The following is a 135,907-nucleotide window of genomic DNA, read 5'->3' on the forward strand; positions in this document are numbered from 1 at the left end:
GAGGAGGAAGAAGAAGAAGAAGAAGAAGAAGAAGAAGAAGAAGAAGAAGAAGAAGAAGAAGAAGAAGAAGAAGAAGAAGAAGAAGAAGAAAAGAAGATTCTAGAAAGTGCTCACAGATAGCTCACCCTCGGGTAATAAGGAATCCGATTTGAAAGTTTGGATGGAGGGCTGCCATTCTTTGTGCTCAGAACACAGCAGGAAGAAGTAATTTGTCCCTCCTAACAGCTTGCTAGAGTCTTCCATCATATAGCATCCAAAAATCAAACTCAGGGACAGTGCTGTGGCATGATCCTTTATCCGCTGAGGCATCTTGATGGCTCAGGCATTCTGCTTCAAAGTCATAAATCTGTAAGTTCCTACTCATTAAATATATTCCACACAGGATCATTGTAAAGTCCTTGAAGCTTAATTCATATGCCCACTTTTGAAAAAGAAAATTGTCTTTATTTCTTAATGCTGATATTTACTTCAAGAAAAAGAGAATATGGAAGACTTAACATTGGCACACTTATTTTCCACACAGCACGCCTGGGAACTGAGGCAAATAGGCAAGGAGCCCTTCAGATTTAATACTGCATTTAAAAATAGATGGAGGCTTAACTTCATTGCTATTTATAAGCAATGAGTTTTCTGGATGAGCGTGCTGGTCACCAAGGGTATACTCACTGAAAACATGAAATCTGGGCTGAGAGGCAATGGGACAGACTTAGTTAACTGCCCAGGGGAGGTCTCACCCTCTCTGAGGAGCAGCTAGGGGTTGGGGTGGGGTAAGTGGTTGGGGGCAAGAGAACCTGGGATTGTTACATAAAAATTTAATTAATTAATTATAAAATTATGAAGCCCTTTCCATCTTCAAGTCAGAACAATATTTGTCTATATTTTCTTCTAAGGCTTAAAATTTTATTTTTGACATATGATTCGCTTTGTCTAGAATTGTTTTTTAGTGCATTGTGAGCCAGATAGCCAACTCAGTTTTACTTATAATTATAATTTATTCCATGCTACTCTACTTAAATATCTCTGTTGCTCAGCTCTGTCACCTGCTCATAAGAAGATTTCAATGTCTACAAGAAACATATGAAATAACAGTCTCAAGAAATGCAATCCAGGACTAGGGAGATAGCATTTGAAAGCCACTTAGTCGACCTCTCTGTTCTTTTGGGAATCTCTCTAACCCTGCGCTACAGCCAATTTTACTATTTACTTTCATTGTCCCAGGATAGAGCTAGGCTGGTCTTGGTGTGGTAGCTTTCCATAGAGGCCTAGATTTGCTTTTCTAGTAGTTTATTATCCATCTACCATTGTAATGGTAAGCTTGGTCCATGATTTTTCCTGTCCCATTCTTTTCTTGTTCAACTTCAACACTTTAAGGCTTTATTTATTTGTTTGACTAAATAGTCCGAAGTGAATCTATTTGCTGTTTTCTTGTGCTGCCAAGCAAACCCAGAGGCCCATGATGCTGCCCAAGGGCTGTACCACTGAACTATTGGCCAAACTCTGCTTGAGTTTGATTTCCATAGCAAGAAAAAAAACTGAATTCCTAGAATGGACACTGGGAGTGCTTCTTCCATCTTTATGAATGATAGGGATAGTAGCAGAGACAGACCATAAAAAGATCATTTTTGGGTGATTGCAAGCATATTATAACCATTGTTACAATACTCATAAAGGAAAAAAAATTACAGCATTACCAAACTGGAAGATATTGTCATATATATTCTGGTATATTTCCTTCTGGAACTTCTGGTCAATGTCTGTAAGACATGTCTCAGACACTTTTTTGTTTTGTTTTGTTTTGTTTTGTTTTTTCGAGACAGGGTTTCTCTGTGGCTTTTTTTGGAGCCTGTCCTGGAACTAGCTCTGTAGACCAGGCTGGTCTCGAACTCACAGAGATCTTCCTGCCTCTGCCTCCCGAGTGCTGGGATTAAAGGCGTGTGCCACCATTGCCTGGCTTGTCTCAGACACTTTTAAAAATAGTTTTGGTTTATCTATTTTATTGTATATGTTTCTGTGTGTGTGTGTGTGTGTGTGTGCGCGCGCGCGTGAGCGTGTGTAGTGTCTGTGTAGTGTTCCACAGCATGCATGTAATATGTGCAGACAGAAATCAGAAGATTACTATCACGGTATCAGGGAGTTTGTCTTCTCCTTTTACCATGTGGGTCCTGGAACTGAACTCAGTTCGTTGAGCTTGGCAGCCATTGCTTTCATGAGCAGTGCTATCGTGTCAACCTTGTCAAAGCGGTTCCTATCCATTTCTCTCTTCAGAAACACACACACATGAGCCTAGATAGAAGCACATGCGCATACATGCTGTTTACCACTCCTCCACTGCTTTCTTAGTATTCCCTGAACCAGGTATGCCTCGTAACAGGAGTGTGCGCATCTGATTTGTTAAAGTCAGTCCACATTCAATTCCATTTTGAAGTCAGGAGTGATGGTTATAATCCTCGTACCCTGGAGGCTGAAGCAGAAAGATCATAAATTCAAGGCTACCCTGAGCTACGTCATGAGACTTTGTCTTATAAAAACTAAACTAAATGAAACTAAGATGCAAAACAACAACAACAAAAAAAATCCCTTTAGGTAAAATTTGCACTGTATTTCTGGTGAATAAGGTTAATGTTTAAAAACTCAATAGGGCAACATGTTAATATGTTTTCACTTCCTGTTGCATTTTAGATACCTGTCACCTCTGTTCTTCCTTCATCTTAGTGCCCACACAGCTGATGTGACCAAGCACTGAAGCGTGCCAGTTGCATCAACCCTCTGATAGCTCTGCCTTGAGATAATGCCGAGACCAAGGCCTTGGTGTCTGGGGAAACCTCCCGTGTCTTTGTGCTCCGTGTCCTTTCTCTTCGGGCCTCCACCGAGAGTCCTGGGCTTCTTGTCTGGATGAATGCTGGAAGTTCTCACGTGCGTTCCCAACTAGGTCTCACGCCTCCCTTCTCTGGGGCCTCTCACTCCCTGATGTTTATTTTCTTATTCTTCTAGGTCTTAGAACAAGTCAGTACAAATATGCAGATAGTCCCTCTTGCCAAGCTGCCGGGGATGGGAAGATGACACTGTCTATACTTGGATTTTACAATGAAATGCTACCACAAACAGACTCCAGTCAGCCCCACTGTGTGTTCAGTTTGAGACTCACTGCTGCCCAGATGGTCTGGTGTAGCCTCAAATCGGACCTCACAGGCACTGATGACATTTGGAGCTCACCATGTCCCTTTGACACTATAACTTTTGACAGCAAACCAGCACATCCAGGACCATCTTCCACTAACTCCAACTTCCTATCTGATTCTGTTGCACCTTGCCCAGATCCTGGCTGAGGTTTTGGGAGTTCTGTTGGATCCTGACCTTTATAACTTTATTGTTCACTAAAGTATCTTTACACAATATCCCCGAGCTGGTTTTGAATCTTCAAACAACTCTGTGAGATGGTAAGAGAGGCTCCGTAAATTTCTGTTTCTCCAATGAGGAGGTACGAAGTCTGATACTTAGTGGTAGGGGCTTAACTAATGAATGGCGCCTTTAGGACTTGAACTCTGGCCAAGTTTTCCAGTGTTTTCTTCATGCAGTGAAGCTTAGGGGAGACAACTTCCTCTTTGAGCAGACTTCACATTTCATTTCAGAAAGCAGGCATCTCTTTCCCAGTGTGAAGAGTTAATAGACCCAGAAGCCGAGGAAACACTTTAACCCCCAAATAACCATTCAGAGCGCATTAATATAAGATAAAGTGTTGTCAGCGGGGTAAAAGCCCATGGATGTAGAGGACCTCTGAACCGCACCCTTTCATGTCTCAAGACCAGATCCCATGGGACTCCGAGCTATGGGCAGCCTCAGTCCACAGGACACCTGGCGGTGTTAGCTGGAACCACCCGTTGGTGTTGGCACCATCTTCAAAGGTCTTCGGCAAGCCCTCAGCAGAGAGTTGAAAAGCTGAAGAAAAAAGGAAAGCATTCTGCCTGGTGACAGATCAGACAGTGGACATAGACAGGGAGATGTGATTCCCGAATTTGTGCACCTCCTGAAAGTCAACAGCAAATTGCCCTGAATGTCTTCTTTCTTTTCCTTTCATTTATTTTTGTATGGGATGGGGGCAGGGGACAGGTGTTTTCATCAGCCTGGAACTTACCAAGTAGGGGCAGGCAGGCAGGCAGAGAGCCCAGAGCTGTGACTGTCCCTCACTTCCCAAAACTGGGATAACAAGCAAGCACGACCATATCTTCTCTGACATTGATTCTGGATTAGGTCATTCTGTTTGCACAGCAAACACATTTACATACTGAGCTTTGATACCATGATTTTGAATTGAAATCCAGGAGTAGTGATCACAAGAAAAACCACACACATGCACCACACACGCACTACACACACACAGACACACACACACACACAGAAACACAGACACATACACACACACAAACACACACACACTCTATTCAGATGAAACATGATATCTTTTTGTTGTTCTTCTTCACAATAGGGTCTCTCTATGTAGCCCTGTCTATCCTGGGACCTACATAGACCAGGCTGGCCTCAAATTCACTGATAACCACCATTTCTCTCAAATACTATCTCAATATTTACTTCTAGAGAAACTCCAAATGGCCTTAGACATTGAGTTAGGCAATCAGGTGACAACAAAATGTAATTTTCTTACTTGAAAAAAAAATTCACATTTATGATGAACACTTGAAGTCAAAATGACAGTCATATCCTCCACTGAATTGAAAGTACCTAGAAGAGAGCAGCTAAATCAAACTTGATAGTGTGTTTCCCTTATCAGGAGCATTTAGGCTGAAGTCCTGAAGATGCTCAGGTGCTGGCTAGCTGATTCAGGTACTGCAGGCTGTGGGAAGGCAGCCATGGCAGTCTTGCACTATGCATGAGAGCCAAATGGATGTTGAGAACATCCAGAAGAGGAGAGTTCAGGGTGCATGCCACCAAGGGTCTTGTGGGTTTGGGTTTAGTTGGAGATCTGTTAAAAACCAGTCCTGTGGTGGTGGCACACACCTTTAGTCCTAGCATCTGGGAGGCAGAGGCAAGTGGATCTTTAGTAGCTGGAGGCTAGCCTGGTCTATAAAGGGAGTTCTAGGATAGCCAGAGCTACACAGAGAAACTCTGTCTCGAAAAAACAACAACAACAACAACAAAAATAGCAAAACTAATGTGGACCACATGGTGACCACTCCACTGCAGCTTGACAGAGTTCCAGCATTTCAACATTGCAGACCACACTTCTCCAGCACCTTTTTACTTTCATTTGCAATGATTCTCAATATTAATGTCTTGCTGTACTGGTCTGTCCTGTGAAATTACCTGGTGCAAATGAGAATGAAGCAAAAGCACGAAGCACACAACAAACTCACTTAGTAGTTTATTAGAGACATGTGAACAGGCCTGGGAAAGTTGGTGTGCAGAAAAGAGAACTTAAAAAGGTGAGTTCAGCTTTTAAAGGCTGCCGAGCGCATGCGCACAGGGGGTTGACGTAGCTGCTTCATACCTGGATGGTGGAGCTCATGCATGTGCAAAAGGGCTTACGTAGGTGATGCAACCATGCCACATGTAGGTCACCACAGGGTGTTTTAAGGTCCCGGGGATGGCTAAGTATTTTTCCTGAGCACTTTTCTGCAAATGTGTAGCCCTGGAACCCCGAAGCTCCCCTCCCGACTCTGCTGAGGCAACTAGATCTTCCTTCTGCTTCCAGCCTGAGCTCTCTCTTTTCCATCTCTCCCCTGAAGAGGCATCTTCTCCTCTCCTCTCTCCCCCTCTGTTTCTCTTTCTCTGCCTCTCTCTGCTCCCCTTTCCCCTCCATAACTCCCTAAATAAATATTGACGTTCCCTGCATGGCATGCCTATCCGTCTCTGTCTCTCACCCATCACAGCTCCTTGTGGGATGGGTTGTCCTGCCGACAACCTGCTGAGGTCTCTCACCTGTTACTTTCCACCTGCCTGGGACCCACAGAGGCCTCAAATCATGGGACTGGGTGCCCCTCATGGCCTGCCGTGGTCTCCCACCTGCCTCTGCCCTAAACCACCAACAGTGGCCTACTGCCGCCCCTCGGGGAACTGCACAGCATTTTACCATTACACTTGCCCTTTGGGAAATTTTGTGTGGGCTTTGGTAAAACGATAAAAATGTATATTATGGTAGCTGTGGGTGAAGGTTTCACTCCAGTCCCTAGCATCCATATATCCAAAGAGTCTGGAATGGAAGGATGGAGGCTCCACCCCAATCTCTCTCCCCACAAGTTGCCTTAGTCCAGACTCCACCCCTGAGAAATCCCACCAAAGAATGACCACTCCCCAGGAATGCTCAAGACCAGTTCTATAGAGTATTTAAACTCCCCCCCCCTGCCCACCCAGAGGAAAAACATGTACTCTCCTCAACTCCTCCTGGGGCTACCTAGGAATGCTGTGCTCAGAATAAACCTGGATTTATTAATTTGGTTTTATTGTCTTATTACATCTGTGGTGGTAGATTCCCATTAACCCGAATTTAAACTTAACAGTAGCCTCTCTTAAACAAGATAATTCCTTGGAAAAAAAAAAAATCCTCGCCACCACAGAACCAGGAATTTTATTGTGCCTTCCTAATTACACCAAGAACAGGAACCTTAGAGATTTACTAGACGCACCTGATCCCAAGAATGAAATGTCTACAGATCCAGAGCCCGAGGCCATTAAAGGCAAGAGTTCAATTAATACAGAGAAATCAGAATGGTACAGTATAATGGGAACAGAGTAAAGTATCAGGACCTTCCCTTTTGGGAACATCACAAAGGGAACAGACCCATATAGTAAGACTAAGAAACCATAGTGTGGTGTCTGCTCCCCAAGTGTCCTTTTCCCAAGGCCAGGCATTTGGATAAGAGTCTCCATTCCCTTGGGAGCTTGAGGAAAGTTCCAGCTTCGTAAAGCAGTCATTCTTCTTATCTCTAACAAGAGAAACTCACAGCCCTTTCATTAATGTGTGACTGGTGCCCATTGTCAAGGTCAATGCTAGATTCCTCAACTCCTGATCTCAAGCCACACCCCTGCTTACTTGCTCCTTGTCTCCCTGATCTCAAACCACACCCCAGCTCACATGCCCCTTGTCTCCCATTGAATCCTATGTGCAGTATAAGTGACGTAATCTTTTCTCAATTGAATGTTGCTGGCAGTCAACCTGACTCACCCTCACATTGTGTGCTCTCCACCCCCACACACTCCACACATCCTCTTTGGAACCTGACCCCCTGTGGAAGCAAGACCTCAGCACAAAACAAGTCCTGTGGGCAGTGACATTCTACTCAAAGTTCAGGGAACATAGATTTCACTTGTGTCCTTGTCCCTACAAACCGTCAGGTTGAGAGTATTTCATGGCCCTGGGAGAAGAATATGATTAAACATTTAAAAAGATACTGTAATGGTAAAAGTAAAATGCTATGGACTCCCAAGTGGCTGCAGCAAGCAGCCGGTCCCCAAGGCCATGGCAGGCCACGAAGACAGCCGGGTCCCAGGCAGGAAAACATGTGGTGTATGAGAGACTGAGATGGATAGACAAGCCACAAGACTAACTGCAGGTCTCAGGAAGGCGGATGTTCCTGAGCAGGGAGCCATGTGGTGGGTGTGAGAGAGAGACATTGATAGGCACTCCATTCAGAGTGAGGTTGGATATTTATTTAGTGGGTTATGGAAGGGAAGGAGAGAAGGGGAAGAGCAGAGGCAGAGAGAGAGAGAGAGACAGAGACAGAGAGAGACACACAGAGAGACAGAAAGACAGAGAAGGGTGAAAGGGGAGATGTGGGGAGAAGGGTGAGACAGAAGCTGCCTCTGAGAGCGGGGAGAAACTCAGGCTGGAAGCTGAAGATTAGCTTGCCTTGGTGGACTGGGGAGGGACTGGTCATGGCTTGTCTCTTAAAGGGACAGAGCAGACCATTACAGATACCATACCACTGGCTGCACTGTAGAGGATCAATTAGAGGGTTTGGCTGTATGCAGTGAGATGGCCCAGGTGAAAGGTCATTTGATTGATGGACAGGCATGTCAGAGGAGATGACAGTTTAGATAATCTTTGTTAAACAGACTTTTTCATGAATTAGAAGCCTAGATATTTTATTTTTTAAATCATATTTTATGGTGTAAATATTCTTTTTTGAAGATCTAGAAGGTATGCTTGGTGATTATTCTCATAACCATTGGCACATTTGATGGCAAATACTCTCTTTAATGTACTTAGCATATTTATTCAGATATATGACCTTAAATTGGCTTTTTCTTAAAAATACAAACTCCTAACAGATGTGACGGTGAATGCTTAGAATCCCAGCACTCCAGAGACTGAGGAGAGAGGATTGCTAAATTCAAGGCAAGCCTGGCCTACATAGTGAGTTCCAGGCCACCCAGGCCTATATAGTGAGACCCCTATTTCAAAGAAATAAAAACAAACAAACAAACCAAACCAAACACCAAATCCTACCTAGAGAACAAAAGGGGCACTGAATTTGTTTAGATACAGATAAACTAACAGTTTACCTGTCCTAGAACTAGCTCTTGTAGACCAGGCTGGCCTTAAACTCACAGAACTCACTGCCTCTGCCTCCCTAGGGCTGGGATTAAACCACCACCCAGCTAATGTTGGGTATCTTAGACTCAACTAATAGCAGTCTCCTGTTTGAAACCCTTCTCCATGTTGACTATATAAACTAGTAACTACAGGCAAGAGACAGAAAACAACATTAACAACCAGTTACCAGGCAGCTGCTCCTTCTTGCTACAGCAAAGTATTGGCTTTGAAAATATTAAACTTACTGATGTCTTCAGCTCTTCGAGGAGTGATCCGCGCACCTTGAGTCTCCAGGTAGCCATGCTATATTTTAGTTCTCTGTGCTTCTGGGTAAGAAATTCTAAAGTTCAACTGATTTTAGGCTTGTTTTCTAAAGACGATCATGAGATGTGAAAAGTGCTGGCACTTCCTATTTTCTGACTCACTCTACTGGAAAATCTATAAACCTGGAGTTTACAGAGCACTTTTGTATACATTTGTGAAACTAATATTCAACTACACGCTAATGGGTTTCACCTTCAGAAACTGGATGGAATGAGGGGGTGTGGAACGTCCAAGACCTAGAGGATTTTGAGGGGCTCGCCCTCTAGTGAGATCCAGCTCCCTCAAACCTGAGCAGAATTTCAATGATTCAGATACTGGAAAATATTTAAAACGCCCACATAAATAGATGAGTACTGTTTTGAAGTGGCAGGGTGTGTGTGTGTGTATGCGTGTGTGTGTGTGAGCACGCGTGTGCATGCACATGCAATGAAAAGAGAGTTTTATTAATTTTTTCCCTTTCTTATCTCAGAACTACAAATTCCTTACTTTGTTTTGACAGTTAACGTATTATTTTTGAGACAAGATTATATGTAGTCCAGGCTGACCTTGAGCTCAGGATGATCTTGAACTTCTTACCTTCTTGCCTCCAACTCCCAAATTGTGGGATTACAGGTGTGCCCAGCCACACCTACTGTATGTGGGCGGTGGGGGACTGGACCCAGGACTTTGTATATACTTGGCAAGAATTCCATCACCTAACCTCCATTCCTAACCCAAGTTTCTCAGTATAACGTAACTCTTGCTGGCATCTGCTGCACTGTCTCAAGCTGCACAATGCTCCTTCTTGTTTTGATTTCTACCTGAACTGACAGTAGCCAATTGTCCTTCTTAGTATAAAGGGAAAAAAATATGACGGAGTTGGTGAAATGGCTTATCGGGTAAAGCTGACTGCCACCAAGCTTGATGGATGACTCTAATCACCAGCGCTCACCTGGTGGAAAAAGACAACTCTCAGACATTGTCTACCAATCTCCATATATGCACTGGTGGCGAGTGTGTGCATCCCCTTCCATTCACAGACTCATTTGTGTACACACACACACACACACACACACATATGCACACACTGAAAAAGTATTCAAAACTTGTATGTCACGTTCCATTCTAATAAACTCTAACGATTTTCCAAATTACTGACTTTAACTCAGGAGTTTAGTTAATAATGAGAAAAAATGGAATAACATTATATTTTTCTGTGAGTCAATTAAGTAACAAATGTTCTTAGAACCATCAAGTTACGGGAAGAGGGTGACTTATGAGCACGTGTTCAGGGTTGAAGGGAAGAAGCCGCCCACAAGGCGCCGGAAGTGAGGAAATGATCAGGCAAAATCTCAGAGGCCATATTGGCAGTGTCCCTCCAAGCACCCTGTGCAGAAACAGGATTCTGAAGGGTTCTTGTTGAATAAAGAGAAGAGCTTCAATGCTGAGAATCTGAGAAGGGCATGTCCCATTTGCGGGAGTGTCCCTAGCTCCCTAGTGTCTGATTTCAGGGTCACAGTGATAGCAGTGTTTCCCTGGGATGTTTCTCTGAGGAGAGAGCAAGTTTGGTACCTCTTCGGTAGAACAGTCCATCCATGAACAAGGTAGTACAGTGGCCTACCTTGGACCTTGGTTTACCTGTTCTTGGTACTGGGACATTGCTTTTGATGTCATAATGGACTTGTGGCCACTACAGAAGGACATACCCACTGTCTTCTGATACCCTAGATGTGCACTGTAGTTTTCTGCCCTAAACTTCCCTCACCTCATGGAAACTGATGGTTCTAAACTCGTGCAGCACATTAGATTCATTGGATTGTGAAAGAGAAACACCTAAAGTCTACAAATGCTCCTCCAATGCTGTGTTTAAAAGACCCCCCTCCCGGAATTGGCATGGTGGCATAGACATCTGTCTAAGCTTGGCAAAGTGGCATATACAGCTGTAATTGATCTACTCAAGAGACTGAGGCAGGAGAGTTACAATTTCCAGGTCTGTGCTACATAGTGAGACCTTGTTAAAAAAAGAAAGAAAGAAAGAAAGAAAGAAAGAAAGAAAGAAAGAAAGAAAGAAAGAAAGGGAGGAAGAAAGGAAGAAAGAAAGAAAGAAAGAAAGAAAGAAAGAAAGAAAGAAAGAAAGAAAGAAAGAAAAGCACCTTTCTGGTTGGGTAAGGGAAAGATATTTCCCATTATATATAAATTTTTATTTGTGTATGTGTATTGTATGTGTACACTTATTAAATTAGCTACCATCAAAATAACAACAGCCAATTGTATCTGAGAGGCTGACAATTTGCTGAAAAATCTGGAAGGTTCTGAGAGGGCCCCTGGCCCTTGGTCTATGATGGAAATATGGAATCCCTGGTTCAGATATCAGTAAAGGAATCAATAGCAGCAGCAGCAGCAGCAGCAGCAGCAGCAGCAGCAGCAGCAGCAGCAGCAGTAGCAGAGTAAATTAAGAGGGAACGCTCAGGGGGCAAAAGTAGAGCCATGTTTCTTCTGCTGTTTTTACTTGGACTGTGCTCAGGTGTTGCCCACGATTTGGGTGGTATCAGATTCAATTTAGGCAATCGGGACAGTTCTCCAGTTGAAGATTCTTACCAAGGTGCCTTTATTTTGTGGCAAGTTGATATTAAAATCAACCATGAAAATTGTGTGTGTGTGTGTGTATGTGTGTGTATGTGTGACTGTGTTTGTGTGTCTGTGTTCATTTGTCACTGGAGGCCAGAAGAGGACATAGGATCCTCTGGAGCTGGAGTTATAGGTAACTGAGAGTCACCAATATGGGTGTTGGGAACTGAACTTGGGTTTTTTCGCAAGGACTCTTAACTGTTAAGCTATCTCTTAAGCCTCTGGTTGGGTAATATTTAAAGAAACGGAAAAAAAAAATCTGGTTTCCAGGTAGTAAAACATTGGCCTAGCACGAGAGAGGCCTAATCCTCAAGACCAGGAAAAACAAATCTGGTTTCCAAGGTTAAGCATGCGTACAGCAAAGGGGTTTTTAGGTGAAACTACACCCGAGAGTGAATGAACACAGAGGTTCATTCACAGGCACTCCTGGGCAAAGTCACTCAGTTACTCAGATGACAGTGACTGCTCATGTGACAGTGATCCACCGTCAACGCTGACAAATGGAGAGTCATGGTGCCAATTTAAATATCAGTTGTTAGCAGAATGCAGTTTATGTCAGGCTGTTTAAGATATACCCAGCAATGTCCTAATTGCTTCTTACCCCCAGGATATACACTTTCGTGCTTTGGGCATTTGAGGGAGCATGTAGTTTTACTTTGGGGAAAAGTATGACCAGGTAAAGGGACAGTAAGAGACGACTACAAAGAAGCAGGAGGTTAGAAGACAAAAAAGGCTCAGGCTCAGACTGGAGTCCAGGACGGAGGGCAGGGATGGATTTGAGATCCACACCATGGGTGTGGGATGTGGGAGCGGGGGAAATAGAGAGGTGGCTAAGAAGAGGATAGTGTCCCCTCAAGCATAGGAGGACTCAGATGTTGAGCATCTGGACAGCAGTGTGTATGTTATCCTGTGCTGTAAAAAAATGGCGTTCTGTAGCAGTAGGGTGAACTTCTGGGAACTGAAGCAAAGGAAACTTCTTTCTACCCAAGGTTTTGAACTGTTTGCCCTTGGGGGGGGGGATAACTTCTTTACTGCTCTGAAGAAGGGCAGGGTCTCCACTTTAACATAAAAATGGATGTACCCATTACATAAAATGGCGACCCACACCAGCCCTAAGGTTCACCCACTTCAATTAGGAGCCCTGTTCTCACCTAGTCCTTGGTGCCCTCTCAGCTCTCTCTGTTCCCTGTCTGGAAGCCATCCTCTGAGTCAGACTTAATTATGTCACTTACTATTTTAGCCATGCTGCTGAGTTATGGTCAAATGCTGATGTTCGTCGTGCTGACTGAAGAACTCTAACTACCCATGCTTGGTGAGCGAGCAAACAGAGAATGGAGGGAACGGAGAGGGTTCTGTCAAGAGTTTATGATCTTTTGGATAAGTGTTCACACAGTGCACACATGATGGGTGGCAATAGGACACACACTACCATCGCCGAGCCCGCAAACATCAAGTATAGAAGACAAGGCTCAAGTTAACTATGCCGCAAGGAACCAAGGATCCAAGTTCAGAACGAGAACTGTCTCAGGCAGGGACTGTTGGCACAGGTCTGTAATCATAGCACTTGGAAGACTCAGTCACGAGGCCATGAGTTCAAGTACAGCTTACCACCTTGTTAGTACCAAGCTAGCTAGTGCTACATAGAAAGACCCTGTCTCAAAAGCAAAACGCAAGACAAAAAACCGCAAGCACCTTATCATTCTAACACAGTATGTAAAAGTAAAATGAAACAGTAGAGAATAAATAACAATCAGAAGCAGTAAGACTTTTATGTAGAAGATAATTTGATAATTAGATTCCAGCAATATAACTCTTAATCTCTTAGTGACAGCTTTTCTTTTCTTTTTACTTTTTTCTTTTTTTTTTTTTTTATTTAGCTTTTCAAGACATGGTTTCTCTGTGTAGCTTTTTGGAGCATGTCCTGGAACTAACTCTTATAGACCATGCTGGCCTCGAACTCACAGAGATCCGCCTGCCTCTGCCTCCCGAGTGCTGGGGATTAAAGGCGTGTGCCACCACCGCCCAAGCTTAATGACATATCTTGATAGAAGACACAGGAAGGTGGTCCCATAAAATGGTGTCGCTTAGCAATGCACACAGTAATGACACCAATGAAGGGTACGGTTCTCAGAATACATCTCTCATTAAACCACCATGTCCTGAGCTACTACGGACTGGACCACAAGGAAATGCAAAGTGATTAAGCTAGGGATACAAAGGTGGTTATATAGGAGAACATTCTTGGTTTTCGTTTTTTTTTTTTTTTTTTTGAGACAGTGTTTTTGTAGCAGGAGGCTGCTTGTTCATTCCCAGCTGCTTAACCCCGAAATCACTGCTTGGCCCATTAGCTCTAGTTTCTTGCTGGCTAACTCTTACATATTAATTTAACCCATTTCTATTAATCTGTGTATTGCCACATGGCTGTGGCTTACCACCTAAAGTGCCAGCATCTTTCTCCGGCAAAACTACATGGCTTCTCTCTGACTCCACCTCCTTTCTCCCAGCATTCAGCTTACTTTTCCCTGCCTAGCTCTGTTCCCCTGTAACTCTGCTATAGGCTCAAAGCAGTTCCTTTATTTATCAATGGTAATCACATCATACAGAGGGAAATCCCATATCAGGGTTTCTCCATGTAGCTTTGGTGCCTGTCCTGGAATTAGCTCTTGTAGACCAGGCTGGCCTCGAACTCACAGAGATCCATCTGCCTCTGCCTCCCAAGTGCTGGAATTAAAGGATGTGTCACCATCGCCTGGCTAGAAGCACGTTCTTATGACTTTATAATACACACTGAAATATTTGTGGGTGTGAGATCACAATAATTGAGATTTTCCTTCAAGTAGCCCAGCCAATAATTTTGAAGCAGAAGAAACAAATTTAATAAAATGTTGCTAAAGGGAGTTCATTGCATTTTTAAATGATTTTTCACAAGCTGAAAGTGTTTTTAGGATAATTAAAAAAAAAAAAAACCCATGGATCTAAAATCTGGCTGAATTACCCAAGGAACTCAATAAAGACTTCAGGAGCTGTGTGGGGTCCTGACTCAGTTTCCCAGAGATGATGCATTTGCAGTGGGGGTAGGAGTAGGGGCCACACTTCATGGTTCTTGCCTTATAACTCACCAAACTAGGCGAAAGATATAAAACCTTGTCTTCAAGGCAGCTCAAAATCTCCTAGCCTCTTACCCCAACCTTCCGTCTCAGAGCTGGTCACAAAGAGATTATCTGACCTCTTTTGTTTGCTATCAGTTTCTTTTCTTAGTACTGCCACCAAATGACCCACAAGAAGGGACTTAAGGACTAAAGGGGTTATTTTGGTTTACAGCCTGGGGGATACAGTCTATCATGGCAGGAGCAAGAGGCAGCTGGTCACACTCCATCTGCAGTCAGGAAACAGAAAAAGATGCTGGTACTTAGCTTCTCCCTTTCTTTCTTTCTTTCTTTCTTTCTTTCTTTCTTTCTTTCTTTTTTTTTTTTTTTTTTTTTTTTTTTTTTTTTTTTTTGCGTTCAGGACCTCAGCCCCTGGAAGCCACCTTTAGAGGGCATTTTGCCATTTCGGTTAACCCAATCTAGAAACTCCCTCCCAGACACGATGAGAGGTATGTATCCTCGGTGACTCTAGATCCTTCCTGTCAAGTTGACAATCAGTGTTAAGCATCACATTTGTAACTTAGAAGGTGTCTTGCTCCATGTCTGCAAGGAAACAGCTCTATGCTGTCCAGAAGCAAAGACTATTAGCAATAGGCAGGCCCTTCTGGGCCTTTCCATACAATCTGTTAATATTAGGTTAATATTAGTCTGTTAATATTATATTCCTTCTGTTCCACCATGGGCCTGCACAGTTGTCTTTGCTCGCATCGTGCATATGCAGTGAAGCATCCATAAAACCCTGAACGTCAGGGTTCAAAGTGCTTCCATATGGTTAGACACATGGCGGTGCCTGGAAGGTGGTCAGCTTGGAGAAGGCCTGGAGGCTTCTCAGCCTCCAGGATACTGAATGATATGTTGCTACCATCTGTATTCATCCTTTATAATACCCTTTTGCATCCTATTGCAATATTCTTTATAATAAAAGAACAAATATGCCTCCATGGAATCTACCATTGCCGAAGAAAATTAATCAGATCTAAGGAGGGGAGTCTTATTTCTGCTGGTCAGTCATAAGAACCAGGTAAAATCCACCTGGGGTTTGAGACTGGCTTGTTTTCCCTCTGGGTGAGCTGATAGCGTTTCCAGCTCTGGTGGTTAACATAGCCAGGCTACCTCTCCTGCCCTGCCTGGCACAGTTACTCTCATGCCAGTGTTCCTCTCGCTGATTTCTTCTTCCTTTCCCAGTCCCTCTCTCTTTATTGTTTCGTTTCTCTACTTCATGAGTGCTTCTGTAGGAGTTTCCAGAGACCTGGACCACAGCGATTCTCAACCTGTGGGTTGAGATATCTTTGGGGGCTGCATATCAGATATTTATATTACGATTCATAATAGTAGCTGGGCGGTGGTGGCACATGCCTTTAATCCCAGCACTCGGGAGGCAGAGGCAGGTGGATCTCTGTGAGTCTGAGGCCTGCCTGGAATATAAAAGCTAGTTCTAGGACAGGCTCCAAAGCTACAGAGAAACCCTGTCTCGAAAAAAAAAAAAAAAAAAAAAGAACAAACAATTCATAATAGTAGCAAAATTATAGTTATTAAGTAGAAACAGGTAGTCTTATGGTTGGTGGTCACCACAACATGAGGAACTGTATTAAAGGGTCGCAGCATTAGGAAGGCTGGGAAACACTGGTGTGGGGAGAGAAGCTTTCACACATCTATCTGGCTTCTGTGGCATCACTAAGCCCAAGGCCCATGCTTGAGTCCCTTATTCCTCACCTACTGGTTGTTTCATGCATGTGCAAACATGTGCAATTGCATATGCTACCACACCCGGCTTATACAAAGGTGATGGGGATCAAACTCAGCTTCTCATGTTTGTGCAGCAGGCACTTACGGATTGAGCCCTCTCTCCGACCCCCTGGTTATTTTTCAGAAGTTATCTCTCTTCCCATGGGTAAAAGGTACACCCATAACCCATTAGACTTCAGAGTCTTCACATTTGAGCCCATCTTCTCCCAACACTCATCAATAGAAAACATCAGAATTTGTTCTTAAATAATTTATTTTTTAATATTTGATTTTTGTGAAGTTACAGTTCTTTAAGACAATCTGAAGAAATCCAAAAAATCTAGCTTTGACTCTATGAAGACAACTAAATGTGCAAATTTCACATACTTTCTATAATAAGTATAAATAATTTCACGGTTTCACATTAACAATGAAAATATCAATAGACACGAAATAATAGACTATTAGCTTTAAAAGAACTACATGAAAATGCTGCATTGTATTTGACGTAAGTCAGGGAAAGACACTAGTCAGATATGGGGAGCAAAGGCTATGTAGAGTTAGACATCACAAGCATCTTCAGGGTCTGGGTTAGACCCCAGAATGTCAGTCCTTCCCTCTGGAGAAAGGCATCTCCCTCCTAAGGCAAGTGCAAAGCACACAGAAAAGCTGCAAGCCAAGGGCAGAAACCTCCTCATCCTCAGGGCTATGGGCTTTGCAGTCCCAAGGCTCGGGTTCAAGGCCACGAGATTTGTGTCCCTCCCCACTCTCACCACCGGTCCATCCCCATCTTCTCTTCAAAGAGGTAGGATACTTAGAAGCAACTACAGAAGACAGATGGCAATTTCTTCCTGTGCAGCTGGGGAGTCCTAAGAAGCATCAGGTTCTACAGCCCTTATTCATAAAGCAATCCCTTCTTTCCTAGGGAGGCAATAAGTAGAGAGAGCAGACCACCCCCCACGACATCCCAAGGTCAGGAATTTGCCAGGTTCCCAGAACAGGGCGGAAAGCAAGTATGTTATTCCAAGAGAATACTGCAGAAGCAAATCTTCATTTAAATAACTTTGAAGTTCATAATAAATAAAGTAGAATGAGGGCTCCCTTTACGGGAGCAGCTTGTTGAATTCACGTAACAAGCTGTACACACAGGAGCAAGCTGACAACAACCAGAAAATAGGTTATTATTCTTCAGTCTTCCTGTTTCCTATAGGGCACCATTTTATTTTAAAATAAAGCCTCCCTCATATATAATATAAGGGTATATTACATATGTACACACTCAGATACACACTTCAGTCCAAACTAACCTCTCTGGAACCGAAGACAATGGTGACCATGGCGGCATGTTCTGCTGTCTGAAAGGTGCATGCGTACAGTCAAGAGCAGCTTGTTTGGTCTCCACATGAACGTGTTCCATTTCAGCAGCCTCAGGGTCACAGTCCATGCGCGGCTTGCCCTCCTGCTTGGGAACCAAGAAGGCAGGTACGGAAGCCCACCGACTACAGAAGTGTTCTACTGGCATCCATTTTCCCTGAGCTTCCTCGAGCTTCTTGCAGAAGGCTTTGGAGCTCTGAGGATTCAGCTTTGGCTCTCTGAGAAAAGCTTCCGAGGGGGCGGGGACAGGAAGACGGTTCCAGGCTCCAACCCACCTGTGCCGCCTTTCTTCCTGTTTCCTGTGGCAGGTGGGCCCAGGAACTGCTGCCAGTCCTGGCCTGTATTCCACATCTAAAGATCTCCCAGACTCCTGGCAGATGAGCAGCAACAGTTTTGCGTTGAACCTGACATCATGCACTGCCGGTCACAGGTCACGAGGTCTACTCTCAGCCAGCCCACCTGGACATAGTCTTGGTTACCAAACCTGAATGTCACGGCCATGATGAAGAGCTTATCTTGCCTCCTCTGCTCAGACACTTGAAGCCACTGTCCCAGGGCTCACCCTTCTATGGCACTCAGGGGTCTGGAGGACAGCACCACTCTCGCTGGCAGTTAGAGGCCTCTTCTTGCTGGGCCGCTCCACCTGCTTGCACTTAGCCGTACATCTGCTTGAACTGGAAGCACTCGTTGCAGTAACCGTTGCACTTGGCGTTGCCGAAGTGATCGCAGGCAGGGGCCCGGCAGCGCTGTTTAGGGGGCTCTTCAGGAGTGGGGTCACCCCGGTGGGCAACAGTGCCCACTCGCTGGCTCAGGAGCTGGCACTCCATGCATAGTTCCTCGCTGCGACAGGCCAGGATGTTCTTGCAGGAGGCTCGGGCACACTTAGGTCTCGAGGCTCCCTGCGTGGTTCGAGGCATGTCTCTGCGCTGGCTGGATCTCTGAGAGGACAGAACAGAGACTCATGTAACACTTCTCAGGAGACCAGAGGGGGATTTCAACTAACAGGATGGATTCTACAGAGGGCTTGACCTGCCTGAGCCAGAGAAGCATGAATGTGTAATTGAGAATCCCTAGCTGCGCACTAATTCCAGCAGAAGCTAATCCAGTCTGGGGAAGGTCCCCCCCCCATATGGCAATAAATGGAACATTCGGGGTGTTCAGGACAAAGGATTATTTGAGAAGTCTGCTTCTCCTTCAAATCTAAGAGGTCTCTGATCAATCACCTCCTGGCTTCCCATATGCGCCCAGAGGTTTCCCTCTCGGGCTGAATGTACTAGCTTTTCAGAATCAATTCTAAGTGTGCTTGGCCAGCTAATGAGCCAACAAAATAGGGCTGGTTTTTCCAGGCTCCCTTCCAGTAGAACTTTTAAAGGGACCCTTTGTCATAAGGGGACAGACAGCCTATCTGTCGCAGATGGGGGACCTGACACCAGAGTTCCACCAAATGTCTCACCAGTTGCTCTTCCGTCCTTTTGGCTTCGTGAAACCTCTGGTTCTGAGCTTCAATGAAGCACTTCTGACAATACCCTTCGAACATAGTGCTCCCGAGGGTGCCGCACTCCCTGCCCAGGCACGGGACGTTGTTCTGGAACCTGGGGGCTGTGGAACTGGCTTTCCCAGAAGCGGTGACAAACTCTACAAAAGAGTGGATGCTAGTCAGTATCACATCTGGGTTACTGTGCATGCACAGACACTGACATTAGACAAGAAACAGGCTCCCAGCATAGACGAGGACAGCCTCCAACACGTACTTGAGGCCAAACTTTTAGAAACTCAGCAAAAATAATGTTAGTGGACAACTTTGCCTTAACTGGTCTCTCGCTCTGAACACGGGTCACTGCAGGCATTAACTGCCCATGTGCCCTTTGAATTAGAGATCCCTAACCCACAGATGTTTTCCTGGTGTCTGTAAATACTTCCTGTCTCTTGTCAGCCCTCTTCAGACTATCCCATCGACGATGCTGAAGTCTGAACTATCCATGGCTAGCAGACACTTAATGGCTTTATCCTAGCACTCGGGGGACAGAAGCAAAGTGATTGCCAGGATTCTGAGGCCAGCCTGGGCTACGTAGTGGGTTCATCCTGGGCTAGTTTGAATTATATCGATAGGATGCTTTTGATACAGGGTACGTGGTAACTGGAGCTGACATAATGAGATAGCGCCCAGTGCTCCCAGATACACCAGCAGAGCAAGAGGCAGTCCCTGCGCAAGCCAATGGAAAGCCGCCGCAGGGATGTAATCGCTCTGACTGCTGGGATAGGCTACTTTCTTGCCTTCAAAGACCCCTCTCGAGGCAGTAACTACTTCAGTAAGCAATCTAGGATTTCACTCACGTTTATTTTCTCTGTATTCGATGAAACACAGAGTGCAGAAGCCCTTGTTTTCTGGAGTCCCAAAATACATGCAGCCAGCTTTTCTGCACTTGCTTGTCCCCGTCCTGTCACCCGGAGTTCGCGCTGCCTGGGAAAGGCAGCCAGAAGGGACGTCATTTCCAGTTCGATGGCAAGAGTGTGGGGAGAGACTTTGGATGAGCTGTGAGGGGTCAGACTTGGACCGCTGGTGACAGGAGGGAGGGACACCGGAAGTGAGACTGGAGGAGGGCTCTGCTGTAGTCCTTTTGAAACAGGTACTGCAGATGCCATTAAACGTCCGAGTGACATCCTGAAGGCAGGCTTGGCACTTACCAGGATCTGCAGTGTGGCTGGCATTGAGCTGCTGGGCATTGTGGCAACGCTCACAGAGTCCATTATGTTGCACATTCAATGTAAAAGGGCAACCGGGGCTCCTGCACTTCATTGCTGTGGTCTCGCTGAACAGAAAAAGGCTGGGTGCGGTGGGCGGGGCCGAATGAGGTCCTCCAGCTGTTTCCTCCGGGCTCCAGGCTGAGGTGCCAAGTCCCACTCCTGGGAGTCCTTCAGGGCCCAGCTTCGAGTTGAGCTTTGGGAGCTTGCTCTGGTTCTTTTGGCGCCTCTCTGAGCATTCATGGCATAACGGCTGAGTGTTCACGGACATAAAGAAAGGACAGTTGGGTGTCTCACATTTTACATCCATGAGTGACAGCTGGGGCGTGGAAGGCTCCAGAGGGTTCTGCGCGTGCACCCCTCTCCTGCCCCGCTCATTGTTTTCCTGCCACTTCTTGTGTTCATGCTGAACAAGTTCAAAGTAATCGTCTACCAGATTTATTTCTTTGGGTAAGTTAGCTTCATCCAACCTAAAGAGCAAACAGGGAAATAAGTGACTCCAAGTAACCCAAGGATTTGACATCATTAGCTCCCAGAACACATTTCCAGAACGTAGTCTGTGGCACAAAACCAGTACCAAAACGCAGGCTTACGACCCGGTGTGGCCCGGATCATTTCCTATCCCGTTCACAAGCCGACCAGACCAAGCAAAGAAGACGGCTTACTTTGCGGCATTGATGAGGTGAGTGGTGCCGGGGTCCCAGCCTTGCACCGGGATTTCCATCACCATCAAGTATTCCTTTAAAAGCTTCTCCTTCATCTCACTTTCAGGGACTGTCAGAAAGTGAACTTTTAAGTCTTCAAATCTTCCCCGCTCTCTGTTAACGAGGGGAACAGCTCGGATTTCTGAAGGAAAAAAAAAAGAAAAAAATAGCATGTGAAAAAGATACTCTTCTACTAAGTGATCCTGCCTGTAAGGTCATATACAGAGTGATTTGATTTTAAAAATACAGAAAGCCTCATGCAGTCACACTCAACAGCCAGACAGGAAAACAAAACGTGGTCAACGTGAACATAAAATGCTTTGTTTCCAGGGAGCTCACAGAATACCAAGGAGCCTAGCATTAGCGGACTTCTTAAGCAGGGATTTCATTTGTGATTTCTGTGTATTTATTGTAGCCAGAAGGCTGCGAGGTGTTTTGGTTTGTGTTTACAACACAAAGATTCTGTATTTTCTGTTGTGCTTTTGTACACGTGTATATAAGTGTACTCTATATCTGAACTTCATGTCCTCTCACCCCTCCCCCTCCTGCTGGCTCCACTTCTTTCGAAACCCTCTGCCTTCTACTTCCATGTCTTTTGCCCTATACCCTTAAAAATAATTCTAGACTCCATGTAAGAGAAAACATGCTGTTTTCCTGAGTCTATATTGTTTGTTAATATCATTATCTGCTGCTCCATTTCTTTCTGCAAATGACAAAAATTCTTTTTTTTCCTTATGGTTGAGTACAATTCCATTGTATATACATATCACAGTTTCTCCGCCCATCCATCTGGTGATGGTCACCTAAGCTAATTTTGTAACCACAGACAGGAGACAGGAGATCTGAATTGGTTACATTCAAGGCCTGCCAGGCAGAGTGACCAGAGTTAGAATACTGACTTTGTTGATGTCAAGCCAAGCATGTCATTTAACCTCTCTGAGTTTCCATGGCCGCATCGATAAGACAACTCACTCCAGCATCTCACAGGGATGCTATGAGGATGAAATGAACAACAGCCGCCTGGAGCACTTAGCACAGCGCTTAGGTACATTAAGGTATTATAATAATAGCTAACCCAACAAACATCTACTTGCTCTGTGCCAGACACGATACTGAGGCTCTGCGCACCTTAATTTGTCATGTAGTACCATTAACAGGGGTGGAAGCATGCACATATGACTGCCCAACATGTATTTACCATGCTGAAAGTGCTTCCTAAGTCATACTCAAAAAGACCGCAGAATAGTATGTTTATTGCAATTGCACTGTTGTGCCAACATGTACAACTCCAATCTGAAAATCCCAGATCTACAAATCTGACTGGACTGGGGTTAGATGCTGAGAAGGTAAAATCTACGTAAACATTCAGGAATATGAAAGACACTGAAATCTGAAATATTGGTTCCACGCACTTCACACAGGGGATAGTTAGGTCATCCTTCTCGACTAAGCAAATGACAAAAGACCAGCCTTAACTGAAACAGTTTCAGCTGGGAACAACAGAGCAAGGCCCGGGACTCTAGGATCCAACAGGATTACGAATGTGAACTGATGTTTTCTTACCAGGTCCACTGTCCTTCAGGGTCACCAGGGGTACAAAGTGCTGGCTGTCATAGCCTAGGACAATGGGGTATCTGTAGCATTCCTGGGCAGGCCAGTGGAGAGGCAGGTAAATGCCACCCACTTTTAAAGGAGCAAAATTGGAACCGGATTCCAAACTTCTTAGCATTTTGTCTGTTAACGGGAAGAGAAAACAAAGTAAGACCCGGGGTGACTTTCATGAAGCCGTGGGGGAGCCTGGGTTTCTCCAGGGTTAGAGCGTCACGGCTGAAAAGCATCCAGGGAAGCACGGAACTCTGAGGCACCTCACCTGCGATGACAATGATGGGTCTCCTGAGGATGTTGCTGAGGACAAATATGTGGATTTCTTCCAGGGAATTATACTGAAGTCCACTCCGGGCTGCAGCCGTGTCTGCCGATGCCATCTTGACCAAGCTGTCCCATTCGTCATTCCAGTTCTAAGAGGAGAGAGGATGGGAGGAACGGTCACTCAGATGTCCCTCTGCATTGGTCCCCTGTCATGCAAATGTCCATCCCCTCCCCAGTTTTGGTTTCTTCCTTTACTTTTTTCCACTACAGAGCAAACTCAAAGCTGATGGGGGATACAGACAGCACTTGCTTTCAGAAAAATTTGCTACCTGAGGCAGAGGGATAGCTCAGTTGGGAGAGTGCTTGCCTAACACGCATAGAGTCTTAGGTTTGATATCTAGCACCACATAAAATCACATGGTGATGCATGCCTGCAATCCTAGCACTGTGGAGGTGGAGGCAGGAAGGTCATCTTCAGCTACACAGCAAGGTCATTTTCTGCTGAATAGCTGGTTCAAGGCTACCCTGAGCAACACGATACCCTAGCTCAGAAAACAACAGCAACAACAACAAAAACAACAACAAAAACCCCATGAGGATTATGAGGTATATTCTCCCTGGTTTGGCTGGGAAGTCAGGGGAGCACATAAGGCAAAGTCAAGGTTGGAAGCCAGGCACACTGAGGGATCTGCTGCTCTTGTACAAGCCTGAGCAGTGAGTGGCTAACGCCTGGGGTTAATCCCACAGAGGTTCTTGGTGTTTTCCATTGAGTATGCAGTGCTTAGCTCAACTCATATGACTTGTAAGTCATATGTTCCTCAGGGAGCAGGGACTGGCCCAGAGTACCCTTTGTCCACCATGGGGCTGTGGCACAAGTGCAAAACATACCCGAGTGTCATAGCACAGTCCCGTTTCCACAAACTCTTGAGATTTCAGAGACTCCAGCTGCCAGCGGAATTTAAAGTTCCGGGTGTCTGTCTCCTTAAGGGTGCTGAAGAGGGCCTTCCTCAGGACCAAATCCGTATCCTGAACACCCCACATGTACTGACAAGTTGCATGCATGAGGCAGTTTCCATCACCTGAGGACAGAAGGGAGCCGTGAGTGGCAAAGATAAGCAACCCAAAGTGAATGCCCTGCAAAGGTTTTTCAGGATAAATTAAGCCCACTGCTGAGAAGACTGTATGGTTGATCTTAATCAAGGGCCAGCTGCTACCAACGGCAGATGGTAGGAACAAACTATTTTTCCCTTCCTTTTAGGAGGAGGAGCCAGACAACCTCCACTGTAGCATGGCTTTGCCCCTGATTGGTTTGGATGCCTTTAGGAACATTCCTGAGCTTTCCTCTACTTTGTGGGATGAGGACACTGGTTTATGAACTCTAGTCCTTTTTCTTCTTCCTAGTCTTTGGTTTGCTGGCTAAGGTCCTGGCACTCCTGCTCTCTAGTTCTAAGGAAGGTTTCACACCCAGGGCAATACACACACCAGGAAGCCATTGTGGCTCAGCCTATTAGATAGGGCCGGTCTGGCTATGACTAAGTAGTAAATGACTTGGTCATTCCACTTTAGCTTTGGGGACCTGGGAGTTTCCTCTCCTAGCTTACTGAGTATGATTGACAACACCAAATGACCTGTAGCCTGCTGTAGGCCCTGCCCGAGCCTTCAATGCCTTAGGTAAACAATTGCAAAGACCCTTTAATAGAACTGAAAGGCAGCTGGGCTTGGTTGTACAAGATTTTTAATTCTAGCTTTTGGGAAGCAGAGTTGGGAGGGTCAGAGGTTCAAGGTCATCTTTAGCTCCAGGGTGAATTGTGGGCAATTAAGGGTTGCCTTAAACCACAGGAGACCCTGTCTCAATCAGTCATCAGTTAGTTAACTAATAAAATAAAGAATTAAAAAATAAAAGTTAAAAAGATGTTGGCATATAAAATAATTCAGTGTTTGCAAGGTTATCATTTTGAGAAAGACACAAGTTTAATTTTCTTAGACCCATTTGTGACCTTTCCAGGATAAAAGTCACAATTCAGCAGACTGTATTCTTTCAGGTTGTTCTTTTATTTTTTTGTCACTTCTGGACATTAAACTCAGGTGCCTCACAAATGCTAGGCAAGGGCTCTACTAGTGAGTTACATTCATTCTCAGAATGCATTCTTTTTCATGTCCCAAACATTTGCGGGCAGGGGTGATATAAAACTAGTCAATTCCTCATTTTCTTTTAGAAAGTATTAAGTACTTTTAGTTTTTAAAAAGTTAAAAGTATAGGCTTTTCCCCCCCACATCATTCTGTCAGTAAAGCAATAAAGCTATTTGAAATTCCATCAAATTCTAATTCCAGCGAAACTGTAAACCACAACCTGTCAAATACACATCCAGGGTCAGTCAGTATTCCTTCAGTGCGTCCACTTCCAACAACTCCCTGAACTAATGAGCAGAAAAGACCATAGGAGCCCAGTGTCAGGCCGAGGTGTGGCAAGGACTGCATTCTGTTGAAATTTCCCCTTTGCAAAATCTAGAGCAAAGATAAGGCTTTTTTTTCTTCTTCTTGCGCTTACTTTCAGTTCTTTATTGAGATGCACCAGCATAAAATTCCCTAAGTAACATGTGGAATTCCCCAGTGCGAAGATATTTGACTAGCAATTGAGCAACAGTTGTTGTACGTTTTGTTCTGGTGTGTAGACATTTAAACTGCGAACTGCACCCTGGACTTTCCAAGTGGGTGTGGTTAGGCTGAGCTGGAACCCGGCTACTCACTATACAAGTGAAATCGCCGCAGCCAATAGACGCCGGGATTTTCACGGAGTTTCAATTTTATACCACCTACTCCCTTCCTCGTTCACCGCAGTCTCATATCCTCAAATGCAGACTCCCGAGCCACCCCCTCCCCAAACAGACCAGCCTTTGAAGGAACCCTCCTGAAGGGGAAGGATTTTTAAAAGGAAAGAAAAGATGCTAATAATAAAGGGCAGAAAGCCACTTCCCACCCCACCCCCCAGAAGGTCTTTTCTTCCCTTTTTATAATTTTAAGAGCTTTTCTTCAAAGCAGGAAAATTAGGATTCTGGGGACCCAAATCTACGTTTTTTCCCCCCAACATGTTACCAAAACACCTTTGCTTTTGTAGTTTTAGCTGTAGCGTGAATCCTTGAGAATTTAAATGGCAAAGGAAGTGTTTAACATTTACTGTGCCCCCCCCCACACACACACAGGAAAGCAGATATTTCCTCTGTTAAGGAAATACTATATAATGTCTGCTAATTCCATGAGTGGCAAGCAAGATAAGGCTTTTCTTTCTCTACCCCATCTCTAATTCTCTCAACTCCATCTCTCTTTTTGCAACAAAAAGGGACATGGTAAAAACCACAAACTGTCAGGTCTATAAGCCCCTTGATGACAAGTTAGCATAATTATCTACGAGGCATCACTTGACTTAATGCCAAGAACAATGTAGATAATCACTGTCTCCAGTTTTCTTTTGACTCTGTTTCTTAAGAGTCTAAGCTTCATAAATATAGGGAAGATGTAGAGGTGATATACAAGAGTCCCAGAATCAAAACAAACAAAAGCCCACATCAACCCATCACCAAGTTACTCAAGTCAAGAACAGCCTAAGTTAATGTACCAATTAAGTTATTAAGTTACCGTTCCCAGCAACATTACTGCCAACAAGGATTTTCTACTCTTGGATGTATTATTCTGACCCAGAGAATGTAGTCACTGATACAAGAAAATGAGATTGTGCTCTTACCAACACTGTAAGTATTTAATTGGTCTCACACAATCTCTGTTCTTATAATAAATATCTACACCCTGAAGGCAGAATTTCTGTAACTGTAGGAAACAATATCATTGGATGTTGCAGCCCACGCATACATTCTTACTCAAAGGATGTGATTTTAAAAAGAAAAACGACAGTGGAGTTGGTGATAGAAAACAGCTAGCAGAGGTAAAGAACTCCACTGCAGAAAAGCCCTGATCTCATCAGCTTAGGCAAGAGAACCTAGGTGAGGGAAACAGAAACGAAGGTGTCTCGGCTCCTTAACATCCACTTGTGAGTGAGCCTGGAAAATGCCACCAACACAGGAGGATCAAGACCACCATCACAAGCATGTTTCCAGTGACAGCGGCGGACAACCGTGACTCTGGTCTCAGCATTCTGCTTTCCTATTAAACCTAAAACCGTTTAAAGCCGTCCCATTCGGGCGGGCCAGAGAAGGTGATAGATGGTTTGGCCAATGTAAGCATTGGGATCCCCCAGCTGGGGCCTGGGGTTTAGAAATGCATTTCTCTCACAAGCCTTCGTGTCCTCTGTACCCTAACACACACACACACACACACACACACACAGCACCTTAAATAAATTTTTCACCAACTGGATGGAATGTTGCACACCTGCCATCCCATCATCCCATCACTTGGAAGACAGAAACAGAAAGATCACAAGCTTGAAGCCAGCTCGGGTCAGACAATGAAAACCTGCCTCAGCACAACAGCAGACTCATTAAACACATTCGTGGCTGTCACCTGTCCCCTACTGAGTTTCTATAGCTCAATGTTTAATGCTATTACAACTTCATGAATGGGGAAGCATCCCCAGGAACAGTGTCCCCACCCCCAGGCTAGTAGAAGGGTGTTGGAGGAAAAAGGTAAGCCTTACCATTGGTTTTCAGAGCCACCAGCTTCCTGACTTCACGACACCAGTTGAGCCTCTTCTGGTTTTCCAAGGAAGCCTGGACGCTTCTGTCAATAAGTGCTTTGTGGATGATCTCCCGGAACTGTGGGCAAAACTGACACATTCTGAACATCTCCAGCGTGTATCGGTGCATGGTTTTAAAATGATGAATGATCCCATTAGTAGGCTTGAAGATGTCTTCTGGGGTTCTCTCTCTTATCTTCACCGCTTTCCGCATATTGCTCAAATACAAGGCCTGAGGAAGGATTTGTTCAGCCATGGTCCTCCTCGTCAAGGCCTGAAGAGGAAAGGGAAAAGCCCATTCCGTTAGCCTGCCTTTAACACTGTTCCCATATACCTGTCGGCAAGAAACCCCAGTGTTTGATCTTGTCATTACTCTCTTAGTCACCTCAGCTCCCAGGATACTAGCTGGCCCTGCAGATTAACTCACACTGGACTGTTGTAGGCTACACCACTTTTAAAGATTAGTCTAAACAAGAGAAGGAAGGCGGAGCGTGGGTACTGAGGAGGAGGGGAATAACCCATGCTTTCAGTAAAGTTTGTCAGGTAGCCAAGTCTGTCTGTCAGTGACAGGTCCTGCTCCGCAAAGCCAACCTCAGATCCCTCCGATGTCACCCAGGACCTCTGAAGGTCAGTTCAGGGCTTATAGGAGTCCTCAGTCTTGACTGACCACCACCACTCAGTGCTTGCTCTTGAGGAGTCTAGATCCAGGTCACTCAAACATCCCCTTCTTGATGCTGCGAAGGCAGCAAATGTTTGATGGAAATCCCAGGTGGCATCTAGCTGCTGCCTGGTATTTCCTCTATGGTACTGCCCACAAAGAAAAGTATTAAACACTTGTTTTAGAGAGTTTATGATATTTATAAAGAGTCAACACCAGACTGTTTTATAACCAACCACAAAATCAGTCTATTTCTGGCAAGATGCCTTGCAATCTTAAGAGCAAACAAATGTCAACTCTACCTCAGAATCCTGCCACAGAACTTCACAACAAAAGAGCAAAATAACAATGAGGTACACCCCACCTCCCAGGAAAACAACAACGGACACCAGGGAGCTCTGTGATTGCAACTAAACTGACAGCCAACTCTTATTGCTGAGATCCAGGTACCAATGCTTAAAGACACCGCCTCCGCTTCCTTCACGCTAGAAGATCAAGCACAGTCAAAGGCGGAGGAAATGAAATTTGGAAGCAAATCGGGAAAATATCTGGGCCAGAGTACTGCTCAGGACAAAAAGGAGTAGCCACACGGCCACCCAAGCCAGCTGTGCAAGGATGAGCAGTGGTGCACAGGGACATCCTCCAGGGTGGAGTGATGCTGAGCCAGTTCTGCCTCACTGTCCCCATGGACCCTTTATAGGGCATGTGGCCACACATCTGATTTCCTAGAAGACAACAATGTAGAACACCTAAGAAACCTCATGGTGAGGCTTAATTCCACTCTGGCATCATGCTCTCGACCAAGGCAAGCTCACCAGGTAAAAAGGTGTCATGACTGAGGAAGAAGAAGAAGAAATTTAGGGATTAGAGAAGCCACTCCCCGGGTGGATCCAGGGTCTCTTAAACCTAATAAAGTGATCTGAATTCTTTTGCCCTGCTTGAAAGGGAGAGGCTGCTACTGGGGATTTGCATTGGAATTCTTAATCTAAATGCTATCTAAGGCCTAGATAGAAGCCTTTCCTCTCTCTGATGCCAGTTATTCTCTGGAACTGGAATTAAGCAAAAACATTACAGGAATGAGACAAAACGATGCATACCACGCATACATCTCCTTGGCAATGCAGCAATGATCTCTTTCACAATGTCACTCCCCCATCCATCCATCCACCCATCATCCATCCATCCATCCATCCTTCCATCCATCCATCCGTCCATCCATTTTTCCATCCATTCATGCAGCCAGCAATGCCAGGCCAATCCCTGTGCTTGATGCTATAGCTAAACTATGACTTCAGTTCCAGCCTTGATATCACACAGCACTAGGTTCGCAGCTAAGGCAATGAAGGCAAGGCCTATCTCGGGCCCAGGAGCCACAGTCTTAGCTCTGCCTAGAAGCCAAATCTTTCTGTTTCCTATCTCCTTGTAGTATCCAACAGCGGCCCTCAGTACCGGACAAGGAGGTAGAAAGACTTTCCGTCCGTGAGTTGCATCTCGTTCTGTTTTTCTGACTGTTTTACACTAGAGATCTTTTAGCACAGATCTAAAAATGGTGGTGGTGGGGGGGCCTTAAACCATATGCAAGACATGCAAATGGCACGATTTGCTAGCCCCCTGCGATCCCATTCATAAACTGCCTGGCAAGGCCTGAAAACGTTCTTTAAAACAAACCTAAACCGCGGCTCAAGTTTCCAGTTCTTGGACTTCCCCCACATTTAGAGAATAAATTTTCCTGACATTATTGTAATGTCTTATGGGTAAAAAAAAAAATTACAGCACCACCCTTAACTTTTAAAAATATATTTGTTACCTCACTGCTTGACAGACAAATTTCCCAATTTTTGTCACAGGATCAATAAGATTCTACAGAACTTACTCATCAAAGTCTTTCCCCGGGTTTTATTTTTCCACTCCGAGCAGATTTTTTTTTTTTGTTTGCGATGTGGAAACTTATGTATTATTTATCAACAGATACACCTCAGGCAATTGTTGGGAAGTACCCCTCCAAAAAACAAAAAAAACATGCAAAGAATTTCAAAGGTCCAAAAAGTATCTCAGACAATGAGAATGGAGATCTGATTGGCTGCTGAACAATCTGGGACATCAGTGTACAGAAGACTAATTAACAATGCTCAGCTCCAAAGGGTGCCCCCAGACACTTGACCAGACTAGCTTTCCAAAGAAAGATCAGAGACCAGGAGAACTCAAAACAAAGCGCGCTCCAAAAAGAGCCCTTAATACCTCAGCTTTCCTGAGAGGCCAGGTGGCAGGATGTGGGACTAGCCGGACTGACAACCGCAGTCTGAGTGTGGGGTCGGCCTGCAGAAGGGAGTTTAACGTGCCCTCTAAAGTGGAGACCCCCAACAAGCAAGCCAGAGAGCATGCATACTCTTCTTACATTGCTGCAACTAGGGACGACAATCTCATTCCCCCAACATCCACCCCCCTCCCCGCCAGATCACTAAGTCTGAGGAAGCTGTCCCCGGAAGGTTCCATGACTGAAGCCTCCAAGTCGGATTAGATGGCCTCTGAGAAACCCATCCCCCGTTGGGCTGGTTATGTACAATATGGGATGAAACTCCTAGCGCGATTTTGCAAGGTCTACGTGCCTATACGCATGCTGCACTTGAGTCCCAAGAGAAAAAAGAAAAAAAGAGAGAGAGAGAAAGAAGAAGCAAATCACCCACGACCGCACGACCTAGGGACCCGAGGGATGACTATTCATCAGCCAAGTGCACCTTATGTCACCCTGCAGGACCGGAAAGGAACAGCTTACAGGTCGGTAGGAGAAACTCAGGGCTGTCACCCAACTAACACCTGGCACCGGGACCTCAGCTCTGGTCAACCATACCCTCGTCCCAGGAGCCGTGCAAAGCCGGAGCCAGGCAGACCCACACCGGGCTGGCGATGCACCCCGCTGGCCGTGCACCCCGCATCCTGCTGGCCGTGCACCCCGCAGCCCGAACGCCGCTCACCTCTTGGAGTCGCACGGTGCCCCGGAGCCCGAGTGGCCCGCGGTCAATCACTGCGCTCGCCGCAGCAGCTGAGGGTCGCGATCCGGGTCCCGCTGGGGGTCGGGCCGAGGCGGAGCCCCATGGACGCCCGGTCGGGCTCGCTGTCTGGCCGGGGGTGTGCACGTCTGTCGGCGGCCTGACTCGCCGCTCCGCCCCCGCGGCCTCAAAGCCCGTGGCACTCCTCCGGCGCGAAGGCAGCAGACTGGGCAGTTCCCTTTTTTTGCCTTTCAGTTGTATGTGTGTCTCCAGCCACAGGGGATTTCCGAGGGACTTTCCAGTCACGTGACGCCCGCGTGGCGCGCGGCCGGCCGGCAGAGGGCGCTCGAGGCTGTCCCCGCCCCGCCCGAAGAAACTCCTGGGTCCCGCCCCGGGGTGTCCCCGCGTGAGTCACCTGGGCATTTCGGAAGCTGGCCTCCTCCACGTCACATCCATGTGGAAATCGCGGTGATGGGAACTGGAAATGCAATAGGTTCTTTTTTTTTTATAGCCTCTTTTCTGAAGAAAATAGCTGTGAAAAAAGAAGGGAAATTAGAGAGAAAGAAAACCCTAAAAACCACCCGGACACCCAGGACCACAGGCCTGAGGCCGGCTTTGAAGTCAGGGCTGCTCACATGACGAGAACTTCTGAGAGAGCCCTCGGCAGGATCCCGGAGGGGATTGCGAGGAAAAGCAGCAGGGTTCCCCATGGCCAAGCTTCAGGCTGAGTGCGATGCACAGAAATTTCAGATCCCAGGGTCCTGAAGCTTCTGAGTTACAGGAACAAGGTCAATTTCAGAGAGAATTAAATCCACCCTACACACACACACACACACACACACACACACACACACTCGCTCGAAGGTCAATTTCAGGGAAAATTAAATCCACCCTATACACACACACACACACACACACACACACACACACCTCCACTCCATTTCTCCTTTATTTCGGAGCTCCAAGGAGCATTTTAGTTTAGAAATTGCTCCGAGTTTATTTGCCGTCTTTCCCCACGAGCCTCCAGGTTTTCTTAGGTGTTGTTTAGCTGGCTTGAGATTAGTTCACCCCAAGAAACCAACACAGGATCCTCGTGTCTGCCTTTTTCTCTGGGAGGGAAAGAGCGTTGCATCACGTGGACAGAGGGGCTTGCGTTCTGCCGCGAGAGGCCGAGATGGTTTTTCTGTCTTGGAGTTTTCCCTTCTGGGTCCCCTTGGCAGGATTCCTAGAAAAGAAAGCGCAAACCAGACAGAAATGCTCCTCCGTGCGGTTGTGACTCTCGGTATGTTTGTCAGACTGCCAGGCCAGGTGTTGCACGTTGGAACCAGAAAGGTGTGTTCTTCTTCCCAGCGGTGACTGGGCTAAGCGACAGGGCACAGTGGCACTTTTTGTTGGGTGAAGAAAGACTTGGAGCGAGGGTACTGGCCACTGTCTCAAGACTGTTCCAATTCTTTCTCTGCTAATGAACGACCCCACTCCAGTTTCTTTAAAACCTGGTATTTGTCACAGATGTTTGCAGCTGTCCACACCTAAACAGTGGTAGTAATCTAAAATGGCATTTCTGAAGTATTTATTATAGGCTCAGGTATGTATTATTATTATTATTATTATTATTATTATTATTATTATTTCAATGAAGTTTAGAGAGCTTAAGCCTCATGCTCACAGTGGCCTGGCAGCCTTTGGAACCAGGTCTGTCTTGTTCCAAAGCCCACAAGAGAGGATTAACTACGTGATCATCTGAAGCCTAGGAATCCCTTTGATAAATACCAGCAACCTAGCCACAGTAGATGTGAGCTCCACCCTCAGGAAACCTCCCAGGCATACTGAGGTGATAAAAGACACCAGACAGAAAAGAAAAGCATCAGTCATAGAACACTAATCCTCAGACCACCCTCCCAGGCCCTGCTCTGCAAACAGAACCAGCAGGCTTTCTGTCATCTCAGGCGGCTCCTCCTCTAGTCCAGCAGTGTCCTGTGCCCATCCTGGCTCCTTAGCTGAGCTGGGGATTCAATAAGGAAGATTAACAAACCTGGAAGGCCAAGTTCATACCTGTCACTACCACTGTCCCCATAGAACCGCTTCACCATCTTGCCTGCCAAGGTTTGTGATTGGTGGGATGGATGCAGGAGGGGGGTTTGCTGCCTTTTCCATTTTTCTACAGCTCTACTGTGCAGCTTAGGAATGCCTCTCAACCCTCCCCCCTCCCCACCAGCCCTCCCAGCCTCCCCCAACTTCCCCCAGACTTCCTGTCCCAGAAAAGCGAGTTGGGGATGGGGGAGAGCATACTTCCTAGCTTTGACTATCTTTCAGGGCACTTTTGTCTGCACAATTAGCTTTCCCTCTCTGAATATATGGACAATACCTGTAAGAAGTGTCTTCCTGGGGAATCAGAAGGAAAGGATAGGAGGATGAGTGTCCGGAGTGCCTCGTTTGGGGGGAAATGGGAGATCTAAAACCCAGTGAAGAGTGCATTGAAACAAAGGGGAGCCATAAAGATTTCTGCTGCGGATGCTGTCAAGATGCTCGGGCTCTGCCAAAAGCTAGGAATATTTATGAACAAGTAGTGGACCCGTGGTAGAAGAAAAGTCTCTATTGGAGAGGGGAATTCTAGGTGTGCAGAAAGAAGGCTCTTAGAACCCCGAGTTCTGTGCCACTTCTACTGTATGTTAGCATTTGTGCTATGGCTGACGGCTGGTATCCAGGATGTAAACTGTGTGAGTATGCCTACAGCCCTGTGTCTTTGAACCACACCATGAAAGAGATAAAGATTCTAAGATAGTGGGGATGTCAGGGTCCCGCTATAACTCCTGAACTGGGGGAAGGTGGATGGATGTTGGAGGATCAGGAGATCAAGGTCATCATTAGCAACATAGTTAAAGACCTGCATGGGCTTCATAAGTGTTGGGGACCAGCCTGGACAAAAATATCTCTTGCCAGGGTAGATTTAGAGCCAGGGTAGGATATGAAGATGCGAACAAAAGTAATGAACCGGAGAAACATAGGATAGTTTTGGGAGGGAATTCCAGTGAGTACTGAAATTCACCCGTGTTTAATTTCCATTTGCTTTAAATACCCCGACCCCAAAAGGTAGGAGTAAGACAAAAAACTGCATTAACATGACTCAAGGAAATGAGCGTACCAATTGGAAGTCTCTGGCTTCATTCATAGTTAAACATTCTGTTGCTAGAACAAGTCTGCTCACACCCCCTAGAACAAAACAATCTGTAGCAAACCACTCCCAGGGTGGAATCCAATGTTGTCTCCATAAAGAATCCTTAGACTTTTGTTTGAGGTAGAAACAGATCTACTTCTCTATTCTTGAAATACAAGGGCTGAATATTAGCCACACCTGCTGACAATAACCTTGAGAGTAAGAACTCTGTAGTCTAATGGGACCGTTGTTTGAGGTGGAAACACAATAACCTTGAAGGAATAGAGGTAAGTTCCAATTCTCTGACCGGTCTACACGGAAATAGGCTCACATTTTTGGGCATCTACACACAAGACCCTGTCTCAAACAAACAAACAAGCAAGCAAGCAAACAGAAACAACAAACACTGAACAAAACAGGAGGAACAGTTGAAATTCCATTAAAGGAAGACAAATGTGTGTGGGCTCAGCCCAAGTGCACTTAAGGTCCTTCCCCCTTCCTTTCTTTCTTCCTTCCTTCCTTCCTTCCTTCCTTCCTTCCTTCCTTCCTTCCTTCCTCCCTCCCTCCCTCCCTCCCTCCCTCCCTCCCTCCCTTTCTTCCTTTCTTCATTCCGCTTACCTCCCAGTACCTCCATGTCTTCCTCTCCCCCTACAGTGCCCCCCAATAAAAATTTTAAAAAATTAAAAACAAACAAACAAAGAAAGAAAAACAAAAACAAAATAACAACAAAAAGCCTCTTCGCTCTTCCATCTTGGCCACCTTTCCATCACCTCTTCATTCTTCTGATGGCATTGGGCATTAGAAGCTTCAGTGTGTCCCACAGTCAGCTTTACTTGCAAATGTTCATTGCAATGAGCCACTGGTCTGGTTCAAGGCCTCCGGTTTCTGGTACACACACCAATCCTCACTGGGCCCTCAACGAAACTCCTCTAGGATATCCCACCGCCTCGGAGAGTCACAGAGATCCTGCAGCTATCATTCCACAGGACCCCACCCATCATGAGCTCCAGCAGGTCCTAGATGGCATAGATGTTGAGAGTGGGCCAACCCTAGGCCCGACTATGGGTCTGGGTGGTAGTTGAGCTGGTCAGTCCTGGACACCAGGGCCACCCACCTCAGACAAGGGACAGAGCCGTCTTCCCTACTCCCATGTTAAGGATTTTAATCAGTCAGTAATCAGGGATAGCATCTGAGAGGCTTTGGAATTTCATAACATGGGACCCATGGATCCAAGTAAAATGGGACATCTGTGCCCTCAACTGCCCCTTCCGTCTTCCCAGCATTGTTCTCTAGTGAAAAGAGATCCCCTAATAAACACATTCCAAGGGCCTGATACAAGTCTGGTGGTTTAGTTATTACAAGGCAGCTTTGAATCCTGCACACCTGTAGTCCCAGCCACCCAGCTCTGAGACAAGCGTTTGAAGCTGCTCCAGGCCCTATAGTAAGTACCAGGCCAGTCAGGGCTACATAGAAGGCTCTGTCTCAAAAATAAATAAAGAAAACAAAGGGAAGAAAGGATACTGTTTGCAAGTCAGAGCCACCACAGGACTAGTTCTGAGAAGACAAAAGCACCTCTCTGTGGGAAAGGGGTTATGACATTACGGATTCCATCATCACTGCAAAGCTGCTTCCTTCCAAAATGCCACCCTCTTCTATCGTGTCGGGGACCAGTGTTAGCCTGGACCTGAAATTATTTTCTCTGGACCAGATCTCAACATAAACTATCTCTCTCTTGATCAGCATGGAGGCACGAGAATAAAGACACTCATATGGCTTTATCGGGAGGAAGGGAGATTCTCAGTGGTCCCTCATGAAGTCCTGAGTTCACATGCAGAAGAATTCCTCTTATTTATTCTCCAGACAGCGTTATATATCAAAACATAAACTGAGGGGGGAATTCATTAGCATTCTGTCTCCTAGGGTAACCAGGTGAATGGCTTTTAGTCACATCCTCAGCTCTGTCAGAAGCTTGGAATTGACACCTCTTCTCGGGTGATCTATGTAATTACAAAGCAAGGAGAGCATATCCTGAGCTTTTTGTTAGGGTAGTGACAGCCTGTCTGGAAGGGTGCATGACCACTTCAGATACTGAGTATGGCTCGATAGCCTGGCTGCCATACCATATAGGAATACGGGTATGCCCTATAGGGACCCCAATCCCTTACAGGAGCTATCTGGGGGAAGGAAGAAATCCAAGACCCATTCTGGTAGAGGGACATCTGAGGTAACTTTGTTAGTCACTAGTCCCAGGAACAAGACCCTTTGCTTAGAGGAGGCAGAAGGTTTGAAGCCAAATGCTACCGGGGGCTGAAAGCAATGGGTGGCTGCCATCCCAGACTATTCAGGAAATTCACTCCTGTGAATTCCAGTTTGATTTACTGTCACCACTTGCCTCAGATACTTGGCAGAGTAATTTTATTTTGTATCACAAATAAAAATGCTCAATTCTTGGTTTCATTTCTGTTTTTGTAGAGGGAACTATTAATGAGTAAATATGAACTATTAGGAAAGACTGGGCAATGGCTTCTTAGGAACTCACTGCTGTGCTGTGCTGGTTTAAACAGTAAGCTGGTTATTAACTGAGAGAAATTAGTTGTTAGCAAATATGTAAATGCACCTTTGATCCCCACCCCACACAGTACACACACACACACACACACACACACACACACACACACACTTCATCTGTCCCTCAGACCCCTTGGGCCAGTGTGGGATCTCTACCACAATGCTTTCTTGCTACTCCTGTCTTCTTTATACTTCATCTTCATAAAATGGAACTTTGGCTTTAGTTCACTTGGGGACTTCTTTTCTGGAACTGACTGACAATGCAGTTGATCCCTGCTCACTTCTATTGAAACAGAGGACTACACGGCACTGTGTTATATTTCTTAGGAATTTTGAGCAATTCTTGCTCAAACATCTTTCAATTTGGATATCCTTCAACTTGGAGGTGGAAACTCCATGCTCCTTGGCAGACTGGAGGAAGAGATGCCGTACTTCCACCCTGAGGGTCTTTGGGCAGAAGTCACACTCAAGATTTAATAACAATGGGAAGGGCAATCTAATTGTATTAAATACAAGCATGTTCTTTTTTTACTCACCAACAACAGAGTATATGTATTGGTGTTGCTACATTCTTTTTCTTCATTGCTGTCAACATCTATGTTTGATCCCATGACTTTTTGGAATAGCTGAGACTTATGGGTGCAGGACACAGAAGAAAATGACTGACAAACTGCTAATCCTGATGGAACTGTCTTTGAAATTTCATGTTTCATTGAAAAGTCTTCCAGAGACTATGGGCCTGTAGGCTGAAGATGGATACCCCAATGGTACAGAAGAACTTTGGGTGATATCTCTGTCATGTCTAGAGGTTTTGGAAATTGCTTACAATATACTTCCTGTTTACTTAGGTACTATTATATCCTTCTGGAGTCTGATGGAGTTGAAGAATTTATAATTATAGTTATTGTTTTCCTTAGTTATGATAAAAGATATGTAATATTTTACTATGTTAAAGATAAAGCCTTCTTTGTTATTTAAATGGAAAAGGGGAGGTGATGTGGGATTCCCCTCTGTATGCTGTGAATATCATTGGTTAATAAAGGAATTGCTTTGGGCTTATAGCAGAGCTATAGAGGAACAGAGCTAGGTGGGGAAAACTAAACTGAATGCTGGGAGAAAAAAGGTGGAGTCAGAGAGAAGCCATGGAGTCACCATCAGAGACAGATGTACTAAAACTTTGGTAGGCCACAACCTCCTGATGATGCACAGATTAATGGAGATGGGTTAAATTAAGATGTTAAGTGTTAGGAAATGAGAAGCTAGAGCTAATAGACCAAGCAGTGTGTTTTTTTTTTTTTTTTTTTTTTTTTTTGGTTTTTCGAGACAGGGTTTCGCTGTGGTTTTGGAGCCTATCCTGGAACTAGCTCTTGTAGACCAGGCTGGTCTCGAACTTACAGGGATCCGCCTGCCTCTGCCTCCCGAGTGCTGGGATTAAAGGCGTGCGCCACCACCGCCCGGCCAAGCAGTGTTTTAAATAATATAGTTTCTGTGTGATTATTTTTGGGTCTAAGCTGCCAGACAGCTGGCAAACAAACAGGCCTCCTTACTACATGCAGGCAGGGAACTTTGGCCCCTTTTGTGATTCCTGGGTGCTAGCCTGCTTCCTGGAGTCCTTGCTGTGAGTACTTGACTGTTGTGAGTGCTCACAGAGAGGCCGAGAAGGCAGAGGCTGGGCGAGGAGGCAGCAGTCCCTGACCTTGCAGTGTGGTGCCAGCAGCACATCGCCCTAGTCCAGTTGGTGCCTGGGTTGATGGAGCTGTCCTGGCTAAGACTTTGGGATCACGACAGTTGTGGTGGTTGCTATTGTCACCACTGCGGCCTCTGAGACAACTGGAATTGTCACCAGTCTGACGACTGCTTAGCTAGCACTGTTGATACCCTAGCCAGACAGGTTGCCACTGCCTTAGAGATCTAGAATTCCCTATATAATTTTCTGCAGGGTATTTTTTTGGTTTGACTTTTTATAAGAGCAGTTGGAGTAGATGGTTGGCTGCTCCCTTTCCTTTCATTATGTTTGTGCCACGCCCATGCCAGTCCAGCCACTGCCATACAGCCTAAGCTTGCTGATCAGCTGCCCTTAGAAGCTTGTGTAGCTGGAGGGTTTCTGTTGCTCTGCCTCTACAACAGGCGTCATCATCATCATCAGCAGCAGCAGCAGCAGTAGCAGCAGCAGCAGCAGCAGCTATTTTCCCAAGAGAGTGGGCTTCCTCTGAGCACAGTAGGGGTTAGCAGGCTATGGAAAGACCAGTGAGCCAGAGACAGGTAATACAGGAGCCTGTCAACTACCTAAGACAGAGGCCTTGCATGCTGAGGCAAGTGTCCTTTTGGGTAAGATGTGAATATGTGCTTCTTCAACCCAAGACAGGCCTGGTCTAATTATATAGAAAAGAGAGAGCTGTTGGGGGCTGCAGACCCCTGGCCCCTTGACTTTTTTGACCTGGCTCAGACCCTTTGTCTGCTGGAGTGATCTGGACAAAACAACTTGTTTTCCTGTGCCTGCAGCTGCTCTGAGCACAAGACCCTCATGAGTTCTTGATGGCAGGGGAATGAATTCTGGTGGGTTTTACAGTTGGAAATCCCAAGAGCTGGGGCATGGCTATCAGTTAAGGATCCTTATATAAGCTTCCCTGGAGCACAGTAAAGTTGGCATTCCTGTTTCAAGGCTGACCCTTGTCCCTATGTATCTGTCTGTGTGCGGATGTTTTTAAATCTCCAGCCTAGTGCCCAAGGCTTGTGGACTTTATAGTAGCATGTAGAGCAGACACAGCGCTTTACACTTTCATGGTGATATATGCGAAGTTGATTGACCATTCATTAAGTAGCTTTGCCTCTGTATAAGTACTTAAAAGGCTCGTGGTTCTTGTTTAACCATAAATGATGGAAGAGAGGTCTTTTCTCTGCAGAGATTGCCTTTCCAGTGGCTTGGCTTTCAAGTCTCTTTAGGGAAGCTTCCTAAATAATGCACTCCCTTCCTTCTTGTTATTTTCTTTGCACTATTTATTATACTCCAATGTTATTTATTAATTATTTCTTTTTTTTTCTGGAAAACTAATGATTATCTGCCTTTCCCCATCAGAATTGAGTGCAGGACTCCTACCTAGCATTGTTCAGTATGTATCTGCTGAGCCCAGCAGTATGTCTAATAGATATTGGGTTCTCGAATAAGTAAGATTTTGTTAGATGAATAAAATCATTGAGTGACTGAAGAGGCAGTTTTCCTTTTAATCTTTAAGATTACGTTCATTGGTTACAGTGGTTGTATAGGTGGGAGTGGTACACCTCTGTCACTAGCCCCTGTGTGGAGGTCAGAGAACAACCTCTAGAATCCAGTTCTCTCTCTAGAATCAAGGCTTGATAGCAAGTGCCTTTACCAACTGAGTCATCCTGCCCGCCTGAGGGAATAGCTCTTCTGTGTATATTTCCAAATCTGTATTTATACAGGCAATAACTGTTTCCTTTTCCAGTCCTTGACACTTGGATCTTCTTACAAGGATTTGTAAATCAGTAATTATCTTAGGAATCGTTAAAGGTTAAAATGAGCAAGTTGCTGGCTGGGGATGAAGCTTGGTAATGGAGCTCTTTGCTAGCCCCACCCTAAGCTCCATGCCCAGTACTTAAAAAAAATAGTGTTATAAAACTCAGCATATATGGTATTTCATGAGCATAAACAGTCAATGGAGTTTACAGAACCTAAGTGCTGGGCTAATCTGTTAAAATGATTTATCGTTGTACACAAGGTAGAGAACAAAGACAAGACCAGAAAACAAGATGTGCTGCTTTTAAATGTTATGTTCCCAAACCTGCTATTAAGTGTTTCTGAGTGAACGTTAAATCATCTAAAAAGAAAAAAGTCCAGCTGGAAATAGGATGGCATGTTCCTGCAATGACCCTGATCAGTCATTTCCTCCTTTCTTGACTGAAATAATAAATACCAGTAAGACAGAGTTGTATCAAGTCTATGCAGAATGTGTTGAACATATTTGTTTGTTCCTGCTTAGTGGGCATTATGGATAGCTTGAATAGATGCCGGCCAAGACCTAAGAGTTGAAGGCATGGTCCCCAGCCTGTAGCTGAGGAAGAGCCCGTCAGAGGTAAGGGCTAGTGAGAGGAACGAATGTCACAAGGAACATGTTGCTCTCATTGTTCATAAAGAACTTACGGACCAATAGCTAGGCAGGATTTCAGAGCAGAGAGAACACTGGGAAGAAAAAGGGCAGAGTCATGTTACTCAGGAGACACAGAGGGAGCAAGACATGCTGGAGGACAGGTAAATCCAAGAACCATGTGGCAATGAGTGGATTAATAGAGATGGGTTAATTTAAGTTCTAAGAGCTAATTAGTAACAAGCCTAAGCATTGGCCGAACATCTATAATGAACAGTAAGTCTCTTCGTGGTTATTTGGGAGCTGGCTAGTGGGACAGAGCTGATTGCCAGGGCACAGAGAAACTCTGCCTGCAGCAGGCATCTTCTCTCACTTCCCAGCTACTGTGACGTGAACAGATTCATTCTGTGAGACACCTAACACCACACTGCCATCGGCCCAAGAGTGGGGGGAGCCAAGTGACAATACAGTGACATCAGGATCCCAAACCTTTTAAGTCAATTTTGTTACCTGTGGACAACTGACTAACACAGATTGGCTGTTTCCCCCATGAAAATGTTTGGAAGTTTCAAACTGTATTTTAATTTTTATTCATTAATAAATGACATCGAAACTATTAATACCTTGTTTACAGTACAAAAAGGCTTATTTCCCTTCCTGCTCTCTTAAAGTTTTAAGAATTAGGGTTTTTCTTAATTTCTAGTTTTTCTTAGAATCCTAGAAGAGGGCTTTGAAGTTGGTATATCTCTAGTAGACTTCATGGGAAGCTCGGGTGATGAGGTGGGGCTGAGATTTCCCTGCTGGAAATAAATCTAAGGAATGTGTTTTTAGCGGTACAGCTCTCTAGAGAATACAGCTAGGTAAGCATGATGCTTTATTTATTTTTAGGATAAAATTATATCTACTTGGAGGAGAAAAGTATGTAGGATGAATAATAAAAACTCAGGCAGAAACTGGAATTCAACCTGAAAATCAGAAAAACAAAACAGCCAGCTACTGTACTCTACCTCAGTCTGAAATGCCAGTCCTGCATCCGGGAATCTCAGAATGTGATTGAGAGCTGTCTCCTCCTGTCTTATATCCCTTTCTAGGGTTGAGCCATGCTTAAACCACTGGGATTAGGCATGAACCACCCAGTTTCTATGGCAAACTAGTGTGGCTACTGGTATTAAAGGTGTGTGTCACCACAGCCTGGTCTGTAAGGCTGACCAGTGGGGCTGTTTTACTCTTTGATCTTCAGGTTTTATTTATTAAAATACAAATGAAATGCCTCTACAAAAGTGACTTTTTGATATCTTATAGGAATACCTCCAACTTAAATCAACATCAACAATTATTTTTTTAAAAAAAATCTTCAACTTGTTACATTTCCTCTGTGAAATGGATTTCTGAGGAGAGATGTCTAAATTCTTAAAGGTTTTGTGATCAGCTCTCAGCATCTCTGGTTATGCCGGATTGTGAGCTGGCCTTGATGTTAAGTAGGTGGCCTTGATATCAAACATCCAGACTTGAACAGCTGTGAGATTTGAGACTGAAAACACAAACTCTAATAGAAGTACTTGATACATACATTTCTAGCTTTGAATATCAGGAAAATTATTGTAGTTCTTAGGTGACTGAAAAAATGCTTGGTCCTATAATTTGAATCACTTGAAAATGTTCAGCCCATTCTGTCTTACTTCCTAGATATGGTGTTGTCTTTACGATAACTGAACAATGGTCCAGGACCTGAGTCTGCTGGCTTTTATGGTGCCTTCCTAGAACTAACCCAGATGATGGGCATGAAATCAGCCCTGCAGACATAGAAACAATCTCCTGAACCAGGTAACATAGCTGGAAAGCTTGAATTTGCCCAAGTTGGTTCTTGTTTTAATTTTTTTTAAAAAAAAAGCAATGAAATATTTAGGTTGTAAATTCACTCAGGAATCATTTTTAGAAATCAGTGTAAAAGGTGGAATTTTCTGACTCGCTAAAAGATTCTTTTTCCCTTCCTAAATTGGCTTCATCTTTGCTCATTTACAAACTGAAAGATTTACCTCTGGTGATGCATGCTGGGAATCCCAGCTCTTTCCAGGTAGGGGCAAAGGATCAAGAGCTTTAGGTCAGAAAGTTGAAGGCCAATCTGAGTTACATGGTAGCCAAACATAAGTAAGTAAATAGAAGAAAGGAAGGAAGGAAGGAAGGGAGGGACGGAGGAAGGGAGGGAGGGAAGGAGAGAAAGGAAGGAAGGAAGGAAGGAAGGAAGGAAGGAAGGAAGGAAGGAAAGAAAGAAAGAAAGAAAAAACCTGGTTTTTTAGTTAGAGCCATTCTAAGTTCAAAATTATTCTGCAGCTGCATCAGGGGGTTTGCTGTCAATCAATATCCTGCTGGTAAACACCGGAAACAGAACATCTGGGTCCTGGGGTTGCATCGGACTGCAGGATTCAAGGTGGGACTCGGTTACACACCAAGTCCACCAACCGTGGTCACATTATTGGCTTCTCCACATTGGCTCTGACTTGAGAAGTGGAATAATAACAGCTCTAGAGAAGATTAAATGCCATGAATACATGTGAGGTGCTCAGGCAGTACCTGGCACATAGCAAGGTCTATTAAATAAATGTTGCTTATTATCTCTTCACCTTATTCACAGGACAAGGCTTCTCCCAACCACTCCCCGGGGTTTATTTATAATTATTCAAATTAAAAGATGGAGGCCCTTCATGGTTGTTTTCCATATTAAAGAGGAAGAGATCTTGCTTTTCTTGTACAGGGGAGTTCAAGATTTCTTTATATATTTATTTGTTTTGTTTTGTTTTTTCCCAAATATGTGCTATTGAATTTGAAATCTTAGACAGAGTCAAGATAGAGCTCTTCAAACTACAGCCTTCCTGAGCATCCTTCCTTCCTTGGAGATGGAACCAAGGTCATCACAAGTCAGCGCGGGATGGTAAGGAGTCTCCCCGCCCCAGCAAACTGGCTTTGTTTCCATCTGCCTTATACACTGTAATTCCTGGTAAGAACTGATCTGATTTAAGCTAATGTCCGGGGCGAGTTTCCTCCTCAGAGAACGGACTGTCTTCTGTGGAGTGAATTGGTATGCAGGGGAAGACTAGCAGATTCAGAGGTCAGACGCGAGCCCAGGTCCCCTGGCCTTGAGCTGCAGCACAGCAAGTCTGAATCAGATAAGAACAAACCAAAGCACCCCTAGAGAATCTCTAGGAAACACCAGTCGGTAGGCCTCTGCTAAGCAAGGCTCTTTCCCTTCTACTTGACAAACACTAGAGGAGGGGGCTGGACCAAGAGCTTAGTGTTGATAGTGCAAATTCCTCGGAATCTTCATCTCAATATTAGCGACGACAAAGAATGAATGATTGCTTTTCTAGGACACACGCCAAGTGCCACAAAATTTATATGTGTTAACTACATGGGATTTAGGGGCGAAAATTTTCCTACCACTCTGAAGCAACTACTGTAATTTGATGTTTCCTGGCAGGTGGTTTTTTTTTTTTTTTTTTTTTTTTTTTTGGCCATAAAAGAAATACTGAACTAACCTGGCTTTTCTGGGCCAAATGCCAAGTTAGGTCCTGTAATTACCCTTTGCCCACTTTCTTTCCCCAAGCTGTTTTAATTAGATAAGAACTCTGCATCCATTTCCTTCTGTGAACGTGAATGGGACCGTCATGTTACCAGAGCCCTTCTAGGACTGATAAGCTCCTGTGTGCTGACTGCTGTTTCCTTCGGGACAGAAAAGATTTTGCGGCAAGTACCTGGCTTTCTTCAGGGTACAAAATGCTTTCCAAGGAGCAGAAGGCTGCTATATTCCACGATGCATATACATGTACATATACATATACACATATGTACGCAGCTCTGGCATCATTTAACTGCTCGTGGACTCCCAATCTTTTGCTCCGGAAGTCAACTCCGCAGTGTGGGTGGGTGATTTCACATATATGAATGTCTCTATAAGACCTATTTTTATACATGGAATTGCAGGGCCAAATTTTTTTTTTCTATGTGGAAGGGAGGAGGCTGAAGAGCTGTTCACTTTCTGCCCATTTGTGGTTGTCTCTTTTTGACCAGCAGTGCCAGAGAGCCATTTCCACAAATGAAAAAAGAAATCTTCCACGTCATAGGTTGAACAGGCTTTTGTGTTTAAAGGGCCATATTTTTTTTTTCTTTTTCTCACATAACACTCCCATTGATTCCCCGGGAGTTCCACATCCTGCACCCCAGTCACAATCCCTTCTCTGTCCTTCCATGTCCACCCCAGGCCCCAGGGCCACTTTTATCTTCTTTTTCTCTAACCACAAGACCTTTGTGTTGAGCACTGGTTTCTTTTTGTTAAAGTGTGTGCGCCATTTTGTATAGGGAAATTAGTTCTCATTCCGAGTTATAAACTGCAAATATATAAGCATATTTATAGACTATGTAAATTTAGTCTTTTACCTTTGCATATGGGGTGGCTTTCCAAGCAGAGCTTTTAAAAAAAACCAATGGTCTGTGTCTTCTGGGTTTGTATCATGTGCAGAAAGTTCTCTCCTACAATTGTCCCCACAACATTTTATGACTGTCTTTTTCACAAAAAATATTTCGTTCATCTGAACCTTACTGTCTTTTAGTCCTTGAGGTAGAGACGTAGCCATGCTATGTTTATCCAATACCATTTACGGATGATTGAGTCAATCTCCAATTGAGTTCACTGTGTACTAATTTTGTCTGTGCATTTTAATTCACTGCAGGAATTTCTGGTCTGTGCTACTGATGTTTTATCTGTTCCTATGCAAATAAGTTGTTTTTATAATCAGAATGGTATGGCATGTGATGACATCCAATGAAATATTACTTTTAGTTTTTTTCTCACATGTGAGGTGTGTGTGCATGCATGTTTGCACGTATGTGGGTACATGTGCACATATGTGCATGCGTTTGGAGGCCTGAGGCTGGTGTTGAGAGTCTTACAGTTCATCCACCTCCTTCACTGAGACAGGGTCTTTCAGGTGAACTCATAGCTTGCTGATCCCGATAGTCTGGCTGGCGAGCTTGCTTCTGGGACCCCTTGTCTCTAGCTTTTAGGATGGAATTGCGCCACGATACCCATCCAGCACTTACACGGGCTCTGGAGATCCAACGCTGGACCTTATGCTTGAGCAGGAAGCACTTTTGCCTCTGGGTCAGCTCTCCAGCTACTTGTTTGTTTTTAGTCTAGAATTCTCCTGACTGTTACTGTTTTACTTTTTTCACATGAACTTTATGATCTATTTATTTAGTTCCTTTTCCATCAACAAAACCAATTAGTTTATTTTGAAGGGAGTCTACAAACCTATATGTTAAATCAGGAAAACTATATACATATTTATGATATCGACTCTATTTATTGAAGACTAAGCTACGTCTTTCCATTTAATTATTTCTGTGTCTCTGTAGCATTTTGAGCTTTCTATATAAGGCAGGAGATAACACAAAGAGGATAAAGGTAGTACCTACCTGTCCTGTTTGGAATATTTGTTTGTTTTTGTCAACTTGACCTAAGCTAGAGTTGTTGAAGAACAAGAACTTCAACTGAGAAAATACCTCCATCAGATTAGCCTATAGGCAAATCTGTAGGGCATTTTCTTGATGAATGACTGATGTGGGAGAGCCAGCCCACAGTGGGCGGGGCCACCACCAGACTATTGGTCCCTGGTCATATATGAAAGCAGGCTGAGCAAGCTGTGGAAAGGAAGCCAGTAAGCAGCATTCCTCCATGGTCTCTGCTTCAGTTCCTGGTTCCAGGTTCCTGCTTCGAGTTCCTGCCCTGACTTCCCTCAATTATGTACTGTGCTATAGACATGTAAGCTAAACAGACGCCCCCCCCCATATTGCTTTTGGTCACGGTGTTTATCACAGCAATAGAAACCCTCACTAAGACACTACCTTAAGGAGCTCGTACAAAGATTAAAGCCAGATAATATACAGTTTATGCCTTAGTGTAACATGTAACATGCAGTCAGATATACAGCGTCTGACAAATGCACACTTGCCATATCCTGGAATAGGTGACTAACCCGGTAAGATAACTCAGTCTTTCAACAATGTCAAATTCCCATGGCTGTGACTCATAACTGGCTTTATCATTTGGACGCTTTTCTTCTTGTGCCAAACTCAATTACGTCCTCCTCATCTTTGATATAGGTTCGTGGAAGGGTATCTGTGGGCATCCTTGTTGTTGAGTTAAACAGGCTATGGCTGTCCTGCCAGCATAAAGGACACATCCGAACCCAGGAAGAAGTGCCTGTGTGGAAGTCATTGTTAACCATACAGCAAGTCTGTGTGGTCCTCTCTGCTCTGCGCTCCCTATCCGTGTATTCCATACGCCTTATGCACACAGTGTGCTCAGTACTGAACTCAGTGTTTCACTGTCTCTTATATAATGTGTGGAATTTATATGTTGGGGTGATCATCCCATTTTACAGTCAAAATAACTCTCACTCTGGGTCACAGATCTAACCCAACAATGGAGATTCCATTGTCTCTGAAGTTTGCGCTCCTAACCAGTATTTATCAGATTCCAAAGAAATTAAACCAATGGCCAGCAAGGCGGTTCCATGGGTAAAGGTGTTTGCCACAAAGCTGGACAGCTTCGTTTCAATCCCAAAAACCTATATAAAGGTGGGAGGAGAAAGAAAGCCAGCTCCATAATTTGTTCCCTGACCTCCGTGCTATGGCATAAGGCCCACCTACATATGTGATTCATTCAACCATGCATATACACATACAAACGGAGAGAATAAAATCAACTGTAAAATAAATTGTAATGCATTTGGCTATGTCAGAACACACATTTTTCACCTGATACAGAAGCATTCTTATGTTAGACATGACTGTGTGCATTCTTTCTGTCAATAAAACCACACCTTGGCCAAAGACTGTACAGTTCCTGGTTTGAACACCAACCCGGAAAAGCCCTGGGGAATGTATCATTTTTGATATATTTGCTTTCAAGGGTCAAGGTGTGTATTTCCACATCATCTGAAAATACCACAGAAATACTCAGGACTACCCTCTCTCCTGTTCACCTTTGTGTGTAGACATCTTTAGGTAGTGAAGCGCTTCTAACACTTTTGTTTAACACTCTTCAATCTAGTTAACACAATGTCCAAAAGGACATTTCAGAAAAGGACTTATTTCCCAAGGGAAGAGGCACGTGGAGCTCACGGATCAAGGAAAATGGATTTTCCAAAGGAAGAACATTCTCCAGGCATCTCTGTATGTTTCACAGAACAAGGAAACCCCTACAGTCATACATGGCGAATGACTCAAGGCAGAATTCCCAGATTCCATTAGTGCCACCCACACAAGCTTACATACAACTGAGGAGTGAATTTGAGTTTGTCACTAGAAAGTAGAAAGACATGCCTTGTCCCAGAGGACCTGGGGCTGGGAGCTAACATCGGGAGAATGGGTAAGGCATATGAAGGTCAATGTCATGCTGATGGTCCAACAGAGACAGGTCCAGAGTCTGGGAGTATGCGGACATCCAGCATCCCTGAGTTGGCAGAGAGATGAGGGCTAAGTTGGGTGTCAGAGGACCTTCTTTCTCAAAGAACATGTCTAGGATTTTCTCTCTGACAAGGTGGACCATCTTGTGTGTCAGCAAGGTAGATACTTGGGTAGTAGATCTGAATCACTTGAATACAAATGGAAGGCCTGTTCCTAAGAACCATATGTCCCTTTGGTTTATTGCTGGGGTGTTCTCAAGGAAAGACCCTCCTGTTGGACTCTGTCAGCTGACTATTTGTTGAGTGAATACATGGGGAATAAGGTTGTCACCCAGTTTCCAGGTGGTGACAGTAGTTCTTTAAGAGGTGATGACTTGATGTTGAGTCACATGAAGAGTGACTAAGGACACAGTTATCCCTAAGCACGGGGTGGGGTTGCACCTGCTATTGGCTCCAGTAGGGGAAGAGGGGGTGGGGTGGGGAACAAACAAAGGAATAGCTCCTTATTCATTCTGTAACAACTTTCCACTCTTACTGCCTCTTAACTTCTGATCAATCACCCTGAAAATGCTTGACTATTGTCCCAAGATTTTGTGGAGCCGAAATGAGACTCTAAGGATGCTGTGCACAGCTCACACACGCACAATTCACGGTTATGGGAGCTACTATTTAGCTGGAATGTTGTTTTTCCAAGACAGGGTTTCTCTGTGTGGCTCTGGCTGTCCTGGAACTCCCTCTGAAAATCAGGCTGACCCCAGACTCGGAGATCTGCCTGCCTGAGATTAAAGGCTTGTACCACCACTGCTCAGCTTAGAATGTACTTAATACATCTATGTGGCTGACACTGTCAAGTCCAATACACCTAGGACCTCTGCCCCTTCAAGTAGTCTATAAAACAAGATGTTATTGGATCTGTATCACCTAAGGATCAAGATGTCCAAGCCTCCGTGGATTTACCAGGAGTGCCAAACTCCACCATCTTAGCCAGACTTCCTTGAGGTGGATTTCTTTACAGATACAAGCTTCAGGGTGCAGATGGGCAGCCTGTTATATCATGCACTTCAGTTCAGATTTTGAGCTAAGACCTGGTGCATTAGCCCACTTAGAAGCTACTAGGTGAGGCTGCTGCTGCTGGTGGTGGTCCCTGACGCACACATTGAGTAGCAAGAATCTACAGCCAGTTTGGCCAGACAGTAAATGTTTTCAGGTTTGTGGGCCTCGTGGTCTCTGTTTTTATCAGCTCTACCTCCATGGTCCTCAAGCTCCAATAGATCATATGTGTATAACCGACTGTGGTAGCGCTCCGGTAAAGCTTCCTTTGCGACACTGTGACTGAATTTCATGTAATCTTCATGTGTCACAAGTATCTCCCTTTCTGTTTTAGTTATTTAACTGTGAAAAGAAAACCCTAAAAAACAAAGAAATAAACAAAACCCCTGGGGCTGTGTGTGTTAACTCTCGCCGGGCATGTGTAAAGTGAGGTGGATCCTTACCACTGCAAAACAATAGAAAATAATGGGAAAATCTTGCCAGCTCATGGCACACAGTTCCTTTACCCCTGGTGTGGAACTATTAGGGACTTCAATGTCAAGGAGTTAATACTTTTTCAGAGAAGACAGGAAGCTCATTCTGTCACACCACCACTGTGGCAGGTGGCAGACAGGCGGCCAAGACAAACAAGGGACACTCATATCGCCCGATTTGCCTCTGTGACAGAGATGACTACTCCAGTATGGTAACATGTATAACTTCATATTAATGCCTCAGTTTCCTCGTGTGCAAAGTGAAACTAGAAAGTACCGACTCACAGGGTCACTGCTGACCAAGATTACAATCAAGCTACAGGAAACTTGTGTGATATCTGGAAGAGATGAATTATAATGCAAGAATTACACTGTTAACATCAACGTCTCCGGCTATACCAGAGGACAAGGGCTCCTCTGCGCACGAGTGGACCTCAGAACCAACCAGCCCAAAGGGAACCTGCTGGAGAATTTGTCAATCAAGAGACCGTCGTTGTAAACACTATACAATTTTGAGGAAAGCTCTTTAGGAATTGGGGGCTTAGTAGTCTTGTGAGTGTGAGTGAGATCTGCGAGGCATCCTTCTGAAGATGTTTTTTCAAAGTGAGCCAGGAGACCCCTGGGAGAAAGGTTGGAGAGATACAAGGACAAGATTAGTATGGATACCTTAAGGACAATTTGGGAAGACAGAATTTACGGGGTGCTTGGTGATGGACTGAGTGCTTCCCAAGCAGTACCCTAGCCACTGTCACAATCACCTAGTCAGCTCTCACCATCACCTAGTCAGCTCTCACAATCACCTAGTCAGCTTTCACAATCACCTAGTCAACTCTCACTATCACCTAGTTACCTCTCACCATTACTTAGTTAACTTTCGCAATCATCTGGTTAACTCTCACAATCACTTAGTTAACTTTAACATCACTTAGTTAACTTTCACCATCACTTAGTTAACTCTCACAATCACCTCGTTAATTCTCACCATCACTTAGTTAACTCTCACAATCACCTCGTTAATTCTCACCATCACCTAGTTAACTCTCGCAACCACTTAGTTGACTCTCACCATCACTTAACAAGCTGGTATTCTTACAGTCCCCACTGACCAGACGAGAGGCACAGAGACAAAGAGGCTGATTGACACGCCCAAGGCTGTCTTCCTCAAGCGGCAGTCCAGACTGGCTTCAGCATCCAGCATCCATGCCCTCAATCACCACGCTGAAGTGTTGACCTCAGTCTCTGGGTTCTATGAGTAGAAGCAGTTAGACACGGGGATGGTGAGGGTGGGTGAGGATTCCTGGTTAGCAAGTGGGGTTTCAGGCGTGCTCAGTCTTTCTATGTCACCACGTTATGATATATAAATTGTGTTTTATATGAAAATAGAAATTGTACTTTTTATCCTCACGTGTCACGCAACCAGCCATGCATGGGTTTGACCTCTCTGCACACAGAACTGTACAAGTTCAGACTGTGTTCTGCATCTCCATGTAAATCCCTTTCCAGAAGTGGATAGGGGTGGTGAACCTATTTCTGTCTGTTTTCTATGTGGGGGATGACTCTGGCCTCACTGGGGATTGTGCACAGGCAATCTGAAACAGAAAGCTGCCTAATGTGGATCAAAAGGAAATGCCACTTGAAGCAGACCTCCTGAAATTAGTGCCTGTGCTTACTTGGATCCCATGAGTCTACACAAAACTTTGGGTGATTCCCCACCTTATGACTGTTGTGTTTTCCCATCAGTAGTCTTTTAAGAATTGAACTCATCTCTTAAAGTTGAATTTGGAACAGGAATTTTTAATAAGGGTATTCCCAACCTCTTCACCTCAGGTGATTTGCACAGGAACACCAATCTGACACTGTGTGCCCATGTTTGGTAACTTCCTCCAGTCAGATGAGATTTCCTGGATAATACAGAATTGCCCGTATTATGTGTTTTCAGTAACAGGAAGAAGACTGAACTTCCAATACTATCTTACCTTTTCTCAGCTTTTAAAGAATGAGAACGTGAACTGTCTGCGTGCGAAACTGTAATACAAATTTTATCAGGATCCATGGTCAGCCCTCAGCCCTAACCAGAACCTCTTAGGTTCTGTACGTTCTCCAAGGAATCCCTCTAGCTACTGGAGACTGCGTGTCCCTCCACTGCGTCCTAAGGGATATGTGCATCTTGGATCCTAGCCCTCATGTTTTTGCTATTTTCTTAATATAATCCCTGAACCACACAAACATAACCAACTGTTTCTGGGTTTCATTTTGTTTTGTTCTGTTGAGAGAGGGTCTCATGCAACTGAAGCTGACTTTATACCTTAATCCTCCTGCTTCCACTCCCTACCCACGTGATGGGAATTCAGATGCATACTGCCATTTTGGCTCCTAAGGGATATTTAAAGTAGAAACACAGATTTCCTTAAAGCTACCTTCCCCCCTTCCCCCTTTTTTCTTTCTCCCTCCCTCCCTCCTTCCCTCCCTCTTAGTAGGAACTCCTTCCTTCCTTCCTTCCTTCCTTCCTTCCTTCCTTCCTTCCTTCCTTCCTTCTTCTCTCTCCCTCTTTCTTTATTAATTTCTTCCTTTCTTTCATTTCTTCCTTCCTCCCTTCATTTCTTCCTTCCTTCCTTTCTTTTTTCTTATTTCTTGCAGTTTTTAAAAGCAACAGCTGTGTTATTTATTTTTAAGTTACTTTTAAAATAATTTAAAATACTTTTGAAGACCTATGCCTTAAAATATGGCATAAAACAAAACTTATTAGATCTATTCATAACATATAGCCAAGAAAATCATTGGGAACATTAGTTAAGTGAGAGTCACAGAAAAGGTCTTAAATTTCTTTAACGGTGCTTTGTAGCAGTCTTTTTAAAAATGAGCCGAGGGAGTCAGGGCAGTCTGTTAGGTGAATACACAGCATACCAAGAATAAGAATTCCTACCCTCTGTCCAGCACTCCTCACAGACAGCCTATGGCCGTAAGTAACTGGCTTGGACCACATCCTTATAGCAGTCAGATGCTGTTTGTCCTCTAGGAGGGACTTGCTTCTAGTCCAACCCAAATATATTTCATTAAGCAGCGCTCTCAGGAAACTTGAAATAACAAATAAGAAAAGGGGTCCTAAAGTATAGTCTCTTTATAAACAATTTTGAAAAGACTTCTTGGCATAAAGTGAATGCTAAATGTGTGTGGATTTGGGGTATTCAGTACTTAGACAATCCAAGCAGCACATTGTGGGGAATATACCAGTAATTCAGGTTATTCAATATTTGATTTCTCTTGTTGGGTAGGGAATTAATTATCCATTTTGGGATACGCGATATTCCTAAGAACACATGCTGAGAAATTCAGAATAACATCTATTACACATAAGTTCATAGCTATCAGATGCTGTAAGAATTCAGTGGATGAGACATCGATGTAATGGCACATTCTGAAATCCCAGCACAAAGGAGGCAAGTCTGAGCTGTACTGTGAAATCCTGCTTCAATAACGGAAAGGACAGGGAGGGGTGGGAGGAGGCGGAGAGGAGTGAGAAGGAGGAGGAGGAATTTGAAGGATAAAATAACAGTGACAGAAGAAATGTCTAGGCTAGAAGATCAGGGGAATTGAGAAACCTCTTGGTATTGAGTGGCTGGGAAGTTAGGCAGATTCTCCTGAAAGTTAAGGGCCTTCCGGATGAGGGAAACTAGGTTTCCCACACCAGGAAAATGAAGCCAGCAACTAAATGCATAAAGAATAAAACTGGTAACCTGACCTGAACAGAGAACTGGAATTCCACATTCCCCAGAAACCACCAGACAAGAGACCAGACTGGCAGGAAACCGTGGCAATCCTAGTCCTCCCGAGTCCTGGAATTATAGCTGTTGGCCACCACACTTGATTCCTGTAGAGTCTCCATTTGGGGAGTTAGCCATTTTGTGATACAATGAAGCATGGCAATAAACTATTTACCTCAAAGTCAACTTCAACACTTAATCTAAAATTTAATGTATCATAATACTATTTTAGCACTTTATAGCAAAATATTTATTATGGGAACATTGGCAGCCATCACTCTCTGCTTTGGAACTACAGACGTGTTGTGACCAACCTCCTCAGAATTCTGTTGTCACGCCTTCACTGCTCTCCGTGTGCTGTACCCTCAAATTAAGTGTACGTGTGGGTATGTGGGTGTGGGTGTAGAGGGGGTATGTGTGTGTGTGTGTGTGTGTGTGTGTGTGTGAACTTAACACAATTGCCCAGGGCTTCCTCTGGTTCTATGGACCAAAGGCAAGGAAAAGATCACACATGTACTATTGTGTTAGGGTCCGCATTGTACTGGATGACAGGGTAGACAGGATCTGTCTTGAGAAAACTTATGCCTTGGCATTGACAAATCATTGCAAAATCACTGAGCTGAAGTTGCGGTGAATGCTAAGAGATACTAGGTAGCTTGGGCAAGTCTAAGGACGGGCTCCAACACAGAGTTGGGGCCTGAAGATTTGGGGAAAGTCTCCCTGGGGAAGTGATTTTCAAAACGAGATCTGACCATGGTGGAGGAAGGGAGAGTAGCAAGAGAAGGGTGTTAAAACTTCTCAGAAGAGGAAATTGCATTTGCGAGGGCTCTGAGGTGAAGCAGAGTCCAGAGCATTCCAGGAACTGAAAGAAGGGCCAGCTGGGTTGGAGGGGCAGGGCACAGCCACAACATCTGAAGAGACACTCTGGCAAGCAGATGGTGCCTGGTCGTAAAGACCACAGCCAGGGCTTTCTTCCACGCTACTTCTCTATCTTCTGTAAAGCTTTTTACTCCTTCCCGTCCATACGTCACCGTCACGTCAGCTTTCCCACTTATGGTCTTGTAATAGTAAATCCTCAAATTTCAGTCATTTCTCAGTATCTGCACGGGTTTGGACCCAAGACCCTCTATGAATAGCCAAATTTGAGCAAACTCACGAATCTTAGAGAAAATGCATGTAAGCACATCCTGCCGTATGCTTTGAATCATTTCTAGGTTACTTATGATACTTGATACAACAGAAGCTTCCTGCAGGTAGTTGTTGTATTATATTTTGTAAGAAATAGTGGCAAAGCCGAGCATGGTGTCACGTGCTCATAATTTCAAGTGTGAGAGGGAGAGAGGCAGGGGGATCAAGGCTTTCCTCAGCTATACATTGAATCTGATATTAGTTTGGGATACATGAGACCTTGTTTCGTCATCACCATCATCATCATCAATAATAATAATAATAATAATAATAATAATAATGAGCAAGGTAAAGCTCTCTATATCTATTCAAGCAGGTGTAGTATTTTCCCCAATATTTTTATTCTGCAGCTGGTTGAATGACTTGTTAGCCGACTCCATGCTTGGGAGCCCAGATGCTCGGGGCAGACCATACATACCTATAACAGTAAAAGTACCTGCCTCTGAGCAAGACCGCATCTCAGAGTTCAAGGCTGACGGGAAGCGCTCCACCTCTGTCATCTTAAAAGTTAAAACTTTCTATTCTGACCTTAACCACACATGCCTCGTCTCCCAGGAACAGTGGTTTGGCCTCCCAGAACCTTTGTCCCCCTCACGATTTGCAAACCCATGGTCTAGGGGACTTTCCTCCCAACCTTTGCCTACCAGGGCAGAACTCAAGATCACCTCTTTTTAAGGACTGTACTCTGGCCCCTCGTGGTGCTTGGCAACCATGGCTGATTGATTGCTTACTCCATTCCCTCTGCCTACTTTCTTTCAGGCTTCATCACCCCGAGCCTGCTCCCCTACTGGGCTACCTTGGCAGGAGCCCAGGACTCTGCCGGACTTGTTTTTCACTTTCTGTGTAGACACTGGCCAAACCCTACTAATTGCCCCAGCTTACCCTCTCTCTTTCACTTTCCTTCTGTCTAGTCAAAGACCTGTTTCCTGGCTTTCGGTCCTCACTTTCCTTGCCAAGTGGAATTCTTCCAAGCTTTTCTCCAAACTTCCTGGGATGGGAGATCCATAACCTTGCCATTGCTTTGTTAGAAATTGGTTGATGACTTTCCTTCCCGTAGAAGGAAAGTCCAACCTCCTCATGGAGAAAACAGAGCCACTGTGGTCTGGCGCTGGCTCACATCTCCAAACCTTCTGCCCAGGCATGCCACCAACTTCTGCTCTATTCCGCCCTTGAATCTTGCACGCTGGCTGTTCTAACTTGCTTCTTTCCTCTAGCCACCGTGCAACAGCCTGTCTCTGCTGTACAATCCTGCTGGGTGTCTTACCTCATGCACACAAGCTGATGTCACTTCCAACACACTTGATGTCCTGCAGAGTCCAGCACACAAATTCTAGGAAGCCTTTCCTGAACCGTTGCTCTCCCTCCTGCACAGGTGGTCCTGACCACTCCTTCCGCCATGCACTCCCCTCAATGGATAGGCCATCCCAGTAATACTCTGTCTTCCAAGAGTTCTTCAATGTGGGTAGAAGCCGCTCAAAATCAAAACCTAAGCCTTACCTGGCTTTATGTGGAGGGTGCTCAGTGTGGCTAGTGGCCTGTCATGAGCACTCAGGACAATCCCCAACTTGACAAATGATCTTACTGTTTATCTTGACGAGTTCCACTAACTCTCAGGTGAGACTCTCCAATCTTGCCTTCCCCTCCACAGAGGAATCTTCTATCTCCTGTATCACTCAAGGGTAGTTTATAAAGAAAAGAGGCTTCTTTAGTTCCCACTCTTGAAGGCGGAAAGTTGAAAACACATCATTTAAGTCTGGATAAAATCTTTGACTGTATAATATCATGGTTGGACATCAGGAGCAAGCAAGTGATTACAACCCTAACCAGGAATAGAAAATGGGTCATTCCTCCCAATCCTTTCTAAGAATACTTGTAGCTTAATTTTTTTTCTCTTTGGGGGCCCACCACCCAGCTCCTGAATAAATATACAGAGACTGATTCTTACTTGTGAATGCTCTGCCTTACTTTGGCTTGTTTCTAGCCATTCTTCTCAGTTTTTCTAACTTAACATAGCCTGTTTCTCTTTAACCATGCTTTGCCTCTGGGATTTTTTTACCATCATTCATTCTATATATCTCTCTTTCCTTCTTACTCCATGACTGGTTGTGTGGCTGGGTTACTGGCCCCTGTTGTTCTCCTCCTCTCCTTTTCTTATTCCTTGCTCTCTGTCCTAGATTTCTCCTCCTATTTATTTTCTCTGCATGTCAGCCCCACCTATTTCTCTCTCCTGCCTACCTATTGGCCCTTCAGCTCTTTATTACACCAATCAGATGTTTTAGGCAAGCAAAGTAACACAGCTTCACAGAATCAAACAAATGTTGCACAAAAGAACACAACCCATCTTTGCATCATTAAATATTCCACAGCATAAACAAATGTAACACATCTTAAATTAAAATTCACATACTCTTCACATACACAACACATACTCTTCCAGTAATCCAAGGACCTCCTGAAGGTTCCACTACCTTCACATAGAGCCAAGCTGGGGCTCAAGCCTTTAAACACAGGAACCTTGGGGAGAAGGTGTTCTAGTTTGTTATCCTGTTGCTATGTTAACACCAAGTCCGAAAGCAGTTTAGGGGAGGAAAGGGTTTATTTGGTTTACACTTCCAGGTCACAGTTCATCCATGAGAGAAGCCAAGATTGGAACCAAAGCAGAACTGAAACAGAAACTATGGAGGGATGGTGTTTGCTGGCTGTCCTTCTCAGCCAGTTTACTTATACAAGCCTGGACCATCTGCCCAGAGATTGCACCACTCAGTGGGCTGGGCCCTCCGATGTCAATCAACAGTCACGATTTTAGTTGCCACAGACAAAGTTACAGGGAGATTTGATCTGGGCAGTCCCTCAACTGGAACTCCCTCTTCCCAAATGACTCTTGGTTAAGTTGACAATAAAAGCTAAGCAGGACAGGGGCTGTTTAAATTACACCCATAGTCACACTCCTCCCTTTCTTAAGTCCTCTTCTCAGAAACAGATATCCCTGATGCTCTTCTAGACTGGCCCTAACCTCAGTGCCCAGGTCTAACCCACTCCCATCTCTTGTACTTTACTCCCTAGCTCACAGCCTCTGTGGTTTAGTTTCTGTTCCATTGGCTCTTTTGTCATTTCTTCTCCTACAAATGAGCTCTTTCTGTCCTATAAAATGAAACAAGCTCACTTTCCTCATCCTCTATGATCATTTTGTCTACAGCACTTTCCCCCATGCCCATCCTCGTTGTTATTTTCTGACTTGGTTTTCTTTTGTATGTGTGTGTGTGTGTGTGTGTGTGTGTGTGTGTGTGTGGTGTTAGATAAATAAATATGTTAATACATTAAACAAACCTGTTCTCTGTCTTATATTCCAATTCCACAATACCTTATATTCCAAATTCCACATCTTTAATTCTCTTTCCAATCTATTCTGGCTCCCATAAAATTGTTGCCAGTGAGGGTACTCCTTTATAGTTTGAAAGTGACTGCTTTATTACCAAGCCCAATGGCCTGGACGTTCTGGAGCATTTTATAAACCTTTGAAATCATCTTACTTCTTTCTGAGCAAATGTAGCGTCCTAGTTGTGTTTTTCCATTTGTTTGTTTCTGATGCCTTCTCTCGCCTTTATGTCTTGGCTCTCTGACCCTCACACATGCACACACACACACACACACACACACACACACGTAGTAGCAAATAAAATACTTCAACTTCATAACATAACCAGAATTTTGTATTTTAATGAAAGTTTAATTTTTAAAATTCCACTTGTTGACCACCAGATCAAGTTCCAGACTTCCTCACTAATACTTTGTGTACACGTATAATGTACTCCCAACCTACGTTCCCACCTCAGTTCTCCACTTACCCTGTTACAACCCAATGACTTATTGCTGCATATGCCCAGCTCTCTTTCTAGAGCAGTGGTTCTCAACTGTGGGTTGCAACTCTTTTACCAAACTTCTATCTCCAAAACTGCTTACATGACAACTCATGACAATAGAGTATTATAGCAATGAAGCAGCAGTGAAAATAATTTGATGGTTGGGGTTTACCACAACATGAGGAACTGTATTTAAGGGTCCCAGCATTAGGAAGGTTGAGAGCCACTGATTTAAACCATGTAGTTTTCTAATTAAATTTAGCATATATATTATATTATACTACATATATATGACATACATACATCTTTACATATAAATCATAGGATCTTCTTTTGTTGTCCAGGCTGGACCTAGGCTTGCAATCTCTTGCCTCAGCTTCCTAAGTGTTGGGTTTACAGGTGGTACAAGAGGAGATAAATGGACAAATGCTTTTTAAGACCATTTCCCTAAAGCTTTGATTTTCACTAAAGTTCATAGCTCAGAAAAAGGAGGCCAAAGTTCCCATCTATATATGTGTCCTGGACTAATAACACTAAATTTAGAGCTATTCCACAACACAGCTCACGTTTCTGAAGACTGATTTGTCACTGAAATTGCTGTGTGTTCTTCCAGATCAGTCACTAAAGGGAAGAGCTCTGTCTGTCCAGTTCGCTGTTGGCCTCCTGTTTTCCCGACATCAGTAGGTTCTCGGGTTCAGAAGCCAGGAGCTGGAGCAGTGGTTCTCAACCTTCCTAATGCTGTGACCCTCTAACACAGTTCCTCATGTTGCGGTGACCCCCAACCATAACATTATTTTGTTGCTACTTCATAACTATAATTTTGCTACTGTTATGAATCATAATGCAAATATCTGATATGCAAGATATCCAGTATGCGACCTCCCAGAGGGATCGTGACCCACAGGTTGAGAATCACTGATATAGAATATGGTAAATGCTACTCTTTCTGCTGTCGGTTTAAGTCTGTGGCAAGCAGAGGAGTCAGTTGCTGTGTGATCATGGAAACTTATTTTTATTTCTCTTTCCCCATTGTTATTACAAGCCCTACTCTCTCAGGCTGCCATCCTCCCCCCATCCCAAGCAGTCAGCCCACTTCTACTTATCTTCCCACCTCTTAGAGAGGGCATAGATCTCCAAATCAGAAAAATGAGCTGTGTTGGCTACTTTCTTCTACTACCTCTGATCTGGGGCCGCTCACACACCCTTATGGTAATATTATCAAAGGGAGGCAAAACTACTATACTTAACGATAGTAGTTAGTACCTGGCTGACCCTACTCCCTTACACGGCCATGGCATGGAGTTATTTGTACCTTGAGCACCAACAGTTGAAATAGATTTTAAGATTCTCGTCAAGTCATTTTGTTTGTGTTTTAATTCAAGAAGTTTATTAGAAAAACAATACATTTTAGTTCAATTACTCTATTATTATGGAACTACAATAATGTGGCAGCAGTGTTGTGTACTAACTGGGCTATTCTGAAAACTCTGACAAGGTTTAGTAATTTTGTTTTTGTAAGAAACCATATTTCCGGCTTCAAAGAGTCAAAATTGTTCAATTTTAGGACATACAATGATACACATTAAGTTTTCAGTTTTCTGATATGCACACACTTGTTTTTATAGACTGAGGATAGATGAGACTTTGGGATATTTGAAAATGCAAAGTGATGGAAAAATATTCTCCGTAATGTCATTGCATTTATTTATACAACTAAACATAGCTAGTGTTGCAGATGTAGGTGGTGATGCAATGCTTTTCTGGCATGTTTGTGGCCCTGGGCTTGGTTGAAACATCTCACACACACACAGACACACACACACATACATGCACACTTGTCTTCTCTCTACAGACAACCCTTCTGCTTACACTTCTCTGTGGCTTTAGAAACTATATATATATATATATATATATATATCACATTACAGAATGATACATATTTAGTCACATGTGTATTATTCCTTTCACTGTGATTTACATAAAGGCAAGGATGAAGGTTTTGCTTCTTATATGTCCAAGTATACTACTAGTTCAACAGACAAAGCATTTAGCCAGTTAAGGCAGGAGTACAAATAAATGAATGTGTAAATTTCTTCATGTGGTAAGAAAGTAAGTCAAGTAGTTCATTTTCATACTTGGTTAGTGTCTTAGCTTGGATATTGAGTGTTAGTCCAAAGTTTCAGTATTAAATGATTGGTCCCCAGAGTGGCACCATTGATCACTGAACCTCTGTGATGTGAGGCCTAGTGGGAGGTGATTAAGTCATTTGGGGTATGTCCTTAGAGGGGATTGTGGGGTCCTAGACTGAGCTCTCCTTTCCCTGTTTTTTTTTTCTTCCTGGTAGTGAGGCGAGTGGTTTTGCTCTGTTGCACACTCCAGCCACCACTTAAGGCTGCCACACTCCCAAAGCAAGGGCAACAAGTGATTGTGGACAAAGCCACCAAAAACTGTGAGCCAAACCACTTTTCTCTTTGTCAGTTAGCTGCCTCCAGGGAGTTGATACAGTGACAGCTGAGCCAGGCATCAACACACCTGAATGTCCTCCATGGTATGCGAAAACTTCCAAGTGGCAAACAACCTCTTTCAAAGCAGGGCATGCAGATCATTTCTGAATCCGAGGGACTGAACTCAAAATGTTGGCTTTATTTCCTTGGGTATATTCCATGACTCCAGCCCTCAGACATATTTAGTGCCTCAAGATTCTGTTTGATTTTGTTTTTTAGTTTTTTGCAGGTAAAATCGTCCCTCTTTCCAAAGTTCTCACAATTCTTGCAGTGAGCATGGCTATTCTGATAAGCTTCTAAGGGAAGCTTAGGCACTATGACTACTTAGGAGGGTACTTCTGTATAGTGTTGCTCTTTTTGGTTAATGAATAAAACTGTTTGAGCCAATGGTTTAGCAGAGTAAAGCCAGGCAGGAAATCTGAACAGAGATATATAGAGAGAGAGTAGGCAGACTCAAAGAGATGCCATGTAGCTGCTGAAGGAGACAGATGCCGGACCTTTACCAGATAAGTCACAGTCTTGTGGCAATGCACAGAATAATGGAAATGGGTTAATTTAAGATGTAAGAGTGAGTTAATAAGAAGCCTGAGCTAATAGGCCAAACAGTGTTGTAATTAATTATTCAGGTCTGGGTGGCTTGGAAACAAATGAGCAGTCTCTGACTACATGGTGTAGACTGGGATACAGTGGCTTCCCCATCATATATGGGTGTAGATGAGACTCCGAGCAGAAAACATGGGGAAGTGCAGGGCGGGGCTTAAGAAAGGAAATCACCATGAGATAAAATAAAAAAGGCCTTAATCAAAGGAGCAGAGTATTATACACAGAGCATGGTGAATCAATGAGGTCAAGCTGCTTGATGATGTGAATTACCAGGGATTACATGTTAACAGTAGAGATTGTTAGAGTTCTCTCAAGTTAATTCCTATAATGCATGGTCTGGTGGTTTTCTTTTCTTCCCTCTACCTCTCTCTCTCTTTCCTCCCTTCTTCCTCTTTCTTCCTTTCTCTCTTTCTTTCTTTGTGGGTGTACTGTCTGTGTGTTTGGAATCCAGAAATTATCCTTCACTATTGCACAATTGAGCCTCAATGTTTTTTTTTTCCCACGGCGTCTTTTACTGAACTGTTTCTCAGTTGGATAGACAGACTGGCAAGCCTGAGATCCTCCTGTCTCTGCCTAGCAGTTCTGGGATTACAACTGAGCTCCCTCGTGCTTTTGTAGCAAATATTTAACACACAAAGCCATCTCCCCAAATGCATTTTTATCTGTGTAAGTAGATAAGTTTAGAAAATATTGAAAGAGTTTGTTTTCCATTTTAACTTCCTTATATCAAATTGAGACCACAAGGTCTACAAATTTCCTTACTTATGACCCCCCTTCCCCACAATGATGCCCACAGAGATTTTCCCTTTCTTTCCTTTCCCCCTTTTATTCCTTTCCTCTGCGTCCTTTCCCTTCCCTCCCTCCCTCCTTCCTTTTCTCCCTTCCAGTTTTCCTTTTCTTTTTCTCTTTCCTCTTTGTCAGCATAGTCCCTAAATGGGATGTTTTGTGATGGCAGCAAGAGAGTCCTTCCCCGCAGGGGAAGTTAAAGGAAGCAGAAGTCACAGCTCCAGACTCTGCATGCCACGACTTGATGCCACTTATAAATTTACATACTTGCACGGGTGATTTCAGTGTATTGCCCAACTACACAACCAGGCAGGTTTTGTACAGATGCGGGTTTGTTTGCTTTTTACATACCAGTCAAATAAAGTTGGATGATCAAGCTGGGTCATTTAATCCTTTAGAAAAGTCCCCAATCCTTCCTTCACTTGGGAATTTTGAAACTGAAAAGTTCAAGCATTTTCTGTGTGCTGTGAGTTTTCTAAAAACATGACTTGCACGAGAAACCCGGGACTATTTTCACTCTGTGTATTCAGCATGCTAAGGCAGCACCTGGGGAAGTTTTGCTGGAATTCACTCTAACCCTAACCCTCTGCTGCTCTAAGGCCCACGCCTGGCATCTTCGGACGCTCCTTTCTGGTCCTGATTGATCTGATGCCTTTCCAGATTTAAACCTGGGCTGAAGGGTGAGTATATAGCCTTGTCCGGGCAGCAGGTGCTGTGTTTGTAGCATTATTAGCATATGGACATGTGGCCTTTACCTGAAATGGGTTATTAAGAAATAGATAGACACACATAGGTCTTCATACATCAATGTCTATAGAGCTTGAGTCGAAGGAAGACGTCACACAAACCTGGTCATCATCCCATGTATTCTTGCTGAAGACAGAGCAGAGCACAAAGAGATGCCTGGTAACTCAAGCAGTTCTAAAACTCTTGTGGCTATAGTATGAATTTCTTGATTGAATAGCAGGATGTTTGAAGGGAAAGCCCTTGCTTTGTCAGCTCTTCAATACCTGGTATCACAGGGTGGTACATAGTAAGTATGTGTAGATGTTTATGAAACTTGACTTCAATTAAGATACGCTCAGGGATACTTGTTTTGATCCCCACAACTAGAATAATTTATCCTTATGTAGCTGAAAAATGTCCTCTAGTCTCTTTTCATGTATTCTATTGGGAAAAAGGAATAACAAACATTTTCTTAAGGAAGTTTTCCATAAAACATTATGCAGATCACTCCTCATGAAGCTTCCTGTCTTTCACCTGTTTGCCTTTTCCTAATATGGTCAGTAATGCATTTCACAAAGAGATTTGACTTGGTTTTACTATTAGTTAATTCTTCTAGAATGCCCCATTTTCACTATCTTAAGTTGCTCATTTCTTGTTGGGAGCTGTGGTTCCTTGAGAAGGGGAGTTCCTTTATGGCTAGTAACACTTTGGAATCCCCAGGGATGGTCCATGACCAAAGAGATTAGAATTCTGAAGTGACACCCTTCAAACCACAACTAGTCAGTCTGCGGTCTGAGTCACTGGCTTCTCCAGATCAGGTCAGCCTGTACCTAAAAGGGGGAAAGAGAAGGAAGAAATCCTTGTAAAAGTACAGTGTGCCCAGCAGAAAATCTTCCAGTCACACTTTAGAATTTTGAGCTTGAACCCACTGAAATTTTCTAATGTTTAAAATTACAAAGAGGCCATGAACTTCCCACCGCTCCACTGAGGACTTGGGCTGTTGTGATGTACTTTACATATAAGCATATTCTTCGAGTTGGTTCTCAGTGACTGTCTTGGAGTTTTTCCTGTTTCACTTTTGTTTCCAAAGAGAATTTTCCCAACATTCTTGGCTTCACATTAGCCGAGAATCGTTTTAAAGGGTCCTCCTACAGGTCCGGTGTAACAGTGAGAACGGAACTTCACAAAAGCAGAAGCCATCAAACTCATTGTTAGGGAGTGCCCCTGAGTGATAGGTGTGAAGGGGTCTCCAGAACCGCTGAAGAGGCTCTGAAGAACCCCTAGGTCTCAGAGAGCAGTAAAAAGGAAGGGATTATCAGATTAGGTTACTGTCTTTTCCTAAGTAGTTTCCTAGTTGGTATTCATGAGACTAGCTGAGTAATTCCAGGTCTTAGCTGAGGAAAGCCTTGCCTTACTTCCACACCTGTGTCTCAGTCCTGGCTGCTGGTCAAGTTGGCTACACCTGCTTGTTCTTCCCCTCTTAGCTCTTGTCTCTGTTGTAAACTTCGCTTTCATTCCTAAACCAAAGTCTTCAGTGTCGAAGCAATACGCTATCATGGGAGAACTCGGGTTTCTGGGGGGGTTGACATGCCAGCGCTGCAGCTTTTCAGGACTTGGCCCAAATTATTTATTCACCTGAATCCTTCTCTCAAAGCCATTCTCAGCTCTGGAACTGAGTAAAGTGACCTACACTGTGGAGTTCTAGGGAAAAGCACGTGCACACATGAGATGCTGGGTTCAAGTCCCCACCCTGCAACACACACACACACACTCACACATATACACACATACACACACACTCTCACACACATACACACACATAAACACACACACACACACACACGTAAACAAATAAATAGAAGCCAGAGGCTGGTAGCCTATGCTTATGGGAGGCTGAATCAGGAAGATTGTCAGTTCAAGGCCAGCCTAAGCTACACAATGAGATTCTACCTCAAAAATTCAACAGAGTTTCAAAAGGCAAATGAAAAAAAAAAATATGATGCTGGGCTCTCTGCTTAACACTGGCACACAATGCTTCTGGTGCCTGAGGAAAGGGGGCCAAGACGACTCCCCAAGGCTCACACTGAAGTCCTGCTGTGCACTTACAAGCTGACCCCTGAGAATTTTCTCTCAAAGCTTTCTCATTTGTAAAATGGACAGAATCTTCCATAACCTGTCTAAGTAGCGTAAAGAAAATGATGTGTGTGTGCATGTGTGTATTAAGTGTGTGTGTATGTGGGGGGTATAAGTGTGTGTGTGTGTGTGTGTGAGAGAGAGAGAGAGAGAGAGAAAGAGAGAGAGACAGACAGAGAGAGAGAGAGAGAGAGAGAGAGAGAGAGAGAGAGAGAGAGAGTACTTTATAGAGGGCTAAGATTAAGTTGTGGCTGTTTTAACCATAGAATTCTTAGGAGATGACTCTTCCTTCAGGAAGATGCTGTTGTGATCCAGAGCTTCAGAACTCCTCTGCCGAGGGTAGTGAGTGGCCCTTTCCTCCCTTTTCCTCAAGGACTCACGTGGAACCGGTCACAAACGCTCTCACAGTTTATTGTCCCTTCCTTTACTTCAGTTAGTTCAATTTCCTGGAAGACTCAATTTTAAATCTACACATTTGTTCTCTCAGCTCATAGGAGGGACTGTCAGGAAGCTCTCCTGGCAGCACCAAACCACACCATACTGACTATGCCATACCACACCACACCTCACCATGCCAAACCACGCCTCACCATGATGAACCACAGCTCACCATGCCAAACCACGCCTCACCATGATGAACCCCACCACACCATGCCATACCACAGATCACCATGCCATACCACACCACACCATGCCATACCACACCACACCACACCATGATGAACCACACCACACCATGCCATACCACACCTCAGGTGGGAAGAATCTGAGTGGGACAGCAACTGTCTTCTCAGAGAGGACTAAAGAAGAGTGAGAATCAGGATGAAGGGAGGAATCCCAAGATGAAGGGGGATGATGCTTAGGGGACTTGGTAGATCGTCTTAGTCTTATTACAGTAAGGAAGGCAGCCAAAGAGATGAAGGAAAGAGAGTGGAAGGGATACGGAGTCTTGAGAGCATGTATCAAAGTGCCACACACCTCTTTTATTTCTGCATGATAGACAAGGCCACAGCTTTGTTTTTTGAAAAGTCTCAGTGCTTATTACACTTGATATTTAGTTGACACCAAAGCAACTATTTCTTTACTCTGAGATTTGTAGAAAATATTATTTTGTTATTTATATTATACAATAATAACAAATACAATAGCCCATGAAATAATATCAGGACAGCAACATGTGTAAGTATTTATACCATGCATTTGCAACTGTTATTTTGAATACGGAGAAGAGCGTGTCTAGGTGATGCTCTCATGTATAATTTATAAAAGAGCATATTGAGGCCTTAAAACATACTTACAGGACGGGCAGCATTAGGAAGGGAAAAGTGCAATACTCAAAAGATATACTTGAGTCAGTTAAAGTCAGCCCTTGTGAGTGGCCTCAGCACAACTTCTAGCTTATCTCAGCTGGCTTCTGCAACCTGAAGCAGTTGCTTGAGTTTATCTGGACTTAAACTCCTGTGGCTATGAGTCGGTCACCTCCTTTGTGTTCCACCAATGAGTCAGGCAGAGAGAACACATTCTTGAATGGAGATAAGAAACAGATGTTAGAGACAGATGGTTGGCATTGGCCTTGGAGTGTTTGAGACACAGCTCACCATTGGTTGTCCTTTGTCCTAAAGGATCTGAATCCTGGCCCACATGATCTTAACTCCGTTCAGGAAATACAGGCTAGGAGGACTCGGAACTTGGGAGGAGTCCTTTGGAGGCTGCAATGAGAGGCCATGAGCCTGCATTTGCTTAGCCTAGTTGTTTGCTGACTAATGGGTGTTGGGTCTGAACGGGGAGAGAACAGCCTTGTCAGAAGCCTGGGGAACCACAGTCCACTCACCCTTCTGTTACTCACCTGGAGGTCAGAGATGTTCTCAGATCTAAAAGTAAAGTCATTCCCTTTACTCGAGCTAAAATGGTTGGGCAAAGGTAAGAGAGTTTGTGCAATCTCCCCAGGACAGGACAAAGGGGACATGTAGTCAGAGTTGCATGCTTGAGTGATGACAATTGATTTGGGAAAAGAAGAAGGATTTAATATCATATCCATCTTATACTGACAGTTTTTGCTTTCAATCTCTCACAGCAGCTTATGAAAATTGTGCTGCTGAGATCTGGACCATGGAACTTTCCCAAAGGAGCAGCCGGGGTAGGAAGAAAGTAGAGAACAATATCATTGTAGGCTTAGATAAAGGGTAGCTGGACCTGCCCTGGGATGGGATAGGCACTTAACATGGCTCAGTGTCTTAGCACTTTCTTGCTGTAGTCATCAGAACACATGGCAGAACTTAGGGGAAGATAGGTTTGTTTGGGCTCCTGGTTTCAGAGAGATGTTACTTTGTCAGGGTGGGTGTGGTGGTTTGAATGAGAACGTTACACAGGAGGCACCCATATTTCATCCTTGGTCCCCAGTTGGCGGTGGAGGTCTAGGGAGTGCCTGTGTCCTGGAGGGAGTTCATCATTGGGCTGGGCTTTGAGGTTTCAATGCTTTACAACATTCCCAGTGCTCTCCATCTCCGCTTCTTGTTTGTGTTTTATATATAAGCACTCAGCTTGCTGCTCAGACCACCATGCCTGCTGCTGGCTTTCCATGCCTCCCCACCATCATAGAGTATAACCCTCTGGAATCTTAAGGCAGAATAATCTCTTCCAGAATCTGCCTCACCCATCGTGTTCCATCACAGCAACAGAAAAGGAATGAAATACAACAGGAAAGCCATGGAGACAAGAGTGGCTCCTTCCATGGTGGCCTCTTGCCAAGCAGGTCAGGATCCAGAGAATAAAGGCCAGAACCAAGGGTCAGTATACTCTTCAAAGCCCACCCTTAGTGACCTGCATCTACCAACCAGACCCCATTTCCTGAAGATTCCACAGCCTAGAAAACAGTGCATCAGACTGGGAACTAGTGAAAACACGAGCCTGTTGCAGGGGCATTACAGGTAGAAAGACTCCCAAAAGGATTGTGGATGCAGTTTGAACTGTGTTGCAATGGATTATAATTCATAACTGAGCTGAGAACACTGTTCAGAGAGTGGGGTAGTTGTAAAATACGATGCTTCCTGTTGGAAAAGGGCCTTGGTTTACTCTCTAAGAAACAGTACTTGTACAAAGTGTTCAGGAGGCAGAGTAAGACTTAAAGGAAAAAGCAAAGAGGTTAAAGGTTTGGGCTGCAAGCAGAAGTTGGTCAGGAGGCAGGGCAGCTGTCACCGGCCACAATCACAATGGCTGGACTGTGGAGCCTGGATTGCACCAGCCATTGTCCAGACAGGCCAGAAGAGTCTGGTGCACTTCAAGCCCCATCCCTTCCTGAAGCACCTCTCCTCCCTTTTTTCTCCATTGAATTTCCACCATATCATCCAACAAAACACATCTACTCAAAAACAACTCAAAGCCAGTTGACCTGCAGGACTATTTCTAACTCAGAAACTCTGTAGTAATCAATCTTTGACGTTTTGCAGGAAATCAGGCTCCGGATTGGTTGGTCCATTCTTCCAGAGTCTGAAGGGTTAAACAGAGAAGGCATGAGAGGCCTGGATGATGTGCATAGGAGACAGTTCACTTTGGTCGGGGGACACTCATTCCATCTTTTCTAGAAGTGGAATCGCCTGGCGTCTGTCCAATAAAAGTCTCCCTCAAACCAGTGAACCTACTTTGAGGCTAGCACAGGCACAGGGAACCAAGAACACAGTGTTAAGTGCCAATGACTTAGGAGGAAGTGAGATGTGGTTGCTTTTATTTATCTCTTCTTCATTTTCCAGTTATACAAATTAATGGTTTTCATTATCACGCTTTCAGACATATGTGTCATACATTGTTGTAATTTGTACCCTGTCTGTTTCTCATCCTTATTCCTCACTTGCACGTGATGCTTTCTTCTTGCCAAATAGTACCTACCGCTTCTGCTTCTGCTTCCATGTCGCCCTTGTCCCGTCACTCTCTCTCAACCCGACCTTTTCTACTTTGCCACCTCTCTTTCTCTCTCTCTCTCTCTCTCTCTCTCTCTCTCTCTCTCTCTCTCTCTCTCTCTCCCCCCCCCCCCCCCCCTCTCTCTCTCTCTCTCTCACACACACACACACACAGAGTTATAATTTTAAACATAGGTCCCATATGTGAAAGAAAACATACACTATTTGTCTTTCAAAGTCTGGCTTATTTTTCTTAACTTAATTTTCAGTTCCATCAACTTTTCTGGCCAATATCGCGGCTACATTCTTCTTTATAGGTAGATACATTTTCTTTATCCATTTACCTACTGATGGTATTGTAAATTGTGAAGTAATAAACATGGATATACAATATCTGTATGATATGTGGACTTAGAATTCTTCAGGAATATACCCAGGGGTAGAATAGTTGGGTCATCTGATAGTTCTGTTTCCAGCCTTTTGGAAGCCTCCACACTGATTTTCATAGTGACTGTACTAGTTCATAGTCCACCAGCAGTGAATAAATGTTCCTCTCTCCCTATGCTCTTGACAACGTTTCATTTTCTTTCTTGATGACAGTCCTCCTGACTAGGGTGGAAGGGAGTCACAAAAGCAATATTAATTTGCCCTCCTCGGGTGGCTGAGGATGTTTAGCATCTTTTCAAGCATTTACTGATCATCTGCATTTCTTTTCCTTGGAGTTTTTAGGATCTTTAAAGAACCGGGTCATGTTATCTGTTGAGAAGAGTGAGTATTTCATGTCTGTGGGATGGAATATCCTGTAAATACGTTATGTCATTTTAATCAACAGTACATTTAAAGTCTGGTGTTGCTGTTGTTGGCTTATAGTTTGGATGACTTAGGTAGAAGTGAGAGCGGGATATTTGAATTGGCCATTGTTATTATTTCAGAACTTACCTGATCGGTTACGTCCATTTGTGTTTACTGTAGCGACCGGGAAGTCTGGCTTTTGATGGATAGATAAGATTGCTATGACTTCTTGATGAATCATCCCATTTACTATCAGTAATATAGAGTGGTCTTTTTCTTTTGACTAATTTGGGTTTGAAGTCTACTTCGACAGATATCAGGATAGCTATGCCAGCTTCAAATTAGCATCCATGGGCTTAACAGATTTTCTTCCACTCCCTGATTCCCAGTCTATGGTGTCTTTATCAATGAGGTGTGTTACTTAGCACTAACTGGGAGCTGAGTGGAGTTTATTAATCCAATCCACCAGCCTGCATCTCTTCTTTGGCAAGTTGAGGCCATTATATTTAAGATTAGTGTTGAAAGATGTTTAATAAGTCTTATAATTTTGGGCTGTTTTCAGATTTCATTTGTTTCTGTGTTGTGATGTGCACATCTATTGGTTTGGATAACTCTTCTGGTTTTATTTCGGGGATCTTATGGTTCAGCCTATTCTTGAGGGCTCAATACCACCAGAAAAAGAAGACAAACTGCCTTTGGCAGCGACTCCTTTTCCTTTCCCCTTAGCAGGGGGTTCTGTGGTGGAAGCTGTATTTGGCCTCACTAATGTGGTACCGGTCTTTCCCCTCCTGTTCCAGCAATTCTTCCAATTCATAGCGAATTAACAAAGTTCTTCTTCTGTTTCATTCTTTGGAATGGTGTCTAATTTTTCTTCCTGTGGATTTCTCTATAATGGCTCAGAGGTGACTTCTGGCCCACTCTCTCACCCCAAAATCCTCCATCCTTAGAAAACAACCATCCCTCTGCTTCATCCCTGGGCTTCAAAGTGTCTGGTGCATCGCAGCACCCTCTGCTCAGCTTCCTCCTGTCAGCCCAGGACTCGTGGACTTCATTTGCTTGGTTTGTTTCTGCTTTCATTGTTGGTAAAGCGTTGAAGTTGGATGACTTGAACAAATGTGGACACAGACACAGTGGTCTTTAAAACAGAGCTGCCCAGAATCCCATGTCCAAGTGTACCCTTCTGGGATCCAGCCCCGCACTTCTGACTTAGGGCTGTGAGAAGGCCACTTTAAACCAGTTTCAGGTGATACTGACTCTGCTGATCTGGCTCACATGTTAAGAAACGGCTGTAGGCAAAAACGAATTCATTATAGACGTTGAAATGAGCATTCTAGCAGCGGTGAGTCAATCGCTAGCACAGGGCCTTAAAGGGACATGAAATGGCACTTTATTCTAGCGAGCCTCCTCACCTAAATGAATGAGAAAAGCCTCAGGCAAAGCAAAGGTGAGGGCTGCTCTACAGCACACCTGACTAATAATTCCCAAACTATCAAGATCAGTTGTGAAGAGGGGGCGGAAAGACAGCAAGAGGAAAAGGGAGTTTTCTGCGAGTTTGTGTCTCCTAGCAATGTGCGAGGTTACAGTACACACAAAGTCTCACCCCCATGACTCCCTAAACACAGGATAAACAAGACAACAGTAGAGGTACTCAAGTGGGAGGGGAAAGCCCAGGAGGCCTCAGCCCTGCAGTAAGAACTACAGACAGCCGAGGAATACGCTGAGGGTGGGAGAAAGTCTTCCCCATGGAAGAGCACAGTAGCCAGCTGGACAATACCAAGTGGTCGATGCTGGAAACGGATGTAAAAACCATTACACAGACTGAACAGCTTGTATTTACGTGTTTAGGAATACACATGTGAATGCAAACACAAGTTAAAAGGAAACGATTTTATTTTTAGTGCCTAAGAAAGCCTTATCAGGACAAAGAGGGGTGAATTATGGAACATGTTTCTTCTTAGTTTTGTGATTGTGTGATTTTTGCCAGCTTGACACTTAGAGTCATCTGGGAAGAGGGACCCTCAACTGAGGAACTGGCCAGATCCTGTAGCCATTTATGGAAGAGACTGATGTGGAAGGGCCCTAAAGTTGCTTTTGGTCATAGTGTTTATCGCAACACCAGAAAGCACGTAAGAGCAAGGCATACAATATGTGTGTGAGTGTGTGTGTGCATGTGTGAGTATGTATATGCATATGTATATGTATGACCCTCCCACATCTACACATACATCTGTATATCTACAGCTCTTATGGAAGACAAGATAGCCGATTTCTCTACGTTTATTATAGAAAGCAGCCATATAAAGGCACCTGCTGCAATGATGTAGGAGGCCTAATAGAAAATTCTAACCCTTTGAATGCACCGATCTGTGATTAACAACAACTGCCATTCATATTATCTATGTCTCTTCTTCTTGTTTTTTGCAGTCCCAAGAAAATGCACTTAAAGTGGTCTAAATAAGAGTCAGAATTTACTTACTTATTTATTTATTTATTTTACTTATTTATTTTTGCTTGGGTAATGTTGAGTTGCTGGTTTGTAGTCATGGATGACCATATATCAACAGTTTAATTTCTGCAATTCCCCAGATAGCCATTGAAGTTTGAATGCATCCTAGGAATACAGCGTGCCTACAAGAGATGAGCAATGGGGTAGGAAGCCCCGGAAATGTATGAGAGTTAGTCAGTCAGCATTCTCCTTATTGCTCCCACTTGGCTTCAGAATCCTGCAACCCTCTAAGCATTGCTAATTTCTGGTCACTGCCAGGATACATACCAACCAACCGTCCAGGATCCTGAGCAGCAAACACAACTGGTGAAGGAGAAATAATCCAAGGTCACACTCCACACCCCCTCTAGAGTCACAGTGAATCGGTTTGGAGTCTTTCTCTTTTCTTTTGAAGTGACTTAGCTGTGCATTTGTTGGAGATCATTGAGAGGTTAGAGCATTTCCAGGGTGTGACACTGGTCTGAATGATGACTATAAAAGAGAAGCTTAGATATAAGCTCCACCGCCATCCAGGCATAACTCCTAGGAACTAAAACTGCAAGCTCAAAATATAATCCTCATCATCGGGACTGCTCCTAAATGAAGTAGAAGTTCAGAATGGCCAACTAAACTGCAAGTAGCTCCTCTGAGGTGCTTTTAGGCCTCACACTAATGGACTCACTTGTTTTAGGGAAGGTGACACATGAGGAATTAAGGTCACAAAGCTCAGAGTGGAGTCAGGCTTCTAAACTGGGTTGCCTGGCTCCAGGAATGGACTCTAACACACACACACACACACACACACACACACACACACACACACACACACACACACTCCCAGCTCTCCTGCCTCTTTTGAATTGGAAGCCAGAAACCCCAACTTTGGCCAGGCTAGCTTTGCTCTGTCCTACTGATAGGCTGTCTCATCACTTAAGCTGTGCTGTCCACTCTAGCGTCTATCCATCTACTAAAACCATTGCTAATATGACTGATAAATACTGAGTAGACCTCTCTTCTAGTCCAGGCACCAAGCTTCCAATGATGAGAAGGAAAGTATAATCCTGTTCTCCAGAGCTAGAGAGGCACTAGATACCCAGGCAAATACCTAACAGAACCCGACATGGGATCCAAAATGGGTCAAAATAAAGCTATTATAGCCAGCCTGGCAGGAGCCACCAGACCGGGGAAAATTTACAGTGAGCTACCTTCCGTTCTTACTCAGTTTTCATCCAGTTTCTTCCTTTGTTTGTTTTATTTATGACAAATCTATGGACCAGAGATGTGAAATTCTGTCTGCAACGTGATACTTCTCATCCAGTCAATAAGGTATACCTACACTACATGAGCATATACCCTATCTACTCCCTCCATCCAAGAGCAAAACACTGTTCAGATCCTCCCCACTTCTTCCTGCAAGGCAGCAAACCTCTCTAAGGTGTCCTCTGGCAGCCTTGCCTTCTATGTCTCCGTGTAGGCTTCCATAACAAACAACTGTTGCTGAGGCGTTCCTACTGACGTGTTACCTTCAAAAACTCCCTCCTGTCACAGGAGATGCCTCTTCCAGAGTATGGATCATCATCTGGCAACTAGTGGCTTTGTTGCCATGGAGACCCAATAGGATGAGCGGTGTTTGTTTGCCTGCATCACTCCCGGGAGTGCGACAAAAACTCTTCCCTACGTCATGCGTAGCTGTTGTTTTGGTCGGCTGTGGGTAGGCATTTCCTGTGGGTGAAGCTTAATCAACCGATCGGCAGCGATAGTATCGCGACTTCTGTTTGATACGTTAATAGCGACAGACACACTTCCACAATTAATAGCACAGGGTCGCCTTTGACAGCCACATTGCTTTCGGTGGGAGAAGAAACACTGTCTTTGCTAGGGTTCATTGGGAGGAGGGCTTGCTTCTGCTGCTCATCACCACAAACCGCCTTGTTCCCACTCTGATCTTGACTTTCTGCCTCACCCCTATCTGGGTTTATACGCCGCTTGGCAAATGCAGCAAGTGCTGCTTCCTGTTTCAGAACTTGGGGACAGCCATCCATATATCTCCGTTGTCACTTTTCGCCAGCTCTCAGTCCAACTTGTTGCTGCCTTCTTATCTGCAAGCCAAGAGGACTCCAGCAGTTGGTGATGTATTTGATAGGCTTAATTAATTTGGCTGCATTTCCGTATGACTCAAAATTCTAAAACAGAAAGTAAGTAGCGATGCACGCCCCCATTCCTAAATGTTTAAAAAAAAAAAAAACAGTGGTGACAACATAATGCATGCAGATTTTAAAGCAGTCCTTGGTCCTCCCTCTCTCTGTCCTGAGAGAAGAGAGAAGGAAACCACCACAGAGTCTAACCTTGCAGAGTGCCTTCAACCTGAGGGCATGCATGCCCAGAGAGCATTCGTCCCACATCTTAACTGTGAGAAGTCCCTCTCCCAGATGACAGGTTATCCCCAGAGCTCTGTCCACTCTCCCAGGAAAGCAACTCCACTGTAGACTGGACCCTAGGTGTGGATTTTCTCCTTTGCTAATAGGAAGCACCAGGCCCTTCACACTTAGGTCAGTCATGAACTCCAGGCCTTCAGTGGTTTCCTCTTCCTAGGCTTTCGCTCTGCTTGCCCTGGGCTGCATCTACTCCCCTTCACGTTCTTCGTGCTTAGTGTGTCTCTTTTTATGATGTCTCCCTCGCAGTGTTGTCCTATAGCAACAGTATCAGCAGTTGGTTCAATGCTTACCTCCCACGTAATGTATTTTCTGCAATGGTAAGGACTCAGTCTGCCTTAGGTTGGGCTTCCCTCCTACCCTGGTGTTGCACACACAGCAGATGCTCAGAGAATGTTGAAGTAAGCAGCGGACATGTAGGCCACTTCCTTTTCCCCCTTTCCTTTCTTCTTTCTTTGTAAACATAAGCATTGATGGACCAAGTTTGTTTAGCGCATGGCACGTTGTTCCGGTTTGGGAATTTAAATCAATGCTTTCTGTCATTCAGTTCTTGGAAGTAGAATCACTAGGTCAAAGACTGTCACCATCTTGGATTCCTCTTAAGAAGTAACATATTATTTTCCAGAAAGTTCTGTATTCTAACCAGTGGGGTGTGAGGTTGCCCGCTCCCTTTTATGCCTATCAGCATTGTTAGAAAAAGATAGGCAGTTTGGTCATTTGGAAAGATGAAAAGTTCCTTACTTTTGTTCAACTTTGCCTATCTAAGCACTGAGAGAGACACTTCCCACCCCACCTTCGTTTATAGTTCTCTTCTTATGAAGTGTTTGGTATCTTTTATCCGATTTATTTTGGAATTTTCTTTCCTCTTGTCTTCTCTTTTTTGGACATCCAGTCTCACTAAGTACCACCAGGCCTGGCTTTTGATAAATGTTTATAGGTGTTTATAGTTAAAGAGTTAGCATATTACGCTTTATGCATTTCACAGATCTCCCCACTTAGATGTTTGTGCTTTAATTATAGGGGCTTCCTAATGTTCAGAAGTTTGGCGTTTTATGTGGTCAGACCCATTGCCATTTCTCTGGGGATTTCTCACATGCCTTTATATTTGTAGCACTATCCGTCCTGCATAATGAAGGGAATATGTACCTACTTTCTCTCTGACATTTACATCCTGTGAGTTCCTTGGCTGGGTTCTTTAGTTCTCCTGTGAGTACGTTTATGTTCAACCATGTTTGAGTTTCAGTTACTGGAAATTTAATTTGATTCTGGTGGGAGGCAAGGATTATCTTTTGCCAAAGAGTGTCTCAATATAATTTGGGGACTGGCCTTGCCTTTCTCAATGATTTGAAATGTTTCTCTTTAGTATATTAAAAGTCATTCTTCAGCAGGGCCTGGTGGATGGCTTGCTCACACCTATAGTCCCAGCAAGCAGGATGCTGAGATAGAAGGGTCACTGTAAGTTCAAGAACAGCCTGGCCGATATAGAGAATTCTAAGACAGCGAGAGTCATATAGTAAGAGCCTGTCTCTAAAGACCAAAAAGGAAAACAAATGCCAATCTTTAGCTGGGATTGGTGGGTCATGTCTTTAATCGGAACACTTAGGAGGGTGAGGATCAAAAGTTTGAGGCCAGTTTGAATTCCCAGTGAAAGCCTGGCTCACCTCCCACCTCCTAAGCATTGTTGTTCTGTGGTCTTCTTAGGTAAAGCATGAGAAGGCAGGGTACCTTGTTTGTTTGTTCCCCACCCATTCTCCCCACCTCCGCCTCTGTTCCACGTCCCCTGATTCCCTATTTAGCAACAGTTAAGCCTCGCCAAGGGAAGATACTGCAGCACCATCGGAAAACATAAGATGGGAATGTGGTAGAAGCATCGTGAACTGGCACGGCAACCTAGGAGACGGAATCAGCTTTCGTTCGTCTGATATCGAACTCTTCATAAAACCTGTGCACACACAGCCACTGAGAAGTTCTGTGGCCAAAGATAGGCTATCTCTAATCTTTCCTGGTGTGTCAGAGACCTGAGTTTCTATGGTGATGCTTTTCCTTTCTCACAACATGACATGCTTGTACAAACGGGGAATTGCCAGCCTTAACTAAGACAAGAGTCAACGGCATGTTCCCTTAGAGAAAGCCACCAGCCACACAATCAGCAAGGGGGGTGGGAGGAGGCATTGGCTGGTTGGTCCCCTCCTTTCTTTCTATCTTGCTGGCTTTTCACTCATAGGTCTTGTAAGTTGGTTCTTGGGAAACTTGGAATCACAAAACTTGGCCTTCATTATTATACATTAAAGTATTCATTGGATGTACTTTTCATTAAGTCAATTTTGGGAACAAAAATAAGTGGTTGTTTTTAGGTTTTAAAGTGCAAACAATGAAGGTGCAGAAGACTGACTTCACTAAAGAGTCCTATTTTCTGGACTAGTGCTACTGGGTTCAGATAGAAGCTTTATGCTGTAAGGCCTGTCGTTGAATATTTTGTTTTTGTTTTGTGATAGGGTCTCATGTTGTAACCCTGACTAGCCTGAAACTGGCTATATAGATCCAGTTTGGCTTCAAACTCACAGAGATAAGCTGCCCCTGCCTCCTAAGTGCTGGGTTTAGAAGTATATAACACCAAGCTGGGGCTGTTTTGTTTTTTGAGGTAGGGTTTTATGTAACCCACGCTGATCTCAAAATTGCTATGATCTTGACTTCCTGATCCTCCTGCCTCCACTTCCCTAGCCCTGGGGTTACAGCTGTACAAAACCACACCTGTAAGAGTATCTCCAGACCCTTCCCAAAATGTGGCTCTCTGGTATTTATTTTATTTAGGGGTGTACATGTGTGTGAATGTGTATATGAGTGTGTGAGTGTGTATATGAGTGAGTGTGTGTGTGTGTACGTGTCTGTGTGTCTGTGTATGTGGCCAGCCTCTAGAGATCCTCCTGCCTGGGCTCAGTACAGGGATTTCACTTAAGATTTAAAGGTGGATCCGTGTTTGCGAATAATTTAGTTCAACCTTCTTTCAGAACTCAGAAACAATTCTCTCCTAACTGTGTCTCACACATGTCTATGTAACATTAATTTTACTGAAGAAAATAAAAAACTCCACTAAAATGACTGCCTGTGGATGTGTGTTTGGATGTGTGTTGAAAAGCGGGGTCCACATATTGCAAAGTCTCTAGCTGTTTCAGGTCTATTAATCCTAAATAGATAACAAGTGGTGGAGACACCACAAACTCATCCCAGCTGACTTAAAGGAGAGCCTCCTCTCTAGCTCCTCCTTCCCCTCTCTATCTCCCTAGCCTTTCTTTGCTATTCCTCTCCTTTTCAAAGCCATTATTCTCTCACACACTTCTGCACAATTTGTCACACAATTATTGTTTTTGGCTTGTCTCCTTCTCCATGAAGGTGTGGGGGGGCAGTTCTTGTCTACTGGATGAACTAATGTTTCTAATACAATTTCTGTTCCCTCAGTAAGCACTCGGTCAGCACCACTGAACTCAGTTTAGTCATCCGATGGTCACATGAAGTGCGGGGTTCTGGGACATTGAGTCCTTTGGTGAACTTATATTAAGGACATGGTTATTCAGCTCTTAACTTGGTGTCTTTTGGTGTTGACTCAATCCTAAATCAGACTTCCTTTGTGGTTCCCAGCTGCCTCTTGACCCCCATCTTGTTAGTCAAACACGGTAGGAGGGACATGGGATCTCTATCTTGTATTCCAAACAAATACCTTGAGACTCACTCTATCACAGGGACGCCGGCCAGGGGCATAGAATGTGCCGGTGGCTTAATCATCACTGAGATGGAGTCATGCGGAACCCTAAACAGGAAGCGAGACATCGAGAAGACGGGTTGACCTCACTCATCAAGAACCGAGGACAGGTGAAAAGCAGTGACAGTCTGGAGAAGCCTCCTTTCCTCCGTGTGTGCACTTAGGCAGGATGTGGGCTATACTCACAGGATAAATTGGCAATTTCCTAAGGACTGGAGGAATCACCTTCTAAAAGGAGTCAGGAAACCAGCAGGATGCTGACTCCAAAGGTGAAGAGGTCGTTGCCAACATCGCTTGCTCTCTAGAGATAACATCCTGGGTCCTTAAAAACACAAGCTGTCTCTTATCTCCTTGTCTTTCTTTCTCTGCACAGACTACACTGGATAGTGATAGTTCTTTGGAGTCTTATTTTCAAGTTAATCAGCCTTAGGTAGAAGCCCAGTGCCCTCAAGCTGTGGAAACTGGTGCCTCCCATGGCCTTCCTCACCCCTGTATAACCATCACTAAGCCAGCATCAGTCCCTAGTAGAATCCTTCCTGGTTCTGTAGTGCAATGGCTGGGCCACTGTATGTAAGTGCTGGGGGGTGGTACCATTTCCTGAGTTATGAACCAAGGCAGCCAGAATACCAGCAATTTTAATTCCTGAAGATTAACAACATTAAAAATTAAAATAAATATTTTTATTTTAATAAAAATTAAACTGCAATCCCAGCACTCGGGAGGCAGAGGCAGGCGGATCTCTGGGAGTTCGAGGCCAGCCTGGTCTACAAGAGCTAGTTCCAGGACAGGCTCCAAAGCTACAGAGAAACCCTGTCTCAAAAAAAAAATAAAATAAACTGAAAAATACATGTTCCCACTGCTCCTCAATCATGTCCTTTGAGGCAACTACCATTGAAAGGAGCCTGGTGGCTTCCAGTCACCCTTTCTATGTAAACACATGTGTATACATTTCTGGCCCCTCGCAATCACATTGGCGTTATTTTAAGGGACAGCATTGTGAACACTATTCTCTGACACAGGATTATCTTTCTTCCTTCTCATGTCAGAAGCATACCCATCCTTTTGTATATTGTACTTTATCACTTTTGTTTTCTGGTTGCTGTTCCCAGCACTGCTCCGAGGGCCCTTACTGTATATATGTATCCTTGTATGTGTTTCAGAATATATCTGGACACCAAGTTCTTCCTTTTATAACTGCTGGGCCAGAACTATGTGCTTGGGAATTTTCAAACAGTTGGTTCTGATAGCCTTTCTGCAATTCTGTTGGTGGGAGCATTTTCTAACTGCTTGGAGTCAAGTTCAGAGTAGATGATTGCTAAGGCCCCTTCCAGTTACAGCAGGACTCAGTTTTGAAATTCTCGTCTGTTCTGCATGGTGGGTTCTTGAGGCTGACTTTTATTTTGGGTTATTGAAACAAACTGTATTTAGTTGTGAGTCAGAAAGAGAATGCCTGAAAATGAAAAGGAAAACGCAACTGAAAAAGATCACACATTTCCTGTAACTATCAGAAGGGCCACTGGGTCTTGCCGGTAGTATCTCTGCAATCCCAGTACCCCGAAGGATGAGGCAGGAGGATTTCTGAGAGTTTAAGAGCACCCTGAGAGTTCAAGGCTAATCTGGGCTACATACTGAGACCCCGTTTGTAAAGAGAGAAAAATTTAGGATGGACTGATTTCACATCATAAAAAAAGAGCCAAGGTGGAAGTTTGACTGGACAGGGGCAGCAAACATGGATGTTTGATCTGAAAGAGTAACTGGCTATGAAGAGAGAGGAATTCTCTGTATGGAATGGGGGGAGGGGCATTCACCTTTGAACCAGTCTGCATTGTTAGCTGTTTTATTCAGAGAACATGTCTGAACCTGCCCAATCCTTGGCCAGAGATCCTCCCAGGAAAACTCAGAGTGTTGCTGCAATCTGCAGGTAACCAGGGTCCTGGGGTTCTCCCTTTGAGTCAGAGCAGAATTTTTACATTTTACCTGTTTAGTAGTTTAGTCCTGGTTGCTGGCTCTCTGAAGTCATGGTTAAGTACCCTCAGCCCAAGAAAGTGCTCTGACCTTGTTTGGATAAAATCCTGCTATATATCTCTGGTTGATCTGACACTATGTACCCCAGGCTGGCCTCAGGCTTGCAGCAATCCTCCTGCCTCAGTGCTGGGATCGCTGGTTTGTGTCAGCACGCCTGGGTTAGTTGGTTTTGTTTTCATTGAAAGATTCACGAGCCTTTTCTTTAAGATTCGGCTGACGGGGTTGCTACTTCTTTGTTTCTTTCTAGAACTCAGCCCTAAAGGGACCACCGTGTTCCCAGTCATTCCGAGGTCACTGAGATGTCTGAACCCCGTGGTGCAGTCTTCCTAAGAGAGTCAGTGGAGAATCTCAGAGCGACCCCGGTGAAATAATTGGCACAACTTCTCCTTAATAGAAAGTTGGAACTTTTCAGTTCTAGTCAGTAGTCTTGATCCTCACCCCACGTTCCTGAAATATCTTAACTTCCATGAAACCAAAACTTGAAGCGGATCCGTCTACTGCAAGGATAAGGGATATAAATGTAGAATACAGATGGAAGCCCTATTAACACATATCAAAATTTCTCCACAAGAGAAAGCGAGCATGGTGGGTCATGCCTGCAGTTCCAGCATGGCAAGACAGAGGTGGATATGTCACTGCAAGTTCATGACCAGCCCTTTTGAGGTTAAAAAACCCTCTGAGCCAAAATATTCATGACCATACTTATTTCTCCAATATCAACCTGCAGTATTTAGTATTATCATCTCTTAGAAGCCTGTTCTTTATGAGGGACAGAAATGGAATGGATCTAGTGGGAGGAGAGCTGGGGAAGAACTTGAAGGAGTAGAGGAAGAAGGGAAAACCATAATTGGGACATATTATATGAGAAAAGAATCTATTTTCAATAAAGGAAAAATAATAAAGCTGTATCAGTTTAAAAAAAAGTGCGTAGTGGCTGGGCAGTAGTGGTGCATGTCTTTAATCCCAGCATTTTGGAGGCAGAGGCAGGCCTGTGAGTTTGAGGCCAGCCTGGCCTACAGAGTGAGTTCCAGGACAACCAAGGCTGTTACACAGATAAACCCTGTTTTGAAAAACAAACAAAAGCATAAGGCAAGCACTCCTGAAAATCCATTGTGTGAATACACCCCATTTCCTTTATCCGTTGTTGGTGGTCACCCTGTTGGCCACCTAGGCTCAGTCTGTGTTGCTGTTGTGCAGAACACTGTGAGCAGTTTTCCTTCCAGATGTTGATGGCTTTCCTACCACGTTTACTAGAAAGAGACTGGACCTACTTGCGTGACACAACATGCTCCTCCCTCTGTGGCGAGAACAACAAATTATCTCCCATTTCCCACTTTCTTCTTTCCAGACTTTTGACTGGGTTCATGGCTACATAGCAAAGGATGGTCTTTCCCAGCCTCCCTTGGTGCTGGGGGTCTCCGTGTGATGACCTCACCAGCAGAGAGTAAGAAAAGTGCCACGTAGGTGGTGATTCTGAACACGGTCCTTTCCAGAAGGACTGCATGTCTCCTACGCCCTTCCCCTCCCCTTTCCTCTTTCTGGTGGTGCTCTCTTAGACGAGAGCTTTTACCACTGTAGATTTAGGACAGCTGGAGAGAGGAAGCTGGAAGGAACCTAGGTCTCCAGCCACCTTCAGGATTAGAACTTGTGTACCAGACCTAGGTCTCCACCTCGGGACTTTCAAGTTTAAGCCTGTTCCTACCATTCATTCCGTTGACAGCCACTACCTAATGTTCATTAACAAGGAAACCAAAAAAAAAAAAAAAACCTGATGTACGTTGTTCTGAAGTCAGTATCACGCTATATGATCAGGTGCATCTTCCAGTAAGTAGACAGGGCTATTGTGATCTCAAGCACACTGAAGAAAAAAAATTCCAGGCTAGAAGCTTGCCATGGGCTTATGTTACACGTCTGTCAACAGTTGAGGTGTCTGGTGCAGGCTGGTTATGATTAATCTATCACAAGTGATACCGAATGCTGGTACAGTGCACTGACTTCCTGCACTGAGTCCCAAGGGGCTTTAGGTGACCAGGTCTTGGCCCCATGCTCCTTTTCTTCAGACCTGAAATGAAAACACACCTTCCTGCCCTTTAACCGCACTTTTGGTTTGCCTGTGGTTTTCTTCTCTAAACCATTTTCCTACTGGATGCCTCGGAAGGAAGAAAACTTTAATGGAGGCTCTATCTGGGCCCTGCTGATGAGCAGACTTCTGGAAAAGACACAAGTGAGGGCGATATACCCGGACTGCTTGCCCCACTGAGTCAATGGGGAAAAGTGTATTTTGATGGGTCTTCATTTGTCAAGTGCATCACAACAATGCTTGGTTTGCTGTAGCAGCATGAGATGAGAAAAGCTAAGGATATTCCGTTATCCTCTTTAATGAGAGGTCTTTGAACCCCCACTTAGCTAAGCAGCAAGCTGGCAGAGTTGGCTTCTTAACTCCTCCACTTCCAAATTCAGCTTCCCTATGGCTTTTTCCCAGTGGCTTCCCCGAACTAGGAAGTTTCCTTCTTTGTATTTCAAACCCCGTCCCATGGACCTAGCTTCTTTCCTGTGGTTTTCAAATTCCTCTCAAAACTGGACTTGCATCATCGTGAATCCCAGAATGAGCACTCCGGGTCATTAGCATTTCAGCAGAACACATCCCCGAAATGAGGACCAGAGGAAGGACCCCTTGATGAAAGGGGTTGCCCGGGTAAATGACTCATTGCCTACAGAGATGGAGTTTTTACAAAAATGTCATTTTCACCCTGGGACAAAGGGAACTGATTGTCCTGTCTTCTGATATGTCAGCAGCAGCCGAAAGCTCTAGGAGCCACGATTCTAATTGTGAGATGTCAAATGAGCAGTGGAAACACAAAAGCCTCCCACCTTCTGGGTGTTCTGATAGCTCCAGCTAGTCTCTCTCCCTGGTTCCTTAGCTGAAGAAGCAGCCTCACCAGCGTGCAGCAGTGATGTGACTCAGGGCTGGGTCAGCTGACTGAGCAGGAAGTCACCTCCAGCTGCACCGATAGATGGGAAAGTCCACAGTAGATTGAATGTACTTTTTAAGAAAAGGAAATAAAGAGGACGCTCTGTAGCTAATGGCTTATGTCACAAGGTTAAAAACCCCAATTATGTTTGATAGGCTCCTGTGAGGTCCTAGCCCAGGCAAGGCGTCAATTGGACAAGTAATTAGAATAGGGTTCCCAAGCTCTTGAAGTCTGTTCCAGCCGTTGCGTAAATAAATGCAGTTTTGTTTGGAGGATTCTTCATTAGCCTGGGGCTTGGTAGTAAATCTGCCTCTGTGGCCTTGGCAAAGATGACCAGAGGAAAACGGGAAGCGGGAAGGTTTTCCTGCCCAGTGGGGATATTTGTATTTTAGAACTCTTCCCTAGTTTCAGTGGTTCAGGGATTTAATATCATCCATTGAATATGTCTGAGGAGCTATGTGGACCTTTGGGGTCCAAACAGAGACATACTTCGAAGTGAAGAGAAGCATGGGACTAGTTTCAAGGTACGGTAGGATGGCTCAGCAAAGAGCCGTGCAAATGATGTCCTGTGAGCTTTCACAGGAATATGAGGTTACTGTGGGCAAGGTTAGCCTGGGAGGCCTTTGTGTGAACAGTGAATCTAGAATGACCCTGTACCTTAAAGAGACAGCACCTAGAGGTGAGTAGCAAGGATCCAATCATCATTCCCAACAACGGCAGTAGGAAAGTGGATGTTTGAGTGAAAGGTGGGATAGGCATAGACCAAAGGTGCCAGGGACAGCCCTGACAAAGATCTCAGAACAAAGAGGCTTCTATTTCCTCATCTGAGATAGGGGAACAGTAAAATACCTTTACTATCTATCATTCAGAGTAAATAACAGTGGGAGAGGCAGTGTAAGTCATGGCTCACGAAAGAAACTTAAGTTACTGCTAATAGCAGTGAAATTTTCGAGGAGAGTAATTTTGCATATCTCGATGAAGCTTGACTCTAAGAACTAAGGTGTGCATTTGCAACTGTTGCTACATCGGGAAGGAGACTTGGAGGTCGGGTGCTGATTATAGATACTAAATAGTTACACGTTTGTGACTAATAGTTATGTGTCTAATCCAGCATGGGATCTCACTAGAAGCATGGGGACAACGGTTTCTAGAAGTAATGGATACAGGCAGATGTAGTCTTTCTGAGGATCTTTGTGTTTCCCTTACAGTGAGGAGAACCTACGTTCAATGCTCTATGTGAGCAGTACTTTCTAACCCAGGCTTGAAGCCCTTGCCCCCTCTCTCCCTAGGGCACAGTAAGAACCAGTGAGTACTGAAAGGGGGGTGTTTCTAGATTTAGGATACCGTCTGATAGGCATTGCTTCTCATTTTTAGAGTGGCAAGCCTCCCCTACTCCCCTTAGCGTATCTATGGAGAAATAACTGATATATTTGCAGTGAAGCCAAAGTGTGCGTGTTGGGAATCAGATGGGCAGAAATGAAAGAGGAAAGAGAGACATCTTTGTTTTCCATGCTGAGCTATCTTGCCCAGAGCTCCTGTTTGCAATGACAACAGGGATTTTCCCTAGAAAATTTCCATGTTTCTCCCCAGGAGGCAAAGTTCCTTGGGATAAATACTGAGTTTATTTGAAGTCCAAGTCATTTCCTTGTTTCCTCCTCACCCTTTTCCGTCTCTTTCTCTCTTTTTTGGGGGGAGACAGAGTCTGACTCTATGGCCCAATTCAGCCTTGAACACACAGAAATCCTGACTTCGCTTCCTGAGTGCTGAGATCGGAGGCCTGTATACTTTTCTCCTCTTACACGTTCCCCTTTCTCTTCCTTCCGGTGAATTAGAGGACCCTATGCTAGGTGGAGGGAGGAGCCCCAGAGCCCCATGCTGCCTTCCGAGGCTCTTCACTTCTATGAGGAGTCTCTCTCTAGGCTCTGGAAGTGTTCGTTCCCACGTATGTATGCTGCTTGTGGTATTAGAGTCTCTTGCCGACACCAGGAGTTCCTGTATCTCCATCCCCAGGCCTCATCCGGAACAGCAGCATCTTTGCATGGTACCCTCCGTACTCCCTGGCTCCCATCCTCCCACAGCCAGTCTGCTTGCCATCTGTAGTGGGCAAAACTTTATGGGATACCCCATACTCAATTGAAATAGCCATAGGCTGCTTATTTTCCTGGCTTGAATCATTTTTAAGAGGCTCCTCCCATATTGCTCTGACTGACGCTTTGAGCTCGGGCTCATTTCTCCTTAGGTAGGTAGAAGCAGTCTTAGTGGCTAGCAGGTGCCCTCCATCGACTCTCTAATAACTAGCTCAGCCCAGCACACACATTTTCCCCTCAATGAAGACGAATGCTTTCCAGATAGAATAGTATGGTTCCGATTTTTGTTTTGTTATTAAGTCAGGGTCTTTCTTTACAGTGTGGTTTGGCCTTTAGCTCACTATGTATCCTGCAGTGGCTTCAAATGCTTCCTGACAATGATCCTCCTGCCTCAGCCTCCCTAGTTCTGGGAATGTAACCATGTATTGTCGCGCCTGGCTTATGTCGGGGCGTTGTCTTACTTTAATCTTTATGCAAAGTAATGGCTCTCATCTCTACATTCTTCCCACCGGTCAGTGGGACAGACTTATAGGAAGGAGAAAGGAAGCTACAGACACAGAATGACATCAACTAAACGTCTCAAAAAGTTTATTCCTGTTACAAATGCTTCAAGTATTCTGGTAGTTGTGACACAACCGTAGAATGGGTGATGTTAGCACCAATTCCCTGTCTGGGAGGGCTCCAGCACTCCTCTGAGTCACTCAGAAAACATGCACTCAGCAGCTTCATTCCAAACATGGGAAAAGAAGTACCGAATTTCCACGCGCTTGCACGTTTGCACATTCTCACAGGCTGTGAAACACACTTCAGGTAAACCACCAGATGGAAAGATTAACAGCACAGGGATAAAGGTAGAATTTTAGGGTTCCCAGGCAGTGAGAGATCCCGGAAAAAGAGTGGAGTAGAGAGAGCGGAATAACAGTGTGGAGCCAGAGAAAGTGTCTGCCACCTCTGGGTAAAGAGCTGAAACCAAGGAGCTCAGGGACCGGGGAGGACACAGGTGATGACATACCTAAGGGCAGGCGCTGGCCTGGAGGTGGAGACAGGGCAGAAGGACCTTTCCCTACCATGATTCAGCACAAACTGACCCACCACGGCTCAGGCTTGGTGTGTAACAGTCAAATTCAGAAAAGCATACTTTCTGTGAACTTACAAAATTCTTGCTTTTTTTTTTTTTCCTTTCGATTTTAGTTTTTATTCCATTGGCTTTCTGGAAGGTTGAAACTGATAGTGAGTGTTCAAGGAGGTTTGGATGGAGGCGTGAGAAAACTGCACGCTATCCAGGGCTGTTTAAAGATGGTGCACAATGTTGTAATTTCCACCTGGGTGCCCCACGGCTAGCAGTTTTCATGAAGAGTGTGCGGCAGTGATTGAACATGAAGGCTTCGGCAGACATCAGGAAACATCCACGGACTGTCTACTGGCTTTGTATTCATACACAGAGCTAATAATCTTATTCTGGCAAAGATAGTCAGATGTTAAATTCAGAGTCATGCACAGCAAACTAATGTGGGAAACAGATTTTTTTTATTTTTTTATTTTATTTTTTATTTTATAATTTAGAGTTTAAAAGTCGTGGCCGGGCAGTGGTGGCGCACGCCTTTAATCCCAGCACTCAGGAGGCAGAGGCAGGGGGATCTCTGTGAGTTCGAGGCCAGCAAGGCCAGCCTGGTCTACAGGAGCTAGCTCCAGGACAGGCTCCAAAGCTACAGAGAAACCCTGTCTCAAAAAACCAAAAACAACAACAACAACAACAACAGAAGTCTTTAGCTGTAGAAATTTAATCGATGACCTGCCTTGTCTAATACAGGAGCTACTTGCTAGATGTGGCTATCTAAATTTTAATCCAAAGTGATTATAGTAAATCAGAATGGATTTTATTTGCAAGTTTTTTATAATAAAGTTTTAAGAATATTTTTAAATTTTTGTTTGATTGAAAGCATCACCTCAGCTCCTATCATCCATATACCCAAATAGTCTGGAATGTTTGGATTAAGATTTCACCCCAGCCCCTGGGCACTCCTATACCCAAAGAATCTGGAATGTTTGGGTAGAACTTTCTCTCCTCTGGGAATTGCCTCAGTCCAGACTCCCACTCCGAGAAAGCCTGCCAAATGATGACCCCTCCACAGAAAGACTCAAGACCGCTCCCACAGGACATTTAAACTGCTCCACAGAGAACGAACACATGGTAGGTTTTTCCTCCCACCTTTATCCTTGGGGGGCTGGAAGGCCACCGGGAGCTTTAGTATCCTTTAAATCTGAGCCTTTTCTAATTTGATTTGGTCTGATTTGAATTATTGCATTGGCGGAAAGGTTTATTGGGACATAAAAACTTTTCAATTTTATATATCCACTATCCACATTTTCTCCTTCTTCGAAAGACAGGGTCTCACTGTGCTGCCCAAACTGGCTTTGAAGTCTGACTGAGATTCCCAGGTACCAGGGACTACAGTCACACACCATCGATCCTGCCTAGTCACAAGCCACATGTTAGCATCACTAACGGTGGGTGACCACAGGGATGTTATCTTATTGGTACACAGCCCTGGGCAACGATGCAGGGCAGGGCCAGTGCAGGTTCTCAAGAAATGATGTCACCAGAGGGAAACAGTTCGAGACCTTTTGTCATTGTTTTCTTTTTAAAATAAAATGTTGACCAGTGAGATAGGCTGGAAGAAGGAAAACAAAACAAAACAAAACATCTTTCCCAGAAGTTGCTCTCTTCACTCCAGTTTAAGCACTGCTGGGTGCAATTGAGAATGGAAACTTTAGAGGAAGAAGGGAGTCACTGGCCAGGAGCTGTGTTCTCAGCTATTCAACTAAGTCAGCCATTCCTCCCGTGTAGCAGGGGGCCTAGGCAGCCACAGTGCTAGCCAATCTTCCTGGTTGCACCATTTGCTTTCTGTTTCACTCTGAGCAAGTTGTTCGCCCTCTCTGATCTTTGGGATTATGTTCATTTTTTGTGCATGTGGGGTGAATGTGGGCTAATGTGTGCATAGATACACATACAGGTACACATGACGTTCAGATCATGATCTAACAAGTTTATCTTACTTTAAAAGTGAATGCAGGTTAAACATGGTGGCACACACTTCCAGTCCTGGTTCTTAGGAGCCAGGGACAGGAAATCATTGCAAGTTCAAGGCCAGATGGCTCTACATAGTAGTCAGGTAGCAAAACCCTACCCCTAGAAATGAAAAAGGCAGGAGGAAAGAACACCAAATCAACACACACACACACACACACCCAAAAAAGAAAAGAAAAAACAAAACACCCCAAACCAAACACAAACAAAAACCAGGTAACATTATAGACTTTAAAAAAATTTTCAGCTCAAGTCGTAAAATTAGATCATAATGAAAACTTCAGAAATATGCTTAAATGTTTAGTAGATTTTTGAAATGAAATACTTTTAGGTTTAGAGACAAAGGAAATAGACACATCTTTTTATTTTTTTCTTCTTCTCTCTTTTTTTTTTTTTAATTTTTTAAAGACAGGTTTTCATTGTATAACAGCCCTGGCTGTCCTAGAACTAACTCTGTAGGCCAGGCTGGCCTCCTCAGAGATCCACCTACTTTTGCCTCCCAAGTGCTGGGATTAAATCCTGAGATTAAATTGAAGGGGAGATCCACCACTGCTTGATGGAAATAGACACATCTTAAATGTCAACATTTTGACTTCTTTACAATCAATAGAAATCAAATTCAAAGGCAAGCAAATGCAGGGATAGATCTTTTTCTTTTTCTTTCTTTTTTAAAACGCTGTTTTATTTGACACCAAAAGGACTAATATAATAGGCAAAATGTTAATATTCATAGTTTTTTTCAATAGAAAGTGAAACAATTATGATAAAGAATTCAATGTGTAGACATGAATAAGGAATAAATAATGAATAAATATGTTTTTTGTTATTTAATTTTTTAGAAAGGGTATTTCTTTAGCTTTGGTGCCTATCCTGGAATCCTAGAACTTGCTAGACCAGGCTGGCTTTGAACTCACAGAGATCTGCCTGCTGGGATTAAAGGTGTGCACGGGTCTTGCTGTGTAGCCTTAGCTCTCATTCTAGTGTTTGTTATACAGTCCAGGCTGCTCCAGCATCCCTCCAGTGGTGTTTACAGACATGTACCGCCATAACTCACAAATATTGATAAAGAGAAAAATTTAGTGTTAGAAGTCTAAACTATGTAAGGTAAAGTAAAATAGTTGTTGATCCTTTTCCTTTCTTCCCCCCTTCCTTCCTGCACCCCCACTATGAGGGTGTTATATTTTTATATTTTTAAAGCATACAAACCATGTATGTTTAAAGGTTACATATGTACATCCACATATAAAATATAAAAAATTGAAATTGGTCTACTAAGAGCTGAAATTATGTATTTCATAGAACTACCAAGAATTCTCTCTCTGTTTCACCATTAATGGATTTCTGAGCTGTCCCCAGCTGTTATGAATGAGGCTGCTATGGACATCCTTGTTCAGTTCTTTCCGTTTACAAATGCATGCATTTCTGTGTCTGTTGTCTGTGTGCATACCGCTGCTCTAATACCATGATGAAGCGGTCCATGCTTTCATAGTTGTGCACTCACCAGCTGCTCCGAGTTCCCACTACTGTGGCCTTTATAACTCATACTGTTGTATCAGGAGTTATCTTAGTCCTTGGACGAGTAGCCCCAGTGTCTCAAAGGCTGCAGCATGCCTCTGTGAAGTTCTGAGCTTAGCCCCCTCAGATACGCACTGATTTCTCAGGAGCACCTGTTCAAGCCTCTTCCTCGGGTTTTTATATGATATTTTTATAATCACAACAGGTTGTTTAAACAAAAAGGATGTATCATTTCTCTACCTTGCCCTTATAACGCAGGCCATTTGACAATCCTGGCATCCTTTTTATCTCCCTTTTTAAATTTTTTTTGGTCTTTTCCTATAATTTCTTTATAATTAGTTTTCAGCCCCATCAATCACTGTTTCCCATCCCTCCTCTCCTCCCAGTCTCTCCCTACAACCTCCCTTCCGCCATCCATTCCTCCTCCTCTGTTTCTCTTCAGAAAAGGGCAGGCCTCTCACATCTATCAGTCAGTCATGGCATAGCAAGTTGCAGTAAGACTAGGCACCTCTACTTCTATTAAGGATGAGGATGCCCAGGAGGAGGAAAGGGTCCCAAGAGCAGGTAACAGATTCAGAGACAGCTCCTGCTCTCACTGTTAGGAGTCCCACAAGAAGACCAAGCTACACACCTCTAACATATGAACATATCTCTAACATATGTACACATCTCTAACATATGTACATATCTCTAACATATGTACACATCTCTAACATACGTACACATCTCTAACACTTGGGCCTAGGTCAGCCCATGCAAGCTCTTTGGTTGTTGGTTCGGTCTCTGTGAGCCCCATGATCCCAGGTTGGTTGCTTCTGTGGGTTTTCTTGTGGTCTTCTTGGCCCCTATGGTCCCTATATTCTTTTTTACCCTTCTTCCACAGGATTCCCCAAGGTCACCTAATTTTTGGCTGTGGGTCACTGCATCTGTTTCCATCAGCTGCTGGATGAAGTCTCTCTAATGACAGTTGGGCTAGGAAATGATCTATGAGGAAAGCAGGATATCATTAGGAATCACTTGATTTACTTTTTTTTTTTGGCAGTCATGTTTGATTCTATCCTAGGTCACTGGGCTGTCTACCTCTGGGTTCTGCCCCCCCCCCAAATAGTGTCAAGGGTGGACTCCCTCTTATGGTAGGGTTCTCAAGCTGGACCAGTCGTTAGTTGGCTGCTGCCATAATTTCTGCACCACCTTTACTCCAGCATATCTTGTAGGCAGGGCAAAGAGTAGGTCAAAGGGTCTGGCTGGGTTGGTGTCCCAATCCCTCCACTGGAAGTCTTGCCTGGTTATAGGAGATGACCAGTTCATCTCTCCTGACTAAGAGTCATAGCTAGGGTCATCCTTATAGATTCCTGGAAGTGTCCATGCACTAGGTTTCTAGATCATCCCAGAGATGACCCTGATTTCAGTGGTCTTTCCCAGTACTCTCTCCTTCCTATGCTCCTGTTCCTATGCTCTTGCCATACCCAAATCCTCCCCGCTGTCCACTTGTGATGTCTGTTCTATTTCCCCTTCACAGTGAGATTTAACAACCCTAATTTCCTAACTGACTATCCACAAAGGGTCCCAAGCTCAAGCAGAAAGTCCTCCAGTTGTTCCTTTCTATAGGCCTTCTTCAAGTTTATCCACTGTTGAATGTCTGGTGATGGCTCTTCTGTTCACCATTCTGATTTTTAATATACCTGTCACTGCACATAATATATGTTGCTTTAAATTTTTGTGATTATATCATCTATATAGATTATATTTATAAATCTCTATTTGTTTTAGTTTGGGTTTTTAGTGAAGAGACACCATGACCACAGTGAGGCTTATAAAGAAAACATTTAAGTGGGGTGGCTTGCTCACAGTTCAGAGGTTCAGTCTATTATTGTCATGATGGGGAGCATGATAGTGTGTAGGCAAACATGGTGCTGGAATGATGTGGGATGTCCTTCTGTATTTGTGTTGCTATTATTGACTGATGAATAAAGCTATTTTGGCCAATGAATTAGCAGAGTAAAACCAGGCAGGAAATCAAAACAAAGATATNAGAGAGAGAGAGAGAGAGAGAGAGAGAGAGAGAGAGAGAGAGAAAGCAGAATCAGGGAGATGCCATGTAGCTGCCAAAGGAGACAGACACCAGATCCTTAACAGTAAGCTACAGCTTAGTCCCGGTACACAGATTAATAGAAATGGGTTAATTTAAGACGCAAGAGTTAGTTAATAAGAATACTAAGATAATAGGTCAAGTAGTGTTTTAATTAATATAGTTTCTGTGTGATTATTTGGGTCTGGGTGGCCGGGAAATGAGTGAGCACTGGAGCTGCTACGTCCTGCAGTCAACAAGAAGTTTTGACTGGGTGTCACACTGAGAAAGTTTGAGCGAAGGAGACCTCAAAGCCTGCCCCCACAAGGACACGTTTCCTTGAACAAGGCCACATCTCCTAATAGTGCCAATCCCTTTGGGGAGCATTTTCTTTCAGACCACCACATTCCACTCCCTGGCTCCCAGAGGCTTATAGCCATATCATAATGCAGAAAATACTACAAAAATTCCTGTAGTACATAGCAATCTCCAACTTGTTTTAAAGTCCTAAATTCAAGGTATCTTCTTACATTATCTATATGAGAAAGAAGACAGACAGGAAGACATAGATATCACCTGTAGCCAGGCTGGGATAGAATTCACTATGTAACGAAGGCTAGCCTTGGGCTCATAAATTTTATTGCTTCTACCTCCAAGTACTGAGGTTACACATGTGTGTCACCACATCCAAATTCAATGAAAACTTTTGAATTAACAGAAATAGATGCTATTGAATAGTACTTTAAAGAGTTTGATACTCTTTATCAAAATTCAAATAGTCCAGTTCAAAGGTGATGAACGTGATGTTCAGATTGCTTTGTTAGAGAATGGCAGAGCAACATGGATATTTGACACCTTCTCCATCTCTTTTTTCTTTATCTCCTCTATTCTGAAATAAGAAAATAGAGAAGAAATAATAGGCATCTTTGCTCCCGAGGTAACTTTTTGAGACAGGACTTCTGTGTAACCCTGGACTGACCTTATTCTACTAAATAATTTTTGAACCTAAATAGGCTGAAATGACACCAGACAGGCACATAAACTGTGCTGTGACAAAGGATGGCAGCAGTGGGCATGTAGTCAATGTGTGACATTGGATCTCCTATGGGACAAGGCCTGGCTGCAAGCATGGCTTAGGGTCATCCTTTTTGTAGAACTGTTTCATTGCGGCAAAAACTTTAACACAGATACTGAACTGGAAAGTGAGCAAGTGTCCAGATCTCAGAGCAAATCAGATAAACTGTGGGACAGTGGGAAGTATTCCAAAGGAGAAAAGTTGACTTGTGTGACCTGGGACAAATGATACACCTATGTACCCTCTCAAAAAATAAATATATAAAAGGGGAAATAAGAGATTGACGAAATGAAGAGGAAACTATCTTTGTGGCATTGAGCCACATATAACAAATGCGAGGCTCTTCTGTACTCTTGGGTACGTGCCTAAGATCTAGGCCACTTCCATTTCCCCGTAAAAATACAGAAGGAAGCAAGTTGGAGACCTCACTGCCAAGGGTATATCATACTATTCAGACCTGGTGGGACTTGCTTGCTTCCTGTGATATGGGGGATAACAACGTCAGCAGGATGTTCCTGGAGCCCATAGGCTACCCTGCAAGGACCAGGCCTTTGGAAGATAAAGAGGTCAAGTTGACCTCCTTTTATATTAAATGTTGTGATATCACAATACAGCTGGGGTTTTCCCAAGGCAGAATGTTCTCCAGATTCCTATCAGGAGACCTTGAGAGCAGCCTTTGACTTTGGCAGTCACACAGTGGCAAATATTGCAGTGACCAGTATCAGACTGTAGGAGACTTGCAGTAAAAAATGCAATAGGATCTGCAAACCTCTAACCCTCTCCCACTTCCCAGGCCTGTAACTCAAGGCTCATTTAGGAGAAGTCTAGGCAACAGGCTTAATAGCTCACGGTTAGATAGCAAAAATGTGACTAAAGTTGTTCAAGGTTGAATATAAAATGTTGTCACAGACTCAGGTATTGGCTACTAGGTCCCCAGACACAGTTGTGGTCTTCAGAGGTTCTAGAAACTTTAAAATGTGGAGCTTTGCTGGAGGGAGCAGGCCGCTGGGAAGAGTTTTTGGAAGCTGTCTGGTCCCCAGCACCTTCTCCTTCTGCTTCCTGTGGTGGGTCGAAGAGCTTTCTCCATGAGCTCTCCGTGCCACGATGTGTCTCACTGTGGATCTGGAATCAATGGCACCAAGAAAGAGGAACCAAAAGCTTCGCAACCAGGAGCTACGATAAAATTTCATTCAGCAAGGAAAACAACACATGTCCCCACGAATAGATCATGAGTTAGAATTTTTTTTATAAGAACATGCAACCCCTAGAGTCTTCCACAGAACACTGGAGAAGTCAACCCGGGCACAGAGAGTTCCGTCAGAGCTTCAATTAAACTGATGATACTTCGTTTTAGAAAAGAGATTATAAGTACAAGATCGTGCAGCCAGGTATGGTGGAAATGCAATGTCAGCTTTTCGTTTGTTTTCAGAGACTGTCTCATGTACACCAGGACTGGCCTTGAACTTCAGATCCTCCTGCCTCTCTGCCTTCCAAGTGCTGGGGTTCCGGACATGCAGGATGATGTCTGGCTGGTGTGCCAAGTTCTCAAGCATGAAAGAGAGCACTCCTACTTGTATTTGGCTGGGACACCTCAAGGATCACAAAACGAAACACTCTCTCATCATCCTTTTCCTTGCAAGCAGCAGTACTGCCGCATAGACATGAAGACTGGCTTTGAGTCTCTCCTGGAGCGTGGGACCTGGTAGGCTGCGAAGTTCCGCAAAAGTTTTCCCTCTTCACATATAGAACAGGTTGCTCCCAGCAGTGACCTAACTCGGGAGAGGAGACACTGGGTCTCATGATTCTTTGCTTTTCTCATGTGCTGGTGAGATAGCAGATCTCTGGTACACAGGGACTTGCTGACGCCGGGAAAGCAGTCATGCTTCGGGCAGCAGCGTGGAAGGAAGCGGGGCGAGCATTGCTTCTGGAACCGTCTGAAAGTACAGACTGTTCAGGAAAGGCCCAAGGCACATGAGATTTGTTTTCAATTAGAAAGCCTCTGGCTTCAAATGATACAAGTATCTTTTAATCTTCTTTTAAATTGTTGTTGGTGCGGGCAAGATATACTACTTGAGTATGTCAGGAAATGAACTTTAGAAAGCACCGCCTTCAAACAGTTTTGACGAAATAAAGTAGCGAGGGAAGGTGTGAGACACATGGGCTTCGAAGCCAGGGACTTGAGCTCACAGTGCAACCCTGCTGTTCAGCAGCAAAATCTTCTCCGCAATTACTCAACCATTAGGCATTGAGGACATGGAATTCAAGGTGAAGTTTCTTCCCAGCTCAAAAAGCCTCTGTAACAAGGCAGAAAAAAAGGAAAGGGATTGTACTGTTGTTTAAGTGCTAAACCACATGACAAAGGATATTGATGATGCCCAGAAAAGGCTGCAACAGACGGAAGGAGCTCTTACTCTCAAATCTAGCTGGTCAGACAGCCCACTAAGGAGAGCCTTACATTTTAGATTCAAGTGGCGTGTAGATCTGTTTCTTCCTGGGGTTGAACAGGCTGAACTTTTTCTTTCTTCAGGCTTCCACCTCAAGGATTTAGAGCCCCCACGTGTTTTAGGAAAGCTTCCTGATTGCAAACGTTTGAAAAGGACAGCAAAAGAAAGTTGGGGATTGCGCAGGGGGGTGGGGGGAGGAGGCAAGAAAATGGAATTTTCTCCCTTCTTTTCAAAAGGAATAATTAAGTCTATAATTTTAACTTTTATTTGCTAATACGCACTTCAAGCTACTCTTCTACAGAAATAGGATAATGGTAATAGCACTCATTTAGTCCCTCACGAGCCTGGGAGGGCTTAGAGATGACAGTCATTCTGCCTCAGCCTCTGGAATGTTGAGATCACTAACCAGCGCCATACAGCCAGCTAAGACCCGCTTCTCAGGGCTGTTGTGAGGATGGCAAATCAAAAGACATCCAGGGTGTATGCTGTCCTTAGGCCTTGAGATGCATGGAATTTTGATACATCTTCAATGTGCCTAGTGCTACATTTTCTGCTCGTTCATGTGAGCTGAATCTCTGAACATAAACGATGCGGCTCATGTGGAAGCCAGAGCAGAGGGTCCAGCTCAGAAATCACGACGATAATACATGGCTATTGTCTGAAGCCACTAAATATGTGCTAAGTGACTGGAAACTAATACAGGCTTTTTTTTTTAAGTCACATTTCAAGCTCATGCCACCAACAAAATCTCTCGGAGGAAAAGACTTAACCCAAAGTTTGGCTTTGACAGAGCTCACCAGTAAGAAAGCCCCTTGAGTGTGAAACCCATCAGTAAACACATCAAAGACACCAACTGGGCCTGAGCACTTGGGACATGTTCCTCTCGTTCCTGTCTCTTCTTTAAGTTAGGAAGCTGAACCACACGATAGCCAAGGGCTCTACTTGCTGTGTTTCTTCTTCTCCTTTAGGATGGCAGACAATGAGTGCAGGAAGAAGAGGACTGGCTTTGAAAAGGAGACCATGTGAAGCTGTATTCCAGCATGCCAGAGACACACACTGGGTGTTCCCAAATGCAAGAACGCACACTTAGCCGCCTCCAAATCTTGACTGGACCTAACTAAATATATATTTCTACATGCCCTTTTCTCTCAGAAGCTTAAATTGCCAGAAATACGGTAATTGTTTTCTTGGTTTTCTGTTTTGCTTTGTTTTTGTTTTTCTTGTTTCTTTTTTTTATTCATAAAGAGAGGCTTTAGTGGAAGTTTCTAGAAGGCTACTATGTGTCACAGAACATGGAGAACCATCTCATCCAAGGCCTTTATCCCATAAGAGTAAAGATATGCTCATCAATGCCTTGCTTGGCCAGAAATTCTAATGGGAAAAGTGCTCAGAAATGAAACCCGGGAATCTGTACTTTTAGCAAGCAGCAGTGAGGGTTTTGGAAGCACTGAGGTACAATAAACTAAAGGTCTTGGGGCTAAAGCATCACAAAGAGTAGACTGGAGACTCGGAATTTCCGAAGTCCCGACAGGAAGCAGGCTTCACGTTCTTTGACTAAATAAAGAAATTTCAGTGAAGAAATCTTAGTATGGGGGGCAATTGTAAAGGGCGAACTAGGGTTGTTCAAGTGTTCAGTGAGTGAAAATGGCATGGAGTCCTCACATGCATGTAACAGAAGGAGCAAAGGTTTCGTGACAGTGTCCTCAGTCAGTTCCTCTGACTGAGCCACAGGCCGATGAAGATGGGCCCGAGCAAGGAACACAAGCCAAGGAGAGATTCAGGATGCAGCATGTTCAAGAAACTTTGCATGGCACCCACACAGCACCCATATGAGCACCCCCCCCCCCAGCATGGAGCAGGAAGGTGGGGGAGGATGTCACTTTTCATACCAGAAGCCAGATAGAGGTTGTCCAATGAGAGACTGACTACCTTATCCCAACCATGAGCTTTCCTGACTACAAACTAAGGCAGAGATGGTCAATAAATGGCTGGGGGCAGAGTAGTGATAGAAAAGAATTAGCACAGGGGCTTGAATCAGAGATGGACACAGATGGCGTCCCCTGCCCCCGGCCCCAGACTTTTGGGTCAGTGGGAACCACAATTAAACTGAACCAGCTACTGTCATGCCAAGGGCTACCCAAGGTCTCTGGGACCAGGCACAAGAGAAAGAAAAGGCAACAACCACCTTGTGGCTAGGGTGGGCAGTAACCAACCAAGCACCACCTATGACTCAACCAAGAGCCCCGGTGTTGGGTGATTGGGCATCACTGTGGTGAGAGAGTACGGGGTGGGGAGGAAGAAGAGAGGGAGAGGAGGAATGGGTAGAGAGACAGACATGGAGAGGTGAGGGCAGCGAGGAATAGGCTGACATGGATGGCCAGCTGAGTCCAGAGAGGTGGCTGGGCCTGAGCTATGGTCGAAGGTCAGGTTTTGATCAATGGCCCTGGAGTGGCTGAAGGGGCCTTTGTTGATGTCTGTGGTTACTGTCATTACTGGGGTACCATGCCAGGGCCTGTGGTCTGAGCCACCACCTAGGGCCATGTTGGTGCGCAAGGGCTGTGCTGCTATGGGAAGCCATGCCAATCTGGGTAGTCTGAACAGCCACCTGGGAACCATGGTAACAACCTGACCAGGGCTGCTGTTGAGGACCATGTCTGGGTCCGTAGTCCTACTAAACCAGGGTCTATATTGATGTCCATGGCTCATATTGTCATTAAAGGCCACATTGATGCCTTGGGGCTGGGTTGCCCATGAAGAATTACTGAGGGAAGAAAATCATTCATGATTAGGTCAAAGTTTGTACTTCAGGCTTGATAATAGTTAGAGATCATAACAAGCAGACAATTTTACCATAGCACATTATCAGAGTAAAGCCTGGGAATAATCCAATAAAAGTTTTTCATAAAGTTCCTGCCCCTCACTGGATATGGCAGCAGGCAAGCTGGTCCTACCCATTGGGGAGAGCTTGCCTCCACACTCAGGAAAGATAGCCCCAGCACTAACCAAAGGCATACACTTGTACTGTATGTTGGAGTTGGTTTTCTGTTTGTTTGTTTGTTTTTACTCCTTGCTTTTTGACTGTTTGGGGGCCTACCACCCAGCTTCCAAATGAATACACAGAGACTTCTTCTTACTTATGAATGCCCATCTTAGGTTGACTTGTTTCTAGCCGGCTTTTCTTAACTTAAATTACCCCATCTGCCTTTTGCCTCTGGGCCTTTACCTCTATTCTACATGTCTTTCCTTACTCCTTACTCAGTTGCTGGCTCTGTGGCTGACCCTGGCATCCCCTCTCCTTCCTTTTTCTCCTCCTTCTCTTATTTATTCTCTCTGACTGACAACCCCGCTTATTTTTCTCTCTCTCTCCTGCCTAGCTATTGGCCATTCAGCTCTTTATTAGATGAATCAGGTGTTTTAGACAGGGCCAGGAACACAGCTTTAGAGTTAAATAAATGCAGTGCATCCTTGCGTCATTAAACAAATATTCCACAGCATAAACAAATGTAACACATCTTAAGCCAATATTCCCCAGCAGTGTATGGTATGTGAGGCAGAGAATGGATGGTGGTAGGCCAGGGACCTTCTGTATACCTGACAGACTGAATTCTTGCCACTCACACTGAAGACAGTGGGAATCACACATTCGTGTCTGTAAGAGCTCTCCTGAGCCGCTCTGAGGAAGCTTCTCCCTAGCTACACTGCTTCAATTTCTTTCTTGGCTCAGCTCACTGCTGCCCTCTGGATAGAGCAAATCAGTTAACTAATAAAGCATCCCTCAAAAAGTGCCCTGTCACTATTTCCCTCATTCGATTCGGAGAAGAACCAGTTTCCAAAACATACAACGAGTTGATGTTATGTCAGCTCGCAACGTGGTGGAGGCACACAAAAATGTATCATCAGTCCACTAAGTTGGTCCTTTCCTATTGGTAAACAACAGGAAAGTTAAGTGTTCAATCTCATGTAAAGTTTAGTGGTCCAGGAGTTTAAGTATCTCTTAGCCTATCTGAATTCATTGCTAGATACGGTAGTTTAGGAAGCTTGGTCTCACTCGCTGTATCTCAACCTTGAAAACGTGGGCTGTGGCAGTCAAAGCAGAATGGCTCTCTGGCTCCTTATATGCTGATGAGGTATGGACAGTCACCTGACTTTTTATTCTAGTTTGTTTGCTTGTTTGTTTGTTTGTTTTTGAGACAGGTACTTGCTTTGAGCTCAGGCTGGCTTAAATTTGTTCCAATCCTCATGCCTTGGGCTTCTGAGATCTGGGGTCATAGGAATGTGCCAGCATGGCTGAGTGCTCTTTCTGGTTGGGATCTGCACACCTCCATTCAGCAACGATTTTCCAGGGCTCGGTATTTGTCACTGGTGAGCACTGGGTCCAGGCTGTATGTCCGTCCAGTTCCTTCACCTATCCCAGTCTCTGCTGAGGGGCCACCACATTTTGGCACAGCAACCTTATGACAAGTTCGCTGTCTTCTTTCCTTCTTTCTTCCTTCCATTCTTTCTTTCTTCCTTCCTTCTTCCCTCCTTCTCTTTCTTTCTTTCTTTCTTTCTTTCTTTCTTTCTTTCTTTCTTTCTTTCTTTCTTTGCAACAGGATCTCATGTGGCCTTGAATGTGCTTTGTAGTCGAAGCTTGAACTCCTGACCGTCTTGCCTCTTCTTCCTAAGTGGTGGGATTGCAGCATTCACCATCACCCTCAAGTCCTTTGGCTTTTGATGGAGTTTACTGTGAGGCAGGAGAGCCAAGGGGTGTTCACATAGTTATTTGGGCCTTTTTGTGTGTTTATGACCTGCTGCTGTCTTTTATGTCTGAGCCCTGCTGTGGGTAAACCTTTACCTAAGATCCAAACTGATATGTGAGGAAGAATTCTCCCTCTTTGTCTGAAATATGTATGGTTGATTTTCAGAACTCATAGTCTGGATTTGTGAACATGCCTATTTGCTAACAGTTATTTGTAACCCCCAAGATCAATCTAGTTATGTGCCCCATAAAGATCTTTTAATTAATGAACCACGTGGACAATAATGGTCTCATATATGATAATGCTAGTGATGTCAGAGCCTTGTAGTGTGTGTGAAAGCATGCCCCGTGATGTTCACACCGTGTTGAAATCACAGTGCATGACTGTATTTGCTGCACTTTTGCAATTATCTGTGGAAACACAGGGGATGGTGAAAAAAGAGTAGAGCCCATTGTTGATGAGCTCAGCTGAGGTCAGGCAAAGCAGCGCTCTGCCTTTCTGTTGCACCTTCATAGGGAATCCAGGGATGGGCTCTTCAGTCTACTTAGCGCTGTATTGTTTGTTTTGCTGGCAACTTTACTGTCTAAAATGGTCCCCAGTTGTAGCTCTGTAGTGTTCTCAAATTGAAGAAGGCTGTCATCAGCCTCACACAGAAAGTACATGCTCTGTGCCCTGAATGTTTGTGTGTGTGTATGCACACACACGTGTACACATATACACATACACGCACACACACACACACAATAATATGCCCTAATATGGCACAATTTGAAAAAGAGGTCCTTAAAAAGTCAATTCAGGTTATAAGGGTTGGACATGAGCTGATAGAATTAGTGCTCTTACCAGAATATATACTTTCTCTCTTCAGCAGACAAACCAGGTAGAGACAAAATAGCCATCGTAATGCCAGGAAGAGAGTTGCCACAAGAAATTGAACTTGCAGGCTGCTTAACCTGAACTTTCTTGCCAGAACTATGAAAAAATAATTTCTACTGATTGAACATCTGATCTATGGTATTTGGTTATAGAAATCTCAATAGCTATGTATTCAGTGTGTATCAATGGACATATAGTATTAGTAGCTGTGAGTTCCAAGTCCCTGACTAATTCATTAATATTTTAGATTCTTTTAATATAACAATACATCTTCATAGAACATCTATTCTATCAAAGATAGTGTCAAGAGAACCAGAAGATAGAGACAAACCGGAAGGAAATGTTAGAAAAAGAGTCATCTAACCAAAAATTGGTGCTGAAAATATATAAAGAACTCTTAAAATTTTAACAACAAGAAAACACTTCAATGAGGAATTAAAATGAAAGTCCAAACCCCAAATGCTCCATGTGATGGTAAACTTTGATTGTCATGTTGATTGCACAAAGCAACCCCTAAGGAGATTAGTGAAGCTGGTCCAGATGTGCTGATGAGGTTACATCTAGACAAGATGAACTGAAGGAGAAAAACAAGTGCTATTGGAGGTGGAAGGCACCATCTTTCAGGTTGGAAAGGTATAAAAGGGAAGAAAAAGAGGACAATAAACAGACACCTCTGCAATCTTTTTCTCTGTCCTCCGTCTCTATCCTCTTTCTTGTGAGGCATTTGGCTCTGATATTTCTGCCCCCACCCTCCCCTGGTGAACCCAAATCTCTGAAATCATAAACATGAGAAACACGGCCTTTCTTGTTCCTTGTATTTGACCCAGCAATGCAAAAAGTAGAAACAGACCACATCCAGCAAATGGTCTGTGCTACTGAGTCATAAAAGACAAGGAAGAGATTTAAATGCATGTTAAGAAGAATATGGTAAGAAAGTGAACAACATGCCTGAACAAACACCTAACCAAGGAGGGTACAGATGACAAACAAATCTCTCCCCGCATTAGAAAAAATGTAAATTAAAACAAAAACGATACTAATAGATTCCTAAGAAGCTGGAACATCAACAGAACTCATTTCTGGGAGCATATGGAGCTACAGGAATGCTTGCTCGTTGCTGTTGGGAATTAAGAATGGTGCAGCCAGTGTGGAAGACTCTGATAAAGCCAAATACACACTTATGGTGCAATCCACAGCTTTGCCCATTGGTATTTACTCAAATGAGCTTAAGACTTACGCATATAAAGACTTTCGTGATCATTGCCAAACTTGGAAGCAAAGCAGATGTCTTTCAGTGGGCTGGAGAAACTACTTGTCTGCACAAGCATCAATCTACCACGGGCTGGGTGCCTTAATCAGCAGAAATTTAGTTTGTAGCGAGCCTAGACTATCAAGGGACCAACCAAGGGGATTTCTGAGGGCTTGCTCTCTGGCTTCTAATTGACTGTCGTCTTGCTGTATCCACAGCTGGCTGCTCTCTGGGCAAACAATCTCTAAAGTCTCTTCCTATGAGGTCACTAGTCCCACTGGATTAACGCCCTACTATAATGACCTCAGATATCCTTATTTGCTTCTTTGAAGCCTTTGTTTTCATTTATAATAAATGACATTCAGGATTTGGAGTCTTAATACAACGACATGGTGATGGTGGTCAGAGATCAGCCCAAAATACTGTGCTGCATCCAGACGGTAACGAATCCAGACTGTAATAGTTTTCAGTCTTAAAAGAGGAGCTAGCTTGCCCTGAAAAAGACATGTAAGAAACTTGAGTTTTATTGAAGGGAAACAGTCTAAAATGGCTACATAAAACATGATGCCAATCATATGAGCAGTTAGTTCACTTTTCAAGACTGTAACAAAGTCTCTGAAATAAACACTGTGAGGAGGGAAGGCTTAAGGGCTAGTTCATTCATTGAAATTGTAACAAACTCTCTGAAATAACCAATATAAAGAGGGAAGATTTATTTTGACTTCCAGTTGGGGAGGGGGGGTTCAGTCTGTGCCTACTTGGCTCCATGCCCATGATTCTGAGCCTATGGTGAGAAAGACCACCATGGCATTGTGGTAGGGCACATGTGTTAGAAAGGATAGTTCATTTCAAGGGGGCAGGATGCAGTCCTTAGAAGCACACCTTCAAAGATTTACTTCCTTAACTAGGTCTCACTTGCTAAGTTTCTATTACTCTCTTCAAATTAGGATCCATCAAAGGTTTGAACTGTTAATCATTGGATTAACCTTCCAATGAGATCAGAACGTGTTAAATAATAATGAATTCACCAGTTATGTTATTTCATTGGCTCTAATTTTCCAAATAATCTGGGTTTCCCCTGATAACTTCAGACAAACACAAGCTCTTTGGTTCTTGTCTTACCTACTAATATTAATCATCAGATCACATATTACATGCTGCACAGTAACGATCTAGCTGTCTGTCTACCTATCATCTATCTCCTTATCCTATTTATCTATCTATGATCTATTTGTTATTCAGCTATCAACTCATCTATCTATCTATCTATCATCTATCTATCTCTATCTATCTATCTACCTATCTTTCTATCTGTAGGCTACAGAATGACTACAAAAAGGTTAAAAAGGCTGTAGCAGAAATAAGAAGTTGAGAAGGGCCTTAATGGAGGTAGAGGAAGAAAGGTGACAGAGATGTAAACAGTCTCTTCAGGGGAATAGATAATTTTCCTTGTTAGAGGTGCTCCCTCAGAGCTAAGCCTCAGAGGAGAGTCAAGCTGCAAGATCAAGTGTACTATCAGGTCCAGGCAGATGAATGGGTGGCCAGGTGACAGCAGTTGAATGAGTAGATCAGCATGGGAGATTGAACTAAGCCCCGAGGACAGTCAGAGTTCTCTGCCTGTTGATCCCTTAATCACACACACACACACACACACACACACACACACACACACACACACACACACACAGTGAGAGAGAGAGAGAGAGAGAGAGAGAGAGAGAGAGAGAGAGAGAGAGAGAGTCAGATGATAGCCCTGTGGTGTGAATCCCCATCATAGTTAGATTTCCTCCTCTTCATAAGGTCCAAATGAGGATACTGCACACATCCTCTTTCTGGTGAGTCTGAAATGGCTTGAAAATATCCATGAGTTCATACATTCTGAGTCCCTTTTACTTTTAGGAATAAGTTTTTTCTTTCTTTCTGTCTGAGCCGGACAGATGCTGTTCTCACCGGTATATACAAACAGGTACAGTGTCATTCTGCCCCTGGGTTACTCCAAACAGAGACAAAGGCTGGCTGTAAAATGGAATCACCCAGGCTAGGGCACAGCCTGCCAAAGACACTATTTCATTCACTATGTTGCAACTTAGAATAGACACTGTCTGAGAGGAACACCTCTCTTCTGGGGTCAGAGAGCGACAGTCCCCCATTCCTTGCTGTGGGAACCCACTTCCTGCTTTCTAATTCACTTATGCAAAATTGTGACTGGAAGATCACTGGGAAGCAACAAGCATGAGAAGGGCCTTTTCTCAAGGCTGTAGACAAGTTTGCAAACATAAAGTTCAGCTGCAGATTTCACAACAGGTGGCTAGAAGTGGTGAGGGCCTTCTTGATCTCTGGATTCCTTCTGGAGCACTCTTCCCTTTCCCCACTGGCAACCCTCTCCTGTTCTAGATACTCTAAGGCATGGGTTCTCAACCTGGGAGTCACGACCCTTTGATGGGCTAATGGCACTTTCACAGGGATCACCTAAGATCCTGAGAAAGAGCAGATCTTTACATAAGATTCATAACAGTAACAAAATTACAGCCATGAGGTTGCAACAAAAATTTATGATTGCAGGGGGGAGGTCACCACAACATAAAGAACTGTATTAAAGGATCACAGCATTAGGAAGGTTGAGAACCGCTGCTCTAAAGCAAAGAAGAAAAACTGATGTCCAAGCAAGGCTCAAATAAGAAAGGTCATTAATTATTTGCAACACTGTCTACTTCTTCCTCAATTTCCCCAGAGCTCGGAGCTCCACGCACACCCAGGCCCCAGCTTCAGTGGAAGTGACTGAATGAGGAAGCTGTCCCCTCAAAAGAGCTACGGGCATGGTTGCTAACACCAAACTTCAGGTGTTAACTTGCGTCTTCTCCCCTCTTCCTCCTCCATCTGCCACACCTTTGCGATTCTGCAATCAAACATCCCTTTAAGAGGGGAAAGCCCCACACGTACACAATTGTCCTGGTGATCAATGCCTCCTCCTTCCGGTTTTTCAGCACTGGCTCTTTCCAAGGGTGCTCCCCTCTCAAGGAATGCCATGATGTGCGGCTTTTCATCAGATATCCTCACATTCCATTCACGGGAAGGTAGAACGTGTAGACAGTATCCATGGCCACTTGAAAAAAGACTACAGTGTATGAGTGGGATTAAATAGTCAGCTTGGCAGACCAGCAGGCCTAGCGACATAACCCTGTTGAAAGGCTGTGGCAAGAAAAAAAAAAAAAAAGCAGAGACGTTACCCAGAAAGGGAACAAATCAGCAGTAGACACAATCTGAAAGGGGACAGACACATGGACACTTGTATCAGAGAGAAGGATACCTTTCACCTTGCTGCCCTTGGTCACTCTGGCCGGTCTGTCTATACTATGGGGTTGGTGGTGGGGTAAATGTCACAGTTCATCAGAACCTAGCACCAGGGCGTTGTGGTCACATCTACGGTCATTCCACTCTTACCCAACAATGTAGCATTCGTGTTGGCTGCTTTAAAAGGAGAGAATGGAGCCAGGCATCGTGACATACACCTAGGTCACGAACCAGGATTTTGGTTGCTGTAGCAGCATGATCATCCCAAGTTCAAGGCTAGCGTGAGACCCTGCCTCAGAGGACAGAGGGAGAAGGAAGAAAAGGAAGAAAAAGGAGGGGAGAAAGAAGGAGAACAAAGAGGAGGGATAAAGGAAGGATGGGATAAGGAGGAAGATGACGAGGAGACCCACAGATACATTTAAGCTTCTAGATTAGTCTTCTACCTTTAGTAGTCATCTTCTAGGGGCTTCACTGGATCCAGTGTCTCGAATCTAGCCGACATCAATATATTTAACAAGACCCTTTCTGTATCTCTAAGATTATAGGCCAGATTCTTAAAAGTGGTGAGCTCCCCAAGGCCAGACAGTCACCATCCTGTGAGGCTTCTGTAGCTGAGCTTGATGGGGCTGGGACATTCTTAATCAGTACATGAGAATGCTGTTTCATCTGCTGGATGGAAATACCCTGTGGTCTTGTTATCCCACAACATGGGATACTTCTGCTTCTAATGAAGCGGCTCTCAAAAGAAAGCGTTTGGACAGAGTAAATTCATCAAAAATTACCAATGCTTTAATAACTTTAGGAAAAATATTTCTGGGGAATTTGAGTTGAAGAAGAACTGCTGTTTCTTATCCCCCTCTTCCCACCCAGTTTTCTTCTCTGACTCTAATGGGACTCCACTAGAAATGTAAGGATTTCTTATCTAAATTTTGTTGGGCTGTCTTGTGTCAGAGGTGGGGATAGGGGAAGTAGGTTAGGCTATTTTACTCTCTGAGTTGGTGGAAGCTACCATTTCTACTTTCAAATTAAACCTACAAGCCGGTTTAAAATACACTTAAGATGTTGGTCAGTTTCCAAGGCTGATTCTAGCAACTGCTCTTTATCTCTGGGAAGGGCCCAGTGTTGCGCCCTGTGTGTTTTGCCCCAATGCTATGAGGATAGCTGTCAGTCTAACAGCTTTTGCTCCTAAAAAACAGGGACAACACCGTAAGATGTTAACCATGCATGGCTCAAAAACAATCAGGACAAGGTCGGGAAGTAGTTCATCAGTGAAGAGCAGCTGCTGTTTTTGCAGATGATTCAGATTGGCTTCCCAGCATCCACAGCGCCACTCACAGTCCCATGGAACTCCAGAGCTCCTCTTCTGACCTATCTTGGGCTCTTGAACACATATAACGCACATACATAGACTCAAACACACAGGCACTCACGGGGGCTAAATAAGTAAACAAATAAACATGGTTTATACTGTGACTCGGACCCTAGGAAAAGCCTTCGTGCTACCGCTTCTCCATTCCTTGCAGTCGGATCCGCCTCATCTTTGATGAGAGGGGCGGGCATCAGGCTGCCATCCCCAGAGATCTTGACTGGTTTATTTACTGCTCTCTGTGGGAAGGCAGAACCCTTGTGCTGAAGCTCCGTCTCTAATCAAGATGAGTACCCTACCCCATTAGCTTAATGAAGGCCATTGACAAAACTGAGATGTCCTTGGGTGGCTATAGGGAGATAAGGGGCTGTGGCTCTGACTGTCACAGTGTCGCTCTGGCTGGTGATTGTCTTGGCTCTTTCTCAGGAGTGCTAACATTACAGGTGTGTGCCCAGGCCCGACGTTAAGTTTCCTTTTTTTTTTTTTTTAATGTAGTTGTTTCTCTGTGTTGCCAGTGATAAGCCAGGAGTGCCCCATGCATGCGAGGCAAGCACATTACTCCTGTATCTTATCCCCAGCGCAGGAGCTGAGTCTTGAGTCCTTCCTGTTAACTGGCTATGATAATCTCTAACTTGTAAACATAGAAAAATCAACAAAGTCTGGAGTGATTTCACTTTATTATTATTATTTGGTCCCAAGATAGGTTTAGTAACCCAGTCTGGCCCTGCACTCAAGACAATTCTCCTGCCCCGGCCTCAAGAGAGCTTACATTACAGATGTGAACCATGCCCAACCTGAAACAATTTTTAAAATAGACTTGGTGGACTCCAGCCCACTTGAAAGCAGCGTCTGGTCAATTAGGAAGTTGTACCTTAATTGTGGCTCCGCCTTCTAAATGAGGAATTGACAGCAAGAACAACTTCTTGTTCCATGCTGCCTTGATGCCAGGAGGATTTAGTGATGCCTCAGATGGTGACTAGCCCAGAAGTACAGCCACCAGAATTCACCCTCAGAACAGTGACAGGAGCATCTCGTTTTGGAAATACTGGTGACATCAATACAAATCTTAGTTTTAGCAGAAAAAAAAAAAAAAAACCTTATCGGGGTTTGTCATTTCCACAGTCGCTACCATCTGTAGCAATAATTCATGGTTAGTCTGGCAATTTTCCAGGGCAAAGAAACCCTCCTCTAAAGTACCTAATGTGCTATGCAGAGGGAAATTCCTTCCTGCCCTATGAGAGATGCTATCGATTTATCTTAATTTAGTTAGCTAAATGACTTCTTCCCCCCTTCCACATCAATGGGAATTTATCCTTAAGAGAATTTATTCAAATTCGAAACTAAGCAAATTTCTCTCCTTTGGAATCTAGGGTTCCATATCCAATACCTCTTAAAGATTAAACGGTTTTTATGATTTATTTTTAAGGACAACGTTATAAGGAAAATCTAGTGAGGTTTCAGGAGTTGTCAGTGCCTATTTGTGGAATGCACGATTTTCCTCCAATCCAAGACCATGACAACTGAAGCAGCTTACAGGGCTTGCAGGCTGACAGCGGAGTGGACACTAACAGCATCAATGAACAAAACGTATCTCCAGTGTCAGATTGAAAAAAAAATTATTTCTAACTTTTCTTTCAGTTCAGGACTGGATCAACTTCTCCATACTAACACTTTTGAAAGCAAAGTAGATTCTGCTGGCATGAAAGGAGACATTTATGTTTTAGATGAAAATAATTTAGAGTTCACGTGTTTGGAATCATTTGATGTGGTAGCCACGTTTCTGCATCCTTTTAGCCAGTCGCGTGAAGGGCTTGTGCGAGGTAGCTGGAAGCGACTGAAGCAGGTAGGGTTGGATGGGCAACTCAGAGGCCCATGAAGTCAGACTCAGATCCTGGCTTGGGCTAGCGCTCATTTAGTCCAGACCTCTCTGTTGCTCAGGCCGTGGGGTTCCTCAGTCCAACAGTGTGGTAGACACACCGTGACTGTAGGCACGACTCAGCCCAGGAAGCCAGTGTTTTCCCCAGGAACTCTTTCTTACCCTCAACTTGGAACTTGGGATGAACAGCTTATAACTTTTTTTTTATTTGGAGAATTATTATTAGACTATTAATGTGAGTGTTCATATTGTACGTATCAAAAGAACAGCTGTTCTCTGTCCTCCTCTGTTAGTTCGGTACAACTATTGATTTAGGCGTCTCTAGCCCCCAGAAGTTGGGTGCTTCATCACATACCCAGCAAGAGAGCCTTCCCGAGTGCAGCCTTGGTGTACCATACTTTAAACACTGACTTGTGAAGAAGCGCTCCACCAGGAGCAGGTGGGTGTCTTCTGGCTTTGCACGCAGTACTGCAGGGAAAAAACGCGCAGCCGCAAAACTGAAAGGGTGTCAGGAAGGCCACGCCCACAGCCATGCCCCCATCTCACCCGGACCGCAGCAGCAGAAAGCACTGATGATATTGCGTGGCAGAGCGCACGGCGGGGCAGTCTCTGCCCTGCATTCTGCGTGGTACTGCTGAGCCAAGCGAGGGCCAGGCCTAGGAGAGATGACTGAGGAAACGTAATGAAGCCTGTTCCTTCTTTCAAAGTAACAAACCACAGGACACCTACAGGGAAGGTTTATGAGGCCCTCTGCCTCTTAGTTGCTTCTGGTTGCTAGTGGCAGCCCCACATCCTCTCTGGCTGTGGGCTATGGAGGAACTGCCAGACATCTGCAACTAGTTTAGACCGGATCTGAATTCCCCCAGGAAGTAAAGCCTCAGTGTGTGTGTGTGTGTGTGTGTGTGTGTGTGTGTGTGTGTGTGTGTGTGGTGGGAGGGGCAAGACACTATTGCCCATCAATTGCCCAATTCCTGGAAAAAAAAAACCCTGAGGAAGTAGGTGGCTTGTTGTTAAGGAACCTGGAGAAGGGGGTTCTGTTGCAGCCTGCAGCGTTCAGTTGTAAATTAGGTTGAAACAGAAAATATGCGCTCTCTCAGCAACCGTATGTGGAGATGCATTTGAGACAGAGGAGAACACAGCTGGTTGCAATTTCCCCTCATTTTTGCTGAATTTCTGTGTTGTTGAATAGTTATAAAGAAAGTTCTTCCTGCTGGGAAGCAAAAAAGTTCGGAGAAGCAAGCAGAAGGAGTTCTTCTTTCCCCAGTGACCCAGTGGGGTACCAAACAGGGGTGCACACACCACTGCATAACACAGGAGCGCTCTCTTGCAGAACTGCGAGCATGCGCGGCTGTAAACAGCCCCTCTTTGACCCCTCTGCCAGTACTCTCCATATCCAACAATTCAGAGTTAGAGAAAAACACCAGGCAGGATGGCTCAAGCAGGGATCACAGCACTTAAGACGCAAGAAGATTGCTATTGGCTATCTAGTAATTCCGAGGCTAGTTTGAGCTACACAGAGTGAAAAATCTGTCTTTTGTTATTTATTTATTTTATTTATTTTTATTTATTTATTTATTTTTATTTATTTATTTTTATTTATTTATTTATTTATTTATTTATTTATTTATTTATTTGTTGAGACAGGTTTTCTCTGTAGCTTTGGAGTCTGTCCTGGAACTAGTTCTTGTAGACCACACTGGCCTCGAAATCATAGAGATCCGCCTGCCTCTGCCTTCCAGGTGCTGGAATTAAAGGAGTGCACCCCCACCACCCAGCGAAAACCTGTCTTAAACAATCTTTTTTTAAAAAAATTTTTTTTATTGAGAAAAAGGGGAAAAAAAGTTTCCGCCTCCTCCCAGCCTCCCATTTCCCTCCCCCTCCTCCCACCCTTCTACCCCTCCCCCCACTCCTCTCCCCCTCCCTCTCCAGTCCAAAGAGCAGTCCAAGGTCCTCCACCCTCCGTCCATGTCTAGAAAGGTGAGCATCCAAGCTGGCTAGGCTCTCATGAAGCCAGAACATGAAGTAGGAACAAAACCTAGTGCCATTGTCTTTGGCTTCTCAGCAGCCCTCATTGTCCGCCATGTTCAGAGAGTCCGGTTTTATCCCATGCTTTTTCAGTCCCAGTCCAGCTGGCCTTGGTGAGCTCCCAATAAATCAGCCCCACTGTCTCAGTGGGTGGGTGCACCTCTCGTGGTCCTGACATCCTTGCTCGTGTTCTCCCTCCGTCCGCTCCTCACTGGGACCTTGGGAGCTCAGTCCGGTGCTCCAGTGTGGGTCTCTGTCTCTATCTCCATCCATCACCAGATGAAGGTTCTATGGTCATATGCAAGATATTCGTCAGTATTGCTATAGGATAGGGTCATTTCAGGTTGGGAATATACCCAAGAGATGCCCTATCATATGACAAAAGCATTTGTTCAACTATGTTCATAGCAGTATTATTTGTAATAGCCAGAACCTGGAAACAACCTAGATGTCCTTCAATGGAAGAATGGATGAAGAAAGTGTGGAATACATACACATTAGAGTACTACTCTGCGGTGAAAAACAATGGCTTCTCGAATTTTGCGTGCAAATGGATGGAAATAGAAAACACTATCCTGAGTGAGGTAACCCAGACCCAAAAAATGAACATGGAATGTACTCACTCATAATTGGTTTCTAGCCATAAATAAAAGTCACGGAGTCTATAATTGGTGATCCTAAAGAAGCTAAGTAAGAAGGTGAACCCCCCCCCAAAAAAAAAAACCATATAGCTATCCTCCTGGCTATGGGAAGTAGACAAAATTGCGGGGGAAAAAATTGGGATCTTGGGGATGGGGTGAGATGGGGGTAACGGGATATGGGGAGAGAAAAGTGAGAAGGGGAGGACGGGAAACTTGGGGAAACAGGAAGATTGGGATAAAGGAAGGTTGGATAGGGGAGCAGGGAAGCACAAATTTTAGTTAAGGGAGCCACCTTAGGGTTGGCAAGAGACTTGAACCTAGAGTGGCTCCCAGGAGCCCAAGGCGATGTCCCCAGTTAGTTCCTTGGGCAGCTGAGGATAGGGAACCTGAAATGTCTTGAACAATCTTGTATTGTTTTGTTTACTAACTTATTTATTTATTTGGTTTTTGAGACAGAATTTCATGTAGCCCAGCCTGGCTGAGAACCCCGGAAGCCTACTGAGGCTTGGCCGTTAACTACTGTCCCCTTGCCTGCCTGCTTCCTACCGGTACCACCATTGCTGACTTTAGGTGACCTTTCCAGCTTTTTGTCTGTTCTAGCATGAAAGCCTGTGATGCTGCAATGTTTAAGGGCTGCTTCTGCTGCACCGCACCCTGTTTTATTTACCAGCAGCCCTTGCTTCACATGCGACTGAGGGGTCATGAAAATGAGGATGCAAATTCGCAGCGTGCCAAGTGATCTTAATAGCAAGAGGGAAAAATCGAAAATTTTCTGGGACCTTTAAAAAGATTTTACCATACTATTAAAAATTCTCACTGTCAAGCGAAAGAGTCTCACTGTAAGTTATAAATGTGTAGGCAATTTCACAAATGATGAAACTGATACTTTAAAGTTTCCTATAATTTAAAATAATATGCACATTACAGTGTTTGCTTCTTTGTAAATATTTGTCTGTGAATACGTTTGGGAAAACTAAAAAGTTCAGAAGGCCGATGGGAGTGGCAGTTCTACTCTGTGGAAATGTGTTCATACTATACTTAAAGACTGTGAAATGCAGCCTGGCAGTGGTGGTGCATGCCTTTAATCCCAACGCTAAGGAGGAAGAGGCAGGCAGATCTCTATGAGTTTGAGGCTAGCCTGGTTTACAGAGAGAGTTCCAGGACAGGCTCCAAAGCTACACGGAGAAACCCTATCTTGAAAAACAAACAAACAAAAAAAAAATTGTGAAATGCCAACTCTTGTGTTATGTATATATTCACACAATTAAAATCTTACCAGAAGTCATTTGAACAGTGCTTTGTACTTCTTAGAATGAAATTTATGTCTTGATTGCTTTTCTGTTCCTGGGATAAAACAGACAAAAACAACTTAAAGAGTTTATTTTAGGTCACAGTACAAGCATCATCCCTCACCGTGGGGAAGTTGAGGCAGAAGGAGCTGGGCACAACTGGCCACATCACATCCAAATCAGAAAGCAAAGGAGAGGAATCCATGCTGCTGCTCGGCTCTCTTTCCTCATTTATCCAATCCAGGATCCCAGCCAGGCATGATGCTGCCCAGAGCAGAGGCATTTTCCCACATCAGTCAGTGAAATCAAGAGCATCTCCCAGAGGCACACCCAGAGGACCATCTCCCAAGGGACTCTAGGTCTCCTCAGGCTGACGGCACTAAGCATCAAACAGAGCAGGCATCCTGTAAGTTTATTGGAAAGAAAGAAAAAAACATCTTTAGAACGGTATGCGTGTGAGCTGAGTTGGAGACGACTCGCAGCCAGTGGCCATCAGGCTTCAGAAGAGCTGGTGGGAATGGTTCCAACTTAGAATACACATCTGTTGTTTGCCTAATACTTGCTGGACTGGCAAGCTGGCAGTGAAGTGAGCAGCTTCTAGAATTAGTAATGGACAGTGTGCTAAAGTGACTTAGATATGAACCATGTTGTTTAAAGATTGGCATTTTTTTTTTGGCAACTTAAGTCTATTCATTGTAGAATGTGTTCAGAAGAACAGAGAGCCTGACCTGTGTTTTCCTTAGACTAATGAGATATTCAAAAGCGTGCGATCTAATTTTGGAATATTTGGAGATTCTATCAGATCCTGTTTGCTGTTGCCTTTATTTTAACTGTACTTTTGGCAGAGGACACAGGACACGCTCGGCATGAATAAAAGGCTTTCAAACGCACAGACACGTTCTGTGGTCCGGCATGTGATCTACATCAGCAGATGTTGCTTTTGTGTTTGCAAAGTAAGTTCTGTTTTTATTGGATGTAGTATTCCATCAGGCCAAGTTGGCCGGCGGTATAGTAAAGCTAGCTAGATCTTTAACCATATTTTTTTTTTCTGTGAAGTACTGAGGGGAACGTACTACCATTATTTTTCCACCTAAAATTGTGAATTTCAATATTGTTCTTCATAAACAATCTTTCTTATTTTTTTTTAGATGTGCTGAGAATTGAACCTAGGACCTCATGTCTGCCAAGCAAGAGCTCTGCCATTGAGCTATAATGTTCCAGCTGTTTCCCTCTATTTTGAAGTTGAGTAAGTAGTTTTTGGACAGTTACGACTTTCTGCTGAATTGGCTATCATCATTATGAAGTGGTTTTATTGACCTCTCATTCCCAAAGTCTATTTTTCCGACGTTGACGAAGTAAGTTTGTTGTTCTTGAGATTGGCATTAATACAAGCCCCTCCCCCATGTGTTTGCTATGTTTTGACTTTTATTTTATTTATTTATTTAGTTAGTTTATATATATATTTATATATTACATAGTGATATAGGGTATCACTATGTAGCATTGGCTGGCCTCGAACTAACAGAGATCTACCTGCTTTAAGCTCCCAAATGCTAAGACTAAAGAAGGGTGCTGTGATGCCTACCCTGCCCAGTGCTTTTTCTTTTAACCTGTCTGGGTCTCAGGTTTTCTTTTTCTTTTTGTTTTTGTTTTTGTTTTTTGGATTTTTGACACAGGGTTTCTCTGTAGCCTTTTGGTTCCTGTCCTGGAACTAGCTCTTGTAGACCAGGCTGGCCTCGAACTCCCAGAGATCCGCCTGCCTCTGCCTCCCGAGTGCTGTGTGTCTCAGTTATTTAATAGTCATTTGCTACAGCAGCTTATAGCAGGCCATGGTTTTATACATCAATAGTCTCTGCCGTTTAATACGGATGGGAATGAATAGAAGAACACAGAAGTCAGATGTACTGTGTTGATTCTTTACTTTTGGTGTGCTTTTAAACAAAATTAGATATATTTCTACCACCCTAATTCCTTTTTCTCATCTATTTCTTATTTTCCCCACTCCCACAATTATTTCTCAACATTATGGCTTTCTATGTAATCCCCAAATTGGCCTCAAATTTATGATAATCCTGCTTTAGCCCCCAGAATGCTGAGTTTGCAGGCATGAACCCCATTGGCTGATTTCCTTTTTCTTCTTTTGCACTGAGTATGTAATTTCTGTAATTGGCTTTACTCACTGTTCTTTTTTTTTTTTTTTTTTGCGGTGAGAAAATGTTTTATTTGTGAACATTTAACAATTTCCTCAAAGAGCAAAGTTTTCATAAGAGGTAATTATTCCTTGTTTGTTTGTTTGTTTTGTTCACTGCTCATCTTTTTTGTTGTCTTTTGGTTCAGGGTTTATGCTATGAACATGAAAATAACATGAACCCATAACAATATACATCCATGGCTTCCTTCCTGTCCTGTGTTCTCTACTCGTGCCTCTTTACATGTTCGTATGTTCTGGACCTTACAAAAGTGATTGTCATCATTTTTGCTTTAAATAATTATCTTTGAATATTTTATATATTTATTTACTTATTGAAATTAAGTGTGTGTGTTTGTGTGTGTGTGTGTGTCAGAGCCTGTGCCATAATACGTTTGTAGAGACCAGAGATCAGTGTGTGTAGATTAATAATCTTCTCCCAGCATGTGGATCCCTGGGATTGAACTCAGATGCTCCAGCTGTTTTGGCAAGGGTCTTTATTCACTGAGCAACCTTTCCAGCCCAGAACAACTTTTTGTGTGGTGAGAAAGTCTTAAATTTATATGCTTGTCAATTCCAGCATTTCTTTGTAGACTCAACTTTTGTTTGAATGTTTATTACAAAGATATTTTCATTGTATTTGCCTTTTTAGGTCAGAGGGGATTTTATTTTACCACTAGAGATGTCATTTCATATCTCCTATCCTGATTGCCTCGGATGATACATCTGTGGTATTTCTTATCAGTGTTCCCTATTTTCTCTGGTGGTTGTCATGTTTTTTCCTTGTGACAGATGTTTTGCAATTTAACTATGATATTTTGTCTGCGTCATCCTTGTGATCTATTGGGGTTTATGGTTCTGAAAATTTCTAATTTTTATCAAATTGAAGTTCTGGGTCAAATTCTTTATATATACACTTGTGTGAACAGCTCTTGTGTGCTTTTCTCTTTGAGACTGAAGGCACACAGTAGACACTCGATACTTCATCTTTGCGCTGAATACTATTCACATTTTCCTGTCCTCACTTTGTGATTATAGAGTACAGCATTGTGTTTTCAGATTCACAGGTCTTTTAGTGGCTGATCTGCAGTAAGGTCAAACATACCCTATTTTGTATGTTGCTTTTCAGTTCTATGGCAGCCTTTCTCTTTTATGGCTTTATTTCTCAGTCAGGCTTATGTTTTTTAAATATGCACATATAATAGCTATAATAACCACTAAAATCTATTTTATTTTTTATTTATGTGGATATGTGTCTGTTTCGATGAGTGTATTCCACATGTGTGTGGATGCCATGGAGGTCAGAAGGGGGTGCTAGGTCCCTTGCAGCTGAAGTTGCAGGTGTTTGTGAGCCACTTGGCGTGGGCACTAGGACCAAATCTGGGTCCCCTTGAAGATCCATAAGTGCTCTTAGCCACTGAGCCATCACTTCAACCCCACATTGCAGCAAGGTTTTAGAAACCTTACATGTCAGTTTTGTCAGCTGTTCCCATTGGTTGACAATTCTCTTGATTGTAGACCGGATTTCATTGCTTCTTTTTCATGTGCCTATTTAATTTTTCACTGACTGTTAGGCAATATAAATACCGTTGCTAGCATTAGGAGTGTTGAATATTGCAACACAGGCAGCTGGGCTACTGGCTCCCAATCTGATTTTGTATACTTGGTTCTGAGTTTTGTTAGCATGGGTATAATTGGTCTGCTCTAGGGTTAGCTGAGACTTGCTGATAGGATCCATTAGGCTGTTATACTCCGGGTAAGAGTAAAAGCCTAAAATGTTCTCAGATTTTCTTTAGCATTTGAAGTTGTTCAGCTTGTGGTACCTCAGCGTGTTGTTCTTCTCCACCCCCATAGAATTTTAGCCTGTAATCAGTACTTAGATAAAGGGATTTAGTATTTGGGTCTAAGAATGAGCTCTTAGTATATCTTCCTCCTCTTTGATACTCTACCCTATAAACAATATACTTAGTAGAGTTTTGTATTTGTCTTCTCTGTTCAGAGAAGACCACCAAAACTTGCCTGGGTTTTCCTTTCCTGTGATCTGGAAATTCTATCCTGTAGCAGACAGGAACATTCAGAGGTTCAGGTTTGTTTCTTGCTGATAGACCAGGACCACAGGCCAGCCGTGTAGCTGATTAGCATGGGGAACGCTGCTGGAAGAACCTCATGTATGGCTCTGGTTGTTTACCAGAGGAGTTTTGTCCCATCCCTACTCCCCCTTTGTAGGAAAGGGGAGAAGCATATTATTTATTTTTTAAAGAGAATTGAAAAATAAAGCCCGACTTGAATTACCAATCATTAACTTAATAAATAGTCTTGAATTCCCACTTGACCTTCACCCTCAAAAACATGTGAAGGTAGAATTTATAGCATTTGCATAATTTAGTTGACATTACCTCATTCTTCCCTTGTTGCTGTCTGTCTACCTTTCCTTTAAATCTTTACTTAAATGTCCCTTCCTGGAGGCCCCTACACTGCAGGTACCAGTGGGAAGCAAGGCCTGCAGCATCTCTTGGTCTTAGGGATGAGTAGGGGAGTAACCACTGGCCAGAGAATCACCCAAATATCCAGTGATAACTTAAGGGTAAACTTTGAGATGGTAAAGTCAAGAGTGTGTTAGTTAGGTAGTCCTTTAGGCTTTGACACAGTGTAAAAGCCTTTGAGGAACGAAACATTTAAACAGAGACCCAAGGAGAAGGCGGGCGTTGGAGTAAGAAGGGATAGAGCAGGCGTTAAGGGTGATAAAAAAAAAAAAAGTTAAAGGTGATAAAAAAAAAATGAAACAGCTGGGCATAGTGGCGCACGCCTTTAATCCCAGTACTGGGGACGCTGAGGCAGGTGAATCTCTGTGAGTTCGAGGCCAGCTTGGTCTACAGAGTGAATGCAGGGACAGGCTCCAAAGCTACACAGAGAAACCTTGTCTCAAAAAAACTAAACAACAACAACAACAAAAAACAAACAAAACAAAATAACAGAAGAAAAAGTGGCAAAAACCAGCAAGTGAAGGAAGCTCTCCCCATCTCCTTGCTTTTTTGCCTAACCACAGGGGAGATTTTCCCTTTGTTGCTTCAGTTCTGCCTTTGTCAGCCATGTCAGTCTGACTACGACCTACAACCCTGGGCTGAGATGATTGCCACCAAGGCTTATCCTGTGTGATATGCACTGTGTTGTGACTTAACCATTTTCCCCCCTTGTTAATCTGTCTTTTACTATGAAAAGTTCCTCTCAATAAAATGCTTGGGGTAGTTTGGGACTCTTGTATTTCTGCCCCTGACAAAACTCTCTCAATTCTAAGTTAAGCATGTTGTGCCTATCAAAATTATATTGCTACAAGATGCCGCCAGTTGGCTTCTAATTTGTGAAAATCTTTATTCAATCATCTCTCAAGTTGTTTAAGCTCAATGCTGAGCAGTGGTCTTACCCTATAGGTGTAGGTGTTTACCTCTTACTCAAGCCAGAAACCTGCTCATCAGGTCATCATGGTTACCAGCTCCTCCCACTGTTCCTCTTCCTCCTCCTTGCCCTCCTCCTCTTTTCCCTCCTCCTCCTTTCTCTCCTTTTCCTTCTCTCTTTTCTCCTCCTCCTTCATCTACTCCTCCTTTCCCTCTTCCTTCTCCTCTTTATGCTCTTTCTTCTCCTCCTTCCCTCCTCCTCCTTCTTTTATCTCCTGAATTCTGATCTCACTACTTCCACAATAGCACCCAGAATGGCTTCCTCTGTGGCCCCTCAAATCTATCTTTCACTTTGTCAAGGAGTGGGGTGCTCCATGAGGCCCGTTCAGGAACTAGTTGGTTGGGAGTGTGATGATGTGCATTTTGCTCACCCCACAGCGAGGAGCACTCCTAAGCTGAGCACTTGTGTCATTGGAAAGAGGATCTACTTTTGCTACATTCTGGGTTACTTAAGAAAAACTGAGAAGTTAGACTTGCATATGCAAGCTCTTAGTTTTTAAGTGCTTCCAACTCCTTGGAGCAAAGAAACACTGGGTTTGAGTTCTGGCCTGTGCTCTGTGGTACTGCTCTTTTGACCAGCCCTTGGGGGCACCTAATAGTTACAGAATAACTTCCTGTTCTTTTACATAATGTATGATCTACTTGTCTTACTGCATTTCTGCCTTTTTCCCCCCTCAGTAACTTCTACACTGTGAAGAGCCAGTTTTGCAGGAGAGACACTACAATAATGAAGCTGTTTGTGCCAGTTAAATTCAGATCATAAGAAGGTAAAGATTATGGAAATCACTAGACAGGAAGAGATTTTGTCAGCATCAGACCTAAGCTTCCAGGTCAAGATGCAGGGTATACCATGGATTTAAGGAAAATTGGGGAATATGATCAGTTCCCTGGTCACAGTGGAAGAACAGCCCAGGCTGTGGGTGGAAGATGGCAAGGAGGAGGCAGGAAGAGAAGGAGGGTCCAGGGGTTCCTGCACAGGACTCAGGACTTGGAGTCGGGGGTAGGAGGATGCACGTAGCTCTCAGGAAACATGAATATTTTCTGGACCTCTGCATATGTTCTGAAGCCCTGAGCCAAAGGGGAATATCTGGGGGGAAGAGAAACTTTTAGAGAAAACATCGAACCTGGTGTTCTCCACACATGACTTTTGAACGAAGGGTCAAGTGGATGAGGAAAGTGGGCCCCATGGTGTCACCTCCACGCTCTGTCTTTCTGAAATCATTGGGTTACAATCAGGTCTCAAAGTGGGGAAGTATGAGTTCCTCTCACAGGGCTAGTAGTAGGGGTGTAATGATGCCCAGAGATCAGGCCCTGCTAGCCGTCTTTATAGATTCGGGTGCTGAGCATCCTTAGAGCAGGCAGGCCACACCACAACAGAGGCGGCAAGAGACAAGGTCGTGCCTTAAGAGGATACAGAGGGGTTCATAGTGTCTAGCATACTGGAGAGTTGCCTCCGCTAATACGAGGCTACACGTGGTAGATTCTCAGCCCCAGAAACTTGAGCGACGTGGGTGATAAAACAAACTGTTAAAGAAACTATTCATGACCCTTATAAAAAAAAAACAGCATGACAATTTTATTCAAAGCGGAAGCACAGAGCTCCGTGCAGGGGGCCATAGCTGCCAGCAGTGGGACCTTGCTGGGGGTTGTGGTCACCTCTGAATCTAACAAGGACACGTAAGGATTAGCAGCTAAGGAATGGGGTGGAAAATCGTGAATGGAAAGTTACTAGGATGAAATATCAGAGAACAGGGGATTTTTATTCCATGAATGCAACAGAATTCTTGCTGAAGGCAGGCCAGGGAGATAAAAGAATGAGGGGAGATGAAAACGAATACCAAAGTTTGGAAATTTTTGCTAAGCTGACCGAACAAGATTCTTTCTCAAACTAGATTCTACAAAGGCAGGGAGGCAAGCATAGGATCTGGGTCTCGAAAAAAAAAAAAAAAAAGATGATTAAGGGCTGGAGAGAGGGCTCAGCTGTTAAAGGCTAGGCTCTCACACACACACACACCCAAATAGAAAGATGACCGGGAGACCTGACCTATCATATGTGACCAGAGGAGGGTGAGAAAGGGAGATGGGGCAGAAACCCTAAATAACCGGTAAGTCCCAAATTGCCAGCTGCTACGCTGGACAATGGTGGAGCTAAGTATGTGGATCTGGCTAAGACATCATTGCACAGGAAGACGGACACTGCCTATGGAAGACACTCTCTGCTTCAGCCAGGGATCGGCAGCAAAGCCTGAATTGGTTTAAGCAATGGAGTCGGTTGTGTTTCTGCCGATAACTACCTGATTTGCGTCGACTAAAGAGGTTAACAAGAAAGCAAACTCTGCAGTCCTTCCCCACACCTTGTCCCTCTCCCTAGCCACACTTATTCCAGCCACAAGCTATTGTTTCTCCCTGAAGTCACTGCCAGGACACTGTTCCCTTGTGTATTGTCTCCCAAGAAGGACCGACCTCAAAGACTGGGGACAAGTACTTTCATATTTGCATGCCCCCAAATCAGCACAGTGCCTGACAGATAGTAGGCACTCGAGGAATGTCAGGTGAACGTATGAATAAAAGCATTCCAGTACTCGTGGCCAAACCACAAGGGGAAAAGACCAGCAGGGTAACTGAAAAGCTCAGCTAGCTTCCCACTCTGAAGCTCGTCACTTGTCTGAAAGGCTTGCGTTCTTGCTCTGTAGCCCCCTCCCTGAGGGCGAGCGAATTGCCTTACTTCCTATTATTCCAATGAAATCCATCAGTTTTATAACCTCAATTGGGTGGAGGTGGAGAACAGGGTTCTGGGGAAGGTTTACTGAGGGGAGGATGTCCGCATTGAGCTCTGTGGGGTGGGGGGGGAAGGCTGTCAGTAGGAGGCTTTGTACAGAGAAAAAAGGCACGTGAGTAAACTGAGCATGCTGGTGAGGGGGTGGGAGCAGAAGCGGCCTCTGATCAATGCACTTCTGAGAATTCTATTCTTAGAATCCATTAATGGCCTGGTCTTATTTTTTTTTGTTTTTTGTTTATTTGTTTTATTTTATTTTTTTAATTATTATTATTATTATTTTGGTTTCTTGAGGCAGGGTTTCCTTGTAGCTCCTGGAGACTGTCCTGGAACTCATTTTGTAGCTCAGGCTGGCCTCGAACTCAGAGATTTTCCCGTCTCTGCTTCCCAAGTGCTGGGATTAAATGCATGCACCACTTCCACCCTACCTGCTGTTGTCTCTTGAAATGTTTCATAATTGCCTATTCCAGGACTTTGTGTTTTCATTTTGGCTGGGGTATCACAAGTTTTAGCAGTTCATTGCTGTAGGAAGTCTTACCGCCAGGGGTTACCCGCCCATTGGGGCGTGACCTCTTATACTATATAAGCCAATGTAGAGCATGTGTCTGCTCTCTCTTTCCGGTTGCTGGATTCAGTTTCTGTTCTCCGTTCAAGCAGAAGATTCTGATTTGTGAGTTTACCCCTAAATAAAGAACCATCTTTTTCTCAATTCTGAGCTAGTGTGAGATTTCTTTTAAACATCCTTCCACAGTTCATAGACATGACAACAGAGGCAAAGAGGCCTGGGAAGAGTTCATCTTCACTCTTGGTTTTTGCAGAAGGCCCACTGGCCCTAGCCAACCAGGGAGGGAACGTCCTGGAGGACAGACCAGGCCACAGACAGCCTCGGAGTGGGCAGCATCTTTTCCTGTGAATAATTCCATGATAATTACAGGCTGGCTGCTGAGACTTCGGGAGGCAACATCTTTGAGCCCCTCACCAACAGCTGTAGCCTTTTTCTCTGCTGCAGCATGTCAACATGGCCACTTGGGTTGTAGCATGGGTATGCTTCCTTTCTTTGAAGCTGGTGACCTTGAGTTGGATGTCCTTCACTAGTGTGTCAAGTCACTTGCACTTAGTAATAAGCCAAGGAATAGCCAGATGGCAGAGATAATCAGAGCTGGACTATGGGCAAAGAAGTACCTGAAGATGCTGCAGAGATGCTAAAAGCGACTTATCATAAAGTTGAAAACTTTAGGTAATACTCAATAAAAATGCAGTCAGCTGGGATACAGCCCCTGTCGTGAGTAAGCCGATCTAAGAATTACTACCAAGAGCTGCTGTCTTTGTTGATACACTCTGGGCATGGCCCCCCATTCCTTTCGCATGGTTTGAAACAAAAGATGACAATCCGATTTATCCAATGCACATCCTCGGGACATTCATCATTAGCAATGTCATCTTCCTCTCCAGATAAGAGTCCCTCTCTTATAACTAGGCAAACGCTTGTACCTTGACTCTGGGTGTTGTTTGTTTCTTGCACACAAACTGGACTGAGCAATGATTGAACTCTTCGCTTTCCATCTCTAGCCTGAGGCTGAAAAGTGGCAATCACTGCACGAAGGAAAGTCCCCCACAGTTTCCTACAGTCCCCCACCCCTTGTCATTGTTATCCAAATCTTTTTAGTGATTCATGTTTTTGGCTCTATGCTAGACTTCAAACAAATCCAAGGATAATTCTTATCCTGGGGCAATTATATCTAGAACGCGACGGAGAGTATACACGTCTTTGGTCCACCCTGAATGGATGGCCATAGTCTGTGATTGAACAGGTGTTTACCGGGCTGCAAGTGTACGTCGCAGAGATCACAGGGGCTCGTCATCTTAATTTAAAAGAGCTGAACAGACACAGGGATTTTGCTAATCCTCTAATTAAACAACAGGCTTTTTATAGGGTTGCATGTCAACTGGACCAAGTGGCCAAGGGAGCTCCCACCCCATTGTTCATGTGTATCTGAGCCTCCTGTGTACGGCAAACAACCTCTCCTTTCATCCTTTATAGACATTTCTCGTTGCAAGCACGGGGCAAATATTTGTTCAATGATAAGGGCTATAAATGTAAATCTTGTGCTTCCAAACAGAAATATATTTTACCTGAGTTTTTTGAGTGCTATGGAAATTGGTGAGAAAGCATCTTTTGTTCCTGCTGAAATCATAATTTGAAACGAAGGTGAGAAGGTAGCTCCTTTTAAAACCCTCTTTCCCAGGATCCTCTCTGATCTCACTCCTCACTCTTAGGACCTGTCTCCCTGGGATACTAGGCATCAGGGACAGAACTGTGGGGATCCATCAGGCTCTGATTCCACTGGAGTCTTCTTAAGATTTTCAGTTGTTAGCCGGGCGATGGTGGCGCACGCCTTTAATCCCAGCACTCGGTAGGCAGAGGCAGGCGGATCTCTGTGAGTTCGAGACCAGCCTGGTCTACAGAGCTAGTCCCAGGACAGGCTCCAAAGCCACAAAAAAACCAAAAAAAAAAAAACAAAAAAAAAAAAAAAAAAAAATTTCAGTTGTATATGTTTTCAATTAGATACTGAATATTACGTATCACTGTGTTATTTGTGATCAGAATGTGTTTTTTTAATTTATTTATTTATTAAAGATTTCTGTCTCTTCCCCACCGCCGCCTCCCCTTTCCCTCCCCCTTCCCCAATCAAGTCCCCCTCCCTCGTCAGCCCAAAGAGCAATCTGGGTTCCCTGCCCTGTGGGAAGTCCAAGGACCACCCATCTCCATCCAGGTCTAGTAAGGTGAGCATCCAAACTGCCTAGGCTCCCACAAAACCAATAGGTACAGTAGGATCAAAAACCCATTGCCATTGTTCTTGAGGTCTCAGTAGTCCTCATTGTCCACTATGTTCAGTGAGACCGGTTTTAACCCAGGCTTTTTCAGACCCAGGCCAGCTGGCCTTAGTGAGTTCCTGATAGAACATCCCCATTGTCTCAGTGTGTGGGTGCACCCCTCGCGGTCCTGAGTTCCTTGCTCGTGCTCTCTCTCCTTCTGCTCCTGATTTGGACCTTGAGATTTCAGTCCGGTGCTCCAATGTGGGTCTCTGTCTCCTTTCATCGCCTGATGAAGGTTAATATTCAGGAGGGTGTTTATATGTTTTTCTTTGGGTTCTCCTTCTTATTTAGCTTCTCTAAGAACCCGAATTATAGGCTCAATGTCCTTTATTTATGGCTAGAAACCAAATATGAGTGAGTACATCCCATGTTCCTCTTTTTGGGTCTGGCTTACCTCACTCAGGATAGTGTTTTCTATTTCCATCCATTTGTCTGCAAACTTCAAGAAGTCCTTGTTTTTTACTGCTGAGTAGTACTCTAATATGTATATATTCCATACTTTCTTCATCCATTCTTCAACAGAGTGTGTTTTAATGGATTTCTCTTCTCACTCATCAGCTCAACCCCTTGGGCCCCTTTATGCTTTTGAACCTCCCCCAATCTAGTCTTCTTTTCGGTCTCACACCACATGCAACCTCTGGTCTTCCCGCAACTCTACCTCATCACCTCTTTCCAGTTTTGTATTTTGTTTGGGTCTTGGCTTTACCCATGTTTATACCCATTTTTATACATACATGTACTGCATTATAAAGATCCACATGTGAGATATTAACATGCAGGTTTTGGCTTTCTGAATTTAGGTCACTTTTCTTAATATTGAACTTTCCAGATACCTCCGTTTTCTTGCAAGTTTCCTAGTTTCATTTTTGTTTATATCTGAATAGTGTTCATGCATTTGTACAATATTTTTATTATCCCGTCATTTGCGGACATTCACCAGTGGAAATGGCTCCTTCTTGTCCCAGGAGGTAACTGGAGACATAGAGCCTTAGAAGCAGCTGTATTTGTTTGTTTGCTCCTACACACTGGGTTGGTCTGTTCTCCCAGCTTGAGCAACACAGTAAGAGAAATTGAACATTTCCTGTAACAGCCTATTTAACTTTGGGGGGTGGGCGGGAAACAGGTATCCCTTATGGTTAGTAAAATGTCTATTTTATTTTCAAATTCCTAAACACTGGGTTTGAAGCCGTAGGTGACATTTTTATCCAATTCATTCATATCCCCAGACCTTCCCGTCGGCTGGATAAGGAAGAAAGTTGGTGAACAATGGAAAGCTGGATAGGGCCCAGGTTATGAGCAAGCTGGAAAGCTGCGATACTGTACCAGTCATAGGGGGCCATGCTTAGCAAAAGGAGCAGATTCAGGAGGAAGCTGATGAGTTCAAGTTTGAACACATGCACAATCATAGTCATGAAAGAAACAGCTAAGAAAACCCAGCAGGTAATCTGAGAATTCCAGAAGGAAGTGGTAAAATCAAGGAAAAATGAAATCATTCATGATCAAGATGTAATGAAAGAAGGAAAATAATGAGATAATTATAGCCCAAAGCAGTTATCGCATCAGTGAGTTATAAATAGGCTGACAGAATTATGACTATAATAGTGGCTATGGGAAGGCAGATGGTGATATTAAACTAGTAAACCCATCAGGAGAAACTGGAATGTAAAATTTGCATAGATGACTGACAAGGAAATAAAAGGCTAAGTGGGAAGGAGACAGGGCCCCCACCAATTGGCCTGAACCTGAGACCTGGCCATACTGTGGGTGTGGCGGACTAAGGGAATTCACACCTAACGTTGATCTTTATTTGCCCAGTGCATTCTTAAGTATTATAACCTGATAAGGTGATGGAAACCAACATCCCCATGTTTCACAGTTGGTAGTCACTTGTTTGAAGCAAGTGGGTGAGCTAGTGAGTGTGATTTTTTTTTTCTACTCTAGTTCGTTTCTGCCTTCCCGGGATACTTCTTTAGTTCTCTGGGCTATGGAACATTCTTCTCCAAGACTAACAGCCGTTCCCCTCTTCGCTACGGCAGCCCTGACTACTTGAAAGATACACACAGGATGGAGCCCGCTGACTTTCCCATATGGAGGAGGAGGAGGTCAGAGTCGTTGGAGCCTCACCTGAGAGTCCAGCCAAGTCTTCCTCCCAGCTGTACCTGACTGCAGCCACGCTGCACGTGTCTTGGTCTGAGAAGTTGGTAGGGTGGATGGTGTGCGGAAAAAGAGGGACTCCATCTGTGTGTCTAAAGGAAGCCATCATCAGTGCTGGAGTGAGGACTTTGGTGGTCTGGCTTTTGGGGGATCACCTATAACCTTGTAAATAACCTGTGTATTTTAAGTGAGCCAAACAAATCAATTTCTGAAGTCCGGCTTTAGTGAAATACCTACTTTAATCTCTTGTTGGTGGTGCCCTAGCTTGGTTTGTTAAGTCTCTTCAGCCAAAGTTCACAGAACAGACCAAGAGGCAGAACTTCCCTGGGAAAGCATCATTTGGCAGGATTTCGGCACTTTCTACTCATTTCTAGTACCTGGCCTGCTGTGCCTATTTGGAAGGCTGGTGGCTGGCTATGTGGACTGATAGGCCAAAATCACAAATAGGAAGAGGTTAGTTCATTTCCTACCTTCAGGTGATGTTTGTAAAGATCCGTAAGAACCCAAGTCAGAGTCACAGAGAGAAGGGCTCCAAAGAGCATCTGGAGAACGTTCCCTAAGATGAGACAGTGGGTTTCTCCACGTGAAGGGGGCTGTTATTTAGAATGGGGAGCGATATCCTCTTTCCTCTGTAAGAGTTCAGATCTCACCGGGCGGTGGTGGCGCATACCTTTAATCCCAGCACTCGGGAGGCAGAGGCAGGCGGATCTCTGTGAGTTCGAGGCCAGCCTGGTCTACAAGAGCTAGTGCCAGGATAGGCTCCAAAGCTACAGAGAAACCCTGTCTCGAAAAACTAAAAAAAAAAAAAAAAAAAAAAGTTCAGATCTCCCAGCACTGGACTTTGGGGCCTGTTCTCTGCGTTCTTGACTTAGATGGAAGACCATCAGCCAACTCAGAGGGATGCTGGTGACAAGTGCTACAAGTGTCCCTGGAAAGGGAAGTTACACGAAGGTGCAATGGTACACATTATGCTTTTATGTACATAATACCTCATATTGAGTCTCCAGCTGTGGTCAGTCAAGAATCAGGAACAATTATAAAAGGCTTTGAAATGCACAGTACAGCTACCATCCTACGTGATACACCCTTGTGGGTCGTCTCGGCATTTCGTCTGCCTTTGAACTATTTTAAGGCTCTGTAAGTTGTAAGACACTGAGAGTAATGGATGAATCTTGCACATTAAGGTGTCCTGTGGCGATGCAGTCAGCTATGACCTGCGTGTGTGGGCCAATCTTTTGTAATCCATTCTTCCTAAGGGACAGTGCTGCGGGAAGTTTGTTCTCGCAGTCAGGCCTACACTGACAATAAAGTTAAACCTTGAGTCAGGGGACAGAGTACACATTCAGCTGGCCAGGATAAACCATGGAGCTCTTGGAGGGCTCAGATTAGGATAGAGAGATACAGGAAGGAATAAGACGGGTTTAGAAAGATTTTGCAGGGCTTTTCATACTGGGAAATATGGAGAATAGGGTCAGGCGATCATTCCTCCACTGTTCTTTGGATTGTTCAGGTTTAGGTAAATGCTTTAGGATTGTGTACGTTTGAATTGGTTTTCTGGTTTGTGCTGGTTGTAACATGTGACTAAATCACAGCTTGAGTGAGTAAAATCTTAAACACGTGATATCATGATTTTTTTTTTTTCCAAAATGTACCTGTTAACAGAAGGGAATATTGACTTGAAGCTTCACAGCATATGACCTCGCCATCTCCTCAGGTCTGGTCTGTTTCGGGTGACTGTGCGTCTCTTTATTTCAATGAATGTCTTCCGCTGTGCCATCCTGAGGCGATACCTTGACTGAAGGAAGGTGATGTTCCTGGGACTTGTAATAGTGACCATGTGGTCGTCATACCTGTGACACCTTTCCCAGGAGGCCATGGACCCCTGAAACCCCCATCTTCTTGTGTGACCATGTGGTCGTCATACCTGTGACACCTTTCCCAGGAGGCCATGGACCCCTGAAACCCCCATCTTCTTGTGTGACCATGTGGTCGTCATACCTGTGACACCTTTCCCAGGAGGCCATGGACCCCTGAAACCCCCAACTTCTTGTGTGACCATGTGGTCGTCATACCTGTGACACCTTTCCCAGGAGGCCATGGACCCCTGAAACCCCCATCTTCCTTCTCAGCGCATTGTCTTTGGACCTCTCAATTTTGCTCTTGGACATTTTCAACGCAGCCTGCTCAGCCATTAGAGCCATGGAGCGCAGCCTCAAGCTAAATGGCCACTGCCCTCCACCAACACTACCCACCAGGGCTGTGTCTCAGATGTGCTATATTCAAATGAATTTAGCCTTTTCCGTACCCATAGCGACATTTCCATGATTAATGTGACAGGTTACACATTTGAACCTTCTGCCCAGTTTCTCTCCCCTCCCCACCCACCATCCGTCAAGAGCATCTGGGCAGGAGCCCCACTTCTCGGCTTCCTGACAGCTCCTTCCCTATGGTATCCACTATAGCTTCTAGCTGTCACTCGCTGCTCCCCATACTACTTGGAAATGTGATATACAGAGAAGGGGACCGCGAAAGCCATCAACATAGCTACAAAACATTATTACTGTTACAGAGGCTGTGGGAGGCCTTGGAAGTAGGAGTCATCACGATAGGCAGGGCCCCCCTGGAAGACAGGGACAGTGGGTAAGAGGGTGGCTTGCTCACTGCTGAGACAACCCCTAGGTCAGCTATGCTGCCTTGTGGGTTTGAATAGAACAAATAATATCAGGTACATTTCTCTTCCAGATTAGGTCATCGTTTCGAACTAACAGAAGGATGTCTATTGCTCTATTTGGGGCTTTTGTTTGTAAAATCCCATATTGTACCATAGGGACAGCCACATTTTAAAACTTGCTCCCAAGATACATGCTTAAAGAGAAGTTTAGGAAGCTTGCCACGAATTAGCTCACTTCTGTTGAATTTGGTTTCTCTTTTCTTATTAAAACAAGCCAGAAAATAAGCATAAAGGACATTTTTATTGTTTTAGTTTCTTCAAACTTTTCTTATTACCTTCTAATACCAGAAATGAGACATACATACACAGTGGGGGGGGGGGGGGAATAGAGACTCTAAAAACTACACTTTCTGAGAGCAAGTAATACTCTCAAAGAGTCTGGATTTCCAACATGTTTGGGCAACTCAGATAAATACAAATTTGGATATATCTTCCTGGGAAGGCACTCAGCAATCTGAATGTAGAAATATCCCCCCTTTCTCTCCCAGAGACCGGCAATGTGCCTTCCTCACAGGAGTTTTGAACGTTGAATGCTAGGTCAGATAGGATCATCCTCTGCATGATCAACAGGGAAAGCTCACCCAGATTTGCACGGAAGTTTGCAGTGAAAATGATGGGCAAGCAGTAAATTACGTTTTAAAATGCAGTCCAATTGCTATTGACCCGGTCATGATTTCCTATCAAGTACATGACATTATAAAACACACACACACACACACACACACACACACACACACACACGCACACACACACGCACGCACGCGCTTATTCACCCTGGAATTAAGCAGCTGGCTTGTCGTTCATGTGGAATATATGTGTTCGACTCACTCTCACAGGAAGTCCTAAGGAGCAGAGGATTCTGACCATTAATGGTAAAGAGATATCCAGAAGGCCTAACTCCTCAGCCGCTTCTGCTGGGCTAGTTTCTTTCTTTCTTTCTTTTTTTTTTCATTCTGGAAAATAAACGTCAACGTTTGCCTTTCTTTACCAGACCCAGAGGTGCCCATGAGCCTCTTCCTCTATATCAGAACTTTGACTCAGAAATATTGTTTGATCTGAAGTCATAGAATATCCGTCATCGTCGCTGCCATTTTTTAAAGCTCTCTTTTGTGCCAGGCACTAAGAACATACAATGTGGGAGGGGAACACCTCTGCATTCCAGGAGGATGTGCTCTAGTTAGACAATAGCTTCCTCTCTGGGAATCTGCGTCATTGCCTTCAGGCAGTTCCTGGACCTCACGGCTCTGCTCGGCTAGAGAATCCCCGATTCAGCCCAGTGGAAGCTGCAGTGGGATTGCCATTGTTTCCTGGATGCCCCGGACTGCTTCTCTTCTGAGATACATACTCAATTGTGTTGAGCGCTGGTCTCTATGACATAACGGCCTTGTGTGGTAGATCTAGCTGCTCACAGCTGTCAGCTTCTTGAAAAATGGTTGGTTTAGACCTTCAAATGTCTAGGAAAACTGGACTGGACCCAGAGAGACTCAAATCCACAGTCTCTCTTTTAGTAGCAATAAGCTTGTTAAAGGTTGTCATGGTCACATCACGGAATGGAATGACCCCAGGGACACGCGTGCCAGTGATGCTGACACGTACCCATCTTTTGACTGTTGGTGAGTCTGACTTACGGACTAAGGGGGTGTGTGTACCTCTGCCCTCCTGTCCAAATTCAGGCGTTGACTCTCTCATTGGCTTTGAGATGATACTTGGAGGTGTCGCCTTTGGGAGGAAATTAGACAATAAGATAGAGTCCTCATCAATGGGATAAGTGACCTTATGAAGGCAGAAGATGCTACGTAAATGATGTTGTCCCTCACGTCTGTACACAGCCAGGCATAATTAACTCCATTGTGTCCTTTGACACAGTCATATATAGTGAGCTCATGGGTAGTGTTGCCTTCCACTGCTTGCAGATCAATTGCCAGAGGTAGCAAGACCCTTCCTGGCCTGAGCACTGGAGAGAACGCATTTGACTATGAGGGCTAGTGCTCTCAGGAATTGTTCCAGGATTCATTGCCAAGCTGCAATTTTCCATGCCATTATAGCACTGGTGTCAAGCCTGGCTGTTGGGAGAAATTTGATGATGAGAACTCCATCCTAGACCACACAGGTCCTGGCATGCCATTCTGGCAAATGCTGAGCCAAGCGCAAAGAGTCCCTAAGTTTTCTTCTGCACCGTCAGGATTGTGTGGTTACACGGCAAGCATGTGGGCCTCAGGAAGGCAAAAGATCCGGGTGGCCTTGAGAAAGGGAAACAGTACTTTAGTCCAGAAATGGTAAAAATAAAACCAACAAGATCCCTACTGCTGATGGAGGATATCTTTACATGTCTGACTTTTGTTTACGTTAGCCGCTAGTTCAGACATGGGCTGCAGCTCAGGAGGTCACCCTTCCACCACATCTAGAATCCTGATGTGAGACTTAGGTTTAAATAGAGGGCAAGAGATGTGAAAAAAAAAAAGAAAACGTCTCCGCCAAGGTGTGGCTCTGCCCACCTTTACTGCTTAGGCTCCCCTCTCCCCTGCAAGATGATCTGACAACTTTTCAGAACTGCATGAAGTCACTCTCCAGGAGACAAGCTACCACCCCTCCCCTGGCCCCCAGCCTTTTCCTCTCCTAGTATGAGATTCCTGGGGAAATTCCAGTTTCCTGGGGTCCATTGTTTCCCTGGTCTCCTAGGCAAAGGGCGGGGCGCCTGTAGCTCCTTAGAATACCTTCCTTCTTGTCAAGAACGCTCCACCAGCACCACAGCACACGCACTGGAGAGCCTGCTTTTACACGTCAGGAAATTTGGACGTCAAGAGTGAATGTGAAGAGGCCTGACTGTTTAAACACAGCTCCACCAGTCAGGCTGCAGGACCTGTTTTCCTTCACAAAACAGTGTAAAGCTATTCTTTCCCACCCTCTCCTTTAGGAGTTACTAGCAAGTATGTCTGAGGTCAGCTGCTCCCATCACCCTGAGCTCCCCACACTGCTGTCCACAGCATCTCCATCTTTCCGTTTATTTTGTGCCTTCGCCCAGCACCTGGCACGGCGCATGCGTGGAGGCTCACAACGGTTTCCGAGAAAGGCGTGTCAAAGGGCCACGTGTTGCTCTTCCACAGAACTAGGAATCAATAGTGGGAATGAAGTTAGTGTATGAAAGCAGAGGCTGAGGTGGGACATCCGGGCAAAACTGCATCCTCTTCAATTTAAGAGAACAATCACGAAGAAGAGTATGATGGAAGCCTCATCCTAGGAGTCTGGTGCTAGCGTGCCTGTGCAAACAGAGGGGGTCTGGTGGGTATTCTAGGTCTCCAGGGTGACCTTTGCAGGAGCAGCGCTTGCGGCAGATGTGTGGGCTGCACCTTCCAGACCTCCATTTTATCTCATCATCCTGGTCCTAGCTTTGTTGAAGAAGGATCAAGAAAGCTAATCCACCCTACTCCCCATTTGTTAGGTTTCACCAAGACAAAGGGCTGAGGTGCCTATTTAACTTACCAAAGCAGACACTGGCCGCCAGGTTCTCCCTGCACCCCTCAGTCCCTACCTTTTACAGGGATCCTGAGTGGCATATTCTGCCCCCTACCCTAAACTGGGCTGGGCTATCCTTCCCTATATAATCCAACCATTTTGGTTACTTGCCCTTTTTTCTGTTTACTCTGAGCCTCTAGGCTGTTGCCTCTGGTTCCCTCCTCTCTCCTCTCCCTTTCCTCATGGGACACAGCTCACTCCTCCACTCCCAGATGCCCCTGCCTCTGGCTATACTCTCCCACATATGGTAACAAACCTCCTTCATCATAGCTAGAAGAGTCATGTTCATTTTATTTTAGTTTCCTTTTTTTTCTTTTATATTAAACACTTACTAGCTGGAAGAGTTTAGAAGTCATTTTTGCCTCTTTTTGCTACCTGTAAAACAAGAGCTATAATAATACGTGGCCTGACTCCCTCATAGGTCTCTGTAGATCAAAAAAAAAAAAAAAAAAAAAAAAAAAAAAAAAAAAGGAAAATGAATGTACTTTGTGTATTGAAGGGTTATAATTGTCTGAGGTGTCTGCAAGAGCTCTACCCTTTATGTCTGATTTGGCTAAAAGTAGAGTCTGAAATATCTCAGGGGTTTCCTGGAAGTCCTCGCACCCTGGTAGAATTTGCTCGTCTGGGGTTTAAGACGTGCTGGGAGACTCTCCTAAGGAAATTGTCTGTCGGCCTGTGGCTTCTACATTTTCTGTATCTGTAAAATGAATGTATAATGTGCCTTAAGGCCAGTAAGCAATAACCACATCCCTTTATCTCTTAGTTCTGAGAAGGAGGTCAGATCCCCGACGCCGTGAGAAAGGAACCATCTTAGTTCCCTTTCTTGCCAAAGTCAAGTCATTCCCAGAGGTGCGCAGTGGGGCTAACCTAGCCAAAGTCAAGTCGTTCCTGGACGTGCGCAGTGGGGCTAACCTAGCAGTTACTCGGTGACTCAAATGCAAAAAAGCCAGCAAATCTGCTGGGGCTCAGTGAGTTGGAAATGGGAGTAACAGATAGTTCCTTTATAAGAACCCGTGGGAAAGGGTTGAGAGGAAATATACTACGGTGTCTGGGAGTGACCTGGAGAAACGGCTGTGGGGGGCAGGGGGATGGAGGTGAAAGATAGTGAAAACTGATGAAGTCTAGAGAGATAATGAAAAATAGAAAGAGAACAAAAGATGAGGAAAAAAAAGATAACGCCCATTCAAGAGAGGATGCCCCATTCCAGAGATGAGGGGGAGGGACAAAGACGTTCAGTTGGAAGCTCCGCCCAGACACCACTCCCCCATCTCCTTTCCAAACCCCTCTCCTCTCAGAAAGCCCACCAAACAGCAGCTGCTGCCCCAGAACTGTTCAAGACCACACCTACGAGATATTTAAACTTCCTTCTAGAGGGCAACCATGTGGTGATTTCTTCAGGTCTCCTCTCCCTGTCTCGTCTCTGGGGCCCAATAAACCTGGTCTTTTATTTTTAATTTGGCTTGATTTGGCTTACTGCATCGACAGAGAGACTTAATATCGGGGTACAGAAACCTTTCAAAGACCTGGTGAGATTGAGGCTTTTCTAACTATGGTTAGTAACATGTAGAAAGTATAAGCGCTACTGTCTCTGTCTCACATCAGGGAAACGTACACAAAAATGTTGAGCAGTCTTCCAAGGGATGTACAGCCAGTGTCCACCCAGAATCTCATCCCAGGTCTTTAGCCTGGCTCCAGCAGCTATAGTCTTAATGACCTGGAATCAGATTCTGGGTGAGACATCTCTTGTGGGGTAAGTGGGAGAGGTGGACAGCATAATGCTGCAGCCATGAGTCCTGCCTTCTGAGTTGTCTTGAAAACAGAAGAAAACAAGGAGGCACCTATAGCATCCTTAGACCCCTGGCCCTTACCTCCTTCAGCCCCAGGTGTGGACAAGGTTTGCATGTGTTTTTTTTTTTTTTTTTTGTTTTTGTTTTTTTTTTGGATTTTCGAGACAGGGTTTCTCCGTAGCTTTTGGTTCCTGCCCTGGAACTAGCTCTTGTAGACGAGGCTGGCCTCGAACTCCCAGAGATCCGCCTGCCTCTGCCTCCAGAATGCTGGGATTAAAGGCCTGCGACACCACCGCCCAGCCTTGCATGTGTTTTGTAAGTACAGCCAGCACACCAGGAAATAAATTTGGAAACAATGGGTATGGCACATTTGAATAATGATTTACGCTTTAGAAAGTTTATTCGTATTAGTTTTCCCATTTGAGTTTCCTAACAGTTTAGGTAAAGAAAACGGTATTATCCCATCTTAAAAATAAGCATTAGAAGTGCAGAAACTTCTCAAAAGGGGAGAAGTAGAGTTTCTTTGTTTGCTTGTTTGTTTGTTTTTTGGTTTTTCAAGACAGGGTTTCTCTGTGGCTTTGGAGCCTGTCCTGGAACTAGCTCTGTAGACCAGGCTGGTCTCGAACTCACAGAGATCCACCTGCCTCTGCCTCCCGAGTGCTGGGATTAAAGGCCTGCGCCACCACCGCCTGGCTTTTTT

General features: G+C 44.3%; 1 protein-coding gene and 1 long non-coding RNA gene across 4 annotated transcripts; one reads left to right on the forward strand and one right to left on the reverse strand.

The window, feature by feature from the left end:
- Positions 1–16,606: 16,606 nt before the first annotated feature.
- Positions 16,607–32,448, reverse strand: Tnfaip3 (TNF alpha induced protein 3). 2 transcript variants are annotated; one of them, XM_050159471.1, is made up of 11 exons: positions 32,303–32,448; positions 32,008–32,142; positions 31,358–31,904; positions 27,689–28,001; positions 23,928–24,118; positions 23,041–23,188; positions 22,734–22,904; positions 21,132–21,312; positions 20,059–20,936; positions 19,178–19,359; positions 16,607–18,662 (listed from the first exon to the last, which is right to left on the reverse strand). In XM_050159471.1, exons 4-11 carry the CDS (start codon positions 27,981–27,983, stop codon positions 18,378–18,380), a joined length of 2,331 nt encoding a protein of 776 aa, XP_050015428.1. In that variant the 5' UTR covers positions 27,984–28,001; positions 31,358–31,904; positions 32,008–32,142; positions 32,303–32,448; the 3' UTR covers positions 16,607–18,377. The 2 variants fall into 2 exon arrangements, with proteins under 2 accessions (XP_050015428.1, XP_050015427.1); XM_050159470.1 differs by lacking the exons at positions 31,358–31,904; positions 32,008–32,142; positions 32,303–32,448 and having other exon boundaries at positions 27,689–28,112.
- Positions 32,449–33,024: 576 nt separating this feature from the next.
- Positions 33,025–113,745, forward strand: LOC126511951 (uncharacterized). Of its 2 annotated transcripts, XR_007594833.1 has the most exons (7): positions 33,025–33,475; positions 42,884–43,021; positions 44,031–44,126; positions 95,363–95,635; positions 97,346–97,552; positions 112,226–112,383; positions 112,897–113,745. It is a non-coding gene; the product is annotated as an uncharacterized lncRNA (long non-coding RNA). The 2 variants fall into 2 exon arrangements; XR_007594832.1 differs by lacking the exon at positions 95,363–95,635.
- The last annotated feature ends 22,162 nt before the right edge of the window (positions 113,746–135,907 follow it).

This window comes from Alexandromys fortis, unplaced genomic scaffold (assembly GCF_014885135.2).
Source record: "Alexandromys fortis isolate MF-2015 unplaced genomic scaffold, M_Fortis_MF-2015_v1.1 scaffold_107, whole genome shotgun sequence".
Lineage (NCBI taxonomy): Eukaryota > Metazoa > Chordata > Mammalia > Rodentia > Cricetidae > Alexandromys > Alexandromys fortis.

What these genes read in the sequence shown, in the direction of transcription:
- Tnfaip3 (XM_050159470.1), bottom strand. Translation starts at nt 28,097, where the DNA reads ATGACAAGATCAAACACTGGGGTTTCTTGCCGACAGGTATATGGGAAC. An exon ending in CGAATACAGAGAAAATAAAC is followed by an intron (nt 19,360 to 20,058) that starts GTGAGTGAAATC and finishes ACTCTTTTGTAG; the next exon opens with AGTTTGTCACCGCTTCTGGG. An exon ending in AAAGGACGGAAGAGCAACTG is followed by an intron (nt 18,663 to 19,177) that starts GTGAGACATTTG and finishes CTGTCCTCTCAG; the next exon opens with AGATCCAGCCAGCGCAGAGA.